Raw genomic sequence first — 144,179 nt, 5'->3', positions numbered from 1 at the left:
TGAGTGGAACTGAGGCTCTGAAGCTATTAGGGTGATGATACTATAAATCAGAGTTAATGGGGCAGGTTGCAAAAGAATCTATATGCTATAGACCTGAGGGCTTCACTTAATGTTCAGACAATTAAAGCATTTCTTGGTTTGTGTAGGATCTTCATTTGCAAATGAAGTTAGGGTTATGTATTGACGTTTTTGTTGCAGCGCTGAGATCTCGATCATTTTTACCAATTGCTTTGTCTTTTATATTTCAAGGAGCTCCGTTTTACACATTTTTTGCATTTTAAGTTTTTACATCTGATAATTAAGCTCCACATTTGTTTTGGTTGCAAAATGAATAGTTCCCCAAAGTTGTCTGCTTTTGGTGAATTTTCGTATTTTGAAGCCCAATTATATCATTTAACCAGTGTGCGATTTGTGCAGAACCAAGGTGTATTGTTGTTGTAACATCTTAAAAACTAGTAATTGGTCAAGAAAAGAGCTTAGAGATATTTTATATGTTCATTTAAATGTCAGCCTTTTGTGAAAATAAGTTGTGCTGATCTGCTCATTTTGGAATCTGTTACAGGGTCAGAGCGTTCCTCTGAAGGACTGCAGAGAGCATGCTCTGATTCACAAACTGTGCTGTCAGACGCAGAGATATGGTGCAGTTTAGCCTTGCGTTGTCCAATACTGAATGGATGCAGGACATTTAATATTCTTAATATTCTGGAACTGTAACAATAAAGGCATTAATGATTTATGCTCTCGCTTCAGTTCATAATTCAAAAGTGTAAAATTCGGTCTGTAGACATTTCAGTTATTATAACAGTGGAAGCTTTAGTCAAGTTTTATTATAAACAATAATTTTTATTTTTATTTGGGGTCGGGTTTTTCGCACAGTGCTATCAAACAGTCAGTTCTGCTGTTTTCCATACAAATGCAGGACGATTTACTGGCAGTCAGGTTCAGTTGCGTTTTTGCTTGGTTCATTATAAAAATTACCACTAGACTATGATGACTCATAGTCTTAGGATGAAGTGCCAGAGGTGCCCCTTTTATGCAAATGCCCTTTGTTCTGATTGGCTAGCCTACTGTATTGTTGTAGTTTACACTGTCAGTCATCCAAATGGGCCAAATCGTCAAATATTGAATAGATATGTAAATGTGCATGTCCTATGGTTGCGGCCAAAACAAAAGCTTAATGGTTTAGGATTTGAAAATGAAACTATACTGTAAAACAAATAATTGTATTGATATAATACTTTAAATTGCTTACAATTTTATCAGAAAACAATTGCATTTTTGTCTACAAATCATGCAGTCATAATATGGTGAATGACTTTATTACGTTTTTAATCTAACCCATCCTTTCGTCTCGTTTTTCATGGTCTGAATTGAACGTTGTAGCCTTGTTTGTGAATATCAGAGTACATCTACATAGTACACGGAATTCTCTTATTTCAAAAACGCAAAGAAAAAAACATGTTTTTCATGACATGACCCATTTAAATCTGCAACAGGAACATTTCTAAGAGTTAAAAACGCTTTGGTGGCGCATTCATTGTAAGATCTGAGTAGTGAAAAACAGCCTGCACACGACAATACCTCTCACACAGTCTAGAGACACTCAGAAGAAGCTCTCTGTCATCCCCTCATGCTCACTTGACGTTGTAGAGGCTGTAGAGGCTCTGTAGCAGTTGTGATAATGCAGCAAAAGCATGTAAATACTCTTTAAATATTCCATATGTTCGCACAGACAGTAGACAGGGTGTACTTGGACTACAGGAGTACACTAAGCTTCTCTGCGCCTCAGTATTTTTCTGAACCTCACACCTGGATCCCAGAGACGGTGGGTGTGGACCAGAGCACCCAGAGGAAACATGTGCTTCTTTCTCAGGTGTGCGTTTGGCTGAGCAGTCGCTGTAACATAAACAGCTGGGAAAAGGTTAATCCTCTCAAAGAGGTAGCTAAAAAAGCATGTGCTGCCTTTTTATCTACACAGCTGCCATTACCACAGGCTTAACCAGCTCACCGGTGCTTGCTTTCATTATTTCTAATATGGGCCTCACAGTAAGTAATGATACTGTGCGAAGTATTGTTCTTATACCGAACTGCTAAGAGCTTTTACACATGCTGGTTTTCTGTACATTTAATAATGTTTATTTCTGTTAAGCCAATGTAAAATGTAACTGTTCTAGCATGTACAAGAGTGAACATATTTATCTTTATTATCTGCTCTTCAGATGGTAATGACAAAACATAATTGGAAAAAAAGTGGCGATAAAAATAAGATCTTTACAGTTTGATCTTTACAACTTTGCATATTTGTATGATGTATGAGACATGAGATAAAAAACAGTTAATACAGTTAAAATAATAAAATAATAAATATATTATTAGTATTATTATTAATTTATTTAGTTAGTTTTAAGTTATTATTTAAGTAATTGTATTATATTATACAGTATATATTCTTATTTACATTATATTCCTATTATAAGGCAAATTAACATTTTTGTGTAACCCATTTTTTATGTATTTCCTTGAATGTATTGTCTTAAATTTATAACATATATAGACTATAGTTTTAGAAAGCTGGCAACAACTGGAATCTGCCAATTTCAAGGGTTTGGTGTGTGAAAGTGACTAATAGTAGTTGTATACTGTATATAAAAGGCAAAAAAGACTGTATAATTTCAGAAGCTTACTGCTGGTCATGATACATTTGGATAACTGTCTTGAGGAAATGTTTTAGTATGTAGTAGTAAAAGCACCTCCCTTTACATGCTGAAAGTCACTCAAATCCATTCTACAGTACATTATTGAATGTACAGTTCATTAAGACATGACGGTTCCCTCTATTACACAGTCCGTTTAAAGACTTTTCCAATGCCAAGTAATTATCCATAAGCCTTTATCTTCTATTTAGACAGAGTCATTAGCGTTGATTCGGGTGTACTTATCGAGGCATTTATTTAGAGTTAATCTGCTAATGATTTTCAATGTTATTATTTAGGCTATCTGTAAGAGCATGCATGAACTTTCCAGGAAGGACAGATTTTTGTGTAATAGGAAGGGAGAATCAACATCACTTATACCGGGTATTGCTTGGAAACAGTTAAGATAACATCTGCAATCTGAGTTGGATTTAATTGCATTCTTAGCCTAGTTACTGAAAAATGTACCAATATTTGTTTACATTTTCATTGTGGTACAGCTTTTATAGTACACATTGTAACAACATGACAATACAGTGGTTCTTTGTGGTACTTCTCCTATTTTTGCACCTTGTGGATTTTGGTTAGTGTGGATTCCCACCTTAAAAAATTAATATGGTTATTTATAGTAAATATAGTTTTTGATCAACACCATATAATAAAGTACTTGTTAATTTGTGGTAATTGTTTAAATTATTTTGTTTCTATAAACAATTACTTTACCCAATACTGTACTTTATCTGTAGTGTATTGTAGTGTGCTGTATTACAGTATACTAAAATACACTACAGTTTGATGTATGGTTTGTTAGAATATGACAGTAGTTGACTGAGATACAACCATTTGAAATTTTGGAATCTGAGGATGCAAAAATTTTTTAGCAATGCATATTACTAATCAAAGTAATTTTACAAAATATATTCATGTAACTTGATCTTTACTTAATATTCTAATTATTTTTTGGCAAAAAAGAATGTATAATTTTGACCCATTCAATGTATTTTTGGCTATTGCTACAAATATAACCCATTGACTTAAGACCCTAGTGGTCCAGGGTCACATATGCGGTATAATGCACTTTACTATAGTATGGTTCAAAATCATTATAGTATTTACTATAAATTACTATAGTATTTTTTAATGTGGGTCCCTGTTGAAACAAACTGCTTAAACCTACAAGATATTAGCTGGTGTAAGCTAGTCTGGCACTAATGATCCACTCTTAACTTGACAACTGGAGGTCTGACTCATTGTCTCAAACAGTGATTTTGACTTTGTCATGCAGTAGAAAAATACAATTGGCATTAAAAAATATATATATACACATGTATTTGTTTGGCTAAATTAAACTTGTTAGTTTTGGAGCCCATCACTTGAAGCCTGACCATCTGAAAAACTCAGACCGGCACGGGATACTATAGCAAATCAGTTTAGTCTGGTTTAAGTTGTTCTTATAGCAGGCCTGACAGAGAAATAACTTTGTCTCTTTTCCTCCTCCCATCTCACTCTTTCCTTCTCTCACCTTCACAGTGGCTGGGTCAAGGGCTGTGGGTGTCAGAGTGAATTAATAGGTAGCGTGGAGGAGAGTGACGCTGAGGTGAGCTCTGTGATGACGCTGCCTTATTGCTTTCCATGAACACTGCAGCTTCATGCATATTTATGAGAGGAAATATCGGTTTAACAACAGCCCTGTCTGCACACACCTTATTCCAGGACTAATGCGTGTTTCTGTGCACCGCCAGGATCCTGACAATGAGCTTTATACCCTTTATATTAACTCTAAACGAAAGCTCAGAGAAATGGCAATGGCATTCTGACCCAGCCGCTGCAAGGCAGAAATAAAAAACCTCAACAAAACAGCACCTGTATGTATAAATCTTTCCCTCGGCGGGTTTTGGTGATGTCAGCAGTATACTCGAGCGGCATCGCTGCTTGACCACCAGTTGAGTAAATGTGGAGTAATTGGTTGAACAGATCGATTTGTGACGCTACACTTGTATGTGTTAAATATTAATAGCCAACAATTCCCATGGAACAGGCTTGGAATTTAAAGGGCAGCTCTCACATGGTCATTTACTTGATTAATAATGGCTTCTAATGCAGCTTCATCATCTTGTGAAGAGTCACCTATCTATCCATATATCAACTCTACGAGCCTGCTTTTACTGCTATTGGTACTTGCAAACCTGTGCTAAGCTGCTGAAAATGAGATTATTCCTTCATTTTGTATCTTGTTTTATGGATGTGTTGATTGATTTGAATATGGCGAAGTACTTGGCAAGGATAGAAATTCATTTTGCTGGTCTCACATAGCCAAACTATCGACAAAGTCACTTTTGCAGATCAGTTTGACCAATAACAGCCCACTGGTACAGTGTTTTTTTTTTTTTTTTTTTTTTTTTTTAACTACGTTTTAGGACAGAACAGACTAGATCATACAGCTGTGTTTGAAGATTTCACTTTTATTTACTATGTGGTACTTAAACCCTGTTGTTTATGCAGCGTTTAGCAGTGGCAGTGATGTACATCACCAAACAGTAATTAGGCTTGTCACTACACCTAATTGTTATAAATTGTGTCAAACCTTATATATTCATAATACTCTATCACTGCACAACAAATAATGAATAACTTAGAACTACTCTAAGTGCTTCCTGGTTTATCCACACATAATTCAAAATTTCAATTGCTTGATTGTTTATTATACCATCATGACATGTGAACTATGCTATCACCCAGCTTGAAACTTGATGAAACTCTGCAAAGCTGCTTTGAAACCATGTGTATTGTAAAACATTTTGGCAGGTAAAAAAGACTTGACTTAATAAATACTTCAGAATGCATTTCATAATACTTTTCAAAGTGCCACAAGCTCTGCTTTGTCAGTAACATTTAACAAACAAGTTAGGTAATTGGATATCATAAACGAAAAAAAAACCTTTTTAACATTGACGAGACAATTAAGAGACATTTCCCTGCTAAAGGCATGTCTTGAAAAAGTTACGGGACTTCCCGGGTCTACCGGGCTCGGCATAAACGGAAGGATCAGAGACAGTGTAGGTCTTATATGTAGATCATTTTAAATCTGGTCAGGATGACGTAAGCTAGTCAGTGACGTAGATGCCTTTACAGACACAGAAACATGTGTAGTATATGTAGTATATACTGTAGATTAATAACCCGTTGAATATGTATGTGTGTGTGTGTGTGCAATCTGTGTTTATGTGTTTAAGTATATATATGTAATGTATGTAGCCTAAATGTGTGTGTGTGTGTGTGTGTGTGTGTGTGTGTGTGTGTATAAATTTGACCAGCCAATCTTCATTGATTACACATTCCACCAGTAAGAGCAGAGTTTGAAGGTTTAATTAGGTGAGACACAGCTTTCCTTAAAATATCGCAGTGCACACAACGTTATGGGTGACATATCAGAGTTCAAAAGAGGACAGATTGTTGGTGCACGTCTTGCTGGCGCATCTGTGACCCAGATATCAAGTCTTTGTGATGTATCAAGAGCCACGGCATCCAGGGTCAGCATACCACCAAGAAGGACAAAACACATCCAACAGGAGTAACAGGACAAAAGAGGAAGCTGTCTGAAAGGGATGTCTAGGTGCTAACCTGGATTGTATCCAAAAACATAAAACCACTGTTGGCCAACTCACTGCAGAATTAAATGTGCACCTCAACTCTCCTGTTTCCACCAAAACTGTCCGTCGGGAGCTCCACAGGGTCGATATACATGGCCGGGCTGCTGTAGCCGAATCTTTGGTGACTCGTGCCAGTGCTAAAGCCAAACGTCGGTTTCAGTGGTGCCAGCAGTAAAAATCTTGGGCTGTGAACAATGTAAAACATGTATTGTTCTCTGATGAGTCCACCTTCGCTGTCTTTCCCACATCCGAGAGAGTTACGAGGCTTAGTGTACCACCCAGACTGCGTAGGACTTGTATCTGTACTTGTATCCCGAGACAAATTGATGCTGTATTGGCCACAAAAGGAGGCCCTACACCATACTAATGAATTATTGTGGTCTAAAACCAGTCTGCAGTGTTTTTGTTCCATACAATAAACATTAGTGTAGTTATTTTGGACCTTTTTGGCTTTAATTTTAAACAAATATAACCCTACTAGTGCATTTTTGTCACTTTGTTTCCTAGTGGACTACATTTCCAAGATTTGCGATTTATTTGTGTGCCAGTTTTTTTGCGTCATTTTATGAAAACTCCAAGCATGCCATCTAGGGCAGAGAGTCGATATTTTGCATGTAATTTTAAATGTATATTTACCATCCATTTCATGAATGGAAGCCGACTATAGTCCCAGCAATGTTGATAAAGATCAAGCTCTAACATTGCTCTGCGCCGCCAGCAGCGTCAGTAATCATATCAGCAGACTGATGTGGCGCTTTCTCAAGGCTGATTCTTGTATCCCAGCTACTCTAAACACTACACACGGCACCGCACTAGAGCGCTGCTTTGACCTCCTCTCTATAACGCTATGACCTCGGGCACCTGGAGGTCTCCCGTCCCCCGAAGAGGAGCATGGAGGTGTATTTAGTCAACCCTCGCTGCACACACATTTTATAATGTCTCATAAATCTTCTCTCCTGGAGCCAGGTCTCCCGGCTAAGTGTATTTGATTTGTCAAATATTAAAATTAATTTAGGGTCACACGGTAGAAGCACGAGGTGCCCCCCTCTGCTCGTTCAGTTTTCACCACGGGGATGCAATCCGTTAAATACATTAAAAACCTAATCTGGGCACCAAAGTGGGAATAAATCATTCTGCCAGCTCTGTTTAAGGACTGTCTGATTATTCTACGCTCTGACTCCAAGCCAGGACATTATTTAAAGGCTGTGCCTGGGGAAATAGCCTCCAATGTGTTGCTCATTGATAACTAAACATTTGTTTTTACCAAACGCTTCCACAGTCAGTATAAGACAACAGCCATAATGATAAAATTACTCCACGTGATAGTAATGAAGTCAGAAACTAGAGACGCTGTATGTTTGTGTTCGCTGTGGTTCTCGTGACATTCACAGGTGTGCCTGCTGTTGGTATTAGAGTATGGTTTATGTGCCACTGCAGCATTGAGTTTCTGTAATTGTATTTCTTTTGGTCTCCTTGTTTTATTCTACTGAAAATTTAATTTAACAAAATACTAGTTTGTGTTTTCAGGGAACCTGTTAAAATGTCCATAGCCCCTTATAAAATAAGATTTTGCACTTACTCTTTCCAAATGATGCGCTTTGCAGACTATATGCCCATAAAATCTCCTACCTCATGCGATGTTAAGAGAACCATATTGCAAAAAAAAGCACAAGCTTGCTAAATTCTGATTGGCTCCAATGGCCACAGGTTTTTATCAGTCTGCTGGTATTGTGCGACATTGTTTCCCCTCATAGTATTATTTCACACAGGACAACAACAGGTAGCTTATTGTAATGCTTTTCCAAACACATTATTCTTAATAATTTAGCTGTTTTTATGGATATTTTATAGCAGTATTATCTGCAAATAAAGTTAAATAAGGTTAATGTGCAAATCCTTGCGGTATGTTAAAGGGCACCTATTATTAGGGTTTGGTACTGAAACCTGGTACCAGTATAGCACTAGTACCTAAGTAACCTAGATATACCGAACCAAATCAGAACACAGATTTTGCTGTCATGCCTGTACGACAACCCAACAAATCTTTGTAGTATCGCAAGTTTACATGTTGTTTTCACATTCTGACTTAAAAACACAATTTGGTACATCCGAGGTGCACGTAAATGCAGTAATTACACTTGCTCTGACGGCAATGTTAACTAGCTAAGCTAAACTTGCTTCAATTAAATGTCTAATACTAAACTTCCCTTGTATTCACATTTTTAATAGTTGAATAGTTGTAATTTGTTGCAGTTGAGTGTTTATTGTCTTTATCATTCAAAACGTTATATCCGCTATGAATTTATCTACTTCACTGGATATATGACTTTATGAATGAAACAAACATATATATATATATATATATATATATATATATATATATATATATATATATATATATATATATATATATATAATTTAATCTATGTGGTAATGGCCAATATGTTCTTTTAGGGAAAATATTCAGGTTTTTTTTTTTTTTTATGAAAAAAAAAGATTCCCAATTATGCCCCTTTTTACAAGATGTAATATGAGTCCTAGCTGTCCGCAGAATGTGTCTATGAAGTTTCAGCTCAAAATATCACACCCTTTATTAAATCATTTTGAAAATGGCTGTTTTCGTTTATGTCTCTTTAAATGCAAATGAGCTTTTGCTCCCAGCCCCCTTTTCCCGAACAGCGCTGTGCCTTTACAGCTCATAACTCGGATAGTTTGGCAAAAAACATCTGTTTGGTTTCGATTATCATGTCTATAGCTCTAAAAGCTTGACAAGTCAGTTTACTCTTCTGATATACAGTAAGGTTTCTGAGCACACACACGTCTGAAGGACGCACACAGAAAGTGAGTGTCATATGACATATGAATACTAAACAAATTGCACGTAAACTGTCAAATACACAGGTTTATGTTGAAAAAACTAAGAAGTTACAAAAACACAATCAGCCATGTGAAGGTAAACAGCTGGGAAAGAACTTGCATGTTTATTTTAGATCTATGATAGAACACTGATATACTGTACATATACTGCTGTCTGCTATGTTAATCTGACCATTAAATAAAATAAAACTCATTGCTCCTGAATGAAAAAAGCTCTGGAGCTCTTATAAGAAGACATTATAGATGCCCTTTCAGCTAAAAAGGTAATCAGTTAGCATGCTAATATAACAGGCTAGCAGGTCAATAGTTTGTGCATTTTGCATTCCAACTTGTAAAAATAATTAAGTTAAAATGCTGATTTGACTATTTGTAATTTTGTACTGTATGTGTCATAGCATAAACATAAATCAGTTGTATTTGTATAATTACAAAGATCACATCATTCAGCGTTTTTGTACTTCCACTCGAGCACGGAATAGCGTACCTATTCTATTTCAACCAGTAGAATCAGTTTAGAGTACAAACAGGATAGAATTCTGCCAGAGGATACAATTTTATAAAATATCTAGTGAAGGTGCCAGACTCCTACAGTGCTTCTGCTGGGTTTAAATTTGTCAAAGTTTGCAGAGTTCTCTGCATCAAATTGTGAAGGCCTGTTAACACATTTATTGACATGCTTTAGAATTAGTTTACATGAAAGCCATTTTTGTTTTCTACATCTCTCTATCCTTTAATGGCCTTGAACAGAATGAGTTTGAAGTATTGTAGACAGGAGGAACAAACATAATTTCTTTATTTTCTTTCCATTTTCTTGTTTGTTACCCAAGGCTATGCTGAATGAGCTTTACCAAAGTCTCCTAATTTAATCTACCTTTTATGGCCTTTGAGGTGCTGGACAACAATAGCTGATATGTTTTGTGATTGGATAGAAAAAGTAACCTTGGAAACAGCAGAGCCATTCTTGGTGCAATTTTGCCCTAAACCTATTATAAGACATCTCGGATCGTGATATTGATGACTAAACATGATCAATCAGCAATAAAGCCAGAATTGAATTGAAGTGCGCACATTACTACTTTTTCACTTGTGCTCTTCTGTTTGACACATGCTATTTAAAACACAGCAGGCATAACAGCGAGTGCATTTTATGGAAATTTGTATAATAATTAAGGACAGGGGTTCCAATGGTCTCCTCATAAATAATGTAAATTTGCCTCTAAATGTGCCCTGCTGGTTGTGCTTGCTCTGCACAATCTGAGAGGCAGAGAAGGCTGAGCGTTCTCCCTGGTCTCAGGTCTCTCCTGAGTCCCATAAATTGACAGGAGTGGGAGACACCACAGAATAAATGGGTGGCGTGAATGAGGAATGCTCCCCATTAATAATGGCTTCAATCTGAGCTCTTTCCACTAGGGGAGCGAGTGGATTGATTAATTAGCATGTGACAAATTTAGCAGTCCGCTGTATTCTTCATCTTTGACTGTGTCATCAAATTAAATGAAAAAAACAATTAAATAATCTAATACACTTGAATAAGTGCAATAAGAGATTGCGTGATATTATGAATGCTCTTTTATTTGCAATATAGAGAAGATTAAATAAACAATAAAGTCCTTTTGAAGTGTCATCACAATAACATTTATTTTATTTTTATTTTTTGGTAAGGCAGTTATTATTTTTATTCAGCATGGACTCAAATTAATTTGCTCAAATGTAACAGTAAATATATTTATAATTTATAATGTTATAAATCATTTCTCTTTCAAATAAATACTCTTATTTTGAATCAAGATTGACAAAAATATATATATATATATATATATATATATATATATATATATATATATATATATATATATATATATATATATATATATATATGCAGTACAGCTGTTTTTTTGAAAAATAAGAAATTTCAAATAAGCATATTAAAATGATTTTTGAAGGATGGTGTGACACTGAAGACTGGAGTAAAGCCTGCTGAACATTTATAAAATATCATTGTTAGTATTTTCTAGAAAAATAAATGCAGCTTGCGGAGCATAAAAGACTTTGTATTAATTTATTAAAAGCTGTTTGTTATTAGCTCTCGACAAGAGTGTCTGTAGATTTTGGAAGAGTTTGAATTTGGCCCATATATCAGTTTCTGTGCTTATCCAGTTGAAGCTTATATATGCATTACATCAGCTTCTAATGTGCTTGCATTGCAGCTTCAGCTTGCTTTCTTATCTTTCTGACCCTTTTGGGGCCGAAAAGCAGGTGTGCCTCAACCGTTACCAGTCTTTTTAAAGTGCATTGGCATTTCTAAGAGCCAGGCCGATCGCAAACTGGATCAGGCAGGGCAATGTCAGTGGAGCTTTCTCATTCGTCAGAGACGAAGAATACATTTGGGGCGAGACTTAAATGAAATGTTTTGCTTCTCTTTGGATATATATTGTGGCTGCCTCTTTTGCCGTTTTTGTTTCTTGCATTAATCACTGTCAGGTGTCTCGCTGCACACTCTCTCTCCACATCCCATGATTCTAGCAACATGGCAGCAGTCACGGAGGATTAGACCTCCAGCTAAAGAAACGCAGTAATGTCTAATTTCTTCCCCAGAGAGCCGGTTCCACAGCAGGGCCTGTGACGGATGGGGGTGATGTCTCTGCCCTAGATCTCAGGGACTGGGTCCCCTTTGATATTGCCTGACTCTCTGAGCTCTCTGAATGATGAAGCCAAGGTCATTCCCACACAGTCGACTGACGTCTCATGAATATTATGATTAAACGAAATCTTTGTGACTTGAGGTAATGATAAACAGAGCATTGTTTGTGTGAGTGTGATGAGTGGGATGAGAAACAAGAGAACTGAGGCAATCTCTGCTTTCATCCCATAAACTCCAGCTCTTCAGGATCAATAGGTGCAATGAAATCGGTCTAAAAGGATTTGTCTGTCATCAAATCCAGAGCTGAAAATGAAAATTCTGACCAGCTTCGCTATGTCAGATGTCTGTGATCAAGTGTAATTAGATTGGTTATGTTTTCTCAGCAGAACTGAGGCTGCTTTGTGGTACGTAGGACCGGTGTTCAGCGCGTTTTCAATAGGGAGATGAGGCTACATTGTTAACTTTGTTATTTCACAAAATGCTCGGGGGAGTGTACAGTAAACAGATTGATTTAGCCAAGCATGAGAGCAATTTCGCCCCTAGACAGTCGGCCTTTTTTAATTTGTGTTTTTAATTGAGTAGTTTTATGTGATGACCCTAGAGAACAGAATCAATTGGACTATTAAGGTTAGTCAATAACAACATAAAACGCAGTGGGGTTTATTTTGTGTGTCATAACAGTTGAATGGCACCTGCCTTTGTGGTATTAGCAAGGATTGCCTGATGATAAAAACGTAATGAACCTTTACTGTAATTACTGTAAACTTTGTAAATGTAAGTTGAATCATGAAAAATTTAAATTCAAAGTATAAATTGCTGCTAAAGTTGCATTTTTTATCTTAACTTTGAACTTTTGACAACTTTTATATATGCTTACTGATTAATGAATGAATGAAGTTGCGGAAATCTATGTGTATTGTGAATGTTTATTGGATTGTAAAGAATTTACGGCTTTGACACAAACGTTTATCAGCCCTCTTTGAATATATAAAAATCATATATAAATTATAGTTAAAATATGCCATTACATATATATAAACAAACAAACAAACATCACACCATTTAATTGATAAACAAGATAACATTTTTTTTTTTTTTTTTACAAAATACTCACTAAATAAGAATTTAAATAATTAGCAGTTTAATCAAAATTAGCTGTTTAATTTTCTGCTTTATAATAGTACGGTAGTTGCTACATTTAAGCATGTAGAATGAGGTATTAATATAAACTGAATTAGCACTAAAAATGGCTAATATTCCAATAATATGCATGCTAATAAGAAACTAATAGATGTAACTGTAAAATAAAGTGTTACCAAAAACTCATCAGCCGGTGCAGATTATAAAAAAAAAAAAAACCAATTGTTGGCCGATATATTGATTGAACACTAGCTATAGATTCTATCATAAGTTAATATTTCAGTGGCTGTATAAACATGCAAAAAATCGATGCGTGTTTTACAGTATCTCGTTTTACAGTATCATGACAACTGTTTCAATGTAGCGTTAAATCCATTTATCCTCATAACATTACATTACAAGCAGCCAAATATGTTATACTTCGCGCAGAAACAATTACAGAACAATTGTCCTCAGCCTCCGTTCTTAGATTCTGTTTGTTATCTGAGGCCCTGGGAATCGCTCGCAGGTAGACTGTCTCTGCTCTGTCATCATGTAGCCATTTTAAAGCCCTTGTTCCTCAGAGAGGGCCACCTCTCTTTACCTGTCACCGTGTATTCAAGTGGAAACAGGTGTCTCGTTCCATATGCCCTGTGCCTCCCTTTTATATATTTATTTTATTGTGTTCGCCTGATGGCTTCTCTTTACAAATTGAGTTATTCTTTGCACCGCGTGTGCTCTTCAAGTGCTTGACAGCTCTCTGCGGGGCCTGGGAGATGCCTCTCACGTGAAGAATGGAGAGAACAACTTCTCCTCATGTTGACAGTTGTTCTCTCTGGGTCAGTCTTCATTATGTGTTCCCCTCAGAGAGGGATATGTCTCGAAAAATGACTTCAAGGTTTGTTTAATGGTACGGATGATGCCTTGATGGATGTTTGCGAATGATCAGGTTCATTTCTCATAATTTAGTGTGTGAGTGAAACCGCACTGTCAAATTTAATTACTGCATCATTAGCTCGTTTGGTCAAATGTGATGTCAGTTATCACAAATGATCTTGATGGCTAACTAATACGAATAGAAGTCTTGGTGAGTTTGGAGGAGCTGACACACAAGCATATCCACAGTAAAAAAAAAAAAATTAATAAAAAAAAATAAAAGGGAAAAATCTAGTTGCACTTATACACAAAAATAAAATACTACGTTGCGAATTTAACAATTTTTACAGGAAAATACTATTCCATTGTTTGCATATTAAAATTACTTGTTGAATTTATTGCATTTCTTAGTACTTATTTATGAAAAATTTAAAAATTAAAAAGTAAAAATGTTTTCCTTGTGCATGTTCACAGCTTAATCGTCATTTTAAAATAATTTTGTCTTGTTTTTAATAAATCCTTCATATATTAATATGCATAATCACAATATAAAAAGAATTATTACCAACATTTTCCTGCAATTAAATTTTTAATTAGGCTTTTTCTTCACAATTATATCAGTTTTTGGTTTTCTGCCACTCAGAAACTTGAATGGTCTTTTAATTTAATTCTAAAATTATAATTCATTTTATAATTCAAAGTCATTTTATGTTTGTGCATTGCATTTTAATGTGTTTTTTTTATTATTATTAAATAATACATAGTGTAATAATTAAATAATACATAGAAAAATATAGTGTTGTGTCTTAGCAACGATGCAAAATGGCAAGAGTCTGGCTCAAGTATTCTATAAAGTACTACTTTATTCAAAAGCTCATCAAAGTTCATTTTCATTGTGAGTTTTATGGTATTACTCGCACACTTCTCGCGGATATAAAGTCTTACAGCACCATATAACAGAGTATAAAACAGCTTGACCTTTAATTGCAAAACTTTCAAGACGAGAAATCATCCTTTTAGTGCAGCTGACATTTTTAAATACCGGGTGTCCTTCTGAAATGCTTTTTGTTGCCATCGCTCTATTGCCTGGTCTGACTGTATCAGTCTGTTAGTTCAGAGCCGTAAGCCTTGGCGCTCTAGTGACAGGGCCGTATAAGTAAACAATGCTGTGGGGTTTTAGCGTCACCCATGTATGTAGAGGACAAAACCATTACCCGGGGCTCATGACCGCACCTATCAGTCAGAGTGGAGATGGAAGACACCGATAAAGATGGTAGTCTCCCCTGGCCCTCTGTTTGTGCACCCTGGACAAGAAATCAATAGTGGTGGCTTCGGAGACTGTTTTACAGTCAAGGCACCCCTCGGCCTAAATGTTTGTCTGTTTTAGTCAATGACACTTCTCTGCAAACTATTACCCACCGGGAATGAAGAACAAACGCGAAACAAATAAACTAGGCGGCGACCCATCTTGCCATTGTTTGCACTTACAGATGGAATCCTGATAGCGTGGAAATTTTCTTTACGCGCCGTCAAAGAAAAATCTATCACAGCCGAGATCCAGGCCATTATACTACTGCCTCTGAGGAAATATTGCATCGCACTCGGGCTTGTTTTATCCTGATCTGTTTTGTACGCCCATCATGAGATGGATCTGAAGGCAGCTCAAGAAAGCCATTGCTTTCTTTGTGCTGTGATAAAAGAGGATTTCCTGACCGCTTTGTATAGAAGGTTATCGTTGCCTGTGTAATACCTCAAAACTGTCGAGAAACAACAACCAGAACAGCACCACTGCTCATCCTGAAAACAAAAAGATTGAATTTACTTCTCTTAACTGATGTGATCATAATTCTATTACGGCCTCCTTTTTATGATGTACTTCATTCTGGGGTTTTTTATGGACGCTCAGGGAGATTCTTCCTGAAGGACTGCTTTTATGGTGAAGACATGGATTGAAATAATTAGTGACCCTTTGTACGTGCGAATGGCGAATAAAGGCTTTCTCATTTCAGTCAAACAATGCATTTAATTGTTTGTTTGTTAAACTGGCATCTCTAGCTGAAAGGTGTTCTGCGGTTCCCGTTCTCTCATTGTTGCAGATTCGATGTTTTACTGGCAACTGCACTGTTAACCTTTTTCTTCAGTCAGCCACATTAGATTTGGATTGGTTGCAATTGTATTCTCGCTTCAGAATGTGCCCTACAACCCAAAACGCTCCTGCAGCTTTTAAGCAAATTATTTTTGCTTGTGGAACTTCCGTAACAAAGCTTCTTGTTCCTGACAAAAGATCACATTTGTCAGTTCACTGTTTGAGAGCGGCAATGAAAAAAAGGAAAGCCGAGTTTGAAGTTTACTAGAACAGACATGCTACAGCTTCACATCGCTCAGCCGATTTTAGTCAGGACGGAAATAGAAAAGAAAGCAGTCACTCTCTCTTTGTAAAATGTTGCTTTGTTTACCCCCCCACCAATACCCCATAACTCTGAGCTCCGCCTCCTGTCTCTCAAGGGAATTCTCCAGTCATGGAAGGGTGTATCTTCCCATTCGATTGGGGTAGCCTGTGAGATTGGGATTGGCTTTTGCACTAACCAAAAAGTGCTAAGTTAACTGGCTGTCAATCAACATCACTTTCGTTACCACTTTGAATACTATTAAGTATTTTTATTTTCTGGTATTTGTTTACTCTGCAGTCTTGTGAGTGCCAAACATTTATTTAAGCTTTTTGACTCACATGAGAGTAAATGACAAGAGAGTTTGAATCAGCTATGCCTGTAATATTTGTGCAGAATTATGTATTATAACATATTAATGACGGTTTGGAAATATAGACGTGTGGTACTAAAAAGGTTAATGCACCATCACATTTGGAAATAATAGAGGTGTGCATGAATAGTTGAGTATTCAGTCTGTAGTTATTTTTAAACAATTTTCGAATTTTACTATGTGTTGATATGCTGGTCACAAGTACAGGGAATTTAAGATAAATTAAGATAAGTCATTGTTCTGCCTCACGAAGTTTAGAATCAATTTGATCAAAATAATCTTACTAAATGATCAGATAAAATGTAATTAGTTCTGATCAATTCAATTGGCAAAAAACTGATTGATCATAATGTCACCACCACAATGAAAAAAAATCACATGAAATCTGCACACAGTGGACTGAGGAGAGACAGCTGTCCAACACTGCATTCACGACTAGTAAGCAAAGCTGTGATTGAGCTGAGCATAGAGTTTATCTGATAGCAAAATGATCTTGAGACATATATAAAGATTCCTCAAGGGAGAGTGGTTCAGAAACTGTTAGCACACATTATCTCTGTCAGCGTGTTCTTACTGTTATCACACTGAGGAACAAACTCAGTGGATATTATAGTTTTTCTCAGAATTAATACGTGAAACAATGTAAAAACAATAAATATAGGCCGATGCGAGTGTATGTGCGTTTTGTAATGTAACTGGTGTCAGCTTGATTGTCCATTTGCTCTGTTTTGATCTTGAACACATTTTTGTTAGTTTTTTTTTTTTTTTTTTTGTTAGTTTTTTTTTTATTTACACGCTTTCAACCAAATTAAAACCCTGTGATATAATGCAACATTGTTGTAGAGTATTGCTGTTTAAGGGCTGATCATAAGTAATCGTAACTCGGTAATTAAAATAACATTTTTCTTCCTTTATGCTAATTTAAATAAACAAAAAAACATTTTTTATGAGCCCGAATATTCAAATGCAATATTTTTGGAAAATGCCCATCCTTAGGAAATAACATACAACCTTCACTAAACCCTACCATAAACTAGTGAGCAAAAGTGTGTGCGATAAAAATGCATTTACTGAAGCAGCCATGCTCTTACGGGACTCATACTCAAGTGCAGTGTTGTACCAGGTGGGCTACTGAGTAAGTTTACATATGGACCTGCTTAGCTATGTGATGTGCACAACAGAACGTGTTACTTTAAAAAGTGTATGGTGATCATAACATACTATTATGAAAGGAGCAGTGTGAAAAAAAAAAATCATTAGTCACTAATCTGCCCTGTAGTCATTAATTCTGTGAAAAGGAATAAACGTTGTTGGTGTTTTACTGCTACAAGTATACATTTTCGTTATAATATACAGTAGGTAGAAGTAATTTTTCTCCAATAAGCCTGGTTGTATTAGCTTAACAACATGCTAACGTCAAACTCTTTGGCTGTTTAATCATGCAAAAAAAGTAATGAGGTTTTGTGAGGTTTCTGCCTCAGAAAGCAGCTGCTTAAGTAGACAGTAGGCGAATCAGCTCACTAGGTTTCCTAGCAGAGCTCATGTCACACTGTCTGACTAGTATGACACTGAGCAGGAGATGAGTAAACTGAGAAACCTCCCATCATGAGAGGTTGTTCCTCTGCAGAAGATTGATTGATTGGCCATTCACAGGATCTCACGTGTCCTTCAGACTTGAGCAGTGAAGGACAGGCTGTGAAATACAGGGCTGGGCTCTTGGCTGGATTCCTCTACCTGTACGGAAAAAGTTTTGAAACAAATCCAGTCTTAAAGAGACATGCAGTTATGATACGGCGTTTTGGACTACAGTGCAGCACAGGCCTGCTGTAACAGTAAAAATCTCCATAGACAAAATGATGAAAGTATAAACCTTGGAGTTTATGGAGACAGACCCACCATGAGCTCTGAGGTTGTTAAATGATTTTTTATGAAACTGTTCCAAATGTAAATTCTCATTGGATGAGTCACGATCAAAGCCAAGCTGTAAAACGACTATAAACTCACACCTGTGACTACACATTCGATATTAATGTACCACTTGGTGTGTTGCTTGGCAACTGCAAATGGCTTGGAGCTAAAATAATTAATATGGAAGAATTATTTATTCCAATAATTATTAATAATGTCAACTTTTTTTATTTGTTTTCTTTAACTTAGGACTGGTTTTGTATATTTTTTGGAACGGATTCATTGTAGGTGATAATATAACATAATCATGTAGGGTGTTTTTTTGTTATTGTTGAAGTAGTTATACCCTGTGTGAGCAAAGTAAGTAAATCTTAGTCAAATGCCATTACATTTAGTAAAATTTTTTCGGATATTTTTTTTTTCTCTGGGTTAAACCAAAACAATCCGAGGGATAATACGCTTCTATTGAAGCAATGTTTTTCACTATGAAATACTGTATTTATTTTTCAAATAATAATAAGAACTTATGAAAAATTATGAAATCATACATATAATGAAAAAAACATCCATTAAATATTCCATTAGTAACAGGAATTTGTCAGACTCGTGTTCTCTTGCCCTGTGTTTTGTTCCCCTACTTGTTTGCCCATATTTGGTTTTCCCTTTCCTGTTCTAGTTTTATCATTAGTGTTTATTGAGTTCCAGGTGTGTGTCTGTTAATTATCTAATTAAGTCCTCATTGTTTGCCCTACTTAAACCCTGTGTTTCTAGTGTCCTGCTTTGGCTGATAAATGTTTTCATGTCCGTGTGTTCCAGAGTTGTAATGTCAGACTTGTGTTCCCTTGCCCTGAATTTTGAAATGATTAAGTTCTGAAAACACGAAAGATGACGATCTAAAATAGGCCAAAATAATAATTTTATATATATGAGCCTGTTGGGATGTATCTTCATATTGCATTCATTTTATTTACAGTAAATGAAATACATTTTACAATAAAATGTTATATTATTAGTACCCCCCCATAGTGTGCCTTAATTTTAAAGCAGGGGTTGTCAACCTTTTATACTCTCCAAGACACTTCCTTTCCAACTCAAGAAACTCTATTCAATAAAACCTTTTTGTATTTCCCTTTTCTTTTTCTTTTTTTTTTAAGCAAATACAAGAACCTATGTGGAGCGTCTGATGCCTGTATGTGCATGAATACCACTGATCTTCACAATATCACCAAAACATGTGAGGATCCGTATTCAACAACACGAACTGAGCTGTATTCAAGCAGAAATTTGATGTTATCTTATTAGTGTGCTGAGAGCGCACATAAAAAAACGGACACAATACATACCTAATGCACAATCCTGTGCGTCTCTGTCAACTTTACCTTAAAACTTTAGGTTTCTAGTGTGGCACTGGCTTCTTTTATCTAGCGGTGAGCTTTAATTTGCTTATCATATGCTCATACAGCAGTTTCAGTCTGTAATTCACACAGAAAAATGCTTCTCCGAAACACAGACATTAGACACGGAAACATTAGTGAATATATAAGCAGTTATATTTTAAGTTATCACGCATCCCCCTAGCGTTTTCTACCAGCGTTGCCTTCGCTATTGATCTCTTGGGCACCGCTGTATTAAAGAACATCCAGAATCATAACATGTATGCATTATCATAAAAACATGGCTGTGGATTTTCCTTAGTAGTATTTGCAGTGTCCCTTTTAGTTGGTAATCCTGTATTTTCTCTGTAGTGTTTGTTGGAATGAAACGTGTAGCAGACAAGGGGGTACAGCATGAGTGCATTATCTCACAAACTGTCGCTCAAATCTTGTCCTCTCTCAGATGGATGCACTTAACACACTTTGTTTAGAGACCTTTAGACAGAGTGACTAAAAATTCAAATGTAAAATGTTGAAATTAATGCACAGTGTGCCCATAGAGACAACGGGACATTCCTGGCCCTCCCTTTCGTTCTTATTGTCCAGAATTTGTCAAATATTTGCTAAGTCTCACAGCACACAGGGGCCCGTGGCATCACTGCCATCTCCAATGAGCTGATTCTCATTTTAAATGTTAATTGCCTTCCCTGAGCCTTCTCATTACACCCCCAGTAAATGATATGCTGCAGCCTCACTGAAAGAGCTCTCATTTATCCTCAGAATGTGATAAAAGATCCATGCAGGTTTACCCTGATCTCCAATTTGGCTATGGAATGAATGGAAGTGCTCTGCATAATTGTCAAATCTATGCACATATACATATATCTTTTAACTTGTGCCATAGGTTTCATATAATGACACACAATTTGTACAGGATTTGTTTTTTAAATGATGTTTGCATTTCATTTATTAATGTTGGACGTCTCTCATTTCATCTAATGCATTCAGATAGTACTGCTGTAGTTTTTCTGAGACGTTAGTATCTGCTGGTTTAAACGTAGTCACATTCATATGCGTTTAACTATGAATGCTAAAATCAAAACAATCAATTTATTGATATATCGGCTTATTTATGTATTACTTTCTTATTTGTTATTGCTTTATTGACTTACTGAAATGAAACATCACAATTTTTATTGCAAATTGACCTCATTTTTTGACCGATTTATTCGTTTGTTGACTCTCGGTGATTTATTTGGTGACTTATTAATTTAATGTACTTTATTTTTTGAGACCTATTTTTTTAAATGTTTATTGCATTTTTAAAGCTTTTTTAGTTTTTTCTTTAAAACGAAAATGCATTGTTGATGTCTGCAAAATGATTTTGCTCCATTTTTATGCACTGCAGATATTTTCACCAGGGAGATAATGCTTTTCTCATTTCATCCCGAGCATTTAAATGCACTACAAACCCAGACCGTCACGTGGAGTCTTAAAAGTTAATGCTTTTAGTTCTTGTTTATTATTGTACGTATTACAGCAGTAAGCATCAAGTATAAATCAGTTCTAAATATATTATAAAAATAACACGCATAGTTGTGATCTTTCCTTTTGAACGATATGTCTGTGAGATGCAGTCTGTTTTTCAGTGCTTCTGGGGGATTGTTGGAGATGTACACTATTATGCAATCACAAGGTTGTTTTGTGAATGCAAATGCATATTTTGACAATGCAACTATGAACTCCTGTATTCCAGCATTTGGTGTCTCGATTTACCCGGTATATTTTAGGTCACTTTAAACTCCTGCAGTGACTTTGGAGACAGATTTGTTCTTCACTGTGTGTGTTGTTATATAAGCGTGTTTCTGTGCAGATCTGTTTGGGGTGAGGAAGGGGCGTAATGTCAAACTCATTGCATGGAGAGAGATGAGTATGCCAATCGTCAGAGCCCGAGGCTGTGCACCTCCATCGTCAGCTTGGCTCTGAACACCACACACTGTAATGCCATCTGGCAGAAAGGTCAAAATAGACTGATCCAGAATCAGCGCTCTGGTTTTACAAAGCTGAGCTCGGGCCTTACGTAAATTCACAGCGCTGCATCTCTCAGACATACAGAAGAAGTGTTAAAGAGTTCCTCAAAGTCTCTGTGTATAGCATGCTAAGAGTGCAGAGAATCGAAATCATGAAGTTGCTCGAGAGCACTGTAAACACAGATAAAATGGCCCTTTTTAAAAATGATGATAATGATTTGCGTTGTAGGTGATCCTAATGATGTCACATGTGGTGATGTAACTAGAATATTAAAAATATGAGTGAATGAAAACCAAAGTGGTAGTGCTAGTAGTAGTAGTGTGATTATTAACGGCTATATTATTACTAATAATTAATACAATTAAAAACATTCTGTAGTAGTAGCATGTTGTTGTTGTTGTTGTTGTTGTTGTTGTTGTTGTTGTTGTTGTTGTTGTTAATACTTCAACTAGGCTACTGCTTCTACGGTAAAGGAGAAAAAACGGTAACAAGAGAAAAATATTACAGTAAAAAGAGAACTAATGATGATAACCTACTTTTAGAATTGCTGTTATTAGCACTACTATTAGTAGCAAAAGTGAATTAAAAGATTATTAATAAAATCAAAATATTGATTTCATTTTTTATTTATTATAGTTATTATCATTATAATATTCACATTGTGATACTAAAGCAAGAAGCCGTGGTTTACAGTACATTTATAACAGCTGAGGGGCATTGTTATGAAACCCTCTTTAATATATATTAATTTTTTAAATATAAGTTATAAATATTGCTTGTAGAAAACATCCATTCTATATACATAGTAAGGTTTCACAAAATATATAAAAAAAAAAAAGTGTAATGATATTAATAAACAGTATTCTTCCACCAAACAGTGTAGTTCCCCAGAACATCTTGTTGTAACGAAGTGGTTGCCGAGCCATACACGGTCTTAAACAAAGGTGTGAAGAACCGTTTAATAATCATCTGTTTTATAATAATTATTAATTTAATTAAATTTTTTTTCATTTTCTTCTTATGAAAACAGTGAATAGTACTGTGAATAGAGATCTGTTTTCCAAGAAAAAGTTAATGCCTTAAATTTTAAACTAAAGGAATTTTACTCCCAAAACTTTTTCATGCTGATACCTTTAAGAGGCAAAATACCGCGACACTGGCAATGTTTCGAGACTTGAGTACTACATTCTATGCCGCAGAACACTAGTAGGCTGTGCTTATTGTTTGAACTTGACGCCTGCGCCTCCGTAACTCTCACTCAGCTACTCCCTGTTTGGATGCATTTGATTCTCTTGCACATTATTCCTCCATTTTGCATCATACAACATTTCTCGGTCTGTTTGGGATGAGAGGGCTGTTATTTTCTCAGATGCCTGAAGGTGAACCGTGTGACACCCCACCAAAGTGACAAAAAAGGAGTTGTGTCACTGAGTGGCGCCTTTTTAAGATCCCAAGCGTGCTGCAACACCAGACCTCAAAGAGTTCATTGTTAGCATAAGAGTGTATAAAATGGCTTGGTTCTACTCACAGCAAACAGTGTCACGTATATTAGTTTGTGATGTGAGATGGAGATGCAAAAGAATAATGAGCTGTATTTGCATTCGCCCTCTATATGCACCGTATCTTGTGCATAGATAAGGGGCGTCCAGTGCTTTATCTGAGATTGGTCATTAACCTGGTTGAAGAACTGGTGTTGTGATGCCGAACTAGTGGCTGGTTGCCTTGGAAACCTGGGATTTCAAGCACCGTGCACTGGACTAAGTTGATGTTCGAAGGGGCATCGGTACAAGAGGGCAGTAAGAAAAAGTTAATTGCTTTTGGATATTCAACCATAACAGCACCAGGAAGAGCTTTCGCAGAGGCTGGAGAGAGGGAAAACATTTGAAAAGTTTTCTAATCCTTCCCTCGCCCAGAATAGCAGGTCTTTCACCGTGTTCCTGGGAATATGCTCCTCTGCTGTTGCGTGGACGCCTGGGATTGGAGCTTAAGTCTGCTTCAATATGATCACACAATAGATGGATCTTAGGTGTTGGGTAGGGGGATCTAGAGTGAAAAAAGCACTTACGAAACAGAAATCCTCGCTACAAAGGAACGAGGTGAAAAGCCAGTAATTTAACCAGATGCCCCACTCAGCAGAGGAGGGATTAAAATGCACTGCGGCTTATCTTGCCCCTAAGACCTTGACTGTTGAATCGCAGGTTTTGCAAAAACACTGCCAAGGTCACACCTTCATTAAGGTTCTTTTATGTGTTAATGAGAACGCCGGGCGACTCGGAGAAAGGTATTTAGGTTCTCACCCTCTGTCCCTCCTTCAGCTCTTACTGTACTAATGAAAGGAGGAACGGAAATGTGACGGGCACGTCCTGTTTGACAATACGCAGAGGTGAAGTGAGTGAGGACTTTAATGTGTCAGCAGAAAGGTGGAAGCTGAGCACATGTCCAAGGCAGCCTGGGCGTTCAGGGGGAAATTGGTAAGTGATTTTTTTTTTCTGTAATCCCGGACAGACTGGAGACTGTGAAGTTCTGTTATAGTTAGGTTGGGACCTTTTATCTGATTGGGCGAGCGGTAATCCAGAAATGTTTGGTTTTTTTTAGTATTATTAGTAGTATAATGATGCTCATCATATAGCTGGAGCTGTTCTGTTGTTGAATTTGTTCTTTGCAATGAATTTAATTACAGTTTAACCAAAAAAGGAAAATTATGTCCTTATTTACTTTCTCATTTATTTAAAAAGCAATGACACCTACAACAAAAACATGTTTAATTGTTTTGTTGAATATCAAGACAGATTTTTAGCAAAATTACTATGCTCTTTTGCACATGATGAATATGAATGGTAATTCAAACAAACTTTTTGTATTTAGTATTTTCTTAACTATCAGTATAAATAGCTGGATTCAGGTTGACATGTTTTAATTAATAAACATTTAGAACACACTGTTATGTCAGTCTATAGATATGATTTATTCTATTTTTTTTTTTTTTTTCTGTAACAGTTCTTTATATGCTTCCAGTTTACTGTTTCTCATGAACTGATCAGTGGCCTCATGTCCGTGGCTCATCATTCTTCATATGACAACAAAGAAGCAACCCTCTAATTTTGTGCCATGTAGGTTTCTGGTTAAATTCAATATTGACGGCTTAAAAGCATCAGATTTCATGCATTGCAGAAGAATCTTTTAGCTCAGTACACTGACAGATTGGGGGGCTTGTGACCCATGTTCCTGTCCTGTTTCATGTGTACATGTGTGTTCCAAATTGTGGCTTTTTCCTTTCTGCCACTCCATCTGTTCACTCTGTTCTCTGTTCTGGAGTTAAAGTACCTTTAGGTCTCTATTGTCGGGAAGGATATCTATGATGACTGACTCTCCTGCAGGGTAATGGGGCCTGTACCTACTGTCTAACTATATGGAGGCTGATTGGAGTCCTATGGACATGGAGGGGCAAATCAGAGCTCCATTCATATCACTGCCATGACGCAATTCTATGGTTTTCTCCTCGATCTCAAGTCCAGGTTCTATTTAGATTTATGGTCCCTGTCACTGCAGCTAGACAACAGAATGACCATAAGGACATTCGCTAAGAAAAAAATGAGACGTTTATAGACTGCTCAAACTAAAAAAGGTAGAAGTATTTTTTTTTCACTATTTAATTGTAGATTTTATTAACTAGAACACAGGATGGTGATACATTTATCGCATTCATTCATAACTATGATGTGGGCACATGACATATTTATCATGCTTGTAAGCTGTCCTTGTGTGTCATTTAAAGGCTCCTATAAAAATCCATATTAGAATTAATGAACTAAATATAATGCTAAAAATATTGCCCTTATTTACTCTCCTTTCATTAAAAACATTTATTTTATTGAACACATGCTCTTTTCCAAACACCAAAAATGTGCAAGACCCCCCTCAAAAAGTTATTCACTTGCCCTAATTTCCAGCAAAAACAAAACCATATGAATTCATAATGACATAAAGCTGAATAAAAATTATGTTTGGACACATTTTGCATGTGCAGTTCATTTGTTATTTTTGACGATACATTAACAAACCAGAATGTCTATTTTAACGAGAGGGACAATAGCACAAATGTAGAGTGTAAGTTGATTATAAAAGATGAGCAATTAACACCGTGAACACCCAGCCTTGAACAAAGATGGAGAAAGTGATGACATGTTCTTTCTTTTTGAAGACCTAATCGTTTATATTTGTTAATTTGTTATTTTCATGTGTGTATCCTGTGGTTTCCAGCAAAGGTCTAGCACACGCAGACACTCTAAGCACAAGGACATCACAAACATCAAAGCTTCACCGCGGTACTAAGAGAAATTAGTATTCTCTCCACTCATACAATTGGCTGTAAGCAATAGACTCTGAATTATGGGCAAGGTTTATGCTCTAGGTAAAACCAGGAACCACATTTATCTTTCATGTTCTGTCAATATGTTCTGATAGAAGAAGGCCAAAACAGGTGCTTGTTAACAGCGCAGAAACTAAAAGCATAGAAGATTTTGACATTTCAATTGATTTTGTATGACGAAAAAAATATTGATTTGGCATCCAATATGTCATCCAAATCAATTGCAATGTCAAAATCTTCTTAGCTCTTTATTTCAAGTGGGTAAATGAAAACGAAGTCTCAAAAGTATCTATGCCTATGTAGTAGATTGTCAAGAAGTTTTCAGTGAAAACGCCTTTTGACTTGATGATCCGAAATAAAGAAATAATGCTCGAGCCCAATTTATAGCTCAATAGCGATAACGTAATAAGCAAAATCACTAGTCAGATCGCTTCTCGCTATACTTCAGAAATTAAGACCGTAAGATGTGGAGAGCATTCACCAGATGAATTTAACGTTAAATATCATTTGGGCCTTTGAACCAAGACAGTAATCAATATGGAAGAAAAGGGAAAAGCACTCTCTCAATTAATATCGAAGTACATTAGTCATTCTTTTAAAAATCTACTTCCTCAAACATTTTGTTAAACTCTCAAAGGCCTGAAAGTGTTTCAGTTGAGTGGGAGGTGAGAGAGTGGGTTGTTTTCATGAAGCCATCAAAGAGAGTGATTGGTAAAATAATCCACAATTACAGTGTTTCCATCGTGCAAAACAGAGCAAAAATGAATGCAGTCTTTCAGTGGAGGGAAAAAAATAAATTGGCGTAATGTTGAAGCCAGCCTTGCTAAAATGCTCCTGACTTGCTTTTTAAATGCTACTGTCTCTGAAGTCTCATTGCAAACTGGCTGTCAGCCTCCCCAGAGAGTGTCAAGTCTGTTTTTTGGTGTGTTTTGTTACCAACTCCGTGCACCATTCTCTCTGTGACCTCAGGAGGTAGGGTGTCTGGTTAGTGGAGGGACACATTTTCTTGTTCATTGTCTTGACAAGATGAAAGTCTGTGAGAAAATCTTGATATTGGGGAGCAGAGGCACATACAGGAGATGCTATTCTTTGTTTTGGTCTTCTTGTAAGGTGTTTTGTGCCAGTTTATAGAACACAATATTTGAATCAATAAAAATAAAGACTCTTAAATGGTTCTTCAATACCATGGCTCGACAGGATTTTAAATGGATAGCATGTAAAAATGAACATCAGATCATAATTTAATCACACTCATGTCGTTAAAAACCTGTATGAAGATGCAAAATGTTTTTTGAAAATATTAATTTAAAATCAGTGGGGTTCAGCAAAATATATTTTTATGTTCCATGTAAATGACGTTTGCTATGACATTAGCGTGAGAATTCATTTTGGGGGGAATTATATCACACACTTTTTTTTTTTTTTTTTTTTTTTTTTTTTTTTTTTGGTACATTTTGGATTTTACTGTTATATGTATAATACTGTAGTCTCATCTTCAGACGTCACACCCATGGACTCCTGACTGAATGTCTGATGCAAAACACTTCTAAAGTCCTCATTCATTGAATTATACAGGATTTCCGTGAGAGGTGTGTGTTGCATTTTTTATTTATTTTATTTTTTTTTAACATTCTCCCTGGAAACAAATACGCCGTGTAGAGCCAAACCCGCTCATGGAAGAACAAAGCCGTCATATTTACAACTGTGACGTTGAACGCTTAACAGGATCAGCTAAACGCTAGATCTTCATTATGTATATGTGAAATATTTAGACTCTTTAAAATACGCCCAAGTGTTATACATACCAGTCTGTTTTTGTGGGGATATTTCCATGCCCCTAAACATGACATGGCACAAAACCAAATGGCTGTCATATGGCCTCTTGGGCAGGCCTTGGCCATTCGAAGCAGCCAAGGTTCCCAGATCTTCTGCTGTCATTTAGAAGGTCTGGCAATACGAGAATACATTTAGTTTCCTAGTTTCTTTATGTAAAATAGAACATAGTAGAAAGGTATTTGTGGGTCTATAAAAGATTCTTTTTAGAAATCATGCTGTAAATGGATCATTCATTTTAAGAGTGCAGTTGTCCTGTTCCGACCAGCTCAAACATAGCTGTGTATGTATATGTATGTGTGTGTGTGTATGTAATATGTTATATATATATATATATATATACAGACGTGGACAAAATTGTTGGTACCCTTTGGTCAATGAAAGAAAAAGTCACAATGGTCACAGAAATAACTGTTATCTGACAAAAGTAATAATAAATAAAAATTCTATAAATGTTAACCAATGAAAGTCAGACATTGTTTTTCAACCATGCTTCAACAGAATTATTTAAAAAAATAAACTCACGAAACAGGCATGGACAAAAATGATGGTACCCCTAGAAAACACTGAAAATAATGTGACCAAAGGGACATGTTAATTCAAGGTGTGTCCACTAATTAGCATCACAGGTGTCTACAACCTTGTAATCAGCCATTGGGCCTATATATATATGGCTCCAGGTAATCACTGTGTTGTTTGGTGATATGGTGTGTACCACACTCGACATGGACCAGAGGAAGCAAAGGAAAGAGTTGTCTCAAGAGATCAGAAAGAAAATTATAGACAAGCATGTTAAAGGTAAAGGCTATAAGACCATCTCCAAGCAACTAGATGTTCCTGTGACTACAGTTGCACATATTATTCAGAAGTTTAAGATCCATGGGACTGTAGCCAACCTCCCTGGACGTGGCCGCAGGAGGAAAATTGATGACAAATCTAAGAGACGGATAATCCGAATGGTAACAAAAGAGCCTAGAAAGACTTCTAAAGAGATTCAAGGTGAACTTCATGCTCAAGGAACATCAGTGTCAGATCGCACCATCCGTCGTTGTTTGAGCCAAAGTGGACTACATGGGAGACGACCAAGGAGGACACCATTGTTGAAAACGAATCATAAAAAAAGCAAGACTGGAATATGCCAAACTACATGTTGACAAGCCACAAAGCTTCTGGGAGAATGTCCTGTGGACAGATGAGACAAAAATCGAAGTTTTTGCCAAGGCACATCAGCTGTATGTTCACAGACGAAAAAATGAAGCATATCAAGAAAAGAACACTGTCCCTACTGTGAAACATGGAGGAGGCTCTGTTATGTTCTGGGGCTGCTTTGCTGCGTCTGGCACAGGGTGTCTTGAATCTGTGCAGGGTACAATGAAATCTCAAGACTATCAAGGAATTCTAGAGAGAAATGTACTAGCCAGTGTCAGAAAGCTTGGTCTCAGTCGCAGGTCATGGGTCTTGCAACAGGACAATGACCCAAAACACACCGCTAAAAACACCCAAGAATGGCTAAGAGGAAAAAATTGGACTATTGTAAAGTGGCCTTCTATGAGCCCTGACCTCAATCCTATTGAGCATCTTTGGAAGGAGCTGAAACATGCAGTCTGGAAAAGGCACCCTTCAAACCGGACACAACTGGAGCAGTTTGCTCATGAGGAGTGGGCCAAAATACCTGCTGAGAGGTGCAGAAGTCTCATTGACAGTTACAGGAAGCGTTTGATTGCAGTGATTGCCTCAAAAGGTTGCGCAACAAAATATTAAGTTAGGGGTACCATCATTTTTGTCCAGGTCTGTTTCATGAGTTTATTTTTTTTTAATAATTCTGTTGAAGCATGGTTGAAAAACAATGTCTGACTTTCATTGGTTAACATTTATAGAATTTTATTTATTATTACTTTTGTCAGATTAAAGTTATTTCTGTGACCATTGTGAGTTTTTCTTTCATTGACCAAAGGGTACCAACAATTTTGTCCACGTCTGTATATTCTGAACCAATTAATCCATATTTGAATTGAATACAATTTTCAGATTTTTTTTTTTTTTTTTTTTTTTCATTCTGTTCTGGATATTTCCTACCCTGCCATATGATCCTCAATGGATTTCCGATTTGAATTGTTGCGCTCATAACTTCAACTTGTTGGACATGCACCAGTGTAAGAGTCTGGGAATAGAATCACATTAAGTGTAGTTTGTAGATAGTTTACTTTTGCTCAGCCGCATAAACGCTAGCACACCCCCCTCCCCACTCCAGCTCCCCTCCGAACCACTTAAGACCGCTGAACGCCCACATCACATTTAAATCCAAGAACACACTCATTCAACTCGAGCGTTTCCTTCCGTTTTTCAAGCCCACTGCACAGGAGGGAGTCCATGCAGAAGGGATTTATTAAATTCGGCTATTGTACCTGCTGTAAGTGATAGATTTGGAGAGAACCAGCAAAACGGCACAAAAATAATAATCTCCCAAGCATGAGACATGACAAGTGAACAGCCATGAAAAAAAAGAAAGGGGGCCAAGAGAAAATTGGATTTTCAAGAATGCCTTGTTTCACAAAAAAGGAAAAAATGACCAGTCAGAAGGTGTTAGTGAAGCAGACTGACTTTCATTAGTTGAGTCATTTAGCACTATTGAACCATGAAGATGGCTCAGTGATATTATGTTAACCTCCTGTTTCGCATGCAGACCGAAGATTAAATGTAATTAAAGGGCTTTTGTACATTCAGCACGGCTTCCGGATAATTGATGAGTGGCAGGAATTATTCAGTGTGGGGTTTTTTTTTGTGCGTGTGACATTCAGGGATCTGCATCTGAGGGTGTCTCTGAGCCTTACAGTATTTCAGATAGTCAATAATATTGGCCATCTCTTTGTGACGGCCATGTCGTCCTCTTTGCTTTGGGATTGTGGCAGAAATAGCCATTGGTATGTGACATCAGTATTTTGGACTGTCATGCTCTACGTTTTCTTTGGCTTTGTGCTTTTTAGATCAATAAGGTTGGTGCTGTAAATGGAAAAGAAAGGGGGATGAAAAAAGAGGCCCGGTGACAGATGTCATCCCAAGTGTATTTGATAGATGAATGATCATGTTTGTTGCTCCATCCGAGAGCCAGGCCTACTGATCTGTTCATCAGGGGTTCACCGCCTGGTGCATTCACAGCACGCCTGGAGGAGCCATGAAAGCTCTTTTAAAAATTGCAGCGCGGATATAAACACGCAGACTGGAAATAAAGCGATATGCAATTACGTAAAACGCTCTTTAATGTTTGTTTGAAAAGTGCGAATGAAACCCAGTCTCGACGCTAGTTCGCTGTATACGTGGGGTTACAGTCCCTGCTGTTTTTTGGATGGTTCACCCCTGTCGTTTCTTGTACTCGAATTCTATTCAGGTCCAAGCATTTGTAAGCCACTGTGAAGTTTCAGAGAAATCTTCCGCACTCCAGCGGCGCATTCAATGTTTCTTTGTACGTTTCTGAAAGACGGAGAGTCAGGGGCAGCCCTAGAAGTTCAGGACCATCATCCCCCCCCCCGGTAACTCACTCACCTCTGAATGCACCATCATTCCCACCCTGCTGAAAGCGCTGGATCTGAGCAGAAAGCTCCCTGCTGGGTGGGTGAGTGAGTAGGCAATAGAGTGGACATGATTGACTCTCCTCCACTCCTGCGTCCCCTGCTGCAGTCCCAAAGACAAGGAGAGACCTGTTTCTGCATTCCCCGCTCCTGTGCTAATTAAGGACTATTATCCCACACAGCAGGTAGTACCTGAAAGATAATTGTCCACAGCGACAACTAAATGTCCCAATCTGGAGGCTAAAGCGCTGATGGTGGTAAAGGTCATCCGGTGTTATATAGTCCGCTCATCTAATTAAAGCAAGCAGCCGCCGGAAGGCACGTGTTAATTCAGAATCAGGGTTTTGGTGGTTACTTTTTTGGTTTTTGCATTGCTGATGAAATTTGTTTTTTTTTTTTTTTCCCAAAAGGTTTTTTTTTTTTTTTTGCCAAAAGTCAAAGGCAAAGTCAACCAGAAATGAAAATTGTCATCATTTAATCACCCTCATGTTGTTTTGAGCCTTTGTGACTTTTTTTTCCAGGAAAAAAACCCCCATTCTTTTCCATGCAATTACAATGAACGGAGCCGGAGCTTTCGAGGTTCAAAACTGGGCACAAAGGCATCATAAAAATAACATAAAACTAGTATATTCTACTCAAGCACTGTATATCAAGTCTTCTGAAGTCATACAATTTTAAGTTGTTCGCTGAACATGTTGCACTCTAGTGAGCTGTTAGCTGTTAAAACCACATAGACTTAATGTGTCTCAGTTCTCAAATTATTCAGAGTGGTTTTGCGAACAGAATAAATTTATTAAAGTCTGACCCAAAAGAATGTAACTAAACATATAAAGGAGAGCCAATGAATAGGAGCTATTGTGTTTCTTTTTTGAGACTTGCAATATAAAGCACAAATGGACCATTTGTGATGCAATTATGTTGTTTTCATTCACTTCAGTTTCATTGGGGGAAAAAAAGGATATTCTTCAAATGTTTGTCATGAGTTACAATAAATCATTTTGAGGTGAACTATCCTTTTATAGTTATTATTTAGAAAACCAAAGGTTTGACCATGAGTCTTATTATTAAAAATATATATTTATAATGTGTCCTCTTTTCACAGCTTTATTTTCTAGTAGACCGTTAATAATTGGATGAAACTATTATATTAGATGTCCTTCATATAAATATGGGTGTGTTTTGTGTGTCTGTGTGTTTAAAAACCATATAACATTGGACGTAACATCAGATATTTTTCTTATGATTATTTCTTAGAACAGCATTCAATCATTTCTATATCTTTACCTACCATCCCATTGACTGTATAGCTTTTTTAACAATCCACCTAGTTTTAATGTTTACTGACACAATGAGCTGTTGCTGACTTGGAACGGCCTCAAACTGTTCTTTTGTTTAATTTCAGATAATGAAAGGCAGTTTCTTTATCAGGCTTGTTATTAGAACAATAGCAGTCATTTGTCTCCTTTTTGTTGAAGAAACAACCAATTATGTGCCACATATACCTCCACCCTCTGTTAGCCAACTAATATAATAATAATAATAGTAATAATAATGTACTAATAATATGGTGAATTTACATCTGAGATTGAATGACCGCCACATTTTATTTCTTTTCTTCTTATTATTTGAACAGACGTAAATGCACATCTGTGTGTGTGTGTGTGTATGTGTGTGAGATAGATAGATAGATAGATGGATAGATAGATGGATAGATAGATAGATAGATAGATAGATAGATAGATAGATAGATAGATAGATAGATATCCAGTCACACATTGATAAGCAACTATGAGGTTTACATATAGCACGTGAAACATGGAGACTATAGAGCCATACAGATTGCTCTTTTCATAAAGCTTTGAAACCTCATTTGATCTGATTAACATGGTGTGGTGTGTTTGGCTTTATTGTCAACCACTCACTCTCTCATGTTAATGCGCTCCAGGTGCCTGTTCTCCTGTCTCTATGATATCATGAGCTGAGACAGACTTATTGATCTGGCAAGATTGATCTGGACATAGATGATACAGCAACATTACATGATTTATTCAAGTCCTAACATCTCGAGGCAGGTCAGTCCCACCAGACACTGTTCCGTAGGCATGTCGCTCTTTAATCACTGAGAATATCAGAGGATCGTTAAAAAGTGCAAACTCTTCTTGTTTAGTTATCAAAAGGTAGCCCCTGTACATTTCACTTAGACTAATGTGTGCATGTGATGTCAACACACGTTTGAAATTCACTCATCTATTCACAACGCTTTAAATTATGCGCATGCAATTTACTGGTAACACATACTTGTATTTACCCAGTACAAAGACTTACATCGGGACCTTAGTTTGTGGATTTGTTCTTGCCTAAAGCTCTACATCCACATTGCACATCTCATAGATACACTTTTCAAAGAACAGCTCTTTATAGCATCTGGCATTTTGGACAAGGAAGTACCATCTGATCAACCCTGTTCTTCCACAGGACATTCAGCAGCTGCTCTCTGTGCAGTGATTGAGAGATTGCTCAAACTGAGCTGTTTCCATTGCTCTCTTCCAAAACCTACTGAGCTACCTACAGGGGCGGCATTTTAAGTTGTCACATCACAGTGGATGTTCCAAACGGAAGGCAACTAATTATTTTTCTACCTAAGATACCTCATTTTGGACATATACTTGAGTGTGTCTTCCAAATCAAGTACAAATCTAATTGCATTCTATTAAAAGTACATTCCTTACCTTTCCAAAGATTGCTTTTTCTCCTTACTTTGTGACTACTTTATTTCTTCATGCTTTGGTTCTTCTACTGCCCATATATTAATTTTTTTGGATGGATAGATGTGAATGAAAACAAACATCCGGCAAAGTTTTAAATCTGAAAGTGCACCATGTAAAAATGATTGTCTTTCAAAAGAAAGAGTTGACTCTGAATCATTGAAAGTCATAAAAACATGTTGATCTCCGCATGAAACATTAGCAAACATTGTTGGTCTTTTCACATTGGTCTGAAAAAAAATACTTGTTGTTGATGTTACTTTTTTATGTTTGGAAGGTTGCTTTGCAGTGTTTGAAGTGAACGTGAAGTGTTGCCATGCTTACTATAAGTGACAGTTATTAAGCATCTTTGGGCTTGTTGTTTGGCTCGTTCAAAAAGTGAGCAGTGGTCTCAAACTCAGTTGCTGGAGGGCTACAACTTGGAGTTGGAACTAAACTGTAGAGAGCTGTGGCACTTCAGGAACTAAGTTCGAGACAACTGCTCTAGTTGATGCAGGCAGAATGGTTGTTAACACAAATTGATGATATTCACAGCATTAAACTACTTGGGTTCAAGTTGCATACAGTACACAGCCAATGAGCTTAAATTCTTGCATGTTTTTAGCGTGACCTAATAAACTCATGACTATGGCAATATATAGTTTATTCATTATAACAATTGTTATCATAATCAAATATCTGTAATGAAATGCTAATCAACATAGCCTTTATCCATGCATAAAGTACAATAAAATGTTGTGTGCTCTAATTATTCTGTGTAAGAAGTTACATCAACACTCGACTGATGTTATGAAGTGAGTTTGAGTAAAAACACATTTTTAAATTATTGTATTTGTTCTCAGATGGAGCAGCATTTACTACACAGTAATTCACAAACAGTAGTCATAATGTTTTTTTTATTTGGATTTTTTTCTCCGTTTTCCCCCTTTGGGTGAAATTTGCCATGGATTGACCCTCGCTTGTTTATCAGACTGCCCTTGGATTATCTGTATTTTTATTACTTTAAATATACAGGGACTGTCGCTAAGTTAATGCTCTATCATGTTGTAAATATGCTCCACACCAAATGAAGTTCTAAACCTACCCGATAGTGTTAACAAATCCAAAACTCATATGAAAAGGCATTTGTTGATGCAACCATGTCATTTCATTCACATTGTTTTAACTATGTGAAAATTTTAAACTTTATTAATCAAACTTCTTTTGGAAACTGCAGTGATATGTACTTGTCGGTACGTATTCCGTTTCTCGCTAAAAAGTGCACCCAGGTACGTTTATGTTATGAGACCAGGTAGCTATTAGTAATGTTGTTTGTTATTTTTTGTCACACCATAGATCAGAATTACATTTTTATTTTCCAGCTACCCATAAACACGAACATTGTCAGATGAGAGTCACTATAGAAGCAAGTTTATAGAATGCGTTTATATCATTAAGTTATTGAACTGTTTGTGTGCAGAAAAGGATTAAGCACTAAAAGGTGAAGTGACAAGTGAATTCGACTGCAGTGTGTACAGTATGTGGCCATTAGGTTTCACAACAGTCACAACATGCCTACTTTATGTAGGTGGTATACGGAAGCTCTCTAGGTTTTGGAACAGAGCTTGCGTCTTTCAATGACAGTAGCAGAAGCATTTTATCAAGGTTTTTTTTTTTTTCTTCGGAAATTAAATCTAACAGATTTGAGGGTGGAGGCAGTTTGTGCTGCTGATGGTCAGCGGTTCCTCCCAGGCTGCGGTCTGCAAACCCATCTGTCCAGACATTGACAGCCAGTGAGCACTGGAGCAACACAGCAGCTGTCCGATAATGAGCCCCCCACTCCGCATCAAGACATCAAACACAAACAGATAGATAATTGAACCAGAGGAAGAGATGTGAAATTAGCCTTTTAAGGTACTTCTCTTAGTCACTCTGTCTCTTGATGTCTTGGGTAAATAAAATCTTCACATCTTTGCAGGCTTCTTACAGATATGCATAAATACTTGTTTTAGTAGCTTTGTCGATACATTATTGACAGAATAAAATGCTTCTGCTTTAAAAAAAAAATCTCTTGGTGGTGCATGACCTGTTTGTTTGTGTGTTGTCTTTGTGCTGTCCTGCCTGGTTGGAGAAGGATTGATATTATTGCCGCAGGAGGTGAAGTGAAGGGATACAAACAAAGGGCCCTGGCCTTGCTCCCAGAGGGATGCAGGGCACAACCACTTCAGTTCACACTGGGCCACAATGACTTCCAGTGAACCTGGAATGGAAAATACTTTTTATTAAGAAGTGCTGCAAAAGAGAAATGCATTTATTATTTATAGGCAGCTCTGTTGTAAAAAAAAAAAAAAGTGCATGAATGAGTTTTCTTTTTCTTTATTATAAAAAATAAAGGCTGTGACATTTAGGTTTTGTTCCAGTTGAGAGTGCCTTTCTTTCCCATTTGAGGTCTTGGAAGGACAAAGTGAAATGAAATGAAACAAACGTGGAAAAAATAATTCCTACTATTGGAAGGCCGAGGAAGAAAGGTTACTCTCAAATTTGCTTTGTTCTTGCTGTATCCTTGTGGAAAATAGAACTCAGATTTGATCACACCGTATTGTAGGTCAAAGCAGAGAAGTCTGTTATTAATTGTTGCGGACAGGATACTTCTTCTAGTTTTGCTCAGTCAGTTATATAACAAAACATAATAGAGGCTGACATTGAACAATTGGGGAAAGATTGAAGAAAAGAATTTTGGATGTTCTTATTAGAGTAGTAGTTCCAAAGTAATGAAGAGGTTTATTTTGCGGGACGTATGGTATATGGCTGACCGCACATCATCATGTTTATTACACAGCTTTTTATCAAATAAATAAATATGTAGAAATGAAGTACTGCTTAAGTCATCTTCAAAGCTTCAAGTAAAAAAAAAACGTCCATTACAAACAATAAGCCTAGCACCAATATTAATGCGATTTGAGGCCTTTTTTGCACTACAATAATATGTAATTGCTTTTATATGGAATGAGAGAGAGTAGGACTGTAATGTTAGGTGATTGACATTTAAATGATGAGAAATATTAGAAAATACAATCATTGAAAAGTATGGCGTCAGTAAGATTTATTTATTGATTTATTTATTTTGCTGTTCTTTTTGATTTATTTATTTTTAAAGGGGTCATTTAATGTTGCTAAAAATAACCAGTATTTTGTGTATTTGGTGCAATGCAGTGTGTTTGTGGTTTTAAGGTTCAAAAAACACATTATTTTCCAGATACTGTACATTATTGTTGCTCCTCTTAGCCCCGTTTTCCTGAAATGCATTGTATTCTCATCGTTCTATCCAGTTGTATCTAAGTAAACTACAGTAAATTATCTCAGAAAACGGTGCGCCACTTCAAACAAGCCATTTGTTGCATCCAGTGGAGACATAATTACTGATTATAATGACACGTCGTGTTGCATCACGCCTCGTAAACACTATGTCTGCATTTGTGATCAGAGAAATAACAAACGTCAAGCACTACCCTTCGCTGTTCAAAACTAGCATTCGAGTAGTATCTAGCAGATTCTGTAAATAATAATACGGAACTTGCTTACAGGTTGTGAGTCAGAAACCTCAGACTGTCCTTACAGACTTAGAATTGCCCCACTTTACAACCTCTGTTCACAGGCAGCATAGGCTCTTCTCCAGAGTCAGCAATCAGTCCTCTGTAAAATGCGCTGAACGCATCTGAATGTTTGTGTTGAACCGTTCTTGAAGAGTGTTGTAAATACTACTGTACCACTGATTTCTAGTTGCTTTTGGAAGGCCAAACAAAGTACTTTCACGTTCACAATGAGACACAACATTTCCTGAACATGGGCCCGCAGCAACACTACAAGCTTCTTTCTAGTTCCGCCTTCTTTCTTTGCGTAAAACATTTGGATGGCGTTATGAAAATAAACCCACTCTTTGGCGTAGAGAAATGGGGGTGTGTTTAAATGAGCCAAATGTGCCTTTTTATAAAGAATATCTCTGGTTTTGAGACTTTAGTCTTTGCAACTTATAACTCTATGTACACATAGCTTGTAACAAACATTAATAATGATGAGAAATGCCACAGAAATAAATAAAAGTTTCACAATATTACAATTATATTTACTGTATTTTTGATCAGCCTTGGTGAGCATGAGACCTCAACACCAAAAAAATAAATGTTACTAACCTTCTGAATAGAAGTGTACAGTACTGTGATCACTTGATGTTGCGGTTGACCAATCAGAATCAAGTATTCCAGAATCAAGTAAATTAAACGAATAACTGCTGCATATCAGCAGCTTTACTGATATTTGTTTTATTTTGGACATACTCTGAGTTGGAGTAATGGAAATTATCTTGCCAAAACCTTTAAGTATCTGTTTGGGAAATCTGAATAGCTTTTGCTGATAAGTCAACCCCTAGACGCTCTTAAAGCTGTTTCCTTAACATGACTGCCATTACCGCTACACTCCTCTTTACATGACTGCCAGTGAGATAATGATACAATCCTTGGCTATATTTCAAGGGCCTGCCCAAGCTTTTCTATTTGATGACCTTTCACCTCCCCGCCGTCACAAATCAAACGAGCCGGAAAGCGTGAAAGAACCAAATCGAGTTGTTCTGGACCATCTGCTGGACGAGAAGCACTAATCACATTTTGATATATTGAGTGGTTTCTGTACACTTCAATAAAACATTGTTTTTAGGGTCACAAGGGTCCCAGGAGAAAAAAAAATGAACCTTGACCCTTCCTCTGAAGTTCGCAGAGCAAGTCCGTTTGTCAGTCTACTAAAGCTCTCTCTGCTCTTCAGGGCAATGCATTTACACATGGTGCAAAGTGAGTTTCCACATACTTGATTTGAAAACGGGCTCAGGCTGTCAATGAAAGCTCTTATTATGCATTGAAACCTCAGAAGATCATGCAAGGTTACAGCACCAGAGCAGAATTTGAGCATGCCTGAAGTGAACTGATGTACCTCTCAAATCTCCCACATCCACTTCAGTACATCAAAAGTAGTCGGAAGAAGCAATTGCATCTGAGCATAAAATAAAAATGCAGTTTTGAAGTTTTTACAGTAGGGTCTATCTGCGTGCACATGAAATGATCATTAGATTTAGTTACTGTTACTACTACTTTTTTTTTTTTTTTTTTTTTTTTTTTTTTTTTACTTATCCTGTGTTTTGTGTGGTTACCAGTTAAAAGGCAGTTCTGGTACAGAAAAATCAGTTCCACATTGCCCCCTAAAACAACCAAGCACCAGCTTTATCATGAAAACCATCATCACTTTAGTGGAAAAGGTGTATTAGATGAGAAATACCCAGCTCTTCTTTTCCTTTCACTGTGTTTTTCTGTGATATAACTTCATGGAACTGTCAGTCTTAACAAATCCAGAAATAAACTTCACCATGTCTTCAGCTTAATGAGTAGAGAGCACCAGAACTGGTTATTTGTTTGTTTATTTATTTTTATTTTTGGTGTATGCAGGACCTAAAATTGTTTGGCCATGGTGGTTTTCTATCCTTCACCGAAATGCCATTTCTAGACATTTTGGAATATTATTTTTGAGTGATTGTGTGACCATGATTTGTCATTCTGAAGTAGGCTTTCTTCTGGTTTGTTCATTGCTTGATTTATGCATTTGTTCATTCATTAATTCATTCAGCATATCACCAGGGCTACAGACAAAAGGTCAGCCTCTCAAAGAATATGGTAAATATTGTATTAATATCATCAGAGATTCATCTGATGTATTTGTAATATTTTTTTAAAGTATTTATTTATTAATTTTATTTATTTATTTATTAAAAATAGTATTTCTATTTAGCTTTATTTTTAAGTCTTAGTTTAGTTCAGGTTTGACAGGTTTGGTTTAATTAAAAAGAACTCTTGTGCAATTTCTCCTAATAATGCGGTTTATTTGATGCAATTTACTATATTATAAGTGTAAATGTTGCCTTCTGAACCTTGTTGGGAACCAAACAAGTGGACGGGGACATCCTGACTTCCAATATGTATGCAACATGAACCAAAGACGTAAGCAATCCAAAAAGACCCCAAAACTGCCTAGTCTCATGGTATAAATGTAGCTTGGTGACAACTCAGACACCTTGTATTCATTTTCACACAAATTTACAGAGTTTTAATTACTAAAGCATAATATTTGCACAATTATGTGAGAAAAATCATGTTATCACTTAAAAATATGAAAACTGATCCGTCATTTAATGAATAACTACACAGGAACGAGTTGCTACTTCCTTCTAAAGTACTAGTTATTTTGTAAAGTGACGATCATGGTAACCCACTAGTAGTGATTTAAATCTAGCAAAGTTTATTACTTACCAGAACCTTACAAAAACTTTTATTTCTTTTAACACAACTTTACAGAGTTATGATTAATAATGTGTAATTTTCAGTTACTTGAAGATTATCTTTTGACTTCAAAACAATGACAATAAAATGACATGATTACATCAACAAATACCTTTTAATAATTTACCTTTTAATCGGTTTTTCATTTTGTTAACACTATCGGGTAGGTTTAGAGTTGGATTTGGTGTAGAGCATATTTCCAACATGATAGAGCATTAACTTTTAGCAACAGTCCATGCATATTTCATGTTTGAACTGCTGCAGTACATACCTACGTATTAAAAATGTGCCAGGGGTCACATATTAAACCTGTGTTTTAGGTTTAGATTTCTCTTTGAAACTGCGACGAAACTTGCAGTAAAGTGCGTAAAAACGGTGTTGCACAAAAAGTGCACAGAGGTCCGTATTTTTATGAGACCAGGTTCTAAAAGGGACAAAATAATCAGACATACCTGGTTCTCCTTCTTGGACGGATATTTTATAAGCTTTTTCTGGTTTATAACGAACCAATGAACATCATTGTTTGGATTTCTGGTAAATTTGCTAAATATACATTGTAAAAGCTGTGACATTGAGTGTTGAAAATGACCGTGTAAGCACTAACTAGAACTTAACTGAGGACTGGAGAGAAACATACCATAAAAACAGCTCTCTACTGCTTCATAACAAAATTCTGGATTGCATAGATTGTTTTGTTAAAGGAAAATGACACATTCAATTAATGCACATGCTTAACATGCATTATATGCTGTATATTGCAGTAGAGCCATGACACAAAGGGAAATGCTTGATTTTAATTTGATCCTCAACTTTTTTTTTTTAAGAATAACACTGTTCTCCTATTTCCCATGATTCACATGATATTCACATTATGTCCATTCTGCTGTTCCTCTGTAAAAGGGGAAAAAGTGTCTAATATCTTTTCTTTTATAACATCAAGGCCAAGATGATGTCTGTGGAAGCAGTGACAGAAGGGGTATTCAGGAGGTATTCCTGACACTTCCTGAATGAATATCTCTCACAGGAGAATTATATTCTCCCCTCTCGCTGTTCCAAATTTACCGCGCCTGATAGAATCTGAAAATATCTCACTTTCGGATAGTGGTGCAGAATAGAAATGCTCATGCAACTTTTACAATGTAAACATTAGCAAATATATATAAAATATGATATTCACGTGTCAATTTGGCTATATTCACTTTATGATATGAAATATAAATTGGTTCAGTGATTATTTTTAGTAGCAATTCCAATTTAATAACTGCAAAAAAAAAACACTATTCATAGCTACATCAGGCACACGTCCATGTTTTGTACCAAAGGCAGTATAACTCGGTTTAGGAGCTTCCTATGCCATATGACAGATGTGTCCTCTGAGCATGTTGCTGTCTCATATCACTGGAACAAGGTTAGAATTCATTCTTCACCCTGTCCTCCCTCCCCCAGCAGTGCATCCATCAGAACAACATGATGAAGCCCCATTTTGCTTCCAACATGTGACTGAAAACGGTCTCCTCTGGGAAAGACTTTTTAAAGACAACAAATTCTGAAATTTAGCTCAAACATTAGGTTTAAAATGGAAAACCTTATTAGGTTATGAAGTGCATGCAGTGAGTTTGGAGGCTTTAAACGGCCCGTGTTAGACTGACTGGAGCATTAGGAGGCTGATAGATGCATAAATAATGTTTGAATGGCTTTGGAGAACACTGCTGCTCAGGGGGAAACGGAATCCCAGAGGCTCCAACATACTCTAGAGGCTCACCATCAAGAGACTGTTGTATGAAGTGTTGCATAGATAAGTACACATTAAAAAAAAAAAAAAGCCATATTGTGTCAGAAGTCAGAGGCAGGGGTGATTCTAGTGCCAGTTTGATATTCAGGGCTTAACCCAGACCTCTGTGTTTGTATGTGGGGCATCCTTTTGAAGTGGAATTTTAGAATGTGATAAACTGTTTAAAAAAATATTGAAATGTTAACAGTGAGTTGTTTTTTTTTTCTTAAAAAAAAGGAAATCTGTCAATATTACTGGAGCTAAAAATAAAAGGTCCCACTAACACTTCTGAGAACATTTGACCTGGCATGGAAACTGAAAAACTGAGGACTGGAGAGAAACGTAGCATAAAAACAGCTTTCTACTGCTTCACAACCATCCTGGATTGCATAGATTGTGGTGTTAAAAGAAAATAACGCTTTTAATTAATGCACATACACATGCTTAACATGCATTATATGCTGTATACGGCTGTAGGGCCATGACACAGAGGGAAATGCTTTATTGTCCCATATATTTATTGTCCAATAAAGTCTCTTATAATTAACTGATGACTCTGAGCAATTTCATTACAATCAGAAAAGCACATTTGCATTTGTCAGTGTAACGGATATTAAAGTTCCTTCACAATCACACCCAGGGGTAAATGTGAGGTGAGGTAAGCTTGTTTATTTATAGATAAAAGTTTTCACAGCAAGGGTGTCCTTGTGCACATTCAGAGAGTCTAAATATAGATCTTCATTTACCATGAACAATACTGAAAATATAATAGGGAAACTATACGCAAATATAATTCCAGTCTAGTTCACTCACAGATGAAATCAAAACATGCATCCATGTAGATAAGACTTAAAGGGACGGTTCACCACAAAAATCTATCATCATTTATTCAGCCATGTGTCATTATTTGCCTGCATGACTTTCTTACTTGTTAGAATGATGGAAATAATGTCCTTTTAAATGTCTATATAATCTTAGTGGGCTGCAGTGTTTGAAATGAACAGTATTTTATTCATGATTATATAGATGGAGTTCTCGACAGTGATGGTGTCCATTTAAAATTCTGCAAGAAAATATATTTCTTTAGAAACATTTCTCATTCGCATAGACTGCCTATTTGAATTTTTTTTTTTTTTTAGAAGCAATAATATTTCGATGTTTTAATATTTGAGTGACGCGTAGCATATATATATATAATATAACAGTATATAATATATAACTGTATATATCTGTAACTGTTTGGTTATGCTTAATAAAACTCCCCTGAATGTAAGAGTGTTTATACAAGACCCAAAGTTTGTTTGGGTCTTGAATTTTTGAAGCCTTTTCGATTTAGTCTCAAAATACTACTTTTCACCAAATGTTTCATTCCACAGAGATGTGACCTGTAAAGCTAATTGCATTTATAGAAGAAAACTTTGCATTAGGGAGATGCATTTTACATAATTTTGTTTGGCAATAGCAAAAGGCTATTAACAGCACGAGAGTGCTCGCTTATGAAAAAAGCTAAAAAGTGTGAAAGTAGGGTCAAGATCAATACATTATTTCTGTGTCTTCGGTGTCACCCGAACCTAGATTGGGAGACAGGCACTGATTTAAATTCGTGCCAGAGCCCAGTGATGCTACCATTAATTCCTGATAAGAAAGGACCGTTGTACTGCTTTCCTTAATCTTTGACTGATGCTTCTGCACGATCAATATCCTTTCTTTCTCCATTTCCCTTTTTCTTAGCTTTTTTTTTTCGCTGGGAGATTGATCGTTCAGAGTTGTGAGCTGTTTACGCTCACTCCTCACGGCTCATTATTGTCGCAATTAGGATGTCTTCTGGGACTAAGCTGGGGGTGGATGAGTCGTGGAAGGGGGGCGACATTAAAATCCACTGACCCCCCTAACGCTCTCAGCTAGTCCGGGATGTTCAGCGAAGCAGCCTTTGACGGAAACTTATTGTGGTCAAGGGGTAAGAAACCGTCTCAAACAAGTGGATTAAGTGAGAGAGAGCGCAAGCGAGGGGGAAGCGAGTGTATACGTACGCATGTGTGTGTGTGTGAGAGAGAGAGAGAGAGAGAGAGAGAAAGCGAGAGGACGAGAGCGTGGGGGGTGTTTGAGTTGCCGCTGCTTGTGCCGGTGAAGAGGAAATAATCACAGTGTTGCTTCCTCATGAATTATTAAGAAGCCCCCCCAGCCTCTTTTAGCTTGAGTCAAAATGCTGCATTTTCCTCTGTTGCTGTAAAGCAAAGAGGAGATTTGTTGTATGTTTTTTTTTTTGTTGTTGTTGTTTTTGCTTTCCTAGGTGTATCACAGCTGGTAAGCAGGACTCGTAAGCGTGCCGAACAAGTGCTCAGATGAGCAGTCCGAGCGCAGCACCAGGAGCATCAGCACTGGAGAGCTGGAACTGAGAGACAGAAGCAGTTCCTTCCACTGCACGCGACAGCAGCGGCCACTCTCGCTCTCGCTCTCGCTCTCGCTCTGCATGCTTTTTTTCCCTTCATTTCTTTCTGGAGTTGAGATCTTGTTCGTCAGAGCAACGGGACTTAGTGGATACTGGGGCTCCAAGCTGTTATCCAAGCATCCCAAACGCAGACCTGGCTGCCCACATGCCGATCGAATTTGTTTGCAAAATCAAATTTGCAGAGGAGGATGAGAAGCAGAAAGGCAACCAGGATGGGGACAAGGAGAGCCTGATCGAGGAGAGCTGCAGCCCCCCAGCCAAAGACCTGGCCGGCTTCGCCAATGCGTGCTCGCTCCATGGGATTAACCACATCTTTGTGTCGGGCCGGCTGGGCGTCAGACAGACCCTCTGGGCTCTTGCGTTCCTGGTGTCCCTGGCTCTCTTTCTATACCAGGCGGCAAAGTGTGCCATCTCCTACCTGGAGCATCCTCATGTCACGGCACTGAATGAGGAGGCCACCCCGGAGATGGTGTTCCCCGCCGTGACCATCTGCAACATCAACCGTTTCCGCTTTTCCGCTCTTACTGACGCCGACATCTACCACCTGGCCAACCTGACCGGCTTGCCCCCAAAAAACAAGGATGGCCACAAGCCCACCGATTTGGAGTATCCGGCGCCGGACATGCAGGACATCTTCAACCGGACGGGTCACCAGCTGGAAGAGATGCTAAAGAGCTGCAACTTCAGTGGGCAGAACTGCTCGGCCGAAGATTTTACAGTGGTAAGCTCGAGGAAAGTTTGTGTTATTGGCTTGCAGCTTCTGCTTCAGAAAGTTAAGTTTAGAGAGAAAGTGAATGAAAAAATACTGCATAGGGCTATATATTATTAGAATCAAAAACATGGTGGAGGGGTAAAGAGCAATAAATGTCCAAAATTCTGTATCAGAATTGCTGGAATAGTGAGTTTATTTACGCTTTTAGAGGCAAATGTTCTGTTTCCAGATGAAACTGGGGAGTCTGCAGGTGTTGCAAACAAATTCAATTTATCATTACAAGGGAAACCGTTTCTGTCAGTGGTGGGGTGGATAGATATGCTTTCTTCTCTGGTTTCCCCTGTAGTGACTATTCATTTGGACATAGTCTTAGTAAATAGGGCACCGACCTGGCTCTCTACCCTCATTGTGTTCACAGGAGAGGTCCTGTTTCTCTGTACTCATGATTTCTTATAATATACAGACGGCAGCGGGGGATTCAGCTGTTCTCCTCAAGGGAGAAAAGCAGGGTGCATTTTTATATTTACTTTTCTGTTGTTTGATACTGCCACCAGTGTCAGCCTCTGAAAGAGCGCATGGCAACAATACCGCTTTGTAAAAACTCTCACTCACTTTTTATTCCACCTTTGCCAAGAGTGAAGTTTTTTCAGTGTTGTATTTCAAACCTGTCACTGTTGGAATTAAATATTTAGAGTCTGAAATCATACATGATTTTTGCATTAGCTAAATTGGACAAAACGAATAAAACTAATTCCATAAGCCAACCATGTCCACTCCAGAAGGTCTTATATGTGTCCGTCATGACATATTTATTGAAGTTTTGTGTACTGATGGATGAATGGATATGGCGTAGGGTAATAGCAAAGAACATTTGTCAAGTCTTAATAGGATGTTTTGGATATACATACCTTCCAGAGATGGATACATTCTTCATCTTGATAACATGGAGCAAACCTTAGATGTGGTGTAGAGTTTTAGTCTTCTGCTCTACTCAAGATAGATACATACTGTATGTTTGATCCTAGGTACCATTCATGTGATACAGGAAATTAGAAGTGACGGCTGAGACTCTCTCGGCTTCTCTGTTCCACTGCTACTTTATTTCACCCCTTCTTTACGGTCTCTCTCCCCGTTGGCCACAGCAGGGAAAATGCCACGCTTCTGCAGAAAGATAAAAGCAAAGCTGAGAAGAGAAAAGCGGTAAAAGTTGTGACAGCCAAATGTGAAGTGTTGTCCTCACAGTTGTTTGTGCTTGCTGTTTGTTCAAGAATTCAAAGATGAATTCAAGAGGCAACAGTTATCTGCATCAGACATTAAAAGGCAATTTACTCTCCCCATCTCGATCCAAACCTGTGTGACTTACTTTCTTCTGTGGTACCCAGTTGGAGAAATTCTGAAAAATGTATTTCAGTGTTACAACATTGAATTGGGACTGGAGCTTTTGAGCTTCAAAAAGAATGCAAAAGCACCATAAAAGTGTCATAAAAGTAGTCTGTATGACTTGAGAGTCCTCTGGAGCCACAAAATAGCTGTGTACGACAAATGAAAAGAAAAAAATATTATTTTTAAAAATTAAATTCATCTGCCTTTGATCTGCCTTTACACGCTCTTAGGAGGTAATAATAAGTTATTTATTTACATTGAATCAGATGATGTGGTCTGAATGATTCGTTCACGAACTAGCTAATATTTGGTTCTTGTGATACAAGAGCCATTAGCAGTGGTTAACTGCATTTGGATTTAAATTTGACGTTGAATTTTAAGGCAATCCAAGATGTAGGTGATTTTTTTTTTCAGTACACCAGAATTTTTTTTTTAGCTGAAATCGTGGTCCTTGACCATTCATAAAAAGCAAGCCAGTGGCTACTTAATCAAAAACAGCACATACAGGCATCACAAAATTAATTCCCATGTCTCCTGACAATATACTGAAGTCTCCATGAAGTGAGACGATTGGTATGTGCAAGAAGCCGAGAATTATTTACAACATTGTTACAGACCACGGTTGCAGCTAAAAAACATCATTACTACGGTTACATTGCAGCAGTTACAAAATGCACAATTTGTTCTACTTTTATGATCTTTTATGGTGCTTTAGCATCACTTCCGTCAGTGCCTAAGTTCCCATTCATCATAACTTCATAAAAAAAACTTCATTTGTCAGATGTGTTTGGAACAACATAAGGAAGAGTAAATAAGGACAGAGTTTTATATATGCATATATATATATTTTAGGTGAACTGTGAAGCATTTGTCTCTGAAGAAGGGATGGGCTATCCCATGTCAGCACGGGCCTTTCGCCAGCCACAGAAGGACTTCTTTATGAATTAATCTGCTTGGAAAGTTCCCTGCTCCACCGTTCTCTCCCATCAGCCCTGTGATCTGTGTCTGAGAGGCTGTCAGTTAGATTAGTTACAGGCATCTTGCTGTCTCCACGCATGACGAGACACTTCCTCCATCCCACGGGCTGCGCAACCCGGGCAGAAAAACAAGGAGCGATTTTTGAGAAGCATCTCTTTAGCCTCTCCTGTGTGACTAGATTGCAGATGTAAGAGTAAACAGGATCACTGCGACTATCCCAGAAGCTTCGTATTAACAGCAGACCAACTGATATTTTTAGCATAAAGTGTAAGAGATGACCTTAGCTGAGCTTGTTGGCCTCTGGGTGTGTGTGGATCGCTAGCCTGAGGAAAAGAGCACACGGCGTGTTTGTGTCTAGCCTATTCCAGATGCTGCGTTTATTTAATGACTGCATCAGCAGGGAAAGCGGTATATTTTCGATCAATCACATCCCTGGCATTTAGCCCCACTACTTGGTTTCAGCAATTGCACTCGTAATATGAGCTGTTCATTTGTCATTCCCACGCCCAATGTCCTAGAGCTCTTCCCGTTCAGAAACACTGCAACAATAATCATTATATCAAAAGAACAGAGGTACTTTCAGATGTCTGCAACATAGATCATCACACTGTTTTATCATCAAACAAAAGGGTAAAAAAAAAAATCCTAAGAGAAAATTTTCTAATTGGTTGTGCATATTCATTTCATATTGGTTCGGTGCTAAGCACAAATGTTTAATTTATGGTCTTTGATTTATGCTGATGTTAAATAAAAATAGCATTTCCATTTTGCCTCTTAGATGTAAATGACTTACATAACCGCATTCAGTTTAATGTAGCATTTTGTCTCACTTGTGAATATAAGAATTTCCTCTTCCTAGAAAGCTTACTGCAAAAGACTTGCAGGACATGCATTTAAAATTGTAAGAACAGCAGCCTAGAGTGTTCTTGAAAGCTGATTTTATTTAAAATGAGTGGGTCTTTTTATTACTGACATTGTCAGGTGAAAAGTGGAATGACTCATATTTCAAGGTAGAGCTGGACCATGATCACCATTTCTGCTTTTTTCGATTAAGTCGTCTATGATATTGGCACGCTAGTATTTGTTTTTCTATTGACATTTTTGTTAGTTTGCATTGGTAACGAGAATCCACTAGCTCTCGTGCTTGGGGTTGCCAGATGACAGAATCCACCCCCCCACCCTTAAAAATACATATTGTATAAAAAAAATATTATTTCTCTTAAATAGACACATTTTCTGCACGGCTCTACAAAAAAGTGCTGATGGCCTGAAAACACAGTTGGAGTTTAGCAATCTCAATTGCGATATTCCGAATGTGTAATACAGCAAGTGTGTGTTCATTCATGCGACTGTTGTTTGCTGTTTTTAAATCTGCAAGCAAACCTTCTCAGTGACAAACTCTCATAAATCAAAAAAAAACTCTTAAGAATATTGATGGTACCATTAGCAATTGTGGTTGATGAATAAATGTACTTATTGCTCCAATACTTTTTTTTTTTTTTTTTTTTTTTTTTTTTTTTTATGGAAACATTAACATAATTGTAATTAATTTTAGAATATTAGGAATTTCACTCTACACGGTGGGAACCAAACGTCTCGGCAAGCTCCGTAAAACCTGCAACCAGCTATATTAGCTTAACAATCATACTAAATCTCATTAAAATAACAGACATGCAAAAACGTTTCTGTGAGAGTTAGATTAGTATTAGTTTAGTATAAAAACAATAGAAGTCATTGGAAAGTCCTCATCGTGATAGAAAAACACTTTCTGCTTGCATGTTTGTATGTGTGTGTGATTTGCAGCATTGTTTGCTTTCTGTTCCCCTCGACATGGGGTATAATTAAAACACTCAGCTGTTATTGACTCGTGATAATTGCTCACAATAGATATCATAATAAGATGTTTAGACATAATTGAATATAAATAGCTGTGCTTCAATTTTCCTTTCCACCTAACTGTCAGCTCCTGGTGGTGAAGGGGATTGTGAGTGGTTTAGCTTAGTCCAGCACGTACATGGAGGTCTTTGGTTTTTTTAGCCTGCTCCACTGTGTGTGTGTTTGCTCTCCTGCTTGCTCTGTTTGCAGATGCATTTTCCGATTTAGTTTTAAGCAAGGACACATCCCTTGTGCATATATTCCTATGGATAGCTGGGTGACACTGACCTAGATTGATCTAAAGCCCTGGGTGAGGACATGTATTATTGTAGGGCCACTGTTAGCATTTTTCATGTCAGTCTGGGACAGAAGTGTTAAGAGGCACCTGCTTTAATAGATTTAAAAGAGCTGAATATCTGAGGGAATGACTCCTAGGGTATGGTGACATGCTTTTAATATAACAAGCCATTTCAGAGTTTTCAAAATGTCAGGTGTCTTGTTTGGATTTTTCAGCATTGCTGCTTCATTATGGAGTAAATTTCTTCAAATATAATTTTTCTGTCCCGTGGTTAGTGCTATTGACCTTTACACATAAGCTCCAGACCAAAGGGTCAAGGTTTAGCTGGTTTAGTATCTGCTGGTAGATGCCATGACTAGCAAAACACACCTTTTCTCTATATTGACCATCACTTAAAAGTACATGTTTATTCTCATAATTTATTTATTAATATTAATACATTTTAAATATTTTTTGTGGAGAAATGATAAATATAAAAACAGCTTGTATTCAAAATTTGGAGGTTACGAATTTTGTTTAAATAAAAATAGAATAAAATAGATTAATATTTGAACAATTGATAATAATAATATTTGAATATTTTAGTTAAACTATCACTTCTGTCTTCAGTGTCCAGTGTCATGATCCTTCAGAAATCATTCTAATTTTCTGATTTGGTGCACAAGAAACATTTATTAATGTCAAACCCATTTGCTGTTTGAGCATTATTTTTCTGAAAATGTATAATTTATTTATTTTTTGTGGAAGACCAAATCCAAAATCCAATCACATTTGAAAGAGAATTCTTTTGTAACATTAAAATATCTTTGCGTCACTTTTGCTCAATATTGTCCTTGTGGCATAAAAGAACTAATTCCTTCAAAAAATACTTACTGACCTTAAATTTATTTATATCAATTCACAAATATTTTATTATATTACAGTAGTTATTTTTGAAGGGCTCTTAAATGCGTTTCTGCCGTGACAGTTCAGGATGGTTGCTGATGAAATGTTTTTATAGTTTTGCCTATTTTAAAAGGCATACTTCACTGCTTTCGGATGCTAATCTATCAAGTTTCATTGAAGCATGTTAGATTCTAAAACTAGAATCTCTTAACATGCTTCAGACACATTGAGCCACAGTGCTCACGTGAGAAATGCGATTTTAAATCCAGCTTGTCATGTCCCGGAGTTTTCTTTTTGTCTACCTTACTAAAACGACAATCTTGTCCATGCGTTGCGCAAAAGGGAAGCACGAGAACAGTAGCTGCAAAAGCAGCCAAAAGTTCTGGAGATGGAGCGGTGTCGAGTCTGCTTGAGGTACGAGACATGTGAGGACTTTTGGCAGTAACAGGTGTTTCACATTGTGTTAGCGAGGAGCTGGCACTCTCTGCTCCTGAGGTAGGATGTCTTTCTCTCCGAGAGCTCTGTGCTGTGTGAGTGACATCAGGTCCCCCTGCGGGCTCAACGTCTGGCTCTTCTCGGCGTTCCCCCCGCTCCTTCTTCCGTCTTCCTGACAGAAACACAGGACTGAGGGAGCGTGAAAGTGACCGCGTTCCCGCGGCTCTGTCCAAACAGCCCGTCAATTAGCCGCCCAGTTCCGCTGTCGCAGGTCTCCACAGATTATTGAACCGCTGAACTACCGATACATTAAAATCCTCCGCTCAAAGCCTCAGCCTTCAGCTGCCCGCATAACAGTTTATCTCTCCTTCAGCACGCCCGCTGATGCACAGAGACGCAATTGCATGTGAGAGGCATAGCTGTAAACATACTTATCCTCAAGCCATTCCTGCTTTTAGGGGACGTGGGGACTATTGTGAGTGTTTATGTTTGTGTGAAGGAGACAAGGACAGACGGAGCGAACACACATACACGCGCACACACACAACCAATCACAGCGGGGCTATTCGAATCCCCGGCAAATAGATCAGCGCTCTTTACGCTAAACACATCAGCAGCGGCGTTCCATAAGACAACCCACACCTGAGACTGATCGCTGTATTATGAATGCAGAGGCGGCGTTGCACTCGTAGGGATTTTTTTTTTTTTTTCCCTGTTACCGTTCCTCTCATCATCCTCCGATTTAGCAAGCCGACTACAACCAAAAAGTCTACGGCTCAAGGGATAGCTTTAAACTTGGCGAAAAAAAAAGCAGGGCCCTAATGTTTGGAGGCTGTAAACTCCCTCCAGAGTCCACAGAGACATTAGTTCCCACTTACATTTGTCTCTTTCTGACAAGCTGTCCGGCGAGCTGTTGGAACGAGTGTATGTGAGCGAGCGCGCATACGTGCTTCATCATATACTGATAGACTTGGAGGAGAAGATTGATAGTAACCCCTAACTTCGGCTGTTTGCTTCACCCTCCCTCCTAAATCAATATATTCTTCTGTCAGATTGCTTCCCAGGCCTTAGCCCGGCATGACTAATTATCTTGTTCCTCTGGTTTTGGCGGGAAGTCTGCTGTGTTTGATAATGAGGTAAAACGTAAACGTATGGTTACGTTTGCACTTTTGCATAGAGCTAAATGCACGCTTACCAAAAAAAAATAAGCTAATGGAGAAAGATGGATATATTCTTTGGCGCACTGTTTACATATGCCACAAGAAATTCTGTTCCAGCTTATTTTTCATTCAGAACTTCCTCTTCCCCGTGGCTTAGAGGCAATAAGAAAGTGATAAGCCCTGAAGAGGAGCACAGCGCTCGTCTGTCTTTGGTATCTGACTGGATTTTAATCGGGGTGCACCACGATATTCAGCGGCCAGTTTCTGAGCCACACGTCAAATATGTCACCACAAATCATAGCTGTTGCTAGGCCTCGTCTAGGAGACATTTAGATCCATGTCTTCCATCTCAGCCTCTCTAAAAGTCTAAATGTCAACATCCATTTGATAGTTTTATTATGTATTTATATTCTGATTATTTTAGAAATAAATGTATCTTTAAAAAGTATATGCTATTTTACTCTTATGTATTCATTTATATTTATTTATTTATTTATACAAATTTAATTGATGTGTTACAGAAGACTGGTGTAATGATTATGGCAAAAACAATCTCAGGAATAAACAATAGATCATACATAATACAATAATACATAATTTAAAAAAATGCATATTCAGATAGTCAACAGTACAATAATATCCCTATTAATAAGGCTTGTATGACCCCATGTATATTATCAGTCTTTAATAAAAGCAAGGTATTTAAAGTGTACCTGAAATATACAGCACTTTCAGTAGTTTCACTTTAAGAAATGTATAGGTCTGTTTTCACAAACAGGGATTAGATTAAACCAGGATTAGGCCACAGATCAATTAGGACACTTACGTAACTTTTATAAACCTGCCAGATAAAAACATTACTATGGTGCATCATTTAGACTGGGACTAGGCACCTCTCTGTGAAACAGGAAAATACAATTACTGGGCTTGTCACAAGTATACTGGTTATGTGTCACAAATTTTACTTCCAAATATGCTGCCATTACAGATTTATAACCAAACCGAGCTGTTTTAATTTGTTAATATTGTAGTATTGTTGTACGATCATGTTCAGGCAGGAGGACTAACATCCTAAAATCTTACCAGCTACAGAATAAATGTAAAAAATTTATCAGGCTTTGCGAGCGGGCTGGTCCGGGTAATGGATGTGTGTTTCTCCTCTGCCTTCGCTGCCACGGTTTAATTACTGTGTGAAAAGCAGCATATGCTTAAATATCAAATGAATCGCACAAGAGAAAATCTTTGTTCTGCTTAGTGCATGAAAATGGCATTGCGGAGAGAGTAAGGCAACATTAAAGCGGAAAATAAAAGAACATAAATGTCACTCAGTGTATTCTGGTCTGCGGTCTAGCAGAGCATGAAGGGCTGGCATGTTTGCTTGGTTGGACGATTACCCTGTGCTCTGAATTATGTCGAATGTCACACACTTGGCACTGCCTTTTGCTGATCTTTGGGGTTTGTTTGTACACTTGCACGCATTACGAAGCAGAGTGTATTGTTTCGTAAAATTTGTGTTGATACCCGGATATCTCCAATTCTCTTTGGATTGCAATGGCAACACGAAGTCAGCTACAGCTGCTATCGTGCTGTGGTCTTCATTATAATGAAAGCAAACAGAATTGTCAAACGGCTATGAAACTGTGAGCACACAATCAACTGTTTATCGAAAATCGCCCCGCATACAATGAATAAAATCATGCAGACAAACAAACGGTGAGTATTTTCATCCCGTGCTCGCACAATGATTTTAAACCTTCCCAGTCAAACAAAGAGCGAATATGTTCATCTCGGTTTTGAGCAACAAACCCCTTTGCTTTAATCCTTCCCTCAGGAGACGAATGCAGATTGTCGCACCTCTTCACCCTCTTTCTCTCTCTCTCTCAGCACAGATAGCAGAGCTGAAGGCTCTTCAACCCAAGCTTCCACAGGGGAGTGTCATTTTGTTTTTCTTCTGCAAGCAACAGTGAAATTGATACACTTTGTGGATTAACAGTTTTAGTTAATTTGCATTAATTTCCGTCATTACGGACTTTCATTGGTCCATTGGCAGAGCTGCTTTTATTTGATATTTGATGAGGCTTATGAACATTTTTCAAGACACATTCGGTGTGGGTATTGCAAACTTGGCTAGATCCATCTGGCTGAAAATAATCTCCAATAACTCTCTAGTAATTTTATTCAGTATGTTTATTTGTTACGACTAATAAGCGGCGTTGCGTGTGGTAAATGATACTGAAAATGCTCCTGCGTGACTGTAATTATCTGGCAACAAGCGAGTCTTAACGAGGAGCTTAGAATGGGCCACTTTGGACAACTAACTATCTATAAAGGCCCTAGGCACGCGTAAACACACACACAAAATTATTTCTTTACACGATTAAAGAGACTCAGCCATTTAAAAACATCTATATGTACACAAACCTCCCTATGCGTTTTCCTCCCAGCGGACAATGACGGTCACAGCGAGGTGCATCAGCCAGTCATTCATCTCAAGGTTTCAGCGATGTTGACAAACCACTCGACCTTCAGATGCATGGAAATGTCATCTAATTCATCAAGCTCTGCTTGATTCGCCACCCCTCATTTTCCCATCCAAGTACATTTCGGTTATGAAGTGTCCTGAAGAACACATTAGACTGTAATGAAGCCACTAGAAAGGACAAAATTACTTTGCATCATGCTGCACAGTAAAATGAAGTGATGCAGCATCTATTTATTCAGCTGTGGTCTTCGAAGGCCCATAGTATGAAAATTGCATGATTGTGCATTGGAAATAACCTTGTGGAGCGTAATTGTTTTGTAATTTAGCAAAATAAACAAATGAACGCTAACTTTTAAACTGTCTTCTTTTATCATTGCAGCTAAGGTTCTTGTTTGCAATGAGGCTAGTTATGAAATCAGTTATTAAAATAAATGGTCGTGCAAAGCACCTTCAGGAGAAATTCGGGCGAGTTTGCAGCAGCCGGCAGGATTTCAGTGTTGATAATCAGGGCGCTGACATACTGAGTGAAATTTTTCTGACACCTTTGGAGCACTAATGGCTGAGGCTGTTTACTACAGTAAGCTGTAGTCACACATGCTGTAGGCTAAAGCTGTTTGTGGTCATAAAACCAGCCAAAACACAGCCCTGATGTGAATATGTAAATCGTAATTGCGGGTACCTATCCTGTCCCATTTTCTTCTTTTAGCATTCAACCAAGTTTGAAGGACAGGAAGAAAATTGAGCCTTTTTTTTTTTGTTAGCGAATAGCTTTTGTTGTAATACATTTTTACTCCCAGACAGAAGATGTATGTAGCTCAGTCTTCTTTCAGAAAAGGTTTCCCACATCCTCCCTCAGCTCTGAGAGAGCACCGTCAGTTCGGCGCCTGTGTGAAGTCTGTTGCTTTTGATGTGAAATTTGCTCTGTGTGATTCAAGGCCATGGCGGACATTTGCTGTATAAGAACTGCTGGCAGCAGCTGGGACCCACTAAACGGCCACCCAGTGTTTTTGACACGTTCATAACTGACAGAGGGAACATATTTCAGTGTTCGATATTCAGCTAGACTTATTTTAGACACCACTTTCTATATACAATGGCATCCCACTAGTCTGAGACCACTAGTGGGAATTTATATTTCATGATTGTCTGGTTTAATACTACTACTTTTAATTTGAATGTAACATAGACTTCTATTCAGAAGTAGTTTTTTTAAATGATATTTTATGCTCACCAAGGCAAATACTGTGATTTATATTATCTGTTTATTAACAGTTAGTAAGGCTGTTAAGTTTGAGTATTGGGAAAGATTAGGGATGTAGAATATGGTTGTGAATATGACTGTAATTTAATATGACTTATAACTAATAAACAGCCAATGTAGGAATGCTAATATGCAATTAGTTAATAGGAAGAAATTGTCCCTATAATAAAGGGTTAAAGTTTAAAAGAACATTCATTATTATATTTTGTAACCAAGGACTTTACTGTAACTTATTATAATATAAAAAAGATTTGATGTTATATTTTGAGAATTTTAAGTATGCCCTCAAGCTGACATTTAACATATACTTATTAATTATTGACCAATGAATAATGTAGAATAATTATTTCTTATTTTGCATCACAGTCTGTCTAAAAATGTTTAATGTGGTGGCAGACTTTTGGATCCCACTATACTTGGGTAATGGTATAATTATGTTTGTTTTGAAAGATTCAACTAAACGTACTTTATGATAGAGTCTCGTCGTTCCAAACTCCAAATTCTCAGCTGGATATTAGTCATTTATTTTCCTACAAGCCAGGTTGTGACCTCTTTCAATCATAGTGTTGTCCTTTCACCTGACAGTGCCCCCAAAGATTAATTCTGTTTGTCCTAATATATGGTAATGAGAAAGTTGTGTGGATTTGATTGTCAATAACTTGAAATACGGCCCTGCTCCCTAAATGCTTGTGCCGTTCAATAACCTATTAAAGTTGAATCACAGATAAGTTGGCGTGCATCAGGAAAGCAATCTGAAATTTGTGCTGACATTGATCCAGCAGGAAAGGACCTGATGGCTCCGATTAACACTTGTGTCCCGGGAGAGGCAAGGAGAGAGAGATGCTGGGCTGTTAATATCGTGTCATGTCCCTGGCTTTCCCCGGCAGAATGAGCTTGGTTTATGAGCTCGATATAAAATGTAAAAGCAAACAATTGCGTGACTCGCCGCGGAATTGTACGAGGAATTTGTTCTCGCTTTTCTAGCAGGAAGCAGAACAAATGGATTGATTTCTGTTTGGTAAGTGTTTCATGCTGAGTACACCTGTTCATTTTAAAATGGGAAATCACTCAAAACAAAAGAAGACTAGTCCTCGTTAATTAATTTCAAATTAGCTTCGTAACGCCACTCCTGAGAGTTCAGATTTTTTCACTCGGTGCCCTTTTTGGAGGGAGCTCTGCATTCGTTGCGGCATTCATTTTAGTGGGGTTTGCTTTTGTGGTCATATAAATTTGCCAGAACAGAAGTTGCCCTCATCCATGTAGCATATTTCCCAAAACGCATTTCCGAAATAGCAAAATGTCAATGTAAAGTGCAAAACTAAAACGATGCCTCATCCCTCCTTTGTATTTTCATCCATTTTGTTACGCAGCGAATGATAAGGGCGTCATTTAGAGTAAATACATCTTTTAATGAGGGATAGAAGTCTGGCTCGTGTTTACAATTGCCCTTGACATTCTCGTTGGGATTAAAGAACAGCTAATGGAGCACCTCAGGAAGGATCCGTTAAGACCAGGAATAAATGTCACAGCTGTTCAGTCACAAATCACGGTGCAATTTTTCCCCTCTCTTTTCTTCCTTCTTGACCTTCATGCCCTGTTCTTGGGAAAATGAAGAACATGTTAACATTTCGTTTATATGCATAAGCCTCTTGAATGAAGCCCAGAATCCCATTTGCCAAGTAGAGAGTGAATGTGTGTTTTCTGAAGGTGATATTATAGCATAAACGTCATATTCCACAGTGCGAGCCGAGCGGTCGGGAGCGGGTTCTTCCCATCCAGCCTCAACAGCTAACAAAGAGCAATGCTGAGGAAGGGCCTTTGGAAAGAAATTCTGCTTATAATGTATAACCTGTATTTGAAAGACATGTGTAAGCTAGCAAGCTACACTACAGCCCAGTAGTGTATCAATATTTTTGTCTTGCTCATCAGTTAAAAAGCAAAATTCTATATGATATTCAAACATTTTTGAATCATTGTTAGGTTGGTGACAACATTGTCATGTCTGAGCCGAGTCCTACTTCGTAACCAATTGAATTTGAATTTAAGAAATATTTAATTGATCTTTATTTTAATTTTGTTTTAGTTATTTTTTATCTTTCATGTTACGCATGACAGATTCATCTTCTGAGTTTTTAAATATCCATGTCAAGTTTGTGTCCAAGTCCCGAATCCAAGTACTAATATATCTTTTTATATCTTTATATATCTGTTTTTTTATCTTTATGAATGCATATGTTTTATTAGATTTATACTTAATTTCAGATTTAATTATTAATAATGATGTAATCAAGTTTTTTAAACCAAAGCATGATCTCCTTTCCCCCTGAAAATTCATCTTATTTTAACCAAAAACTGTAAAATTAGTACAAAGAAAATATTATTATTACAATTAAAGGTTTTGAGTGAATTATGCTAATATAATTAATCTCAATCAGTCACAGTAACTTGGAACAGATGAACTACACTAAATACTAAGTACTGCTACTTGTTCTGTTTCTCCCAGCAGTGACAATATTTCAATCTCTGTAGGGTTTTCTAATTGTTCCCTAAACATATCCCATTTTAGATCAACACTCATATTTCATATAATCCTCTCCTCATTTAATGTGTAATTGAGATGAACCTGAGACTGATGCCAGCCATTTTTGGTTTTTTTTACCTCAAGGCCACCACAAATTTCTTAGACAGAAAATACTGCATATTTCAGGCTGCCTTCAGATGTAATGTAACCACAGCATTCACAAAGTCCCTCTTTGACAACTTTTGAACCAATAATGAAACCACATAGAAATGAGTCAGTGAAACTGAGTGGAAAGCTTTAGATTATACATGAAAAGGCAGCAGCGCAGCAGGTGTAATGAAGCTCACGACGAGGTCACCTTTCTCTCTTTCACTCTCTCTCTCTTTCTGTTTCTCTCTTTCTCTTTATCTTTTTTATGAATGCAGCTCTTGGAGTGTGGCTTGATCTCTGTAGACAGAACATGTACTTGGATGTTGCATAAATAAAAGCATTTCCAACCCAAACAGTGGAATAACTTGCCTGGGATTAGCATTTCATTAAAATAGGAGTGTGAGGGTTTGCAGACAAAAGGTGTGAACCGCGGAGCAAGAGTGGGACCATGTCGGTCTGCCTGCTTGGAATATGTAAGAGCCCGTGAACTCTGGTTTGAAAAGCTCACGATGAATTAAACATGCAGCATCTTTACCTTAACACTGAATAGAAACAACTTCTTGTACGTTCAGGGATGTCCACAAGGTTGTTGACTCAGAAATTAACTTTATATCGCAAGCTTGCTTTATGTTTTTTAATTATTTTTTAGACATTTTGCATACAATGTTATTAGTGTATTTTCGTTGTTAAAGCCACGTGGGTCGCCATTTATATTATTAATGCTCAGGTATTCTTTTTAAAAAAAAAAAAAATGTTGGTTGGTTATATTGACACACTTTATTAAAACTTTGAGTTGTAACAAAGTATGGAAGTTTATCATTTTTTTATATTTAATTATGCAATATTACAGTAATAAGAATATTTCTTCTTTACTATGTTATTACTTATTATTAACAATTTTTGTTTTTATTAGTCATTAAATGCTTGGCAAATGCCTTATTTGTCACGAAGGTCACAGACAAATGTGATTTTAATTTACCAAATTTAGTGGTTCACAGATCATCATTTTCCATTTTGGGGCGAAAGGGGTGATAAAAAAGTTTATTTTGCAATTAAACTGTCCATGTTTACCAGTATAACTCATTTAATTTCTGGACTGTTTTGGAAAATGATAGGCAGGCATTATAACACTGACAGCCAATCACAGTGACTTACGCAGAATAATGAGTTTCCCCCTCACCCAGGCAAATATATAATGGTACCACTGCTGGACCGTGTCACAAAATGAGTGATCTACACATGATTTCATCTCAAATGTCATAATATTTGTCTTGATTTATTCGTACACTGTTGATTATTTTCTCATCCAAATATTTATTTTTGCATCTCTTCTCAAAGAAAATGCCCCTGGCAGGTATATATGACTGAAATCGAGAAAGATAAAGAGAGACTGACTGAGAGAAAGATTTGTATTAAATTGTACATACAGAGCCAGGAAAATCTTCTACAGGATGTTTAACAGAACAAGTTGGAAGCAGACTGTTAGCAGGATAATTTGGCGAAAGGAAGGAGTCTCCCGCTGTCTGGTAGTCGGCGTTTTCTGTGGCATGAACATGCAATTACCCTTGATTTCATTTCTCGCAGATAAGTGTCCCTGCTCACCGGAGCAGCAAACGAAAGGAGTCAAGGGGCTTGTTGACAGCGGGGCATGTACAATCGCAAGAATCAAATAACCTGCCCATCATTAGGGCACAGAGCCCATAAAGCAGTCGACACTCAGATGAGCAGATACTGTAAATGCAATGCTTCTTTCATGCTCTCAACATCTGGTCAAATTAGTGCCGTTTCGGCAGATGAAGTGAATAGCAGTCCAACCCAGTCTCTAGTGGTTTTTGTGTCATGCTAGGCCTCCCAAAGAGGCTGTATTGAGAGGACTCACCATGAGGCATGAAGAGAGAGTAATGGTGGATGTGAGACTGGCCCAGTGGTATGAACTCTTTGCTTTGACTTTGATAACTCAACTCAACAGTCTATGCTTATACTGTAGACATAGATTATGCAGACAAGCTTTGAAGAAGTTTGATTTGACCATGCAAGACGTATTTCTCACCTTTCTCATTAGCAGAAAAACCATAATGGAGGTGTCTCACTCAGCTATGCCGTCTTCTCTGTGTGTTTCATGCATGGGCCAAAAATACCCCCCAAAGACAGTATGTGATCTTTTCAATTGGTTGATAGCATACTATTTGCAGCACTGCACCCAGAATCGTTTTTGGTCTGGTTATGATCAGCCTGCTTAAACCAAGCAGTGAAAGCACATCTTGTGTATACAGGCTTTAGCCTTTCAGGCAAACCTAAGCTGTTATAATAGAAATGCTTAGCTATTAAAAATAATAAAAGAATGCACATCCCAACAAATCTAAATGTATGTGCTCAGCCATAAATAGAAATAAAAATCTAAATATAAAGGGAAAAGTCTATTATTGCTGCAAAAAATAAATAGTTTATTATAATTCCATCTGGGAGAGTCAACTTTCAAATAATTAATAATAACATATTATTTAAATATGAAAAAATATATAAAAAATATCATTGTTTAATCATGAATAAAAGAATAAATATTATTATGGTGTGCTATAATTGTAACAGAAGGAACAGAGAAAGCATTTGAATCCATCTGCAAGGCTTTTTTTATAGATGTGGTCAAGAAAACAGGCAGGGTTCAAATAAAAGCAAACATGTCTGTTGAGGGCAAGGTGAGAGAATAATCCAAGACAGGCATGTTCGATCGCCAGCTAACAACATCCAAAACAGGGTTAGGCAAAGAGGGTTAACCCAGTACACAGCAGTAATCCAGGCAGAGGTAAACAGTGTCTGAACAGCAAGACGAAGGGGGTAATCCAAAATACACAGACTACAATCAAAGGTCAGGGCAAGGCAAAGGAGACTAGACTAGAGTATAGAAACAAACAAAAGTCTAAACAAAGGGCTCCACAGAGTTGCTGCGCTATGACAATGTTAACACTAACAATTCTCGGCAGTGATCAAGGGAAGTCCATCACTTAAATAGCGTGTGTTTGATTGGAGCTAGCTGTGTGATCAGGTGGGTGCGTGATTAGTGCAATCAGGTGTGTGTGTGCCGTCAGTGCAATAGGTAATTTGGGTATTGAAGTCGGAGTGGTGTGGTGCAAGAGTCAAGTGAGAGGGAGTGACATCTGGTGGTGAGTGCACGGAAGTTCGTAGACCAGATTCATGACAATAATATAACATATAGGCTATTAGATTAGAGTATTTGTAGCATTAAATAGAATCGGTTGTTCCAGAACATAAAGATTTTATTTCTTTGTCTTCTTTAGACTTCTTTAATTACAATGATAATGTCCAATACTTTTATTTATAATGCTTACATAGTAGTCATTTGCGTTTATCAGCTACACTAAATTTTGACTTTGACTCTATTCATTGTCTCTGTGCAAAAATGTAATGCCATAATGTGTATCTAATTTTCCCAATGTAGATGCAAACCTTTTGTAAAACTTATGTGTGTACCTTAGATGCATGTTAATTAAGCATTTGTCACTTAGAAATGCATGCAACATTTTACGCAAAACTAATTTTCACTTCTATCTGCTAATGGAATGCAAAGCAATGTAAAGACTTCTAATGGAGTCTTGGAAGCAGGTGAAGACGTGAGTCAGTTTAGTGTCCAGTTTAGTCTGTTTTACAGAGAATTGCTTTAATTGACCAAGTAACATCTCTGTTTGTTCTTCTGTTGAGTCATGCCTTGCTGATTTCCACAAACCTTTCTCAACAACGATAAGCATCCTCGCTCGCAGGACAAGATAAAAGAGTGTGCTCCGTATCATACTAATGTCGGGATTCGAAGCTAGCTCATTCCAGAGAGTCCCAAACTTTAGAAGCTTTTTAATCAGTTTGCTCAGAGGCTCTGGCTAGCCTCTATCCGTTATCGGCTCTATCATCTATCTGGCGAGAGTATATTTGGGATTCTCCTTATATACTTAATCATCCTGATTACAACAGGTGTGGGAGCCGTCAGGCCCGGTGAGAGGCTGGAAGGGGTGGGAGAGGGTGGGCTGGGGTTTCTGCACTGACAGGGGAGCGGTATTAATTCCTGCCCTCTGAGAAATTAGGCTCTGTGTTCCTTTCCTCACTCCTGGTGCTTTGATCAAGCCCTTGCGTGATTAGAGACTGACCCTGACATGACAGGCCCGAGAACTTGTAAAAGAAGCATGAGGGGGAAAAAAAGGGAAAACTTTCTCTGATGTGCCCAGGGAAGGCGAGAGAGAATAGAATCCGAGTTATTCTGAAGCTGTCGCTCCACCCCTGCTCGGTGTCTGGTGGGTAATAAAGATTTCATGTATTCATTTTACTCAGGCAAAAATTGCAATCTATAATGACCTGACATTTCTTTTTTAAAACTAGCCAGAAGCCTCATGATTTGAATGTTAAGCAGTGTCCCCACTGACTCAGAGCTTGACTGGAACCTGCTTTGAATTCTATCAACTCACCTGTTAGTGGACTTGCGAGAGGCTACATGAATGTTGTGGCTTCCACGCTAAAGGGAGTATGCTTGTTGAATCATTATAGAGCTGTGCAAGTCAACCTGCCTATTTGTGGGGGAAAAAAGAATAGTGTAAGCGTTCTTAGATTGTAAGGGAGAGGTAAAAAACAGATAAATAAAAATTGGATGTGGAGTGGGTGCTCTGAGAGCAGAGTACAGGATCTGTTGATCAAGTCAGGCCTGTAATACATCTACCTGATTGGTGTGTTCCCATCGGAGTTTAAGTTAAATTCCTCATGTCACCCCAGACACTGCGTCTGGGGAAAAGAGATGTGCCCAAACTTCAGAGGCTGGCTCGGTCCTAGCCTTGTGTATTAAAGGGAAATCTAATACAATTTATCAGCTTTAGCGTGAGAGTCATGGAGATTATGGAGTGTGTGGAGGCCTGATCATTTCGCATTCTCTGTAGGTTCTCAAACCATGCCTGGAGTTGCTTAAAATGCTTTAAAGCCTGTCAGAGGCGCTTTAATGTCGAGTTTTGCTTAATCACAGGCTACCTCGGCGGCGTTTACCCTTATGTCTATCTTGAGTTTATATGTGCGCTCTGCAGGGCTGTATGTGATCTTTAAGGTGCAAGATAATGTTTTCTATATGCTACATTTCCAATGCTGTATTTTGGCTGGTTCCAAAGAAAATGGCCGAAATGCACTGGAGAGCTGTAATCACTATGATGAAAAGAGAAACTTTGCCATTGTACATTTCAGTTTCTTATGAATTAGTGCTAGAGATTGATGTGTTATACTGAGTGCTTTGCAGTTCTATCTTTTCTGGTCTTTGACTTGATGTAAATCTTTTTTTTTTGGTAAATTATGCATTAATATTTCACTTTCTGGAGCACAATAGACTCACAATAGATGACAATTGTGGGAGATGTGTTGCACACCTGGCAAGCAGATGAAAATGTCTTCCTAAGAGGCTCCCAGAGACAAGCTTGAAGTGTTCCATATGGAGAAGATTGTTTGTTGAACCGCAAAGTTCATAAATGCAGAAAGCTAAACCCTTGTAACATTGTAACGTTAGGTTGCTGAAGTTCATGCCGCATGCTGTTTATGTGCTGTACAAAAGGCCTTTCAGCAAATTAACAACCACTTCATATCTTCATTTCCTGACCCAAGCATTTTGTTATTGAATTGCCTGAAATTGATTTTTCACCAAACTTGTTTAAAAGATGAATGGAATTATATGAGCCAGTGCTGCATGTACGTGCATCAGATGGGGAAACCCATCTGTTACCCCCACTAGCCAAGGCACAAGTCCCCAGACAGAGCCCTGGCCAGAACACAAAGATCTCTCCATAAAGGACGAGGCTGCTCTCTGGCTAATCCCATCTATTTCAAACCTGGTGGAACCCATCTGTTGCAGAACGTACCCACATAGGTATCACATCAATTATAAAATCTTGTTTTGGCATATGTTAACGTGTACGGCATAAGCAGAACACAATCAAGTACAGAAGTGCAGATTGCTCTTCCTGCATGTGATGAATTTCTATTAAACCTGCCATCCTCAGGTTGTAATTTAAACCAAGTTGCACTGATAAGTACTGTGACTAGAACTCATTGATAATGATACCTATATATTTTTTTGATATAGTTGGAACTTCTGGCCAAGTTCCGACAACTCATTGAAACACACACACAAAAAAACCCCGAATTGACTAAATTTAATCATATTTCCCAGCATGACTCTTCCGACATCAGGGCCTGAGCCCATGAGCCATTTTAGACTGAGATAATGCGACCCAGCTAAGTTATCCCAATTAAACTGTGCACTGAACATGTTTTTAAGCCTTGGTACATTTGCACACAATAGACTGTGTGTATTTGACAAAAGTGTAGGCTTATTGATAGACTTCTTGATAAAACTTTTGAAAAAATAATTCTCCATGCACTGCTGAAACGAATAAAGTCAAAAATGTAATGTATTGTGATTTAATGAGTAATACTGAAGAAAACAATAGCAAACAGCTTCTCACACAATGTAGACATTGGGTAAATTAATTGAAAATGAGGTTACACTTGATTTTAAGGTGTCCTTGTTACAGTGTAATTATACATTTAAGTTCTTAATCATATTGACTAACTGCATGGATTTACTATATGGTTAGGGTTAGCATTAGGTTTTGGTTTAGGGTTACTTGCATGTAATTATGCATCATTTATTATTATAATAGTAAGTACATGTAACATGTGTAACAAGGGCACCTTAAAAAAAGTGTTACTGATAAGTAAGTAAAAGTGTGCAATTAAAAGAAAAGTCTTAGTTGCAGCTTTAGCAGTTCTTCTCCTGTATCCAGAATTATAGCATCCTGATATACATGGATGTGACTGTTTGTTGTTGTTGGTCATTATATTCCACTGAATACTTTCTCAGAAGTACTTCACATTATTAATGTTAAACAGCTATGTTGTGAGTGTTGTTTTGGAGACTAAAATTGGTACTAAGTAAAAGAAGATAGTGGAAGAGAGCTAAATTTCAGCTCCTAGCAGGGGCTTGGTTTGATATTTCCACATTTATATTGACTGGAGGGTCCACATTACGACAAAACAAAAGCGCTTCTTCTCTTGTAAATAATTTCTCTCATCATCAAACTCCCTTGGTTTTCCTCAAGCAGCGCTGTAAACCATCAATGTGTTCAGCCCAAACACAGTTTATCCCTGGTGGAAAGTCAATCAAAGTCTCTCTGCAGTGCACCCAGCTTCAGCATCTCTAACTGATCATTTCCCCTCTCGCATCCCCGACTGTGCCACATCGAGGCTTATCAAAGCCACTGAAAATGGAAGACTGTCCAGTCCATCCGCCAGCAGCAGGACAGCAAAAAACAACCCGAACTGATGACATCGTAGGAAGTTTGGAGATGGGAGGCATGTAAAGTGGCGGCTCTCCCTCTCCGAATGCTTTTTTTTTTCATGGCAAATGAATTAGCAATTCAAAGTGCAGCCCGGGGGTGGCGAGTGTTTATGTGTGTGCCCAGAGTGATGAAGGCTCACATTTGTATCTTGTCACCAGGCTGTCAGTCACTGCACACGGGCAGCAGGCGACTTTAACTACAGCTTCTGATGTATTTACTCAGACGACACTCTCAACCATGCTATGTCAAACAATGACGAGAGTCAGCAGCCTATTCACCTGAACCATGATTCACCACATGCATCTGCAGCCCGTGATCCAGGGTTATAATGTGGGGAAAATATTGTCTCTGTCAACCCATTTTCTTTACTGCAAGCTCCATTCCAATTTTTTTTTGATCCACTATATATATATATATATATATATATATATATATATATATATATATATATATATATATATATATATATATATATATATATATACGGGTTTTTTTCATTATTAACTACAACTTTTCCCACAATAAATTCACGATTCACTGCTAATTAACAGTTAGTAAGTTAAGTTTAGGAATTGAATTAGGAATGTTGAGTAAGGTCATGTTTTATAAATCATTAATAAGTGTTTAATTACTTACTAATAAATGGCTAATATGCTAGTAATATGCATGCTAATAGGCAACTAATTTAGAGACCCTAAAATAAAGTTTTACCACATATTCTATCTAAATTAAGCAAAATGTAATGTGATTTTGAGTGAATCCGTAGAATGTACTGCACAGAGTCAACTGCTATAATTTTAGCATGTCTATTTTTCAAAATAGATATTGCATCACTGATGTTGATTGAGTTCGAGGTTTGGATGCACATGAAGATGTCAGCGTCAAAGAGGAAAGAGGAGATTGTTCTGATGCCACTGTTTTATGACAGTGTTCTGCGGCTGAAAAGAGCAGTATTGGCATTTCATAGCAGTAAAGAGACCTCACTGCAGTACTGTTTTTTTTTTTGTGTATCATTTTTATGGTCCATGGAATCAAGAGCAGAAATGAAGACCTTCGGAAGGAAAACAAAAGCCAGTTTACACAGTAAAACAGCTTTGCTGCTACTGTCATGTATAAAATCACAGAGGTCTCCAAAGACTGGTGACAAAAACTAATATAGCCTCTCAACAGCAGAAAGATGGCAACAAAAGAGTCCTCTGAAACACTGAATGTGCTGCTTTCCAGTAAGATGGTTGTTATTGGTAACTGTAAAGTGGTTAGTAGTGAAAAAATGTGCTTTGTGACTGCTGCTTTTCACAAAAGGCAAGAGTTTTTAATTTACAGTCACTCTTAACGTGACCTGATTAGAATTCATAGGTTTTCCTATGTGATGTGGTTTCAGTATACATGCATGTTCAGGCAGACAACAAAACCTACAGGATCTACAATATGGGCGCTTTACATATATACAACGGTAGAAATGTGTAAATGTTTATGAATCCTTTGAGATTCAAAATAAATTAATACAATTTGTAGGATGAATGTATGGCACGTATAGCGAATAGAGGTAATTAAAAGTTTACCACCATCACATTTATTTAATGGAGATACTACATTTCACTCATTTGAACATTTCAGCTGCTTGAGGTTTCGATACACACACAATTACAATAACATGTTAATTGCATTTCATTAGTTTTGAGCATAATAATTGATTTCAGCCATACAAAGTGCAAATCACTTCACTTTTATTAGTCCCACCTGGATTTCATTTATAAATAAATATGGGCTTTGTCTGAGTAAACTGGGTCACCGGTGGAGGTGCCCTAGCAAACATTCCCACTATTTCACTTCTGACTAATTCTCAGAGTACTCATAAACATTTGCACATCTCTTAGAGTGTTAGTGTAAACGTATTGATAATGTGAAAGTCCAAAATTTTTAATATGTACATTTATTTAAGCATATCTACCAGTATGGATATAAATAAAATGATTCTGTTCATAGCTATGTTGGGTAGTTTGAAAAACCATTTGACATTTTTGTCTCACTTTGACCTTGCCGTGTGAGTGTATAAATGTGAAAAAAAAATTCTATTATCATAATTCTATTTGCATCAACCTTGAACAATTTTGTGATTTCTGGTTCAGCGTTCTTGTGCTATTGGTATTGTACGTGCTTTAGAGAATAACGGTGGAACACAAGATACAGGAGCCTTCACAAGCCCTTAATAAAAGCAAGAATTCTCAAAGCTATTCTTCAAACATCAGCAGTCATAAAAGTAGCTCCCCATCTAAAACAGATGAAATATGTGAAATCTCTCTCTCAAATGAGTGAGAAAAAAAAGAAGTGGGGGGAAAAGCCTTAGAGCAATCCGACTGCACACAATCTTTATGCTACATTTGTTCTGTTCTTGTTTTGATATATTTGTTCATAATTATGTATAAGACCTGGCAGTGGGTGTTTTCTAATGATATGTAGTGGGAAATAGACTGATAGATTGCCAATGTGAGAATGATACCTCTTATAGGTGTTGGTGGGTGGTCTGGTTTCATAATCATAACACACGTGAAACTGCTAATTATTAGCTGTTGGATGCGTTAATACGGGGAAATATGATTTGAACATACTGTGGTCAAAGTTTGCATTTGTTTTCACTGGTACTAATATTTTGAATACTCAGATCTTGAATACATTTGATTAAAGACTTCACATCCTCAAGGAGCGTCTGACCTTTTGAATTTAATAGTATTGACACAATGGTGAGAAAAGGTTTGTGGTTTAACCAATCTTGCTTTCCTCACAATTGTGTTTTAGAAAGTCACGCGGCCAACAGCAACCAGACACAGCTTTATTGCAGAGTATGTTTGTGCATAAAATGAATTTGAATGTATACTAGCTGAAGCTTACTTTCATTTCCTATAGCAATATGTTATTGATACAGGGTTCAAATTGATAAGTGGTCTCTGTTCTTTCTGACTGATGTTTTTAGGCTACGCTGTTGGTATTTTTAAAACCAATAACCAACAGTACAGTATTTAGATATAACTTAGCATGTTCAGAATGCATCAACCAATGTGTTATTTTAGGAAATAAATATACAGATATCATGGCACAACATGTGCCCACAAATGTTGTGTTCATTGTTGTAGGTAATCATAAATACTCTATATATCTATATATTGCTGTCAAAAGATTAAAAAGATTTTTTTGCATACAAAAAAAAAGTTTACATAATGTATGTGTGTACTGTGTTAGTTTACAGTATATAATAAACACATTTAATACCATACACATTCTTGTAAACAAAAATGTTTATTTTAAACATAAACAATTAATGCAATAACTATATATATATATATATATATATATATATATATATATATATATATACAATTAAATATATATATATATATATATATATATATATATATATATATATATATATATATATATATATATATATATATATATTATATTGTATATATAATGTGTGTGTGTGTGTGTGTGTGTATGTATTTTTGTCTTTCAGTTCTTTAATTTAATTAGCTTGCACTAGGTTTTATGTGACTTCACCGTAAGAACTGCCTTAATTTGTAAAGTGATAATAAAGAATCCTAAATCATTCATTCACAAACATAATACAGTATAAGAAATCACTTGTTTCCAAACACAAAATTAGATCAGTTACCTCAAAATAGTTTCAAAAGACCAAATCCCAAATTGATATTCACAAGAAATCAGAGAATTAAAAAGCAGTGTAGCCCGTCATCAAAAGTCCATAGATGTGATTTTCTAAAGAGTATATGAAGTAATGTCACCATTGGGATGCATCAGGATAGATAGACTTGACCTTCAGCCTCCGTGGCCTGACCGTATGGATCATGATCATGATGATCGCCTGTTTTAATAATGATTCATTCTTAGAATAATTTCTAAACCTCAATAATAACTGACTAATGATCAATGTCAGATATGATTGTTTATGTGTATAGAAAGGGACCTCTCTCTTACCTCCATGTGCATTTTATTAGCAATGTATTTTGCAGGAAGTTTTCATCAGTTTCTGACCCTAATTATGCAAATATGTTGTTAATCCCCGAGAATCCCCTGGATTGTGGTGCTGGATGGGGGTCATAGCGAGGCTAATCATTGCATAAGTGTTTGCGGTAGTTATCATCAGTCGCTGATCTGGTTTTGGTGAGCTGTTGTCTGAACCGCTTTGCCCTGTAATTATTACCCATCCTTTGTCGGATGATCTCTTTGTGTTTGCATAGGTCAACAGCATTAATGCTGTTCACCTCTTAAGGCATGAAAGAACTTGGCTGCAAACACAATAAGCTTGAACTGCAGCAGAAATAATGGAGCCAATTTTTCGCCGGAGAAAAAAAAATCAATGACTTCTGTATTGATATTTTTTTAAATCTTGCCTTAACTCTCAGAGGGTGCTTTCACATTTTGAGCTTTTGAATTGACTCAAAGACCATAAGCAAAACTTTGAATCCGTTTCTCATAGACGAGATAACAGTTGAGGAAATTACTTCCACAGCAATGCGGTAGCTGTTTTCCTGCTAGGCTTTTATATTACAATTTTGTTTTATAATACACTGTATGATGTTTGGCACAGGCCCTGTCTCGTGGTTCGCAGGGGGGCCCAGAAGATTTTGCAGTTGTGCCTCTGTTTGTTACTGTTCAGTCAGAAATATATGTGCATATTTCAGATTATAAACGATGTGAGGTTTAATAAAACCTATCCTAGGGATGCCCTGTCTTCCGAACACACCCTGGTGAATTAAAACAGGGATCATCTAATTGGCAGTGATGGTTTTGTGTGTTAGCGGTTACAGGGCCTGTGACCCGTCTGGCTTATCGGCTGTAACGCACAGCAGGTGGGAGCGTGTGACTATGCATAAGCAAGTTGCCGACATCGTCTGTGGTACAGAACATGGGCCTCCTGGGCGCACTGGATATTGTCATGAACATAATGAGGTAATTTAAGTAAAGCAAGCCTGTGAGACAGATAAAGAGCACATCACAAACATGTCTGACCTTTACAGGTAGGGTAGAGCGGATCACTGTACGCAGTACATCCTCCACACACGTCCAACCTGGAGCGGCTACGTGTGTCTCAGCAACCTGATAGCCATTTTACAACAGCTGCTTTCTGAGAAGATGTCCTCTCTGCTTTATATTGGATGATGTGGATTCTGGTCAAGGCGGATCTTCCTGGGGAGGCTGAAGCAGTTTTGTAAGCAGCTGACAGAGCATGCAGTCATGGCAGGTGTGCGCCTTCTTTGATAAGTAAGGATAGTGAGCCAGTGGCGGGCTTTGATATTTATTTATTTAGCCTCAAATACAGCTAGAATAATGTTTTAATAATGTTAGTGGTTTTTTTTGACTGGGCATAAATTCTATATTCTACACAATATCTATTTAAATTCTACATAATCTAAATAAAATAATTTTGCTCGGTATATGATATTAACTATTCTACATAACATTTGTGCTTGAACTTTATATAAATAGATATATTTTAAGAATATTTATATATGTGTAGTGCATGTCATATTTACCTTACATATTTTATTTATTATTGATAATGATTAATGAACATTAATATTAAATTATCCATTAACTCAATACATTTTAATTTAGAAATACTCACCTTCACCGGGCCAATTAACGTGATATATATAACTTTCAAATTATTGTGATTTCTTACTGTATCTTTTGGCCATGCCCGAGGCTACGATTAATGGGACCTTTTTAGCTCCAGTTATATTGAGACATTTACTTACTTTAATATCTCATCATCAGATGTCCACATATGCATTTACAGAAGCCCCGACCGTTGGCTGACCCTAGAAGCGTTTGTGATGAGTAGCCGGATGTGTTCTGTGGGGTGAGTGGCGAAGCAGTGCCGTTCCCTTCGGGGTGAGGAGAGGTCCGCAGCAGCTGTGTCTTTACGCCCTAATGCAGGACGTGTGTATAGAGGCAGTACTCACTGTGACACTGAGCACAGAGGAAGTGTAAATGACTTTCATGTTGAGCCCCAAGGGAGCTCAAGTATGCCCGGGCTCCATGTAGCAGCATGAACCTAAAACACCACAGTCGCCCTCTTGATCTTAGCGTGTACACGTGAGCCATGACATCCTCTACAACACACACAGCAAGTGCCTCAAATTAGCCATCTGCTCCCTCTGATGACTAACTGGCCGAAAAGGAATCCAGCGTGTTTAAAGGTGTAGAGCCTTAGATAGCGAGTTAATCTCTTTCGCCTTGTATTTTCAGTGTTGAGATGACAGGAAACGATGAAGAATGAAAGAGCGGGAACTGGATCAGGAAATGATGCGAGCCAGATGAGCTAACGACATGATTCAGCTTTGAACAATTAGTTTGAGTTATGCGAAAACTAAAACTAAACTAAGATTAAGATAAAGCTTTCTAAGCGAGACGAACTCTCATGCACTTTAAAGCTAATGAGCTGGTTTGGTCCATGAAAGCATCTAATTTCTACGCCTTGTTGTTCGTTCATGCACGTATGCAATTATTAAATTAAAGCTTATAAGGTTGATTAAACATTTAAGACTAAAATAAATTCATAAGCTTGAACCCTGTCAAGAAAATGAAATGAAAGTGAAATTAATTGACCCAACGTGTGTAAGCTATTATTATAGGCCATTTCACTCCTCCTCAGGTATAGACGTGTATTCAAGAAACATGCCATTACTTGCCAAAGCATGCTAACATCCATCTAAATGATTCATTTTCATGATTTTTGTTTTTTGCATGTGATTTGACCTTTTTATCTTGACTTTAACAATATTGACTTTTTCAAGTATTATTATATATATATATATATATATATATATATATATATGTATATATATGTATATATATATGTGTGTGTGTGTGTGTATATATATATATGTGTGTGTGTGTGTATATATATATATATAGTGTGTGTGTATATATATATATATATATAAGTGTGTGTGTGTGTGTGTGTGTGTATAAGAAAGAGAGAGCTATAATACACAAGACTGGCATAAGTTATATTATTATTGCACAAATATATAATATTTAAGTGCAATAATAATATAACTTATGCCAGTCTTATATATTATATATCTCATATCTCTCTCTTATATACATATATACACATATATATATATATATTAGTGCTATCAATATATATATATATATATCAAGCTATCAAACTTTTTTATTTTTCATAATATATGTATGTGTACTGTGTATCTTTTGTAAGTATATATTATTACATACAGTAGAAATATTTAGATGTTTATATATATTTACGTATTTATATTCTTCTATTTTAAATTATATATAAATGTATTTAATATATAAACATTGTATTTATCCTAAATATATACATGAATGTATATTATATATACATAAAAACATACACAGTATACACATATTATTTAAAACAAAATTTTTAGATTTGATTAACCATGATCAGTTGTTAGCACTAATATACTATATATATACTTCAAAAACCTATTTAAAACTATTGTTTACCACTATATATATATATATATATATATATATATATATATATATATATATATATATATATATATATATATATATATATATATATCTCTCTTACAGTATTACAGTGGTATATACTAATTACACAAATTTTTGTAATTAGACTTTTGAATTAAACCTGTACTGAGATATTAAAAAAAAAGATTTTCTGTAAACTTTGTGAAGCAAATGGCAAGACACTTTTCTGCGAGGCAGAGACACTTCACCGGATGAGTAACATGAGCCTCTGTATTATAATGTTCATAAGTTACGAGCCAGTCAGATTTATGTTTTGAACGGCGTGATGTAGACTGCTGTAGATCATCCCACCTGGCTTGAGGCTGCAGATTAGAAATGTCATTTTCAAAAGTCTAACTGTGTTTGTGAATATATGGCCTGTGATTGGGCCAGCGTGCGGACCGGTTACAGAGAGAGTAGAGGAGATCTGCGTCAGGGCCGAGTGGACTCGCTGAATATAAAGCATGGCTGTTTTGGCTGCCATTGACATGGTAATAAACCACCACCCCCACCTCTGTCAGTGGACGGGCATCTTTAAAAAGCGCCTGCGTGAGTCCGCGTCCGCCAGCCCTCCGTGGTGCATGAGCCTTTGTCTCTTTACCCAAGATGATTTTGAAACATTGCATCACATCAGAAGAATATTTGCCCCTCTTTGGCGAGGCGTAACAAATGTCACAATGATGAAGGTGGAGACGATAATACTGCATAATCTCTGCCCTCCCATTCGCCTGGTATTGAGCGAGAGTGATACCTGATTAATGACCCGCTCCCGAGTAAAGACTCTCACCTGGATGAGGATTTTTCCGCTGCGTATGCGATCACGCTTAGGGATGCAGCTCTGGCAGCAGCAACTGTTCATTTCTGTTATCGCCGAACATGGCAGAGGATGTTGAACGATAAAATGATGTTAGGAATTCGAAATGAAAAGATTTGGTAACGTGAGACTCACATGTAACTCATTTGACAGCTATGAAATGTTGTTAATGTGGCGACTTGGAAGCGTTAAGACCCTGACTGCTTCGCAAAACCAATAAATACGTTAGACGCATGCTTTCTCCTCAATCTGTTCAGCCTCTGTGCTGATTTTGAACACCTGTTTCTTATGGATCTAATTTTGTTGTGACTCTAATGCAGCTGGGACGATGTTATCTTAATGGATCTGAGGGTATTGCACACAGAGATTACCGAGGATGATTTGGAGACGGCACCCTTTGATTTTCAGCCCACAAGAGAGACCTCCAAAGGTCAACTAAAAGTAGAAGATAAAATTGTCCGTATGATTTATCTCGGAGGACTGTTGTGTTGCCAAATTTCTAAAGTACAGCATAAGTGAAGACTCGTAACTCGCAACACGTAGAGATCATCTAAAGGACTTCTGTAAAGCTCTAATAGCCAGGTGCCATATGGCTTTGTGAGTTTAGCTAATTGGACAGCGCAGTTCTGGTGTGGCTCAGCAGATCATTACTAACTCGTAAACTTGGGAGGAAAGTTCCTGTGTCACAAAGCAGAAGAAATAATAATGTAATACATTGACCTTTTCCACGGTCCCTTTTAAAGGCAAGGCTCTGCTGACAAGCGCTAATTAACATTTGCTTCCACTGGCTGCTGGGTTCGGCCGAGGGATCTGTGAAGAGCGAGAAAGCCATTGAAATGCCTTGAGAGTACAACCGCAAACGACATCGCTGGGTCCCCATCCCCCCTTATAACAGTGACCAGCTGCTTCATCGGGACGTATAAATAGTCTCGCTTTCTTAATGTAAACCAAAGAGGATTCTTTCTCGCCTTCTGCTTTTAGTGCTTTCATTTCAAATGACAGTCAGGTGCAGGACATCCCTAAACATTTCAACAGTACTGTGAATATTCCTGAAAATCATTTGCTGAAGTGAAGTGTTTGCCTAATTTAAGCAAGGTACATCTGTTCTTCACGTCAAAGTGACATTTATCATCCGGTTGTCATATTTAAATATGACTTTTTTTGTCAAAATTGCAGATTAAACTGCATTATATAAAGAGATCCATATCAAATAGCAGCCACAAAAACAATCTACAATGAGATTAACGTTATTTAACATTATTTGTTCATATTGTGAAAGTAAGTGGGTAAGCACATAATGAAAGGACATTAGGACATAAACATAGTGTGAAATTAATCCATTAGTTCTTGCATGTTCTGACTATTACATCTGATGTTGAACAGATGAAATGTTCTGCATTCCATCAATCTCAAAACAAATTTATTCACAAAAGTTAAAAGATTTGATGGCTGTATTTCATAAACGCATACACTTTCAGAAATAAAGGCACAAAAGCTGTCACTGGTAAAAGTACCTTTCACGTTTGTAGTTCAAGGTTCTAATATGTACTCTTTAGGTACTAATATGTACCTTTAGGGTACCAAAATGGACCCTTCAGGTGCAAACTTGTACTTGAAAAGGTACCCGCTACCAGTAACAGCTTTTGTACCTTTATTTCTGAGAGTGTACAAAAAGCACATCAATTGGAAACTCAATAAATTGAAGAAATGGAAACCCAACTGTGTTTGCTGTTGAGTTTGTTGTTTTTTTCTATTTATGTAAATTAAAACGTGATTCATATAGATCACCTTCATAGTGTAATTTTTAAAAAAATAAGTTGCATGAACTTTCAGTGTATGGATGAATCCTGTAATGAAATGGCGACAAGTTATTATTTTGTGAATGAAGACCTGAAACACCAAAATGGCCTTTTTCCATCACTATGGACAATTTACTGTATCTCCATGATATAACAAAACAATAATATAGAGTATAATAGATTTTAAAAATATTCTCCTCAGGAGAGCATTTCTTTTGTATGAAATCATGACTTAAATCTATATTTTATCTCGCAATTGTCAAGGGAACATATAATCAGATGCTTCTGTGCTTGTGTACAGTCTCTGATCCTTCTGTCTGCTGTTTATGATTGTAAAATCAATAATAATTTATCTGCTGCAGCAGGGGCGCTCGTTCCTCCACATCATCAACTCATAGTCTTTACCTTTAGCAAAATTATTCCCAAAACATATCATAACATGAAGCGGCTGACTCTGAGAGAAAGCTTGCTTTCCATCCAGCTTCGAAATGCTCATAGAGTGCTGGGTTAGCCGGTGTTGTGTTAGGACTGGTCGCTTTCTGCTGACAAGAGCAAGGTGGTGTTAATGCCGTTGCTTTTTTTAGACGAGAGCGTGACGAGGTTTGCCTTGATCTCCACATCTTCAGGGCATCATCAGTGTCACCTGAGTGGTCATAGCAGGTGCGTAGGTAAGCTAAAACTGTCCACGGGGAATTTCACATTCCCACGACAGGTGCTTTGTTGTTAGGTGTGTACTTTACCAGACCATTTTATGACTACAGTTATGAGCATCTGCATAGTTCTGAAGGTGTCACTTATTTAGTATTTACATTACATTACACTGTAATTTTCAGTGCTTTGCATTAGAAGGTCAGGACACGCTGAGAGAGATTAACATTGAGTGTATGAATGTAGCTTAAGCCCTGTGCTCATTGGCCTCAGTTTATTGGCTTATTTTGCAGAGAAATATTGCGTGGTGGCAGTCGTACATGTGTGTTGAGTCACTCATATTACCCCCCTCTAGACCCATTATGTCTCATGAAGTCAGATGAATGAGTAATTGTTGCTTTTTTAAACACTGGTGTAATTTGATAGAGTTAATGTGCTTTGACGGTACTTATTGTGTGTATTTCATTTCTAAGTATTGCAGTGCTAAATGTCTATCGTACTGTTGTGCCTTGTGCTTTTTAAGATATGAACATTTTATCTGAATGTGATTTCCATGGAGGGATAAAAGTGATGAGATGATATTAAAATTATCTTTGTCTTCCGAAAACTGACAGTTGTCTTATAGGTTTGAGTAAATAATGACATTGTTTTAATTTTAGCATTGAAGCAATTATAATTTTCAATTATATATCACACAAATTTACAACACCCTTTCATTTAGACGTGTAATATTTATAACCCTTAACATTTAAAATATTTAGTTTTTAACATTTTCAGTATCAATGTAATTAGAGAACTGCATGATGATTGAATCTATGTTATATTCGTTTAATCCCTATTAATTTTGTGTGTGGTATCAACATTTAAATTGAACATTTTAAAATTTGTATGAAAGTGTGAGTGTCTCCAACTTATCTCATAGTACTACAGCTGTATTCATCAAGAGTGTGATACACTTCTAAGGAGAGGAGCCAATCAATGACTATTTTGTACAAGAGGCCCATCAGAGAGGTCAGAGAGGTGGGTACTGGTGCTATGAAAGAGGCAGACATGAGAGAGAGCGAGGCAGAGGGCAGGGAACCATTGTGTCAAATGATGTTCTGGCCGTAACTGTCCACCATGTGATAAACAGAGGTCTTAGTATGGCAGAGGCCGCCAAATTACTGTAACTCAACCCTGTCTGCAAAGGTCAACTGCAGTATCAAGCCAGTTGGACTGTAAGAACATTTTCTGAAAGTTCCTGTTCAGTTCAGTATAGTGAACCGTGAATGTACAGAGTACTTTAGTTCAAGTCCTTGATACTCATTTTAACCAAATTGATGATAAAGCATTCTCTTCTACTGTCCTTTTTAATAACATATAATGACATGGTTTAATGTCAATTTGTTTAATAATATATAAGCATTTTTGGTAGCGACTATAGTGATGTTTTTTACAACAGTGTAACATCTTGCACACGTCTTGTGCTGTTTTTGTCTGAATTGAATGAAAATGATTTTGTCGTTTCATATCATAAACCAAATGTTGTCACTAAATGAAACTTTGACTGAATGAAAAGAAACATTTGCAAACATACAGCAAGCACAAACATTTTGAATGATTTGTATAATTTTGGAATATTATTACAATTTTAAACTGTTTAAGCAGTTTTCTATTTTATTTTATTTCTTTTTTTAATGTAAAGCAAAAGCTAAATTATCAACAGCCATTACTCTAGTTATCAGGGTCATTTTCTTTTATAGTTGTATTTCAGTTGAACAATTATGTTCGAACATAACATTTATATAACAGTTATGCTGAACATAACATTTATATAATATTTATTCAAAAGAAAGTTCAATAGAACAACATTTATTTAAAATAGAACTCAAAATGTCTTTACTGTCACTTTTGCAGCTGAATAAAATAAGGCCTGTTACATTATTGTCTATTATTTTGTGTATATCAATGATCTTATCAGCACAGTTTTTTTTATTTTTTTATTTTACCACTTGACGAAAAGAAAAGGGAATTAGAAAAAGGATTAACTATAAGAAGCTATGTACAGTATGGGCAATGAGCATTACTCAAATAAAAATAAAAAATGAGCAACTTCAGTACAGAAGGACCAGACAATGAGATGAACCATTTTTACATTTGTGAGTTACCATGGAGACCGCATCCCGACCATGTTTCCTATGTTCATCGTCCATGGCGACATTTGACCATGACACATTAATCAGCAGCTCTGATGATTCTCTTGGAGATTAGTAGCCAGCCAGCCAATTACGGTAAAGCTTTCAATCTGACAATTACACTAATGGTGTGGGCAGCTTTGTCTGTCTGCTAGCGGCAGCGGCACAAAGTCTCCCCGCTAAGGGTCTGATGGATTCAGGGTGTGATCTGAGGGCTATTTTCACACTCTCTAATCATCAAGGGACTGATTGTTTTGGCTTAGTCCAGTCGCAGAGCCCCCTCCCCCCATTAGCTCGGAGACTTACATTGAGGCGCTCTCGCACTGACTGACCTTCTCCTACTTGCCGTGATGTGATACAATGTGACATCCAAGTATGTCCCCTGGACAGAGCCTCCGCTCTGAGTGCTGCTGGGTCTGCTTGGATGTCGAGCGCTCGTCAAGAGATTGACCCTGCACTCCACATGTCTTATGGTACCCACTCCATCCCGACAGCTTCGGGAGGTTGAAGGGCAGCGTTTCATCGACAGGAAAAGATATTAGAACACCAAGAAGGTTGAACCTCCCTCACACCAAGGCGTCTGATTTTCTGGAGGTGGTCTGCGGGATATTTTTGATATCAGATGGCGTGTAACGGTCGAATTAAACACATTTTACACTCTCTCGCTAGGTCTGTGTACAGTTGCGGCATATCTGAGTGCAACGGAGTGTGTTAGGAGTGAATGTTAAAATTTCCCTGGCCCAACTCTGGCCAGGAGACATGAGTCACCCTATTGGAAATCAATGAAACCACTGGCATTTAAAATGAGGCTTGATGAAATGTGTGAAGTGGCCAAGAAAAAGGAAATGAATTGATCCAGGAAAGTAAGCATATTGACAGCTGAAAGTCACAAGATGTGCTTGTATGGCTGTCTGCAAGACTTCAGCAACCCAGAGCTTCTGACTGTCTGCCTCAGGAGCCCTGCTGGTCCTGAGCAGGTCTCCCTAACAGATACTAATGGCAAATGAGTCAGAAAAATGTTTCTTCGCCCTGTTACACAACCACTCTTGCTATAAGGGGTGTTACAAATGCATTCATTGTTAAATTAAATAATCGGTTATGAAGACTATAATAATACCTGATGTGTTACAGGAGTCGTCTCACAAGCACTGGACACAGAAGATTGAAGAAATAATTGCACTTAAAGGAAATAAGGCAAATTCAGAGTTCAGATTTTTTGCATTATTATTCATAAATGGCACTGCATGCATCCATTTGAGCAAAGTTAATTGTTCCTCTTGCATTTTATTACTGATACTGCATTTTGTTATGCATATCCTGGAATCCTGCCATCACAGGGGAAAAATATATATATATATATTCAAATTGAAAATGTTTGTTTTTACTGTATCTTCAGCAACTTGGGGGCTTGTTTCAAAGACATAAAAAAAGAAATGACTCTCGAACACCAGTGTATCAAGCCTCTTGTCTTTCCAGTCAGTAACATTTGTCTTTAGAATATTTTTAGATAAGAAATAAGGGATCGTTCGTAATTGAACTCATTCAGATGAAAGTTTGACCCTGTTTTTGGTTTTATGGTGTGCTGCAGTTGTAAGGTAAATATTCAAAATCGCTATTGAAATGTTGTATATTTACAGCTTAACTTGCTGTAGTGTTACATGTATGAGGGCAGCTATTACCAGTGCTGAATGCAACATGCTCCATAACAGACATATAAGGAGTAGTCTTGAAGTCTGTTGCATTGCACGATGGGTAGTGATCAGTAAGAGACAGTAATCCACAGAGCTCTCAGCAGGGGGTGCTGAACTTACACCATGTGGGCGTGTGATCAGTTTGAGTCTCTTCATCTGAAGCCCTTTGAGATGCAGGAAGTGTTCTCTGTCACAGGAGGAGACAGGAACAAGTGCTCGGCTGGCAGTATACGTTCACCGCCAACATAAATCTCAGCTCGCCGTTTAGCACTAATGATTCTCATTTTAGCGTCTGTTTTAGTTCGAGTGCATCTATTGTTTGTCACGTTCTCCAAAACTTCGGCAACTCCTGTCAAAAACTATTTCACATGTAGACATAAGTGTTGTTACCCAATGTTAATCTAATGGCTCTTTTCACTAGTTCCTTTCATTTCGAATAAGAAATGGTGCCGTTTCAGATTGGTATTCATTTAGCAAAGTGTTTGAAGCTGCAAAGAGTTGGTCTTGGAGGTTCATAGCCGTCTCTCAGATTGGCAAGATGACAGCTGCTCGGGCTATTTTCAGCTGCTCATTTTAAATAGATGATCTCTCCAAGTGTTTGAGACTTAATGGCCATTAAAAGCTTATGATCACTTAATATGTCAGCCATTAGCCTTTGTGGGTGTGTTAACCGCTATAAATTGCTCAGGACTCTTGGAGAATAAAGAAGAATTTTATTATTGGCATGCAGTTTGAAATACCAGCTGGGGAAACTCTGTGAAAACAGCGTGTAAATAACACATGTGGTGTGGGTTGTCAATCATATGCACAATAGTAGCTACATAAATGTTTAATTATTTTGCAGAATAATAGTGTCCCTGTTGAGCAAATGGAGAGAAATGCTATACTTTTTTTTTTTTTTTTTTAGCTTTAGGTCAGAGTTCCCATACGACTTAGGTGACCGTTTAAATAATTATTTTTTCTGTTGTAGCAAATTGATTCAGGCAACATTTCCCATTTGGATTTAACACTGTGCCATTTCGGCTTAACTGGGAACAATCTTCTCAACCCATTTAAATTGAGCTACTGAGCATAGCCAGTAATTCATTATCAAAATTCATTAGCATTCAACCAAATCCAAACGTGATTTGCCCACTGTTTGCATTTTCACAAAGCAGGTGGTTTGCTTGGAGTGCCTTAGTATTCTCCTCGATTTGCCGGGTTTCTGTATGCAAATCTTGACTTTGTGTTTAAGAAATTCTCTGTGAATAAAAACAAAATTGTCTGCACTAAGCTGAGGTAGATTTTCTGGATTTTTTTTTCTTTTCTTTTTTTTTAGAATTGATGGAAACATGTAATGTTTCACATTTTCAGAAAGACATTTCATGTTCGAGGGAAATCCAGCAAATAAAAGAGATCCCTTTTTAAGCTAGACTAAATATTTGACATGCATAAGTTGTTTAGTCTGTAGTGTATTCTCAGAACATTGTCCGTGTCTAGTTAGATGTCTTTGAAGGCTTTAAACTATGAGTTTAAGCATAAGGTCAAGTGGAAGACACAGACAGAGAATGTTTTGAAAATCGTTTGTTCATTGTCCTTGGTAATGAGAGGACGGCGCAGGCCTTTTTAAAAGCAAGCTGATGTGACATTTCTTCCTTGGGCAATCCACAGCATTAACCTTATGAGCAAACCATGCATGTACACTTTTTCTTTCTCCTTCTTATTTCATCCTTTTTCCTCTCCCAAACCCCCTCTCTCTCATCTCTACACTCATATTTCATGCTGATCCACTAATCAGAGTTGTAAGGTTAATGTCAGCGTGGAACGCTCGCTTTATATGAAAACAAATGAACAGGTACACAACGAATCAAGCCTCATTTTTCCGCCCACTGAGTTTTTCTTTTCCAGCACAAACTTTGTTTTTATCTCACAGGGGAGATGGATATATTCTCCCTTTCCACTCCCAGGCTAAAAGCCAAAGAAAAAAATATGTTCAGACGCCTTTTGTTGACATTAACATAAACACGTTCGGCCTGAAGCTTCATTAGAGGCCACAAAGCACCTTTAAATGGATGAACTGAAAGTGACATTCTGGACGCTTTGAACTTGACGAGCTGTACATTTCAGTCTTAGCCTATTATCCAGCGGCAGCTGCTTATTTCTCCACTCTGATTTCTGCCTGTCGGAGCCCGTGTGTGAGCTGATGGCCAGTCTTAGGCCTCTAGAGATACTTCCTCATCATTCCTACTGAAAAACAAACAGCCCGAGGGAGAAACACCATGCTTTTAGCCCGCAGGGCAGCCGATAGCATCAGCGGTGCAGTTGTTGGTGCCGGGGTCTGGGGCCTGGCTGAGGCGGAGGGACTATCATGAGGGTTGGCAGTCAGCCCTCCCCTGCCCCTCCGCTGAGTGATCTCGGCCAGTCAGCCTCGCTGAGCAGAAAGTGTGTGTCGGCACCAGAAAGAGGGAGATAAGAGCTTCCCATACCCTTACAGATTAAACAGGGGGATTAAACTCCCCTTCCTCCACCAGTCCTTATCTGCCCCCCACCTCTCCGCCTGCAACAACATTTGCCACCGTACATAAAAAAAACATAAAAAGTTATGATGGACTTAATTATGCTTTTAAAAACGGGATAACTTTGTTTAAAAAAAATAATAATAATAAAAATTATAGTGTAGTTAAAAATCAGCAAAGTTTTTATAACATTTTTAATCTTTATTCATAGTAACAATTACTAATAAGCTTTTTAACAGAAAAAGCAATAAGCAAAAGCTTGCTTGTTTATTGTTCGTGAAATTTAAGTTTTTGTTCTTTCAATGTGTACTGTGAAATCGACTAGTTTTTTATTCATATTTAAGATCAAAAATATTTTACTAATTTACTAGCTCTTTAATTAAAAGCAAAATCTTTACAAAAAAGTAGTTGCTAACAAGTTTCATTGCCAATAATGTGGTCCTATTTTTATTAACTAACATTAACAAAGGGTAATGGATGCTTTACAAATACAGTATATTGCTCTTTGTTAATTCATTTTTATGTTAGTGTACTAATGTTTACAAATAAGACCTTACTGTAAAGCGCCATCCATACCTATCTAGTTAATTATAACAGTGATAAAGAAGTGCAGTTATGGTGTATAACAGAAGCAAATAGCAAAAGAAATAGTAGGCTGTACCAGCATACCAAGAAAGGGTTTTGTTTTTAACTTCTAGAAAATAAAAACTAACTTCGACACTGGACATGGGATTTGTTTAAAGTGACAAATTGACTGAATTACAATAGTGATATCTTTTTTTGTTTTTTTTTACATATTCACAGAATGCAATAACTGGTTCCGATGCACATTTGAGTTATTCATGTTCAAAGTAATGAAGGTGCCGGCAGCTCCAGTAAATTGAGAATGTTATAACACTGTCCTCAGCTGTACCACCCTGAAGCCACTCCACTGAAATGATTTGTAGATATTTATTTATTTTACAGCCTCAAGGCTCTCTGCCATAACCTTAACCAAAGAGTCTGACTGCCCTTTTTAAAAAAAAATACTCACTCTCATGTCTGCTGTGCAAAATGTTATCTGAAGTGAATTCACTGAAATGAAGTTATTGTTATTTACATAGTTCAGTTTATGATGTAGCCTGAGGTGGTTTGTGCTGCATCATAAAGATTGGCAGCAGCGTGTGCCAGACTACAGCGACGTACTATGTTTGGTGTGACTACACAGAATAAAATCAGCTCTTTGTAGATGTTATCATTTAAAAATCTCTATTTGAATTCATTTAATTAATTTAAATGAATGTTTTGAGTAAGCTTAGATATTTAAAGTTAAAAAGTCATACAGGTTTGGAATGATATGCGAGCGAGAAGAAGGTTTTCAGGAAGAAGAAAAAGGACCAGAACAACACGAGGGTTAAGAAATATTTATGTTCTGCACTTTATGTTCCGCAAAAACGCTCCACACAGACATCAAAAGCTCATACAGGAAACACAACAAGGGTCACAATGAACTAATGGAACATTTTAATTAGGACCAGGCTCATTTTAAATTCACAAGACAATAATTTACTAAGGGTTATAACTAAACAACAGCAGTGTACATAAAACTGACAAATGGTTTAACGAGGCAATTGTTTTTATTATCCAGTCCCATTGCATCCTAGAAGGACTCAACAATAATCAAGTTTTTTTTTTTCTTTACTTCAAAAAAAAAAGATTCTTCAGTCAAGCAAATAATGCTGAAAGTGTACATGAAATCAAGTATGTTATTTTTTGTACTTTTAAACCTTTAAACTTGATTTTAAATAAATGTATTTTAATACAAAAGCTGCACTACTTTCTTTAAAAATAATTATATATATATATATATATATATATATATATATATATATATATATATATATATATATATATATATATATATATATATATATATTAAAAACTTGCAAAAACTACACTAATCAAGTACATCTTTGGTATTGGAAATTAAATAACAACACAGCAATAATTTCAATAGGTTTTTTAAGTTTTTCACTTTTTCCTCTGCAGGTTTTTTTTACTTTCATCAGTCAAGACTGCGTGACTCGCATAGCTTCACAAAGCTTATAGTTTCTAAATGCTTCTAATGAGGATATTGCTTGGACATTTTTAGAGCGGCTTGTGTGCTTTGTAAGCAATTTATCAAACAGCTTAATTCTACAAAACGATGCCGTAGTGTTAACATGCAATTAGTTTCAAAACGGCAATCAAAGAAACCGAAAATCAGTTCACAGCTGCGTATAGGATGCCTCTTTAACACGTTTTGGTGAACATGACTCGAGCTATTTGCTGAAATAAACTCTCAAGTAATATTCTTTCCAACGTCATTATAAAAAAAAAAAAAAACTTCTGCTGCTTCGAATCAGGACAATTTGTGCTTGCGCTAAATACACCGCACTTCACCATCCAAACGTCAGCTATTAGCATAGGCACGCTCTCTTGCAGCCACCTGCGATAAGAGGGCTAGTGACCAAGCCAACTATGACATTCCATTGATCCAGAAAATTGCTGCGGAGCCAGCCTTGAAATTAGTTTAAATTGCTGAATCAAAAAATGTTATCCCTGATTTTGGCAAGGCCAGCGTAAACCCCTCTTCCTTAATCCCTGGCTGATGTGAAAAGTTGTCAGGGATCGTGTTTTCTGCCACCCGGCTGATGGGGGAATTTGGATTGCCTGTGACAGAGAGACACACAAGCAGGCAAGCAAGATTTGACGTAGAATTGCACTTAGGGCTCGCCGGGGTCGTGACTTGCTTGCAAATTCGTGGGCTCCGAGTAGTTTTGAATGCGATCTGTGCTTTTTGATTCAATTATATGCCATCTCTCTCTCCTCAGATCTGCTGTTAGTCCTGTGTTGAGTCACACACGCGGCCCCTGTGCACTCGCGATGTTCAGCTGGAGAAATAATTCAACGTCACTTATGCTCTTTTATTTTTCCGCCCATTTTTGGTCTCCTAAAATAGAAGGGAAATGGAGGTGCTGGTGAGCTGGGTTTCCTGGGCTGAAAACAGGGCTAATGTGGCATAAGTGCTCCTAAGAGGATTACTGATGCAAACTGAGTGGGGTGTAATGCCCAACTCAAGCCACATCCATCTAGGAGAAACCTACCTTTTCATCATCCCATGTCCATTACCGAGCACACTCAGAGAAATGAAATTTTTAGACACATTCTGGCTTTTTTCTCCTCAACAATATCCCGACACGCTCGCCTCATGTTTTCCTTGAGAAATGCTCAGCATTACGGTTTCAAGGAGTGTGTAAAATCTCAGCTGTTGTGAAGTTGAACCATAGACGCACAATAACCCTTTTGTACCCTGACCATTACAAACTCAGCATTAAGTGTAATAGTCTATTCTATTCTATTCTATTAGTTGTATAACTCCATTATGCATTAATGCTGTTTTTTAAACCAACTATGTAAGCAACGTTACAGTGTTCATAGTACAAATTATAATATATTATAATATATTATATATATAATATAATATTATTTTGTTGTATATTTAGTTTTTATTATAAGGCGTATATTAGCTGTTACAGAGATGTTAGTTCTACTGAAATTAAATTAAAGACAGACGCTTTGCTTATTCCCATCCTCCACCAGACTGTCACGTATTCAGGTACAATGGAGTAGTTTCCCTTCCAGTGAATCATTTTACATATTCACAATTGGAAAATTGTCAGCGTAAAGTATAACAGATGGCTTTCATCTGGCAGTTTGATATACTGTAAGATTGGTGCAATTGTTACCTTAAGAATCAATTTCCACTTGACTTAATCTAAAAATATATTTTTGTCTGTGTAACTTATTTTCAATTTAGTCACATTAAATTGTGTCTCAGACTAGAAAGTTTTCTGAACCACACAAAGCTGTTATCTGACCTGGCGTTGTAGTGTTTTTCCACCTTACCACCTATTTTTATTTGGTTTTATGTTGTTTTCATAAATGTCAGTGCAAAAACTTGTCTTGTTTCGCTCCAGATCCTCTGGCCGGTCTTGTAGAGTCTAGGGCTCTAAATCTATCACTTAATCCCTCTTTACAGCTGATGGGAGTGAGACGTCCACTCTATTGCCACTCAGCACACGGCAGTAAGGAGCAAACTGGAGGATAAAAGAATGCCCCACCGGATATTTAAGGATTAGAATGTCCTATAAGAACATATTGATTAGTGTCATCGCTAACAGCATGCAGTGTATTACACATAGATTAAGACATTATCTGCCAATGACTAAACATACAAGCAGGGTTTGTTATTTGTTTATGCTTCGCAATTTCCCTAAGGCTTGGGATGCACTGTATAAAACTTACATACAGTAATATCAAACTCAACCAGCCAATGTGTTGTGTGAATGACTTGTAACCTAATCGGTAGTTAGGACCAGGTTTACCTTTTCTAAGGGCATCATATGATGTTTTGTTGTGTTCAAAAATGTCTGCAATGAACACAGAGGAATGCTAGGCACAATGGGGAAAAATTCAATAAATATTCAGTGCATATTTCATAGCCATAGAGGAAAACAATCCATTGCTCAAGTGAAGGTTTATCATAAGTTCTTCTTAAGTAGAAGTTTGTGTTTGTGTGTGTGTGTGTGTGTGTTTTTTTTTTTTTTGTAAGATATCTAACATATTTTGTAATGTAAGATCGCCTGCTTTTTTTCTGTAAGATAGTGCTTTAATCCGCTGATCTCCTCAAAAAGATCCATACTGAGTGGGTGAATTGCATGAAATCTTCTTCTTTATATGCTGTTTGTCAATAGAATAGAAAGCTTCCATCAGAACACAAGCTGCATGAAAAGCAAAGATTTGGAGCGGCTAAGCTTTCCTCTGTGAATTGCATGAATTTCAGCTTGTATACATATCATTCACACACCTCAGACCTCAATCCCCACATGAATTCTTCAATCAGCTCTATGTATGGAACACTGTTTGCATTTGACACATGTCTCGTGATCGATTTAGTATGATATTTGCTTCTGCGCATTAATAAAAAATGCACCAGGCCGGGGCCTTCATAATTGACCGTTCTGTTCTACAGCAGCAACGCAAGGCCCAGAGGAGTCAAACGCTCTTCATGAAATACATGCATCAAACAAAGAGCTCTAGCCGCTCTGAGTAAAACAATATTTCTCTTGAAGGGCCAATATTGCGTTCTGCTTGGTGTTCTATCTAACCAGATGTTCTTCTAGTGAAGATGGATTTCAAATCTCAGCATAACACTCTAAATGACCCTCTTCCCATGAGCATTAGTTCATTTTCTGCTCACAGTAGACATTTAAGATTCAGTCATTTTCAGGTTGAACTAGATTAGTTATGGAATTTTTAGCTTTCTTTACACTACATTTGCATTGAAAAGATCACATCACTTCAGCTTTCACTTGAATCAAATCAGTCTGATATATCAGTAAAGCCGGACTTTAGAAGTTAGAATAATTTTTTTTCCTTATTTAAAGTAGATACATATTTTTACCCAATAAATACAAATGTAAGCACTATAATAAACTCAAGAATGACATCGCATTTGTCAATTTGATATGGCTTTTATACAACATTTTAAAATATCGAAAATTACTTTTTCGCTCCATTAATGAAAACAGTTTTTATCAACCACAGGGTGTTTTTGTTTTTGTGAGCAACATTGTATAAATCAAATAAGTTGAAAGATGATTGATACGACTGACTTTTAAAGACAGTTGTTTCCTTCCTAAATAAATAAGTGTTGTTGAGCGTATCTGTTTCCTGAATAATTCAAATGACTCCCTTATTAAGACAGTCTTTTTGATTTGTTGAATCAGTGAATCACTGTGAATCTGTAAGGGAATGTGAATAAATCAAATTATTTACTTATATATATATATATATATATATATATATATATATTGCAGAAGATTATGGAAGAATTTCTGTTTTGAGTCTATGTGTGTATTTAATCAACATTTGTAGGATAAGGAAGCACAGGACATGCCGTGGCATGACAGCAAATAGCAAAGGTAACTGACACTAGAAAATCCCTTCGGTTACTTGAAATGGCAGAACTAGGAAAGTGCAGAAGCACTAATCACAAGCACTCAGCACCAGATCAATAGTGACAGGGGTCTACAGCACCACAAAATACCTCAGACTGTGCAAGAAAGCCTCTGAGACCATCCAATACCTTCCAACAGGAAGTTAGATGCAGGTGGGAACAACATATACAGTGAATGGCGCAAAGAAGTCACTGGCATACGTCAGTGCCGAGTCCAAAATGACAAGTCTAAGATCCGGTGGGACTTCAACATCCAGTCACAAGCAAGCAAAGGCAAACCAACATCAACCTGCAGGTTATAAACGGGGAACAGGAGATGGATGATAGATGTGACTGTCCCAACTGACAGTAACACTGAGCAGATATATGAGAGACTGGAGATACCAGGTAGTGAATGAAGAGTTAGGAAGACTATGTCAAGGTAGGTCCACTCGTGGCTTCGAAACCCCAGCTGGAGGAATGTCTTCTGTGCATTCCATGGAAAAACAAGAACATCTTGATCCAAACCAAATCCACAATTCTGGGAAAAGCACAGTGCCAAGTCCCAAAGCTCATAAGCCCCTGGTAGGAGATTGAGGGAACAATGCCACCCACAATATAAATTACATTTCATATATATATATATATATATATATATATATATATATATATATGTGTGTGTGTGTGTGTGTGTGTGTGTGTGTGTGTGTGTGTGTGTGTATATATATATATATATATGTATGCACATATTGATACAGAGCTCTGACAGTTTGTTCTGCGTGCTGCCAATGCGTACAAAAGCACCCAGGCTTGCTCCGATTGAATCTATTCCCTCAGCACCAAATCTCAGTCAGACTCTGACTGCAAAGCTCTTCAAAGGATCCATTGTGCTTGAGCTGCAAAACCTTGCTGCATAGTTTATGCATTCGCTAGGAACCGGTTTTGCCAAACCCTCACTGCATTTTCCCATGTGAAGGCTATATTTACTCTGACCACGTAGGGGTTTGTCCGGTATACAGTGGAGGTGATTCCACACATGCATTAGCATATTTGCACACTGTGCATGTTTTAGAAGGCAGAACAGATTGATTTGTACTCCGTGGCCCAACACAAGAGGGCCCTTTTAGATCAGAGTTGGGACACGGTTTGTATTGTACCAAAGAGTTTTTATGGTCAGGTGTCATGAAAAGTGCAATCCGGCACTAAAATACAGAGATGGCTCTCAAGTGATGTTGGGCTGAAAAAGACCTTACCTTTTGCTTACACACTGTGGGCTTGTCCCTCCCATTGTTAAATACTTGCTATGCCCAAGGTCTCATGGGAAATTAAGCTGTATTGTTGCGAACTGTTTCCCTTTGACTGGAGGACTCTCTGGAGAGGACACTTTTTAATTTTTTTCATTATTATATCTTTTTTTTTTTAATAAAGGAGACCTTGAATTACTGTATGACAGACTGGATTTTAATTAAACTGGGATTTTGAAAGGGTCAAGGTTGAGTTTGTTGATCTGTTTATGGAGTATCATGCACTCAGAGCTAATGGTTGGGGTTATAGTTCACTGAGAAATGAGCAGCACACTAAAACAGATACGCTGTACGTTATGTGTGGGCTGGGAAGGAAGTTTCCCTCACTAACTGCAGACCGCAATCTGTTATATTCAGTGTGATTCGCCAAAATATAAACTGCTTTAATTAATCAACTTTATCAATGGGTGATGCTGCATGGGGTTTGGATGATGTCCTGTATGTTCTGGAGTGATAATGAGATTCATGGCTGAAATTCAGTTCACGTTTACAGCGGACAAAAGAGCCAAAAAGGTTTAGGCTGTCCAATATCTTTGATCCAATTTGTTACCTGCATTCTTTGATATCCTACAGAGAACTTCAAGACGTATAAAAGAGGAAAGAATCTGGCACACGCTTGTCCCACCTCTTTTGTAAATTAATTTTCTGTCTGGAGATTTCCCTGGAAGGGTCAAACTTCATTTAAATTTTGAGCAAGACTGATGCAACTCTTTCTGTGGTTTGTACAATAAAAGGTGTAAGGTTTAGGTTATTGTACAGACCACAATTGATTTTTGACAATGTGATTTAGAAAGAAAGAAACGTTTTGATCTGCTTCTACTGCAAGTATTTTGAGTTAAGATTTTTACTAAAGCAGTATTACTTTTTTATAGTTTTTTTAATAGTCAAAGTTGTAATATTTTTGTTTTTCTTTCAACAGTTTATTCTTTTTTTTCATATTCTTTCTATTGACTCCAAAACTTTTACTCCAAAATGTAAAAAAAATATATTTTTTTTTCTTCTAAATATTACAACATTAGCATTATTCATCAAAAACATGAAAATTGTTCTTGTTGTGAAAAACAAGAAAATTACATTGAGTACACAAATCACTTTGCAGTCGTTGTTGTTGTTTGGAATCAAAAACAGTACGACAGAACTTTAACAACATTTGTTTGATGAGATTAACAGTGCAAAAAAAAAGTAACCTTCTTAAATGTGTGCATGTTGGTGGATTCGAATCTTGCAGTCTATGAAATATTGCATTTTATTTATTATTTATCTAATTTAAAACCAAAAAAATACTAGATGGTAACAGATATATGCTAATAAAGATAAATTTAAAGTGTCAGATAGGAAGTTTAAGATTTATAGGTAAATTAGAGAAGTGTGGGAATGATGAATGAAATAACAGCAGTCTCGCTGGTGTTTTTTGGGTCCTGCTGTGTTTAAAAATGACCCATCAAGAAAACCGGAGGGTGGCTGCTGGTGGTGAACTGGAGGAGTTGGACACGGCTGCTTGAGAAATCTTTTAGTTCTTGCACAGGCATCCCTGGGTTGAGCAGAAACTCCTGGACATCAGTTTTAGATGTCTGATTTTACCCCCCTGGGTGGGAGCAAGCCTGGAGTTGCCACCCCTGCACAAAGCATTACCACCAGACAAAGAGCAACTCAGGGTCTCTAACCTCATTGATCTATATATTCAATCCCCCACAACCTACCCCAACCACAAAACACACTCAAACGCATCAATAGAGGTGCATACCCTCTAAAATGTGCACTGTGTGTGTGTGTGTGTGTGTAAACCTCAAGGTGTAGCCTAGACCTTGAAGATTCATTGAGATAGATTGATTGCTGTGCGTTTCACCTCAGGGATGCCATGACAATCTAGATGATTGTCAGTTTTAAAGGTGAAGTGTGCCGTTTCTGCACCGCTAGCACCACCAAACGAATTGGAAATATCATGGCTGTTTTCAAACAGGTTTCACAAATACTTTTTGTCTGGTCAAACAGATATCAAGGAAATTGCTTTTAGATTTTTTTATTTAATTAGTTAAATAATTATTATGAAAAACTAACAACATGGTAACTTAGAAATTAGAAATGTATTAGAAAATAACTAAAATAAGTACTAGAAGTGCTAAAAATTAAATAAAAAAAAAACATTACACGCTTACAAAACTGCAAAAAATGAAAGAAGCACATAAAACTTCTAAAAAAGAATAAATAATATAATAGTGATAAATGATTCAACTAAAATAACCTGATTAACAATTTGTTTGACTTTTCACACTGATCACTTAGAGTTAATAGGAAATCTTAAAACATGCAAGGTGAACTTAAGGACACACCCTGAATTGAATGCTATACTAGACCTCTAGACCATGATTAATTCTGTTCTTTCATCTCAGGCACCAAGCAGTCACATAAAATTCTGCCAGCTCCCCTTTTACAGGACAGTATGTCCACATCAAGAGACAGAGATAGACACTGAGAGAGAGACGAGCTCGCTTCTGTCTGACAGCTTGGTAATTTATTTTGTCTCGCATTCTAAATCAAATTTTTATGGATATCCAGACCTCTGTCCTTTGTTTATTCAGCAGTCAAAATAGATTCAGGTTATTACCAGAAATAAATTCAGCAAAGACTAATTGATACAGTTAAACCATTTAAAATTACAAAATCCCTCTTGCAGACAAATCCATGCCCTCGCTATTTACATGCAACGGACCTGTGTATCAAGATTACAATCTCTAAGCATTAACCCGCTGTATTTTCTTATCTCACCGCCAACATGCTTTGCTGTTTACATATATAATGTGTGCTATTGGGAATTGTTAATGCATTCAGTGATGAAACGCAATATTTTGTATTCTGCTGTGATTAGGTTCAGCTGTGCGACTAGGTAGAGTGAAAATCTGTCAGCTGCTGGTGGATACATTTCCATTTCTCTGGTTCCCCGTTTCACGACCTTGAGATTTGATTGAAAAAATAATCAAAACAAGATCAAACTCTCTGGAATTCAACATGGCACATGACTCTGGCTCTCACCCGGCTCGCAGTTCGCATCTCCATGATAAATTTGAGTGGCGCATCAGATTAATTTAAAAAAACTCTTAATTTGATTCAGTCCAGATGAAAGGGCAGATATCGAAGCATGTTGCCCGGCTCGCTCGGTTCAGGGCCGTCTGGGCCTCATAAGGTGAATCAATCAATTAACTTCCCTCTCATGTCGGTCTTTGAATGAAAAAAAGAAAAAGATGGGGTTTAAGTCATCAGCGAGGGCATCCGTGTCACTTTTACCTCTCCGGATTGCGCAGGACACAGGTAGAATCAGGGCTAACCAGCAGGAAATTAATGTGTCATTGCAACCGCATATGCAAAATCATAAAGAACCTTTAGAAAATGAAAAATTCAAATGATGTTTGCGCCGAATGCAAATGCCAAGCAACAGGCAATTTTTTCAGATGCACATTATTTGACACCCTCTCGGCTAGAAATAGTGCAGCGCTATTGACACATGTTAATAACACATGAATTTGACTGGAAGAGAGACAGTCTTTACACTGGTATATGGGAGGGGATTGGTATTTTACTTTATTTTTGTCAGCAAAAATTTTCGTTTTTTTTGTTTGCATTTCTTTTGAAGATCTAATGAAATCACTTAACACTTAAGAGCTGTTCTCTGTCCTCTGTTGTACTTCTTGTTGAAACAGGGTACACAGTAAAAGAAATCAAATGGCTAATTCAATGTAAAAATATCCAATAGGTCATGTCACAACCACAAACCATACTTATTTGGTGGAAGAACATTGTATGGAAGATTGTTTCTGGAATAATATTATTGGAAATTATATAAATTAAAAGGAAATTATGTCTTTAGGGCAAAAAAGTGTATAGGGCAGGACAAGCTGTTAATATTTCTGATTTGTTTTCCCGGTGACGAAAAGCCGTGAAGAAAATGGTAATACTGGAAAATATTTTCCATATATTCCAATATAACCTTTCTATAAATATCTGTGTATTTACGAATGTAATTTGTTCCTTTGATGGCAAAGCTGTTAGTCCAGTCTTCAGCGTCACATGAACCTTCAGAAACCATTCTAATATGCTGATTTGCTGCTTAACAGTTGTTATCAGCAGTTGTGCAGCCTAATATTTTTGTGGATTTTTTTTTCCCCCACATTTAATAAAAAAAAGTTCAAAACAACAGTATTTATTTGTATGAGGGAGCAAGAAGTATATACATATTTTACAACATTATAAATGTCTTGTTTGACATTTTGATCAATTTTATGCATCTTTGCTAAATTAAAATGTTTGTTTCATTCAAAGAAAAAAAAATCATCACTCCATCTAAAGGTTATTTCAGAAAAAAACGAAAGAAAAATGTACAGTAAGGCAGAGAGGATAGCAATATTTCAGATGTCTGTTCTGCTTCCATTTTGTCTGTTACACTCAGGATTCACTTGTAAACTTGTAAGCAGCTCTGATGTAGAATCTTGTACTTTTGCCACACAATGCATCTGAACAACATCTGTCACTCATTCAGCAGGGGATGAGAGGAAAAAAATTTTAAGACATGTTTGCCAGATAAACTTGAAAATCAAGCAGCTGCAAGTCAGCAGTGGGAAACTTTTGCAGTCATGTATTTTAGAAAGCTAAGCTTATTAGTTGTTCTTTATGGAGGGAGAATATTGACCATTCACTTGGCCTGAATGCTGGGAGTCAGACTGGCCTCGCTGGAGAACCTTGCCGCCTCGCAATCCCAATTTGGCAAGAGTGGAGTCCACATGCTGAACATCTGCGAGGATGGCCTTGCTCCACTTCACTAATAGCACACCAGCAGTTCTAGATACATCTCTTCATTTAGAGGAGAGAGAGAGAGAAATGCAGGCATAATTCCCACAGAGGCCTTGTGAAAGCTCTGGACTGACAGGCTGATATTTAATTTATAAGGTTTTCGAACTTTGTCACATCAGATCAGAACTTCAGGTTTTCCGTTTCATTTGATTACACTGTGTTGTGTTCAACCCCTTTTGACCTGGACTTTTTAGATCCCAAATCCTTTTTTTGGCTTATTTGGTATGTTATATTGTGGCTATTGCTCCACCTTGTGAATAAATCAAGTGTTGCATGTCTTATTTACATGATCAGAGTGACATTCATTTCTCTGCCACACACGTGTTGTATTGTGATCACTTAACAACCCCATGGACCTGTTTGAATAATATTTGCTGTGCAGTCTGATTCCAAAGTTTGTACGGACATACAGGGTAATCAATTCACTTAAATTTTAATGAGGACATGGTGTCACGCTGATAGAACGTAAGAAAGTTATTTTGCTTTCCTTTTCGGCTGATCGTAGTAAAAGACTGTTCTGTAGTGTCAGTCACGGCTGATTTTTAACTGAGCCTTGGTGAGATGCTGCTTCTCCACAGAGAGAAACTCAAAGCAGGAGAAATGGAGGCTTATGTTAATAAGAAAGGCACCTTAATTGAAGCTGAAGAAAACAAAGTGTGTCTCTAAAACACAGTCAACAGTTAGACTAATGCTGCTGGCAGAGTGGTTGCTTATTTGCAGATAAGGTCAACAATCTCTGAGCACCATAGTAAAAATGTGAAGAAAAGGGGTCAAATGAATTTAAAAGTGGCCCATGTGGCAGATGGGTAAAAAAAAAAATCTTAAGGTCTGCAGTGCCACACAAGCTGGACAGCTGCAAATTTCCCTGCTCAGCTGTGCGCCGGTCTAGGTTATCAAAGTTCAAGTAAAATAGTCAGAAGATTTATCTGACCACCCTCAGGCAGAGAGTGTATCATCACATCTCAAAATACTTACTGCAGCAGGACTGTGTGTACAGTAAACAGATGACATATGTGATAGCCGTATATTATTCAATACTTTTAGCCTCTAACTTTGAAAAAAAAAAAAGAGGTCTATATGAAATAACCTTTTTTTTTCTTTTTTTTTTACAAAATATAATACCATTTAGAAGGTATGTGTAAGCTTTTTAAATGTTTTTGAAAGAAGCCTTATATGTACAAAGGCTGCATTCATTTGAATGATATATGGTAAAAAACGTTTTAAATGATCGATTTGGCAAAGCTGAATTTTTTGTATCATTACCCCAGTCTTCAGTGTCACATGATCGTTTGTTATTATGGTGTTTCCATATAAAGAGTATTAGCAGTATGTGAACAGAACAACCCTACAATAATAAACAAACACTGTTAATTATCAAGTTGTTTTAATTTTCTAAACAATCAATCAATCAATCAATCAATTAAATTATTTATATAGCGCTTTTAACAATACTGATATCTGGTCTGGTCCAGATATCAAAATAGGAGAATAAAGTGTCAGCTTAGTTTAAAATCTCTGTAATCAAATCCACAACAAGACCATCCGTGACATGGAGAAAAGAAAAACCTTGGAAGAAACCAAGCTCAGTTGAGGGCCATTTCTTCTCTGGACGGATGAAACCAGCACTTAATTTCTAGTTCAATTCCAAACACAGCAATGTCAAATTGTGTAAAGGGCTTACTGTGTGTGTGTGTGATTCATGTGATCTGTCTCTGTGATCCTGTAATCCGGCAAATCTAGGTGTTCTGGTCTCCGATGATGTTCAGGGCTGTAGACATCATCTTTTGGTGCTCATCCACCATCTGGATACAGACTGAGAAACAGAATAAGAAAGAAACAGACTAATATTGGCGTAGATGACATTCTTTTTACGATACTTTGTGCACATTGTGTGTTTGCCAGGGATTGTTCCTGATTATGGCTCATCTAATTATTGCAGCCTAACAATCCTTTAACACATTTGAATAATAGAAGAGTATTAGTGTGTTATGCCTGGTTAAAGAGATGGGTCTTTAATCTAGATTTAAATTGACAGAGTGTGTCTGCCTCCCGAACAGTGTTAGGGAGATTGTCCCAGAGTTTGGATGCTAAATAGGAAAAGGATCTGGCAGATCAAATGGCCACAGTTTTGAGAATGCAGTGGATGTAGCGGACTATAATGTGATAAGAGCTTGCTCATGTACTGAGGAGTTAAACCATTTAGGGCTTAATAAGTAATTAAAAAGATTTTAAAATCTATCTGATGTTTGATAAGGAGCTAGTGTAGTGTTGACAGAGCCAGACTAATATGCACCTAATTGATTTTTCATTCTCCTTTTATCTACATAGCTGACTCTTTATGGGATCAGCTATTACTGGGCTGCAACACACCTGCCATGCTTGAAGTCGATTGAATGAATGGTTCTCGACATAATAAAAATGTAAACAGACAGAAAGACACACACAGCCAGAGAAGAATATGTTCAAGCCCCTTGCTCTGAATCTTCGAATATTCATTGTTGATTGTTACAGAAGCTACAAAGTTCAAAGAATAATGCGGCGGTAAGAAGGCAGGGTGAGAGTAGCTCATTGCCATTTAAAAGAGACGTACACCAAAATGGGTCGCTGTGAAATAAGCAGTTTTCGAGCAAGTAAAAAGTGTTGTTTTTCACTACTACCTTTGAGGAATTTTAACCATAGTACTTTGCACACATTTCATGAAGATTCTAAATGCCTTGTCAATTGTTAATTTTAATCAGTTTTTGATTAAACAAAACTAACAATGTTGCTGAATAAAAGTATGAATTTCTTTCACCAAAAAAAAATAAGTAGCCCAAATTTTTGGACAATATTGTATATTTCTCTGTAGAACTTGGTTGATTTTGAGAGAGGGGTAGTTCAGTTTTTTTATTTGTTTTTTTTATACATGTTCAAAGAGGAATAAAGAAAACAGGGAAACTTACCTGGGGGCCCCTTGAGATTATCAGCATGTGCCTTTTAATGGTGTGGCAGCACAGAGGGATGCTACAGCGTTGCATCCTTTTCATTTTTCAGTCTCTCTGGAGGTCTGAGTGAAAGTGTTGAAAAGGACAGAGACAGTTTGAGAATAAGCCATGGTGACATCCCACCTTGAAGAAGAGTGCGTGAGTCAAAGACATTAAAATCTACTATAGGCATACAATAAAAACAGGCATTTACTTGGCATCTGTATTTAAAAAATACACAGAAGCATGTAAATACATTATAACTGCATTTCTGTAAAAATTTTTGTTTTCACAAACTGAGCGAAGAGTGAGAATGATTGTCTGGTATAATGTTCAGATGTTTTGAGTCTGAAATATTCCTGTAGGGATGTGGGCTACAATATTTCTGCCAATATTCTCAGCACTGTAATGGAAAGTTTTGATGCTATCTTAAAGGGATTTCCCCATTATATTCTTATCGTACTCCCATGCTCCATTAGACCTGGAAACATTTGACTGATAGTCCTCTTTACTATGATTACTTGATGTATTTTTCAGTTTATGAACAGTCACAATAGAAGGGTTCTTCTCACTGGAGAGGGACATGCTTGTGTGCCGACACGTCCCATCTGAGCGTCAGATTGTGTCGGATCTCTGAGCATTTCTATCTCAGATTGATGCCTAAAGATAAAGAACTGTGATAATCCTCTTGGAACAAGTGTAAAACGGTGTCGATGAGTCCTCGAGACGTGGCCCATTTTTCTGCATGGTGTGCATGAGGGATAAGCTGCTTAGGAAAAGATACTGCCAGTCAGTTGTTTAATGAAGTTAAGAATTGATACAATAAATGTAATGTGCTTGATAGCCTGCCAAAGAGACACCATAGATGCAGAGTTGAGCGGCTGCCCACGAGAGCTGAACTAATGGAGCGTATCGCAGCACGGCACTTTCTGGCTCAACTGTTTAGTCTGACTGTTTAAAAGTCTCCACCGTTTACTCTGAAGATTTTGATGTGTTAGGTAGAGAAAGACTCCAGCTCAGTTCAAAAGCCTAGTGAGCTACCTATAGAAGCAGTATTTTAAGACATCAGTTACAGTAACAAGACAATATTTGTGTATACCATGTATCGTTAAGTTTAGTTGAGCATTAGATTAGCTACATGCCAATGTCAAATTCAACTACAAATCTTGTTTTCTGTACTATTGTTGTGGCTGCCCCGTTTAACCCTGCTGAAAAAACAGCATATGCTGGTTAGGTTTGTTTTGAAGCTGGGATGCTGGTTTAAGCTGGTCCTTTGCTTGTTAATTCTGACACCTATGCCCAGTTTCATAGTCTGGGTTTATCTTAAAACATGATTAGGCCCTAAGCTCAAACATGCATTTTAGCCATGTCTGTGAAACCAGGGGCTAGTTTTCAAAAAAATCTTTAAGGCAGCCTGTAAATTCATCGTAGCAATCCAATAATACATTGCAGAGAGCTTGTATTTAAACATTTTGGAATTTGCATAATTTTGGTAAATATGAGATACTTAATTTATGCTTTCTGTTTCTGTTTATATGTAGAAAAACATGTTTACCCGTGCTGTGTAAAAATACTGAAAAACAGCTGCTATTTTATAGTGCAGTGCATAGATACACAGGAGGTGGAGTAATAATCTGTAATTAATCATCATTCGGTCTGTGTCACACTACAGAACTAGAGTACTAGAACACATTCAGACATGCACACTTGCTTTTATTCTTTAGATAAATATAAGATATGCACTTGCACTAAATGTTAGATTGCATTGCATGTTAGCTTGTTTTTGCGCAATAAGAAACTCTATGTTTCTAACCACAGGGCAAGAGCTAAAAATTCTAACTACACAACTTTGCAATGCTCTGTGTGGTTCTTTGGAACTATGAATTTGAGGGAAACCAAATCATTATACTGTTATGTCGATAATGACAGAAAATGTGACCATAGTTGGCTAGTAATGTTTTGGGAAACGCAACGCTGATTTGCTTCCAACTTTATATAATTTAACATTGATATTCAGTCAGCGATGGCTACCTTTCAGATATATCTCTTGGATTAAAACTTGAAACACGATCCTGTCAGTCAAAGCACCATGTTTGACCGCACCACAATTTACTAGGACCAGGGAACGACTGATAAATTTTACACTCTGAGCACTCTGATCCTTACAAATTTCTTATGAGGCAGTTAGCTCAAATCCTTCAAACACCAGTGCTGAATTTAAACTCGCTTTTTTACTCAGTCTTTCCACCAACTCACATCCTGCATGTTAAAGTACTGAAGTTCTCATGTAGCTTCCCTGGATAATTGAAGAACAGCCAGCAGTGGAATCTGTCAGATGCCTGCCATAAATGAGAGGCTTTGGGTTTTACTTCATCTTTGAGCTGAAAAGAGAAAGACAGTAAAGACGCATCAAACTGAGTGGAAGGGGAAAGAAACAAAGCAATTTAGAGGCGAAATAGTAGCTGAGGACAGTTAATGGCCAGACATTAAGCCCAATTAAGTTGGGTGTTAGTAGAAAGGGAAGATTTATGCAAATGCTTTTCAGTCAGGCATTTCTCCAAACAGATTGTGGCTGAAAGCCGTGTGCTAGTGGTCTACTGTGAAAGGGTTTCAAAGCTAAGCAAGTATTGTGTTTGTCCAAAAAAATCCACTCCTCCTCTGAAAAAGCTTTACTGTAATTTCAGCAAATTTTTTAAATTTAGTTCAGCTTTTGCAGGTGGAGTTTGTGTATTCAGAAATGGGGATCAAATGTCCCCACAAGAATAGAAAAACCTGAAATTTTAGCATTGAACTTAATTAGAGTAAGTGAAGTTTATCTGAGAAGGTAGCAATGCAAACAGGTTTTATGTAAGGGGTAGGTTTAGGGTTAGGGGAATAATAACAATAGAAGAAAATAATAATAGAAGTCTAAGGAATGTCCCCACAATTCACAGAAACAGACGTGTGTTTGTGTGTGTGTGTGTGTGTGTGTGTGTGTGTGTGTGTGTTTTGTGTGTGCATATACGTATATGTGCAGAGAGTGGCACTTGTACATCTGGGAAAATACAGTAACAAACTAGGCTGGATGGCTGTTTTTGGAAACAGACAAAAGTTGGACTGTTTACCTTTGCTGACTTTGGGCGAGATGTTACAAGAGAAAATGGTCCATCAATCAGAGGTGCTCTGGGCACTGGGCTCTAAAGCAGAGAAATGAGGCAGAGGAGACTGTGCCAGCAGCCATTTCCACTGCTGCATGACGGGAAAGCTTCCATTGGCCTCCCAAAAATCATTTGTGAACACAAAGTGGACCGTCCCCTGAAAGTTGAAGTTTCAGAGCAGAACTGGACTTAGAGGTCTTTGCTATCGTTTCTTTCTATACCGTCCCCCTGGTTTAGTATTGGACTGTATTAGAGCAGCAATGGCAACAGGACTGAATCGATTGTTTCTGGACCTCTGTGTCCACTGATTCTCCTCTCACATGTCAGTTAACAAAACTGTCTTCGATCCTCATTATCATGACAACTTTGAATGTCATATTTAACCTTTTTAAATGTTCCCTTAGATGTTGGAATTGATTATTACGTTATGTTGACATGCTGACACTCGCTTCTGTGTGTTTTATACATAATTTACAGTAGTCGTGGTGATGTTTGTGTGTTTTCTGTTTGCAGTATGATTATATAAAATGATGTTTATATCTATGCTCTTTTATCTGTTTGACCAGAGTCTGCTTGTGAAAACACTGGCTGTCTCCAGCCTTAATTACAGCTGTATGGTGTGCGGCGTCCACAGCTGCAGCTGGCAATTACTGCACACCCATATTGCTCAGAGAGCCCTGCTTTGATTCAGCACGGAGCCAGCTGAGATCAGACTCCATACGCAGGCTGCTAAATGAACAGCCATGTGTTACATACAAGTGTGGCCCCTAAAGGTCCCTTCTCATCAGAACAAGACTCGCTGCTGGAGAAATTTGGTTGATTTATAACAATAATTTTAATGTCATTCTGTCTGATGAAAAGATCTTCTTATATCAGCATGAAATTCTTTTTGGACTGGTAGTTGCTGCTCTAATCCGTGGATCACAATAGCCATGCTGTTTACCTGTAAAATGTTTGAGATTCATCAAATGTTTAAACTGCTCTTTTGAATACAATGCAAGAGAATGGTGATATCAAGCAAGACTTTCAGTGAATAACAAGTTAACATTAAACCTGTTTCTTACGCAAAAATATTGTGTGATTTTTAAAAGACTTAAAAATGAGTTGAGTTGTAGATTAAATTAATTTATACTATGTTTATACTATTACAATACTTAAATAATATAATTAGCTTTTATTTTTAGTTTAAGTAATTTTGTTGTGCTTCCTGTTTTATTAGTTTAGGTTTTTCCAAATATGTCAGTTTAGTGTTTATTTTATTTCTTTATTCTTGTTTTAGTACTGAAAAGAGCTGAATAAATGTAAGCCATGCAGGTTTGGAATATGTGATTGAGTAAATGATGACAGAATTATAATTTTTGGAAGGAACTATCTCTTTAACCAGAATGATGGAGACATTAGCCAGCATCTCTTGTTTGGACCAGCATCCAAAACGCAACATATGCTGGAGCCCAGCTATACTGGGCTTTTTACAGTGCCAAGAGTCTTTTTCACATTTCTTTCTTACTTTGTCTGTGTTTTCAGTCAATCCAACATTTTAAGCTTTGTTTTTATTTGTGGTAGTGATTCGATTTGGCATGTTAGCTGAAGATTGGAACCAAAAACATTCTGAACAAAAGGTCAGAAAGAGTTGGGCCCTGAGGACTGAAGCGAAAACCTCAATTTCTACATCTTTTGTGGCTGTTTTTTTTTGCTTTTTGCTTTTTTTTTGAGTCACTGGACACCAATTTAGAGTTCTTCTTCATCCACCTGTGCTTTTTGTTGATCCATTTCCTCCTGACATTTATTTGTCAGTGGTTTTATCTTTTATTTTGAGTATTTCATTATGCAGTCCTGTGAGTCAACCTGCAGAATACCTGAATAATAGTCATTTTGTCACTTTTGCTTGAAAAGAGACAGGGTCTATAAATAACAAATTGCTTTTTAAAATGTATTAATTTATCATTTTTTTCTGAGTAGCTGTACTTTATGTAAGGATATTAAGTCCAGTCTCAGAAGTTATTGCTTTTGATTTTGTCTTCTTTTATCAATATTACCCATGTGAAGCAATTATTTTGATGTGATGATTTCATTGTGGAGGCGGATATGTTTCTCAGAATCTGGACTATTCATTTTCCTCTTGTTTGAGGAACAAACGCACTGCATGATAATGCAGTATGGTTTGTAAAACTATCTCTCTCTCTTGTCAAAAAAGAATATGACAGGAATGAGACAGAGAAAACACTGTTTGTTATGCCACCAAACACAAATGCCCACTGACAGAATGATAAATTGTTAACTTTTTAATCAGCATCTCTTTTGGTATTTCATGAAAGTTGGAAAATCTTCTATAAGGATTTGAATGCCTCAGAACATTTGAAGTTTAAAGTGACCTTTTCCCCAATTAATCATAAGCATCTTAAAAGGCGTCTCTCTGAGAGATCAAAAGGTTTATTTTTAAAGTAATAAATCTAAAAGGAAACAAAGGTTATGGTTTAAAAAAAAAATTACATTTTTAATTAGTCGTTTGTGTTTTTTCATAGGTCTACACAAGATATGGGAAATGCTATACTTTCAATGGGAACAAAACAACCTCCAGGAAGACAAAGCAAGGAGGGATGGGAAACGGACTGGAGATCATGTTGGATATCCAGCAGGATGAATATCTACCTATCTGGAAAGAGACAAGTAAGTTATAACACAACACAGAGATGATTTCTAGTCCAAAACTTGCAAAGTCATTCCATATTTTATGTATCTTTTAAGATAAACCTGTTTAAATTCAAGGATTATTTGTGATGTTGTTTTTCCCTTTTGTATCGATAGCGGGATATATGAGGCTTATCTTTTTGTTATCGTTCATATTGGATGTTGTGCTTTCTTACCCTCTCTCTGTCTCACTCATCCTCTTGTTATTTTTTGCAGATGAAACATCTTTAGAGGCAGGAATCCGTGTTCAGATCCACAGTCAGGATGAGCCGCCCTACATCCATCAGCTGGGCTTTGGAGTCTCTCCGGGATTCCAGACCTTTGTTTCCTGTCAAGAGCAAAGGGTATAACCCTTGCCTCAAAATCACTTTCATACTTTTCAGGCTAAGTGCCACCTATAATCATATCAGGCCATCTGAGTACAGTACCATCCAGTCACAGTTTTTAAATATAATTTTTTCACCATCATGTTGTTCCAAACCATACAAACATCTACAAAATTGCAAAGAAGACATGGTGTTTCTTGCTTTATTAAAGTGAAGAAGTAAATAAAAATAGGAGCCAGTAAGCAAGCAATTAGCAGCGGAGAATTTCTTTGCAAGTGTGAAACACACTCATAAGTTGAGAAAGCGACTGACAGTTGAAGGGTCACCAAGCTTGTGAAGTTGAATTATAAATGTGTATATCACAGTATTTCTATTTCCATTCAAACTGACTTCTAGTAAACTGGCTGGTAATCTAAACTCCTCTGATTGGATAAACTCATCCTCTGACTGGATGGAGGCAGATCTAAATGTGAGCTTGTTTGGTGGGTATAAGTGATTGGAGAAGTTTTTTTCCTGATTGATCATTTTGACAAAAATTTAAACGTCTGCATTGTTGAATCTATCGCAATGAAATCAATAACATGCAGGTGCTTTCCAAAGTACTTTTACACTACAAACACAACATTTTTGTCCTTTAAATATTGCAGGGAAATGCATTCTTAAAATTCAGTTCTGTCTAGAAACTGTCAGACTGGTTACACGATCAATCTCGCATTTAAAAATGAGCACTGAATGCAATATTCTTGCATCAAAGGCTAATCGCTCATTAAGCTTTCCTTCTGGAAATCATCAAGCCACATACAAATAAAATGGCGATCTTTTGTCAGTCTCTTCAGTTTTTATGCTCTTTAAAATTGTGAGAACCCTGCTTATTTGCATACTTAATTTGCATGTACTAATTCTCTCTTTCTTTCTGTCTCTCCTGCTTTTACAATCTCTCTCTGTCTGTCTGGCTCTCACTTTATCTCCCTTGTTCTCTTCACTGCTCTCCCTCTCTGTGTGTAGTTGACCTACCTGCCCCAGCCTTGGGGGAACTGCCGCTCCACCAGTGAGCAGATGATCCCAGGTTACGATACCTACAGTATCAGCGCCTGCCGCCTGCGCTGCGAGACTCTCGAGGTTCAGCGTGTGTGCAAATGCAGGATGGTGCACATGCCGGGTAACGCTACACCGCTGCATTCATTTCCCACTCAACCTAATCAGCACGCTAATGTATTCTGCTAATTGCTAAAATACTAAATGAATAAACTCTTCTCATCTAATTTGCTCCAGGCAGTGGAGCCGAAAGCTTAATGCAAGTCTCTAAATTAACTTACTGTCTTGTCACACAATATGAGGAGCCGGGGTCGTTCATTTGGCGTTTGGAGGGAAAAAGTGAGATGATCGCAATCCGACAGCAACGATGAACCCGGACCCGCTGATTTGTTAAAACCACAGAAATAAAGCGAATATCTTTATTTTCTATTTTAAAATGCAACGACTGGTGGACTTTCTCTGTCCCCAGAAACCTCTTTTCTAATTAACTCCACCACACCTGAGTTGTTATCAGTGTGGCTTTTCAGAGAGCGTGTGACTGTTGGTGGCCGGGCTCTAATGGAAGCTCTGCTTCTCTGCTTTTCTCCTTTAATGGTCCTAAATCAATCTCCCATAATGCAAATTGAAAAGAGAGACTGTTCCAAAAGCATTAACTCAAAGGCCATTTACTCTTAGGTGCCATATGTATTTCCTTGAACTGGTTGCTCTCGTGATGGATTCGGGTGACGAGCTGGACCTCCTGCGGTATTGTGTGTCGATGGGGATTGGGTTTTAAACACTTTATAAATGTGCCTTTGGGGAGGGTTTGGTTGAGTCCATTTTGGGTGCAATTATGCCTAGACTGATGGTCATGAGGGAGGCGTGGTGAAAGCGAACCCATCTCCCTCGGTCACGCGCTGCCTTCCATCATTTTAGGATGAATAACAAAGCAGAGGCGCACTGTCTCTTTCTCTGCCGCTCACGCTTTTTCTTCCTTGGCTGGTGGTGAAATAACAGCAATCATTTTGCTGGTGATTGATCAGAGTCATTATGTATTTTGTTTCTCAGGAGATGCCGATATCTGTACTCCCAGCAATATCAAATGTGTGGACAAAGCACTTGGTAAGCAAGCATTTTTCATTTTTGCTAACGCCCTAGAGTGTAATATCTCTGGAGGTAGTGGGCACGAATAATTAAATCCCAGATAAACAGATGTTTCTGTGCGTGGTCTGGGGTGGGAGACACAGGATTACTTAGTCAGTCCATGGAGGAGAGTCAGCGCTTTGACATCCTGCACAGAGCAGCATTAAACCGGAGATCCCTGCAGTGCATTACCCTCTGATTCCCTCACGCCGTTATCACCCGCTGTAGGTGTCTTGTTCCACTGATTTTATGACACTCGTAAATGGAGCGGCTCATGAAAAGTTGATGATGAGAGATGTATCGGTACAATTATAATAGTCCTTATCTAATAAGCCAGAAATTTAATTATCTCCACAGTCAAAAGGAAACCCGACCCCATTTAATGGGTGGTTGAACTAAATCCAGATATATCTTGAAAGAATGGACTGTACTGCCATTGACTGGACTGACCTATTCAGACATTCAAGCTTAAATCTTTACTATGATAGGCTACTTTAATTATTTATTTTCTGATATAGATATATAATTCGCAAAAAAAACACAACATAGCCTAATAAAACATTAAAAAGTTTGCTTAAAATCTGATCTAAAAGTACTGAGATTCATATATAACAAACACAAAAAATCTACTTAAGTATAATTCGAAAAGGTTTTTTTCAATTAAATACATTTATTCATCAAGGTTGCATTAAATAATCAGAAGTGAAAGGAAACATATTCATAATGTTACAAAGGATTTATATTTCAAAGATATGCTGTACATATAATAAAAACATGTTAAAATTATAACATATAATATCTATTTATTTATTTTAAATAAATGCTACTTTGCTCAGCATAAGAGAAACATTAAAGCATATTTCCGACCAAAAACATTTGAATGGTAATTATACATACTTAATAGAGATATATTCATTTTTATATGGTTAATAAGATACTGCCCATCTAAATTACTTCATTGGAGTTAGCTACTAGTAGACACTTTTTATAAAGGGAAGTTAAACTTTAAATTATGAGAAGCTTGATAAATTTTAAAGTAGCTTCCTCCAAACTGCAGCATACAGTGTAAATTAGATAGGCGGTGTCGTGGCATGTCAACAAAATTTTATCCTAAAAAAGAAGGAATTAATGTTAAATATGTGGTGTACTGTGTGTATACTCTGCCAAATTTATAAGCATGAGTGTGTAGTGTGTGTGCTCTCTTCTGGATGCCCTTCAGAAACCAAATTAAATCTGAACAACATGCTGAGTGTGTTTCAAGCATCTTATGGATGATTATTTAGCACTGGTGTTATCTCTCCACATTAGTTTGATGAATGAAGAATGGCTGTGCAGGTGTGGGCTGGAGCACCTGCTCTCATACGCACGCACACACACGCACACACACACACATCTGTCTGCTGCTCTAAAGTGACGTTTGTGTCCTCTTCGCAGCACTGCTACAGACAAGTTCAGGTGACACATGCTCGTGTGAAACTCCCTGTAACCTGACGCGTTATGGTAAAGAGCTGTCCATGGTTAAAATCCCCAGCAAAGGCTCGGCTCGCTATCTGTCTAGAAAATATGACAAGTCTGAAGACTACATCAGGTGTGGCAACCTTTTTACCATCAATATAGATTGAAACAGATGTAATACTGCGCTGATTCTGAATGTGATTTACACATAAATGTTTTATTGTCCTTTTGTTTTAGAGACAACTTCCTTGTTTTGGACATTTTTTTTGAAGCGCTAAATTATGAAACAATAGAACAGAAAAAGGCATATGACGTGGCTGGATTATTAGGTGGGTCTCGTATGCATCATTTTATCTTATTTTACTTCATTTTATCTTAATGTAATTTTCACAGCATCTAAACTCAAGCATTTCTGATCATGAGTGATTGAGTGATATGATTGGTGCATATTGTCCCAAGAAACAAAATGTTTGTCGTTGTATAATTATGTATAATTCTATAAGAAATTATTTTTTTTTCTCAATTATTTCTGGCAACACACGCTTTTGAACCACACAAAATAACCTTTAAAAATGTTTGTATTTGGCTTTAATTTATTTAATTTATTTAGCCTTTTTAATACTTAAACATATGCAAAATATGCAAACCGTTCTTACTCATTCTTGTTTCTTCTTTTTTTTAATTTCAGGGGACATTGGCGGGCAGATGGGTCTTTTTATAGGAGCCAGTGTTCTCACCATCTTGGAGATTCTGGATTATGTATATGAGGTAAGCGTGCATTGTTTTGGCCCCCTTTTCCAATTCCACATCTATTCATTTTAACCAATAGCTCTTCTCCTGCAGTGTTTTTTTTTTACATTGTGAGCAGTATTTCCCATAAGAGCTGATAAGACTGGACCCCTGAGCTGAGAAGCAGAATTGCTGATGCTGCTAAACTCTGTTTATAGCCCTCATTTGTCCTACTTTCCCTGCTGCCCTCTTCACCCTGACTCCCCCTCACTTTCCTAGGTGATCAAACACAGGTTGGAGCGTTTGCTCGGGTCACAAAGAGATGACAAAAAGCAAACCCAGCAGCAGCAACAGGCCAGCACAGTGGCCACAGTAAAGCTGGAGGAAATGAAAGCTAAGGTGAGCCACATGCTAATCTCTGGAGCGTTAGTGTTAGGATGCAGCACAGATCAACTCTGTGAATAGGAACAAAGCCCAGAGGGAAATATAACATCAGCAGCAGGATATTGTGCCATGATTGGGATGCCAGGCTGTCTGCTTAGACCAGGATTGAATCAAATCTCCCTTGTTCTTATTGCAATCCGATCTTCTGTTCATGGAAGAAGAACACAGTTGTTGGCAGAGAACACTGTATTCATAAGAAATGGAGTATGCGCAAAACTAATTTGATTCAGCGCATGGCTGGTAGGTCCTGACTCAAGATTGTTCAGTCATTATAGAGTTGCCAGTTTCAGCTCTAAAATCTCAATCAGGCTGAAGCCAGTGTAAAATAGCTGATATGTAGGCTATACTGACCTGTGGCCTGTAGTTCTATATTAACTAAAGCAATAGTTCACCCAAAACTGAACTCAACTATGTTGAATTTCTTTGTTCTGCCCAACACAATGGATATTAAAAATAAAATTACTTATTCACATAAACTACTTATAAATACATGAGACTACATGGCAGAATTCTTTACATTAGGATATCATTAGTTCAAAAATCCACAGTGTCTTTGATCCTGATACTGTTTCCACCATGTTATAGCTGCAATAAGCCACTCAAGGCGGTGTATAACAGTGAGTTTACCATGGTTAAAGGGGATAAACCACTGTAACACTCAGCCTCGAGTGGATTTTGGCTTTATCACAACACAGATTAAACAATGAGTCACAGTCTTAGTCATAAGAGGCATTTTATTTCCCAACCTAACAGTGTGTAAAATGTAGGAGTGGAAGTATCCTTGGAGAATCCCGTCTGACATTCTCTGTTCCTGTCAGGATTCTGGCGAGATGAGCCGGAGCCACTCGGAGGGAGCTTATGCTAACACCATCCTCCCAAATCACCATCACCACCACCGTACCCACCACCGAGTGTTCGAAGACTTTGCCTGCTAGGAAAACCCGTCTGGCGGGTCTAGTGCTGTTGACGTCTAGAGAAAGAGTTCTCTCATTGCTGAAGGTGGGCTCAATGAAAGACCCTCAAATCTCAGCGCTAATCTCTCTCGCTGTCACCAGTTAAAGCTACAGCCAAAGCCGAACTCTAAACCCTCGCTTCTAGGCATGGATCGGACATTGTGGTCCAGCAGGAGACTCTCTGAAATCCTGTCCTCCCCACTCCCAACCCCCCACCCGCCTCCTATTGCAGGAAGTGACATCAGTGGCAACTCTACGATTTCTACACTGAATACCTTGATACTGGGCCTCTACTATATCAAGGCATAGACTGCATGACATCTAGAGCCACTTTATACTCCAGATCCTGTTTGAAGCATTACATTCTTACTTTATATTTTGTCAGCTGTTAAGAGTTTTATTCGGTGAGTTCTCATCTTGTGAAATATTATAATTCAGATTAATCTACAAATGTAAATGATGTATTTGAATCATGATTGTCAACCCTTAGGCTCCAGAGCGTAAGAGAAATAACTTTACTCTGGTATACTCTTTCTCTGAAATTATGGGGACGGTGTAGAATAGTTTGTGTTGAAGAAAAGTAATATGTATCCATCTCTACTGGATATGTCTGGTAAGTGTTTCCTTTATCTCAAATGGTTTACGATTATGTTACCTTAAAGTATATTGAATAATCCAAAAAATTTTGTAAAGTTATTTATAGAGCTGTAACGTGTGAGTGGTAATGGGTGTCATTAGCAGTAACAACATAATCTTCTGTGAGGTTACTTCCCAACGGAGAGCCAAATGATGTGTACAGTAAAGCCCACCAGAGCCATTGTGGTAACCATATGGAAAAGGTTTGTTTCATCCATCCATCAGCTGATGGATCCACTCTCCCAGACCTCCCAAAAGTGTTTAATAAAACAGACCTTATGTTCCTAGTTTCACTTTTGAATGAGACAGAGTGCAGCGGTCCCAGGAGAATGATAAACCGGTTTTACTCAGCACACTCGCAAAGTATGAGCAATCTGATGCACCGCAGCGTATGGCTTCACGTTTAAAAATCAGTCGATGAGTTTTTCTCAGGGTTCTTAGCTGTGAAATGCCTAGCGGTCTCTTTGACAAAAGGCCAGATGTGCAAAGCATTTCAATCAGAAAACATAGGCTTTTCTATGTGTGAAAAATTCAGCGAGTACTGACATTCAATGACAATTCAAAGATGAAAAACATTTCCATTTCAGCTACAGTCCTAATGGCGTAAATGCTGGTATCGAATTTGTGGTTTCAAATATGGCTGATATTACTGTAAGTCAACCGTGTAGCACCCCTAACTTTTTTTTTTGTTTTTTTTGGCTTTTTGGAAATGCATTACTTTGTAATCAGACATTTCAGGTGCAGTTCTTGTATAATTAATGTCTGATGATTTTATTAGCTTAATGGGTGTTATAATTTATTATGATGTGTGTAAGACTTCATTGTTTAAAGGTTGTGTTATTAAAATGAGCAGAAATATATACAAATAAATGATTTATATAGTACTAAATCTTATATAGCATTGCACACACACACATAAATATATATATATTCATATATACTGTGCTCAATTTTCTCGTGCGCATTTAGTACTCGTTTCCGTAACTTTTTTCTTTTATTTACCTACATTCACAAACTACAGAATTATTTCAAAAGTTACACAGCTTTGTATCCTCTATAGTTTAGTTCCTCTCTGTTGGGTAGATTCTGTCTTAGCGTTTTCATATCTTCTGGAATGCATCTTATTTGTATGTCATATCAAAAACACGCTGCATATATTCCATCTATAAAAAGTAATCATGTCTAATATGTGCTTTTAATATTCATAAAACTGTATCACAGTGGCATTTTAAAGTTTCCCAGGCAGAGTTTTGATGGCACACTGAGCCGGTTATGCATAATAATACAGTTTACTGTCATAAATTACTGTGCTGTCAGCAGTAAAAAAGCAGAATAGCTGACATACCAGTGCATGTCCAGGAATTGCACTGGAACAAATCACTCAGATTTGATTTGGCATTATCTGTCAACCTCATGCACTCATGCACAGTTGTACATTTCTGCATTTGTGGCCTATCTTACCTGTGCAGAAGGAATTGCTCCAAAAGTTGAAATGCAATTGGGTGTGCACGACTTGCCATTATTGTGGAAAGAGTTTTCTAGCAAATAGCAGTGATTCTGTGCAATCCAAAAGGCAGATCTGCATCAAAAGGGGGATATAGATGCTTCCACGTTAATTAAACATTTCTCCAAACTGAGGTCAGTGTTGCAGCATTGTCAAGCAATTAACATGGCTACCTTTTCCCACGTAGATTGTATTTACTCATGGTTTCTTACAAATTACATCACTTTCTTGAAATACTTCAGGTGGAAGATTATGAGGGAGAAATTGAAGAGAATGTAGGAAGAGGAAAGGGAAAAGAGAGAGCAATATCGAAGGCACAGCAGGAACAACCGAAAGCAACTTGTGGTTTGGGACAATGTCCAATTCCAGCATGTAGCGCTGGTGCGTGAGTGGATTAAAAATCACCCACATTTTGTTATAGTGTTTCTTCCAGCAACTTCTCTATTTTTAAATTCAGTTATAGAGTAATTCGTCTGGGGATGGAAAGAGTTTCGACCGCAACTTCTTACATCCAATGTAAACGGATTTAATATTTGCACCTTTTCTTTTCTTGGGTCCATAACTTGGAATGCGTTACCAGTGTTGAAGTATTTTAAATTCCAATTCAAGATCATTCTGGTCTCATGGCATTAATGTACCTTGGTGCACTTTTTAGCGAGGCATGAAATACGTACCAATAAGTGCATATCGTTGCAATTTCCAAAAGAAATGAACACTAGAGGCACTAAAACTCTGACACCTTGTATTCCTTGTCACACAAATTTACAGAGTTTTGATTAATAAAGCATAATCTTCATAGAATTACTTAAAGAATATGATGTGACGTAAGATTAATATGCTGGGATATTTGAAAACTGATGCTTTTGAACACTAGCATCATCCATATCCGGCTTCATATCTATGGGTTTTCATAGACTTTCATAGGTCTGTTCGGTAGCTCATGGAGTACAGAGATGTACTTGAGAGGCCAGGAGCTCTGGTTTGAATCCTGTTAGGGTTGGATTTGGTGTAGGGCATATTTCCAGCATGATAAAGCTCTAACTTTTAGCAACAGTCCATTGATATCTAAATTCTAAACCACCGCAATATATACTTATATATCACACTAATAAAAAAATGACGTTGCACAAAAAGTGCACAGAGGTACATATTGTTATGAGACCAGCATTCTTCTGTTGTGAATATTGTTCAGCCCTTGCCCGATGTTTGGATGGCTGCGTTAGTTGTTTTAAATACTGAGTTTATTTTGGAAGGGGGAAAAGACAGAAAAATTGATCCAGAAAACGGTGATGTTCCGTCATCTGATATTGTTTCATCTTCAGATGTCAGTTCTATTCTGATCCAAATGGCGCAGTGTTGAGCTCTATGTGTGTATTTTTAAAACTGTGCTACGCTGCTTTAACTTTGACATGCTGTTTTTTTCCACCCGCTTTTGCCAGCCAGACCACCATTTAGCTCCTAGAGGGGGCCATAAAACGAGGCACTGAAGCAGCATATAGCGCAAACAGACTGTTGAGATTTCCACACGATTAAAGGCATCAAGACTAATCAGGCTAATTACCCATTACACTCCAGAACCTAATGGACTGTATACCAGACTACAGAGAACACATAATACAGTTTGCACAAAGGTCTGCTGTTATGACCGTGATTTCTGTTAGAACACATTTTATAAATGTAACAATGGCACGTACTGGAGTCCAAAAATAAAATATTGATAAATTCATCACTTCGGTTCTGGTCACTGAGATGCAAGCCCTCCACACCATGTGCTTTTTGATGGCTTATGATTCTACTGAGGATGCTGGACAACTTAAAGGAATGTTCTGGGTTTAATAGCAGTTAAGCTTTTGAGAGTATCGATGACGTTCTGTCAAAGTTATGACTTGTCCTTTTACAAAATCAAGAAAAAAAAGTCAAATGTTGTTCAAATAATTTATGTACTACATAACACAAAGGGTAAAATGGTACTTCAGTTTGCAGGTAATCAGCATGTATTTATTTAGAACCAACTATTTTACAAAGTGGCGTTTAAAGGTAATAATAATAAAAAAAAAACATCCATATTAAGGTCCACTTTAAACCTTAGCATTAGTGGGAGCATAGATCTTAATTAAATGAGGCAAAAAATAAAGACAAGCAGCAAAACTTTAAAGCAAAAACTAAGCAAATGTTGAATTTAGCATGATACATAACGACGCATTTAACAAAAGTCCCACAATGGGATAAATATCATCTAGATTTCAACAATAAAGTCCAAAATAAAGCAGTTTTCAAGGGATATTGTGGCAAAAAAAAAATACTGACCCTCATTTAATTCTAAACCTATGAATTAATTTGCCCTGTAAAACAAAAAAATATATATATTTTATAGAAGGTTGGTAAACCAAACTTTTTTGGTGTTCAATGACTTACATTTATGTTCCACAGAAGTCAGTCAGTCATTGAAATTTGTGAGGTTATCCTTATGAACAAACAATTAACTACAGATTTTGCGTCAAACTCTGCTGATTATTAATAGTAAGGAAGTCGTTAAGTTTTGGTATTGGGTATTAGGGATGTAGAAAACAGTTGTAAATATGTGTTTTATAAGTACTAATAAACACACACACACAATTCTAATAGGCATGCTAAATAAATCATTACTAATGAGAATTTATCTCTATTCTATAGTGTTGCCGTACATTGTTCCATTTTTGACCTGTCACTTTAAGATGTTAAACATGTTAGGTTTATATATACATTTTTCATATTGTTAGTAAATGAGCCTGCCACCTACAGCAATTAGAGACAGAAAAAAAAACTTCCTGATAGCTGTCAAATCTTTGTTTTATACGTTTAGACTAATTTTGTTCTCAAGAGCAGCATCCCACTGATAATGATGCACACAATGTCTGACAAAAATGCAAGTAATTGTTGGACGTAAAATGTTATGTAAGTGAGCTGCTGTGCAAAAGTTAGGCTGGAATAAAACTCCAATGATGTAAAAATGAGTGGTATAGAATTAGATAGTGCTGACTTCAGCTGCCTGGTGCTTATATGGGTTCACTCTGTGCCTAAAGGCAGTGTGTGTGTGGTTCAGGGCTCTAAATGAGGACATATAAATAGAGGTGAAAATTTACAGCATCTCATTAAGACTGATGTTGAAATCTGGAACCTATTGGTCTTGATTTGTAGCCTTTTATTAATGCAGTAACGATCACAGAATAATATATTGCTTGCTTTAGTGAGAAAATCGGACTTGAAAATAAATACCGAATTTATAATATAAACAGTACCAAGAAGTTGCCTGATGAAAGACAAGTAAGGAGACAAGCGCTCACGATTATCTGAGCCCTAAAATAAAATCTTTATTAAAAATTTTGTACAATAATATTAAAACAAAATTCAACAGATTCATAAAGAATATTTAGTGAAAAAAAAAAAATCAACAAAGGTGAGGTTAAGAAACAGTCCTGTGAAATTCTACATTTCCGAGAGCAGGTATTCCCATGCTCCTTTGCTGACCCCTAAAGGCCAGTAGCGGCTTTAATCTGTGCTTATTTTGTGATGCGTTCATTCATGTTGTGCATGTGTCATTTAAAAACGTTCAAAACATAGCACGTTGTAAAAACCTATTTCACAGCTCTTGTACGCAAAATCATTTGACATCCAGCATCATGATATTGTGTAACACAAGTCACTTTGTAAGATGTTGTCAGTGTACTGCATTGAGATTATGATTGTTTAAATAAAAAAAATAATAATAATAAAAATACCAAAAACATTTTAACACAACACTAAGTAAATACAGTAAACACATGTACCAAGAAACAGGGACCAAAAAAAAAAAACCAGAGACCTACAAAATCTTTATACACAAACAAATCGGAATTATCTTATATAACCTAATATACTGTCACGAAAACACATTTTGTTTTGTGAAGTGTTTGGAATGGTACGTAATAGAGGCTCTCTATAGTGCATCTTCAGAAATATGTTCAATAGATGTGTTCAACTCATCTGGAGTGTTTCCATCAGCAGGCTCAATACACTACACCATCTGAACAGTATTGCACTAGTATTGCACTCCTCTCTGGTAGACAGAACAGGAACTAACTATAACCATGTAATGCACCCTATATTCTTTCCAGAACAGAATGAAATGTTTTGACAGGCGTATTGTGCAGCATTACTGATATACAAGACGGACTTGCTATGAAAGTATTAGTGCAAAAGTTAACTTGTTTCATCAGAAAAATCTCTTTGAGGCGGTTTCAATGGTTAAAAAAAAAATAAAAATAATAATAATTATATGCAGGTATTTGCATCTGTGTTCTGCTGTTCAGAATTCAAGCATACATTTCAGAAAGTATGGAACCACGCTGGTTAAAACTTTGGGCAAAATAGTGTTCGAAACGGTCAATAAACTGTCTCAATATTTGTTTTTTGGCACGAATGGTGAATAAGACAATGATTTTTACCTTGTTAAAATCAGCTGTAGATTTAACAAGCTAATACTAGGGGGTTAACTGACTGAAGCATTGTTAGAATCTGGATACGGTTCCTTCATACGACAAAAACCCTGTTACATTAAACAAATCAGCTTGAGCAAAAGTGTCTGCGATGACGAGACAAAAGTATTATGAAAGGACAGCATATTTTTGAAGGCACGGCGATTTAGAAACGTTACGGTAGTGATCATTTCTACAGCAACCAGCTGCTTGCTTTAAGAGCCAACATAAACCAACCTGCTCCAAAGAAAAGATAGCAAATCATAAATCCAGTTGTCATTTAAAAATCTGCTATTTTTAAATAGATTTCAAATGTTTTTAGTCTTTCTTTTGGTACCGACAGCATTTTTGTTTGCCCAGTACTGTGACTCCACAGACCGGCTACTAGTAAAGCATCAGCCCAATGGACAAAAAACAAACCGTCTATCGCCTCTCGGCCATCTCAAGATCTTCAAAGTTTGGTTTTAAGTACTGTTGCCTTGTTCCTGTTCAAATAGCAGCATGGCGAGCTGAGAGCGTGACCCCAGGCTGTCCAGGGTGCTCTGCACACACCTCTGGTAGATATCTTCACTAAGTCGAGGATTACACGGCTGGTAGCTATATTTCTGATGAAGGGCCGGCTCCACTGCTCGGAAAACATGGAGGCCAGAGTATTTGACAAACATGTCATATATATCCAGGTTTTCCAGGATCTCCTCGTTCTCCTGGACATCCGAAGACATGCGTGTCCGAGTCGCCATGTAGTCCGAGTTGTAGAAACACGCTTCTGTGAAGGAACTGCGATCAAAGAGGCCGGACTCTTTGACCAAATCCATCGTATTGGGAAGAGGCTGGTTGTGATAAGCAATGTCGGGATTGTAGTATTGGAAATGGACGGGAAAAAAGACCTGCCAGCTGTTGATGGAGTTCATCCGACAGCGATTAAGGAACTCTGAGTTGATGCTGGTTTTCACAGTTGCGATAAAGAACAACGTGTCAACCGGGTGCTTCTTGGAGATGATGTCCATGAATTTGATTTGAGAGGGGCTTTCACTTTTAACGCTGATCCAGGGGATTTTGACCGTGGGGTACCGGTGCTCATAAGCACCGATCTGCGCTTTGACGTTGGCAAAGATGTCATTCTGGTTAACCTGTTGGGCCTCGATTGTATCGTAGATAAAAAGAAAGGTCAAGATGGCATTCTCACTAGTTTCAAATGCGTTTGTGGCGTACACTTCTAAAAACTGCTGAACATGCTCTCGTTCTTGAAGAGTGACGGGGAGGATGATATGGACTCGAGTGGCTTCTGTAACATAAGGCATGGGGATGATCTCGATACGACTGAGAGGCCTGACCAGGTGGACCCTCTTGGTGATGGAGCGACTGTGTCCTTTCTGGTTAACCACCTCCAGCTGGAGGTCCAGGGTGTACTCCATCCCTCTGGTCGGGTCGAAGCGCCTGTATCCGTTAATAAGCTGCTGCTTCTTCAGGTGAAGAACGGGTTTGTACTTCTTGTTCAGCTCACCCATAGCCGTCTCAATGACGTCAGCTACATCCAGTTTATCGATTCCACGGAGCTCGCATTTCGGAGAGCCATCAATGCACGAGTATACCTGATCCTCGGTGAAGTAATCCCACCGGAGGACCTCGAAACGAGTCTTTGGCTCAAAGGGTGGACTGATTCCAACAGGCCACAAAGCACTACGGTTGCCCTCAAAAGCCACCGCACTCACATTTTTTATTTCTGCCTGTTAAAAAAAATTAGAGAACAAGGTGTCGGATATGATTAAACATTTTAAGGTATTTGATGAGCAGGTTATTACCTCCATTTAAAATTTGTAACGATGCACATTACCAGAGCACTTTGAAAAATGAAGAAAGGAAAGTGCTAGCAATTTCACACACCTTTACAAAAAGCCCATAATGAATTACAGTGCTCAAAAGGTCAAGGGAAAGGACCATTTTTTCTCAAGTTGGCATCAGTATTAGTTAGCACAGGTTTATGTGTAAGGGTACCTGCAGTTTTTCGATTTCCTCATAAGTCTTCTGCAGCTCAATCTCAGTGAAGTGTTTGTGAAGTCTGTACATCTGCTCAGGATCAGACACTGGGTGGACGGTCAATGCATTCTTAAACTGCCCATTATCTTCCTTACTGGGGTCAGAATTTTTTCCCATTTCATAATAATAATACTTCTGCCCCTGAAGGAAAGAAAAAAAAGTTTTGATTAGTGAAACATCTTGAAATGCCTTTATTATGGATGTTTGTATAAAGTTATTGTCTCTCAAAATAAAGAGTCGACTCTGAATCATTGAAATTAGTCGGTTTTAAAATTAGTCCCAAGCCATTTCATGTTGACATGAAAATTAAACATTAGCACATTGCCTGCCCACTTGTTGATCTTTTCGCTTTGATTTCTGAATGAACACCCAAATTCACTGTCAATAGATCATTAAGAGCTCACAAAAAAATGTTTTAAATGAAATCCACCAATCACTGATGGTGTTTGGAAAAATTAATTGTTGAACGAATAAGGTAAAAATAAATGCATATAAGAAAATGAAAGTGTTTTTTTTGTTTTGTTTTTCCAGTCTTCTTGTCCTTACTTAAAAGGAGTAAAATTCTCACTCGAGGGACTCAAGTGAAATGTCTGTCTTCTTTTCTCTAGAAAACAAAACGGGTTCTACCTACACAAGCCTAAGGAATGCAAAAACTTTGAAGCTCAATATTTCAAAACTGCTCAGAATGCAGATAGAAGGCGATGAGATATATACACATATATACAAAATTTATTTTAAAATTCTTTATACAAAACATTTATCAGTTGCCAGTCATAACATAAATACAACTACTGGCTTATCTGTATCAGCCAGAATTCAAATACTAGTGAATATTCCTTTAGAAACCAATGTTTAGCTGAGGTTCTTGATCTTGGCTCCAGGTTGCAACAATTGATGTTTAAGGAAAGTAAATGCTTCCACTTTTGGCCCTGCGGGGGTACTGCTCCATAAAAGGATGTAGGAGGCACTACAATGATGTGTTGAGAGACAGGTGGTGCTTTGACGGCAAAGGCAGAGGTGGATTTATAACTGGATGAAATGCCAAAATGGAGACGGTACATCATGTTTAGTGTGTCTGATCCACCATCTCTCTCCCCACTAGCTTCACACTGACATCTAGACATCTAATGCTTCTCTGATGGATTAATAGAGGTCTCAGTACCTGTTTCAAGAACAGATTAACCGGAGGACCCCAGACCTCTCTAAACAAAAGTGTGACATATGGCTCAGTCTCTAAAGGTGAGATTCAATTCTGAGTTGTGATTCTGTCTGGGCTAAAGGTGCCAAAACTCAATACCATTGTTACAGACAAACAAAACAAAAGATGCACAAGTCTGCTTGAGTTGAGTTTGAAATGTGTACGGCAGTAACTTCGGTCAGCTTCTCTTCAAAATGTCCTAGTTTCCATCGTCCAGTACAAATTTTAGCAGGTGTTTATACGAGCTAAATGAAAGACCACAGAAAGACCACTGCAGGAAATTATAGCCTAAGAAATTATACCATGAGAGATTTCGAGGACTACTTAAACCACAAAAAAGAGAAAGTGTGAGGGCTATGTAAAGACTGCATTAAAGGCATTTAGTCCATTTCTGGGCAGAGGACACAGCCCTCATTTTATATCTACATCTATAATTTATACAGTTCAAACAGACAAAGAATTGAACAAGGCAAAAAAAAATGTTTACAAAATGATTTTGAAATATTTGTTGGGGACTTAAAATCAAAAAGCATATAATATAAAATATCTTGCATTACATACTAACCCGCTGGATTTAGAAACCATATACACTCCCATATTATGCTTCACATCTCCCTTAGTGCTTTATAACTCCAGTAACAAAAAAACAAGACTGTGCTGAAGACTATCTGGGTGCGCAATGGCCAGTGGAGTGCAGACACTAAGCACCTGAGCCGATTAGACCACAGTCAGAGAAAAGTGAATCTAATCTGATCAAGCTATTAAAAGAACAAGCGAAAACACTAAGCCACAAATTGCACATGCTAAACAAAATACATACACACATTCAGTGGAACGTAAACTAGATTGAGAGATGTTTAGGGATGTCCATTTTTTATGGATCACGCCTTTTTTTGTGTGTATATTTTTAGACTCTTTCTCGCTCACGCACTGCCGAATTCCCAGACAGGCTCTGGGCAAACAGGGATCTACGGATGCGGAAACAAAGCCACTGATTTACATCACCTCTAACCCAGAGAGAAAGACAGGAGAACTGAAAGCTTTGCGTTCCAACCTCCGTCTAAGACAGTCAGAAGAGACAAAAACGTAAAAGGTATTTCAGGTGAGAAAGGCCATGATGCCATATTACAAAAAAAATTCCAAAAAGAGTGCTGTTTTATACTGCCTCTGTACTTGAAGACGGTGGGAAGAGCGACTAGAACGTGTCTTGAATTAAATTCCAGCAGTTACTGGCAGCGAGCGTAAAGACCTGAATCGAGGTGAAACTTCAGATGTTACGCTGACTGACAGACTAAAGCAGCAGACTGGAGACCTTCCCTTTAATTGCTGAGAGCAGCAGCATATTTCAAAGGAGACGTCTGAATCTTGTCTTTGGTTGTTGTATATCTGTGCTGCTGAGTTAAAAGGCAGTGAGATTTAGTTTCATCAAGAATAAGGCCCCACTGGGTCCCACGCAGTACGAGACACACTACTAGTATAAAGCTGTCTGTCATCAAACAGCGCAGGTTTACCGCTGGGAGTCTGTCTCTCTTTCAATCAAGGCCACAGAGATGAAAATTACAGACACTGATAGCTCATTCAAATGATGTGCAGCTGAAAATATGTCAAGCATTTTTTTTGTTTTTTTCGCCCCACACAAAAGCATTTCCAATAACACCACGTTCTGCAATCTCAAATTCACAGACATTTAGCTAGCAAACGTAATAATGATTATGTGTGGAACTAAAACAAAGATAATACTCATTTTATAGAATTTGACTCCTCGTAAAAGCCCCAAACACCATCATTACACTTTCTTCTTTTAAGATTAATGCATGATGTGACAAGGCATATGTCACTGAATTAATGCACTTTAAACAGCATTTAAAATGTCATGTAAATGCTTTATTCTGAGTGAAATCGGACCAGACAGGTTTTGGTGGAGTCTGACTAATAGAGCTGGATAATGCGATTGTAGCTCAGCTTCCAGGATGTAAACATGTTAATCGGACTAGAGTTGGCCTCAGTGATGCACACTTGCACTGAAATACAGATTTAATCTTTGAAACATATTTGATTATGCATTGTCATGTGTTTTTGGAATAGAAAGACTGTAGATCAACAGCTGTACCTTGATTATAATTGCACATTTAAACATACATTAATATAATACAGAATGATGCAAAGAAGGGGACGGGATAAGAAATTATGCTAGACGACCTCAAACATATTGTAGTATGTTAACCGTCAGGGGTACTTTTACATAGTGTCATGATTAAGGCATGGTGACAGGTCTGGGGCTACTCTATCATTAAAAAATGTATTCTAAAATTGATCCAAACTGACAGTGAAGAATTTATACTGCTATAAAAAAACTTGCCTTGTCCTATTCCACTTATGTTTATCAAAAAATCCTAAAACATGCATTATGGTTTTCACAAAAAAAAAGCAGCACGTTGTAAACATCAATAAGAAGAAATGCTTCTTAAGCAGCAAATGCACATTAGAATAATTTCTGAAAGATAGTGTGATGCTCAAGAGTGGAGTAATGGCTGCTGATTTAATATATATTTAATATATATTAATATATTTTTAAATGTAAAATATTATAAATAGAAATTTTATTTGCCATTACACATTTCTTTTTAGCTAATAAATTCTGGGTTTTTGAGCACAAGACGTTTTACTCATCCCAAATGTTTGTGTATTTTGTAGGCTATATCACAATGCAATATTTTTGCCCAGATCTAAATTTCATGGAATGTAAAAAAAAAAAAAAAAAAAAAAAAAAAAAAAAAAAAAAAGATTTCAAGGCAAAGTGAAACTATTTACATATTTGCAAACTTCCACTGAATGCAGGACTTATCTCACCTCAAATTCTTCTACGCAGTGGGTATCAGCGTAGTCAATGATGCATCGCCCGAGCCACTCGTCATGTCTGGCGCTGAGGATGTCGTTCCTGCAATTCTCCAGGAAGGGCTGGAGCCTCAGCAGAAGACTGCGGGACAGCAGGTATCCGAAACCCCCATAGCAATAGCGCCCCTGCATCTCACCTCCGATGAACTCTTCTGGGCTGCCCATATACAGCACCCGGCTCATACTTAAGTGCTCCACCAGAGTCTTGATACGATCCGCCTGAGTGTACGTGTCGTCCTGGGCGAGGTAGAACCAGTCGTACTCTGTGATGTAGTGTTCTAGAATGTACTTGATGGTCTGGAACATGTTCCAGATGAGGCGTTCATCACCGTGGGTGACCACGACCATCCCGTGGGGGATCTTGCGGTTTCGCGTACCAGTGAAAAACACAACATTGTCCAGATGATGGCTGATGGTGCGGTTGACAGCCACACCTAGAGTGTTGATGGTGTTTTTGGAGGTCAGTATTCCCACAAAAAGACGCTCTCGGATCCCCAGCTCTGTGCTGATGTATTTCGCCCTGTGGAAACAAACGGATCACAACAATTTACAACTCGTGATTGTGCAATTCAGGACTGCAACTTTGTCATTGCCATGCTTAACCACACTCTTTCCCCATCAGAGTAAAATAAAAAGAACATTATTTATGGGATGAAGTTTTTAAAAAGTGCAAAAATTTGCCATATTGCGAGATTTTAACATTTAAAATGCAAGTTACAAAGATGCAATGATGACATATATTGTCACAATATACTTTATAATATACTTTACAATATATATACTAATTTACTTTATATATACACATATTATATACAATACAAAATAGCTACTCTTAGATTAAATAAACTGAATGAAATTTGATGAAGATTAGATGAAAAACTTTTTAAAAGTGAAACATTGCTGAAAACAAATTAAAATAAATTAAATCTAAAAAGTAAAACTTATCAACTAAAAGTGAAATTTATTAAGCTAATTCTAAATAACAATAAATAACATACAATTATATAAAAACTATTAAAAATTAGAAGAAATAATGTGAGATGCAATTTTGCTATATTTGCATTTGCAATTATAAAAAAAAACAATGTTGCGACAATGAGAAATAACAATTATTATAATATAGAATTATTTTTGTAGGCAGCTTTTTTGGGTGCGAGTCTGAAAACAGGAGTTGTGGATAAATTTAGCAGTCAATTATCAGGATACAGCTTTGCGTACCAGCGCCTGGAGGAAGAGGTCAGCGTGAACCTAACTGATAAACAAAGACAACTGACCCTTTCATGCTACGGGATTAGTTAACTAGAGTCTCTAACCTTCCTATTCCACTTTACCTCTGGGCATTGTAAGTGTTGACTGAAATAGAGAAATGAGCACCATGGGAGCCACCCTTAAGGATTACAGACTCCCCAGTGGGACATATCAAAAGAAGGAGATTGTGGGAAAGGAAAAAAAAACATACAGTTACAGCAAAAGCCTGCCACAGGCGTGTTTCATCGAATTCCCACGAAACTATTTTGTAATACCTCCTAGAGTTTGTGAAATGACATCGAGTCGTTTTGTGGCAAAATGATCTGAACAGCAAAAGCAAATATTAGATGTGTCTGTAATTGCCTGTGTAGAGGTCTGAGACACTTTAGCTTTAAACCAACCAAACTAGTACATTTGTTTTGTCTCCATTATGGTAATAAAATAAAAGTAGGTTTATATTACTACTGGCTGAAACCAATCTTGTCAAAACGTCGTAAACACGCAAGAGTGAGTCGAAAGCAGCTGCTACTAATATGAATGATGTAATTTAAAAAAAAAAAAAAAAAAGTATGGTTATGTTACAAAATGCTTCGTGATTTAATTTTGAGAAAGTCAACATAAGCATGGCTGACGTCCGACGCGATTAACAAGATTAACCTTGAAATTCGCGAAAACAGCCTAATTCCGGCAAAAGTAAACAACGAGCGGATGTTTAAGCAGCTCCTTCAGGGTTTTTACTAGTTAATCATTAGACGAGTGCTGTCCTTGTACACATGACGTCCCATTCACAGCTGTCGTTCATGATAATAATTACCGTGATTATACGTTGACCTCGACCCTGCTCCATCCCCTACATACGGGCCATTTTGATTTAATAAAGACACAAGCCATGAATGTTTTCCATCCCCAACAAAAGCACTGACTGGAGGACTTCCCTCAACGGCGTTTTAACAATTAAAAAATGCCCGTCGGGAAGAGCAAACTGTTACATGCAAATAACGTCAAACACAGCGGACGGATCCACTCGCCTAGACAACTATTCCTTAGGTTTTAACTCATTGTATGACTTTATTTATTTATTTATTTTACGCTGACCGTTAAAGACAGACGAAGCAGTCTAAGTGGTTTGTCTACCTGAAAAGTTTCTTGGGCTGAGATTGTTTGACTGGTTTATATGGGATTATTCTCGGCTGGAAATCCTCCTCCTCCTCCTCACCATCACTCCCAGTGGAAATAGAGTTGGGTCTCCGAGCTCCTTTCAGACTTCCGTCCTGAGATAAAACGATTCCTTCATCTGCTATGGTATTGATATCACAGCTCTCCTCTACCCAACTCACACTCAGCAAACTCAGAGTAAATCCCAGAGAGATCCCGATAATAACCGGGCCGATCGGCCTCAACAGACCGATCAACATAGAAAACCTCATTGTACTCCGACTACTGGTGCCGTACACACCTCCTTTAAACGCGAGCTTCTGAACAGAGTAGCGCACATTAAGAAAGCGTTTCGATTGCTAACGGAAATGCATTGGACGTATTCCTTTCCTGTAACTGTATCACCTTCCTACAAATTATTGAGGCATTCGTACGTGTCAGTGGCTCTGTCGCTCCTCCCATAGGAAATCGAGCGCCCCGCCCACAAGATAGAACGTCATGACGAACGGCCGGGGCATCCCCCTAATGGGCGGGGCTACGGGCAGAGCGGCCCTTTTGAAATCCAATGGCATTTAAAGCTGACTTCTCTTTGTTATGACGTTTGATCTTTGAGCTGAAGCGGTCCCTTTGAAAAGCCAGTGAAAATTCAGAATGCTTGCTTCAACAGAATCTTGGTCGCAACGCCGCTTAACAAACATAATTTTTAATATATTCTGCCAATGTTTAATTCTTGTACTATAAATCTTATACAGTTTCCACTAGAGGGCGATGTGGGCTCATATTTGACCATACGTTCAGTAATATATATATATATATATATATATATATATATATATATATATATATATATATATATATTTTAAGACAAACCAGAAGGAAATAAAAGAAAAAAAAGAATAAGGAAATGCCACTTCACTTACTTACCAGTGCCAAGAATAATGATGGCAATAATAATAAAATGCTCATTATTTTTATTGGCACCTGGGTAGTCATGATATTTAAAAAAAACTAAACCTGTTTCAAGCAATGATGAATGCAATTGCAATGTAACATGAGACTTTCTTTTTCATAAATAACTAGACATTTGAGGTTTTTAATAGGATACTTAGTTTTGTCTGTAAATGAATAAATAAAAACGCTTCCTCAGACCACCATGCATCCACACCAGTGTCAAGATTTTGTCATGGTACTATGATTTCATTCAACTGTGGGAGTCACACAAGTATTTTCAGATCCTTTCTGTTATGCAATCATTCCTGAGCTCTGCAACCTTTAGTAAGTGAGCAAATGAGTGAATAATGTGTTACATATATAATAGGTGGAAGAAAATATACTTAAATACACTTAAATATATTTGATAACTCTGGAGTTACATAAAGCAGGTCAAGTGAGAGGGAACTTATGACTAAACCGTTTTGAGTCATGTGTCATCAGCCATAGTAAAAATTCTATGACATACTTTTGGCTTGGAGAGGAAAAAGAAACAAAGTCATTTTGTAAATGATTTATAGATTTATTGGTCTTTGCTGTTTTTGTTTGTTTAATCTTTGCAAATGCTTTTCCAATTTTTAAATAATCACAGTAAAGACCTGACAAGTTCATTAATTGTCTGTACATCAGTGTGTTAGCTGAACTTTTATTTATTTCTCGTAGGTTTATTAATTTATAAATAAGACAGATAAATAGATCACATTAAACATATATATATATATATATATATATATATATATATATATATATATATATATATATATATATATGTATATATATTTTGCTCATGTTAAGTTACTTTAGAGTTCAAAAATGGATATTTGAAAAAATATATATATATTTATTTTTTCAAATATCCATTTTTTGAACTTTAAAGTAACTTAACATGAGCAAAATTGTACAAGACCCACCCAAATCTCTCTGACACATCAGACGTGAACACACTGAGTGGAAACAATTTCTTTACGCACGAAAACCCCAGAGGGAACGTTTTCCTCACTGAGCTCTTTGTTCTAAACAGATCAAGGGTGTGTTAGATGTTATCAAGCGTATTTGCATGTTTACCTAAGGACGTCACATCACAGTGGAAGTCCTTTCCTTTGGAAATCACAGCACTTCGCCTAGTTCTGCTGATCTGAGTGGGAAACATGATCAGCCTAGTCCCAGATTAAACCTATCAAGCCTCTGTCGGGACATGTTGGCTTTTTTTACACTTTGGTTTTCTGTGGAACCGTGACAGGGCATGTTAAACTGCATTTGCTTGATATAAGCATTGTATTTGTCATTTTCCACAGATTTTATCATTACGGAGACTTTCATTTCTGCTTCGGATTCTGTGCTGCAGACAGGAGAGGTGAATGATTTTGTTGCAGAAGCCATCTGACAGTCACGATCTGTCATCAAACATATTCATGTCAAGCTGCTAGGATAAAGGCATGTGTATAAGAGTTGACGTTTTCTTTCAACAGGTGTTCCTTGGCTATATTTGATTGTTATTGCTCCTGGAAGTATTTAGCAGCTGGCAAGTGAACGGCTGCGACTGAAACAAATCCAATCTTATTGATGGCATTATGTCGAAATCATCCTGAATTGAACTATATTGACACAATTCGCATTTTTCAGCACACCCATCACAAACGTCCCCGAAACCGCAGCCCAACAAACCGCAACAAAATCGAAACACATGGTGGCGCTATATGCTCACGCATCTAGAGTTTAAAACCTCCCCCTAAAATTCAAGGCTTAATGAAAATTATATCCAGCTGTACGATTTGTGCTTCGTAAAAACCATGTGCCCGTAAAATAAATGGGATGTTTCAGGGAAACATCTGTTTCATCATCATGCTATCTATCACTAGTGAGACGTTCAAAATTGTTAAAATAGTTTTCAAATAGTTTCCCTTTTTTAAACATTGCTGATTTTCCTTTTCCTTTTTCCGTTTATAAGCTGAGTAAACATACAGAAAGAGAACTGGATGAAAAGCTACTTATGCAGCGTGACAAAAAAGGCGCTGATTCTAATTCGCAGAGCGTTTATCACACCAGCAATCAGTGTGTGGCCCATTATCTCCTTGGCTCATCTCACAAATGTGTATCTCTCCAGAAAACGTGGCTTTTTGGCCTTGCAACAACTACATCTTTTCCATGTCGTATTACTAATATATATATATATACATGTAAATGATAATCTATCTATATATCCATCTATCTAAAAAGTAAAATCAAATCAGAATACTATAAAATATATAAAATTACATAAATTTAAAAAATGACAAATTATGTTTTAGAGTTTTTTTCCATTATTACGTTTTTTAGTCTTTTTTTAAAACATTCCACAAGAATCTCAGCACATTTGTGCGGTGAAGTGAATTAAATGAATCATCAACGTACTTGAGAAATTCCACAAGATAGTGTTAAATGAACCTGGCCGGTGAGAGCATCCACTCTGTACTCATTTAATGGCACCCAGTAGAGTCGAAGCCATCTTCCCTAAAACTAACACCCACCTTTGGTCCACAGTTCACAAGTGTTGCTATTACTGAGTATTAAAAGTGACCCATTTGGAGGATGCAACTTCTTCTTCTTCTTCTTCTTCTTCTGGAATTAATTACTGTACTCCAAGTGAGAAACCTCGCTGCTGATAGGGTGAGCTCATGGTCTGTAAAACGGGAACACTTTCATGCAGGAACTGAGTCTGCAAAAACTCTTACAGAGCAAGCACTGATTCAACGATGGCTCAAATCTTGTGGTGAGCAACAGCTTTTTTTTATTGGAATAAATTACAATGCACAAAACAGATTATTATACGGTGCGCTGCGATTATACATGTTTTACTCTGCCCTCATGTTCTGAAGAGACAAAATCTTACTCATCTGATGAGAGTTCCAGGAAACAGCATGTCTGCCGAATCCCCTCCCATCTTCTGTTGTTTAGGTCATCGCATGACTTGACACTGTCCTTTCTCCATACTGAGCGGCCTGCTCGAAGACGCACAGAAGCGTGTGGCAATATTGACGTTTTATAACACAAACTCTACTGCCAGTGGTGAAGGAATTTCATGAACTTGACTTCTCATGGGGATTCCAGAAATGACTGTGGCTTGTTTATAAAGGTTATGGCACATAAGAGTCATGTGGTTTTGATTTGGACGTAATTTTTAACTATGCTTAAAAAATATTGTGTGCAATGGGATTTCTAATCGCATTGGATGCTAACGTAACAGGGAGTTGTCTCACTCCCTGTTTGACATCAGAATGTTAAACAATAGGAAAGAGGGGGGGGTGTCATAATTAACTGGTTTTTTTTTTCAGAATAATGGGTCTCCATGTTAGTAGAAAAAACCTTGGGTTCGGTTTTACCTGATCAGATATAAATTTAGCCCTGAATAGGCGAAAGATGGTTTGACCACACGGTCTGTATGGTGGACAACTTCTGCATGGGGATTTTTCCACGCCGTGTGTCAGCTGAAGATATTCTCCTGGTCTTCAGAGGGCTGTTCCCAGGAACGCTCAGCCAAGACCCCAGGCTCAACACCCTGCTGTACTTTGAAATGGGATCTTTATTGTCCATAAAGTTTAAGCCAAGTATGAAGAATCGCTCCTCCCAAACAAAACACACACACACACACACACACACACATGTATGAAAAGAGAAAGGGAGAAAGAGCACACAGTCTGTTTTGTCAAAGCCATGTTTCCAATTATGCAGCAGATATATATAGATGGGAAATGATAAAGTACTTTTCATAACTTTCTTTAATATAAATAAGGCTCTTCATCTCATATAACTAGAGGAATAACAAGAACATGTCTTAGATGCTTTTTATTAAAATGATTAGGTTTGTGCATCATCTTCGCTAATTGATCAGCTTTGTACAAAATGCCACATGCACTAACTTTCAGTAAATTTATTTGCCTTCAGTTCAGAATTGATTGCCTTTTGTGTGCAATTAAACTATCTGACAAGGCAGGCGGGTTATCTTTCCTCTTTTATGTAATGATAAATTGAACTGCAACACACCTGCAGCTCAGACAAAACTGTTCCATATTTGCAGCTTTGAAGCTGGAGGGAAAACAAAGAGTGAAAATCAAAAAGACCTGACCCTGAGATAACAGATAAACAGCCTATCACATCCCCTTTCTGCTCTCGGCTATCTCTAACGAGATATGAAAACAGATCCAGAGCTTCCATCTTTGATTGTACCTGTATGTGATGCAGTACATCACTGTATCTGAATCCAATAGCGAAGTGAGACTTCAAAAGAGCAGGGAGGTCTTGGATTTCAATTCGGGACCCCCTGGCCATCGGATAGATGAGGTAGAGCGCGTACAGCGAAATGAAGACAACATCACAATGAAGAACTGTCCTGAGAGCCACAAATTACATTGGGAGGACAGTTAATGAGGGTGATAATGCAGATCTTTGCAGATGATAGATGAGAGGACAGCTATTACAGGCCAAATGTTTAAGATTCATGGCTTTGTTTTAAATGCACTACAGGCTAAATATGACTGCTTTTTATGATTTGATATACTCATAAATCATTATTCAAACAATGGGGGCTGGAATGCGAAAGCACAAGCTGAATGGAATTTAAGAATTTTTGGATTGTCTTTATAAAACTAAATAAATCCTAAAATATTTGATAATGATTCTGAACGAGCAAGACATTTGGAGTAAGTTGGAAAAGACACTGGATACCTGAGCGCGAGTAACCTAATACTAAAATAATGTGTGTCACCATTGCTCAGACTGACTGTAGAAATGTCTTTAAAGTTCTCAGAGATGATTACATTGTCATATAATATTATTATATTATATGTGTATATTTTTGTTAAAGTCTTCGTGCTAAATCGTATATATATATATATATGTAAATGGGAATCTATCTATCTAGTAAGCTAATGTGTCGTGTACTACCTGATCCTTCAGAAACTGTAGATCAGAACCGTTTTTTTCCTGTATGACAAGGTTCCTGACTCAAGCCCCGGGCGACGTCACTGAGTGGGTGATGAGCTCTGAGTTTCTAACACCACGAGAAAAAGGTCCCCAGCTGAAGGCAGGAAAAAAGCGTGCACGAGAGGAGCGCGAAATGCCTCCTAGACGTCTACCTGTTTGGATCAGGATGAGATCTGGAGCACTCGCAGAAGAGCGCGCGCACTCAGGTTCAGCACATGGCACTCAGATCCACAGTTCTGCGCTTCAGAAGAACAACTGAATATTTTGCATTCCAAAACGGAAACTCTTTTTAAAAGTTCTGACATTTTAGCAGTTCAGGAGGTTAGACTGCATTCCATCAAGCTCAAAATCTAAATGCGCTTCTGCCCGGATTTCCCCCTCGTTTTATCTGCTCTTGCTGGATGAAGATCTCCAAGAAGTAAGAATGAAGATGCTGACCACTTTTCAAGCGGATTTTGCGATCGTCCTCACCAGATGATGTGCTTCTTGGAAGTGTATTATTCAGGGGTGCTGAATCTCCTCAGAAATCACCAAACTTTCTCCCAGGACAAGCCTCTTTTATCTCCGGACTAGTTCTTCAGCATCAGACCTCATACTTTTGTCTTTCAAAAGGCATCTGACAATGACGATTCCGCTTTCCAGAACGCAACTTGCCCTCTTCTTTATCCTGCTTTGTCCAGTCAACATTATCGGGCTCTGGTGGTAAGTAATATCTCAGGCGCGCGCTCAATCGCCTTTAGAAATTGCTTTAGAAAGCTCCGTGTTTAATGCTCGATCAGTGGGATTATTGAGGAACTTCAGCGTGCTAGTTTAGAGATGATCGAATATGGAAATATGACAACACCGTTCTGGGTTATCACATAATTATTCAGTGTAGAAACATCCCTAGACACTCTTAACGATAAATAGCCTAGTTCTCAGGCTCGGCAAAACCCCCTCTTCTTATCATGGAACTTCTTGCTGTTGCTTCTTGAGTGGTTATGGTTCTCTAGAGATTATAAAAGTTCTCGTTACGTATAGTTTCTTCAGATAGGTGCAGTAGGTTGCTTGCTTGAGTGGTACAGCATATACTATAGGCTACAGATTGTTTTATAAAGAGCTAGATTGAAAATCTGTTTGTGGGACTTTTGAAAGTTATTTTGCAGCACCTGACTGTAAAGCATTTCGTTTCTGTTTCACATTTATTGTTTAGCGTGCATATGGTGCAGTAATGGAGTTACAGGGGTAAAATGAAATTCAATATTATATATGTATATTAAATGTGCCTTATTTACTGCTCACTCTATAAAAATATAGATTTTTAATATACTCTTTCCACTGAGAACTTCTCACAAAAACAAAATCATTGACAGTAAATAGCTTCATAGATTATATTAAAAAAAAATCAAAGGTATAACTTTTTAAATGTGTTTAGTTAAACTTTAAAATTCAGGCGATTTAGCAGTTATAGATAACTTAACACATTTGGGAAATCTACTGTTTTCATGTAAGTTGTTGATCATAGCTTCAATTATCACAGGTTTACTAAGGGTTAAGCTGTACTCTGTTTCAGAGGTAGACACATTGGGGGTCAGAGTTGGAATTTTAGGTGGACCTCGGGGCTGTGGGTGTCATCGTAAACTACTCCTTCCCTTAACACTCTGAAATGCACGAGTTTGACAAGAGGGAGATTGTTTGCTAAACAGAGACAATCCAAAATCGTGAACAAAGGTGTTGTTTAGCCAATCACATTTTCAAGGTTTCACGTTATAAAAAGTCAGTTGCTCCTAAAGCTCCATTCACACTTTTTACGCACACACTGTCTCTCTCATACACCTGGAGGTCTAAAAAAGTTTGCAGAGACAATGATGCTTTCTTTGGGGCACGACGCATGCCATCACAAACCTCTCGTCTGGGACTGGGCTGTGCCGAGGGTCTCTGACAGACAGCGTGCCATTCACATGCTGAAAGGAGATGAAACGGAGGCAGATAAACTGGCTCTCAGGACTCTGATTGTGCGGGGCTGAGAGCGGAGTGCTTGAGGAAGCGATGGGAAGCCTCACCTCTTCTGGAGTCTTTGGGGTCATGTGCTGGCGATCTGCCAGGAGTCTGTCGGACAGGTGTGCCTGTGCACGCGCCATTCCCTCTCGCTTTTATGTCTGTGTGTGTGTGTGTGTGTGTGTGTGTGTGTGTGAATACACTCTCAGCCAATCACCGGATTCTATCAAATCAGTGATTCATAACCTTTTTGATTTGAAGGCCTCCATTATCCAATTCACTATTCAAAAGCCCTCATATAATATTTTCTTTGGAATGTTCTGCTGTAATAATGACAAAGCTACTAGTTACGAAGCTACAAAGCTACAGACATTTCTTTTTAACAGATGTATTAACAGTAAGCCACATTTTGGATATGATTTGCTTTTTCCAAATATGAAGGTTCTTTTGTAAAATACATGAATGATTAGATTGTTTAGATTGATTAGATAGATTGTTTACAAACAAACATACCGAAATTATCTACAAAATGAAGTTTGAATAAAGCCTGTATGTTTAGTAGTAACACCATAGTTGTGAAATATACTTATTAAATATTATTGTATTCTTGTATCATAAATAGTAAAGAAAGCTGCTAGCAAACACTAAGGTCATGGGTTAAATTTCTGGGAAATGCTGGATCCGATTGGAAAAAAGATTTGCAGTGAAAGTTGGATAAAGGCGTATGCCAAATGCATGAATGTTAATGTTGTTCATTTTAATGTTAATGTCAATTTGTTAAACTAATTATCCATAATAGTATTTGTTCCAGAATTTTTAAAGAGCCATCTTCTTTAATTAAACAATAGGCTGCAATAACAATATTAATTCAATGTTGCAATGAAATAGGGGATTTTTAATAAAATTTATATTCAGTTAATAAAAAAATTTATTTAGTTTACAACTCAGTTTTATATGTATTTTAGCATTTCAATTAAAGTACAATATTTTAATTAATTAATTATTTATTTTAGTTCATATAATGCCCCCCTAGTTCATACAAAAATTACAATTCTGCCATAATTCACTTACCCTATGCACGGGGCCAGTGTTGGTTTTTTGGAACTTATTGACCTCTCTTGAATAAAGAAAAGTTTGACTTTATTCTTTCTGCAAAAGAAATACATGCCTAAAACTACATTTTACAAAACTACAAACTAATCATGTATTTTGCAGATACAATAAAGACAAACAGTTTTTTTTTCCCATACAGCGAAAGTCAGTGGAGTCCAAAAAAAACAACACCGGCCCATACTGGCTTTCACTAATATCTCTATTGTACAGAAAAAAAGAAAGTCCCACATGTTTGGAATGACATTAGGGTAAATAAATGACAACAGACTCGTAATTGTTTATCCACTCACAGGTCTTCTATTGGACCCAACCATTGTATATTAGTGCATCCCGGACTGCACAGTCTCCTCTCCGATGTCCAATCTGGGAGAAGTGAATCTCATTTGGAGAATGGAGAGATAGCCAATCAAGCTGCCTTGAGAGATGGATCAGATAACGATTAGATGACAGCTGCTTGGCCCGTTTGGCACACGTACAGTGTTTCACCTCGAGCATGCGTCTGCTGTTCTCTTGTACTTTGGGTCTGTCCCATCTGTGTGTGACAGACAGCGTCGTAGTGATGGAGCTGCGCAGCGCCGTGGTTCCACTCGCATGATTTAGTGGTGCGCTCCAAGAGGAGATTGTGCCATGGCTCTGTGCCACGCGCCACAGAAGTGAACCCAAGCCACTCTGTGCAGTTCCAGCCCTGTCGTGACTGACTTCATATCCAGCATACTTGGGGGATTAAGTAGGGATGAATTTCGCTCTTTCACAAAGTGAAAAAAGAAAAGACTTATCTGTAACCATGCAATTCATAATGTAACCTGAGGTCTCAGCAGGCGAAGAGGATGACAGGTCTACGAATAGATGAATGTGCATGTGTATGTTCGCACTGATTATTTGGATAACTTCTCTTAATCACAGTTCCCCCCTCCGTTTCCCCCTCTGCATTATCTCTCTCATACATCACAGTGTGGCTGTTTTTGGATATTCCTGATTGCACAAGTTGGGTACATCTTTTTCCATGTTATGATTAGGCCCCATCTCGTGCTTATCACATCCAGGAGTCTCACCAGATAAAGGAGAAGTTCGAATAAAGTCGTGAGGATAATAGTTTGTGTAGGGCTTGCGGTCTTCCTCTGCTTAGATGCCATTGTTATTCCTAGATCCTAATGTGAATCACTGTATGTTGTATGAGAAATGGCAGAAGTGGTCTCAGAATAGTCATCATCATGTCCAGATTGACTCTTTCTGCAGGCATGTTCCTTTGTCTTTTGTTATGTCTTGGTCGTGGCTGGTTTCGATTAGAGCCAAGGAAGGGATGGTTCATCAGACGAATATCTTCATCTCTGTATCACCCAAGCCATAACGTGACCACATATGCAACCCAGGGCCGCTTTTATGATATTCAAGCTTTCCTTTAAAAGCCAGTGCTTTGCCTCGCCCCTTTTGACAGTGAAGCAGGACTTGGAAAGTGAGAGTCGCTCCAACACTGTCTGCTCTTTTACGAGTCTACACCTCCTGCTGTAAAATGTGGTTCCATTATTTGAGCAGTGATCCTGGCGCTGAGAAGCTCATAGGATTGTAGATAATCAGAGGCTACGGGACAACATTGTATCTGCACGCTATTATCATGCAGGGCTGTGTGCATCATAGATCAAGATCTGTGAGATATACTAATAGAGGCTTTATTACATGCCTGTCCGTTCAGCACTATGGAAACCTTGACACAGACTTTTCCTGGTGGGGCGCTAGACTGTCAAAATTAAATTGGAAGCAAACTTTGATTCAAAACTTTTGAAGAGAAACATTGTCTGACTGTCATAATAAAAGAAATGTGATCAAATGCGTTGCCAATAAATAATAACAAAAGATGAAACAGAAATCTGGAGTCACGGAGGGTTTAAACATTGGTGATGCATCAACAATGCATCACATATTCCTCCTAACAAGATCAACATTTTATTTCTATTTTTAAGGATAGATTGTGTTTGTTCTTCAATTTCTGCTGCCTTAATAATATGGTGACATACAATACCGTGCTTGTTAATAATATCGGGTATTACCGGGTATATGTGATGAATAAATACTGCTTTACATTAATGTTATGCATAAGACGCAGTGATTGCAAAAACATCTCTTGCAAAATTTTTTTGCTATAGGCAGGGTCCAAAATGAACACTCTTCAGGCGCCGAATGAGAGTAAAATTTGACATTGGCGAGTGCGTGCCAACTGGCCTGTAATTTTATTAGGAACTGCAACATAATACATGGTTAAATTCAAACTGTAAAAACAATAGTCTGACCTTCACTGATTTGATAGACATGTGTGATTCCGAAGAAAGACCACATATTGTCAACTTATTTTACCTCAGTGGAACACGTTTTTGTTTACTTAATATATGTGTGTGTGCTCTGTGTAATTATTATGTGTTTATATATAAGACACATACAGTATATATCTAAAAAAGTTTAATTACATTTCTATACCTATATTCTTTTATTTGATATTATATATAAATATATTTATTATATTAACATAACATATTTCTTTAAAATATATACATGCATGTGTTTGTATTTATATATACATAATAAATATACACATAACACATATATTATTTAAAGAATCACGATTAATCGTTTGACAGCACTAATAAAAAAAGATGTAAATGAGTTAAAATTAATTAAAATAAATGTACTATATAAAATAATTTTTTTCAGTGCCCTTTAGTAAAAGTAAGCATATATCACAGCAAAACACACTCACGCTGCTCTGTGTCCAAAGACTGTTGAATGGTCGTATGTAAATGAAATATTAGGCCTATCAAGATGGGATGCATCACTTGTAAAGCCTGTTATCTCCCCTCTCATATTTCTTATCAGACCGCCATGGAAGGCGACTGGCAAGAGTGTCGGTTTGACTTTTTAAAACAAACTCGCACGGCAGATGAATGTTATTAGTCTGAAAGATTAGCCTTGACAGGGGTGAATGAAAAGCAATGAGGTATTCGCACAGAGCTCTGCTCCCCCATACGACAACGTAATGATAAAAACCGACTTCAGCTGCACGGATCACAGCCGCTGAACTCCACTGCAATACGGCGAGAGTTATTAAAAAGAAAGAACCGGAGGATTGTGCCGTTCTCACATTACGTCATAGCGACTGTCACGGGAAGCTCTGGCAGTCCGCTCAACGCTTTGGACCTGAGGCCTCTTCTCCCATTAGCAGTTGAAATAAACAATTGATTCAAGTGTAAACACACGTCTGTCGTCACTTTTGATAAAACCCAGCAATTAAGATGCAGCTTTTTTGCTTTAAATGTTATCTGTTTATGTTCAAAGGGGTAATTCGATTACCGCTGACATTATAGTGTGTCTGACTCTAGTAGTTGTCTTTTTTCTGTATATTTTCTTTGTCATCTGCAAGGAACAATGAGTACGCCTAAAAACCAAGAAAAGCCCTAAACGAATGAGGATCGGCTCAGACCTTAATGTGAACCTTGCGGTAAAGCAACAGAACATTAAATTTATAATGCTCTACATCATTTAAAGTGGTTTGTGTGCCGTGTGGTTTGAGGAGATAACCGCACTTTATCTTGTGAAACCTTGTGTAGTTCAGATGAGTCATCTGATGAAGCTTTGTTCGTTTCAGGGCAGTGGGGAGTCCCTTGGTCATGGACCCAAACAGCATCTGCAGGAAGACCAAGCGTCTGGCGGGCAAGCAGGCCGAACTGTGCCAGACCCAGCCAGAGATCGTCAATGAAGTGGCCAAGGGCGCTAAGCTGGGCGTGCGAGAATGCCAATACCAGTTCCGCTTTCGACGCTGGAACTGTACCAGCCAGAACAAGTACTTTGGCAAAATCCTCCAGCAAGGTGAGCATGTGTTCTAATGGAGTTCACAAATCAATCTTCATCTCGATTATGGGTCAGAGACGTCTATCTGAGGCCATGAACTCTGCCCCTGAAGACCCAGAGACCTGTGCCCTCATTTCAGCATGTTTGATCCAAGTTCAAGAGAGAACAAGGACAGCTGTTGTGTCCGGTTTACCTCAGTGCCTTTCTTCTGTGTTAAATTGCTCTCTATAAACGATCCCCAAATTGCATAATCATTGATCCGCCACATTTTTCAGCCCTTTGAAGAGTAATAAACTAATGTAGCCTCTACAATTATTAGGCCGTTCGCAGGGTTCAACCCCTCCCTTCTCACGTTGGATTAACCTTGTTCAGTTGAGGCAATTATTCTGCCTCACAGCGGCGGTGCTGATGCTAAGATGTCTGTCATTATCTAATATTTTGAAAACTTTTTTTTTTTTGCTTTTGATACATAATAGGAATGACTCAGCCTAATGTAAATTAATCTTGTAGTTTAGGCCACAGTTTACTTTGGCAACGCTTTATTTTGACAGTCCAGTTTTTACTAACTATAAGAAACTTGTGAACTTATTCTACTAATCCTAATCTAACAGTCTATCTTTTTTGGCTTGCGATGAGCATACATGAGCAATCGTTAATGAATATGTCGGAAGTGAATTTTTTTCTGTTTGTAAACAGTCTAATTGGTTGACACCAGTAGAGGGCGCTACTTTGGCTGAACCTAGGACTGCCCTGAGCCAGCAGGGTTTGAGGTTAAGATGGTCAGTAGAATTTTTTGCCTAATTTCACATGAGATTTCCCTTTAGACATGCCCATATCACAGTGATGTAGAAAGATGCAGGCTTGTCATATCCAGGTCTGGAGCTGAGAGTTCACGATTTGGCCTCCAGTGTGGACGTGTTCACACACGGATTGCAACATGATTCCTCTGTCTGCATCAGCCCATCTTAGACTGAGCACTGGAGACTGCCTCGCAAAATGGAAATTAATCATAAATTCCTCTGTGTCTATAGGTGAGGCTTAAGTGCTCTTCTGTTTTTACCACAATTACCGTGAGACTTGGCTCTAATGACCACGTGTCAGAGCTGAGATCTCTGCTAAGGCAGGTTCACTTCCTGCACCGAGTGATAGGGTTGTACAAAGTGTCTCACATATTTCTTCCATTGCTAAATAACTGGGGGCTATTTTCTTCCCCTATTCAAACATGTAAACCAGAGCTTGTTTTCTTGGCCCAAGGGAGCGGCCTCTTAATGCCAGAATTTGCTGGAAATGTTGCCGGCTGCTCTTACATGTTGTCTCTGAGGTTGTAATGAAGTCGTTAAAATCGCTCAGAGACAATATGCGGTTCCAATTAGAAACCCAAGAAATGATAAGGACGCCGTGTGTGCGTAATTTGCCCTGTCACCTCAGGAATGTGCCTCATTATTTTTGCTGTCAAGACCTCTTGTTTCTGTCTGTGTCAATAAATGTGTTTGGTATTGCGCATTGTCTGATGCACAGAAGTTTTTCCTCAGGTTCAGGTCTCAGAATGGCAAAAAAGCATGCTCCCATACTAATATATATATATGGTCCTTAAAAAGTATTTTCTTTTGAATGGTAGTGTATATAATAATAAGCTAAAATCTCTCTGTCTCACACCTATATGCAATATAATAATCAATTTCAATAAATATCAATTTTATCTAGAATAAAACACCAAGTGTGCCAGAAGTGCAATATAGTAGGTTCATGATTCTGGATTCTGGTTCTGATTCAGATGATTCCCCTGGCATTCTGTAATAGGACTCAGAGTTTCTCTTGAATTTTACTATCAGAAATAACATCCTCGTTTCCACATATCGCCCATTTGTTCAGCAGATGTGTTTGGTATCTTCAGCATTCTGATAGCTGTGATCGTGAACTCACATTTGAACTCGTAAGCTCGCGTGCATTTGAAAAAAAAAGCAGGGAGAGAGGGAGAGGAAGAGAAAGAGAAAAGATAAAAAGGTAAGCTTATATCAGAAAACAATTCAACAGTACATCTTCAGGCCTGGAGGCAGACCATTTTTTTTTGCAAGCATTAAGACTATAAACGCTCCTTTTTTTCTATATAATCCCATTTCAAACCCCTAATGCATTCTACAAACCAAAGCACATAACACACATGGCATTCTTCAGTTTTGTTCAAGAACTTTTTATTTCAAACCCCACTGTTGGAATAGGTCAGAGGCCAGTGCACTCAGCATGAAGGACTGCATGAATATGTGTTATCATTTAAAGGGACAGCCAGTCCTGATGTAATGGATCCCTTGTGCGCGCAAGAGTTTTGGTTGTTGAGCGTTAAGACATTCGATGTCAGAGCTCACTACAGTTTGAATTTTCAAACTCTGAATCTGAGTCCACTTAAAAAAGATGGCAGAGGTTAAGCTTCAGCTCTCTGTTATATTCTGTAGTTGGTATTTAATGCATAATGTACTAATTGTGCCTATACTATTCTTTCTTGTTTATACCAAGAAATTGAGGCGAAATAGCCTGAGAATTACTCATATTATCCAGGAGGATGTGTGTGTGTGTGTATGTGTGTGTTGCTGCGGTTGCCTTCAGTTGATAAAAGTGGATCCCAGGTATGCAACAAGATCTGTGCAGCATTAGAGATTGTCTCAACCCTCGCTGCATGCAGGCAGCACATGGTGGCAAAATAAATCAATCAAAATGATTCCCGCCCGTCAGCACTGGTGGAGCCGCTGGAGGGGCCCTGCCTTCTCATCTCTTTTCATCCTGCAGCCCCATGCTTCATTGACTCAAAGATTGAGTATTAAAAAAATATTTGCTAATTCTCACAGAAGCCCCTTCTGGCATTAAGTTCTCTCTCTCTTTTCTAGGCAGGCCTGGGCATAGACAGCTGCACAAAATTTGTTTGGAATTTGTGTCTTGGAGGAAAAAATAAGAGAGGGAGGTGAAATCAAGAGACTTTTTACCCTCTGTCTGTCATGACAACCTCCGTCTTATAAATGTATTGGATTAAATTATCGTGGATCCAGATGGGCGAATTTTGTCTTTGTAGTAGTTCAAATGCTGGATGTTACACTGTTTACAAAATATAGTTTGTTCATGATATTTCTGACTTTCAAAAATGTTGAGGTAATAGAAGGGTTCCCATGGGGTTGGAAACTCTGAAAAATACCAGGATTTTCTGTATTTATTATTAGTATTATTATTATTTAGCCTTCTAGGTCTGTTAAAGTCATGGAAATTAGTACATTTTATTTATGGTCATTTTAATAATGATTATAAACATTCTGGATTTTCTCTGTTCTAAAGAATTTAATCAACTTGTTATTTTAGACTAAATCTTATCCACAAGCCAGCATGATGACATCAGTTCAACCAAAAAAATACAATTCTGTCATTAATTATTAACCCTCATGTCGTTCCAAACCCGTAAGAGCTTCAAACACAAGTTAGGATATTTTTGGTGAATTCAGTGTTCTGACCTTGCATAGACAGCAATGGAACTACGTTCAAGGCCCAGAAATGTAGTAAGGACATTAAGTCCATGTGGCATCAGCGGTTCAACCGTTATGTCACAAAGCTACGAAAAATGACTTCAATGAGAAAATTCTTTAAAAATTGCTTTAACAAGAGTACCATGATGCAAAAACTATTCTTGTAGCTTCAAAGAATGATGCTACAATGTCCTTACTACCTTTCTGGGCCTTGAATGTAGCGGTTTTATTTTTACCTTGAGCATATGCAGGGAAAGATTCATTAGGTGGATTCATCACCCATCGGTAAGAATCGTTTCTTTGTGAATTGAGCTATACGGGTTACCTGCATGTTTGTTATTGCTTAGGCTTACAGCACATAAACAGTTGAAATATACTAATATGTGACATTTAGATGTCTAAGAGTTTAATTGGACTAAATGGTTTGCGATATGTTACCAACATTGTCACTTGTCACAATATATTTACTGTATTGTAGACACTTTTGTGATCCCTGTTCAACTGTAGGCATTATGCGATCTAAATTATTCCGAAATATCAGCATGCATCAAAAAAGAGGGGGAAAAAAAGTGAATATATAACGATTCCTGCCATACACATGCAGGTGGTTAATGACATCCTGAACTGAAACCAAATAGCTCACTGTTTAGTAATGCACAACAGGGTTATGTGAGGTTTATATATCTGTTTTTATTCACAATTTATAATAATATTTTCAGTCATTGGATTCGCTTGTTACAAAAACTGCATAACTAGTAAAATAAAATGCTTATTTAAGTCTAATGAAATACGGCATTGTAAGAACTAATATATTTTAGCATTATATAATAATAATAGTTTTATACTGTTATATTATTAGTATTATATAGTAGTTTAAGAAATTAATCAATTTACTATGTACCTAAGACATAAATATAAATAAGATGTTGAATTGCTCGCACAGCTTTGTCTCTATTGTGCTTTTTATAAGCACAGATATTGGAAAGACAATAGATAAGTGCACGTCATGAAGGAATGATTATAGAGATTATTTGTAAATATTAAATAATAAATTTTATACTGTTGCTCAGAACAAATATTACTTGTCCCCTAAATATACGCATACAAATATAGGTGTGTGTATGTATATATATGTATATATATATATATATATATATATATATATATATATATATATATATATAGTATATCCACATAATCTGAGGATCCACAGTGTCGCAGAGAGGCTGCTTTCCTTTAGGACACTTTGGATAGAACTGTCATAAACCTTTGGATAGGTTTATGCAGACTTGATTGGCGCCAAAGGCTACAGGTGTTTTCAGGTGGGGTGCTGTCATGTATCAAAACAGGAACACACACACACATTGTTTCACAGTATGAAGACGACAGTGGGCGTGGGAATGGACAGCTGGGATTAATATCTGTCTGTGTGTGTGTGTGTGTGTGTGTGTGTGTGTGCGCGCACGGAGCTCTGATTCCATTTCACTGGCTTTAATGAATCCCATTCACTGAATCATGCAATGCAGAATTGGCACAGGGCTGAGGAGTGACTGCACGCTCACTGCATCCAGCGTTTACACAGGATAAAAGTCATTCCTTTCAACTCCCTTACTACGAGTTGCTAAACACATCTGTCATTTCCAACCTCTCCATTCTTTTCTTGTTCCCTTCTCTCTTTTCTGTTATTGCAGAGAGTTTGTTTTCAATTAACATTATTAAATGTTAGCATTTAATAAATACTTCCAGTCAACTGGTCATTTTCTTTCAAAATAACATTTGACAGGAAGAGTAACAGGACATTTTCTTGAATGTAATTAAAAATAAAAATAAAAATAAAACAATGCTTTTGCCATTTAAAATAACTGTTTTCCATTTGAAAATATTTTAAAATT

At 37.5% G+C, this 144,179-nt stretch overlaps 3 protein-coding genes across 3 annotated transcripts in view; 2 read left to right on the top strand and 1 right to left on the bottom strand.

The window, feature by feature from the left end:
- The first annotated feature begins 44,413 nt into the window (after nucleotides 1–44,413).
- On the top strand, nucleotides 44,414–114,698 carry asic4a (acid-sensing (proton-gated) ion channel family member 4a). Its single transcript, XM_043249164.1, has 10 exons — nucleotides 44,414–45,758; nucleotides 104,513–104,657; nucleotides 104,895–105,022; nucleotides 106,010–106,163; nucleotides 107,087–107,140; nucleotides 108,596–108,749; nucleotides 108,854–108,945; nucleotides 109,305–109,384; nucleotides 109,625–109,744; nucleotides 110,608–114,698. The coding sequence occupies exons 1-10, from the start codon at nucleotides 45,183–45,185 to the stop codon at nucleotides 110,722–110,724; spliced, it is 1,620 nt and encodes a 539-aa protein (XP_043105099.1). The 5' UTR covers nucleotides 44,414–45,182; the 3' UTR covers nucleotides 110,725–114,698.
- A 1,518-nt stretch (nucleotides 114,699–116,216) lies between these two features.
- On the bottom strand, nucleotides 116,217–126,355 carry chpfa (chondroitin polymerizing factor a). The gene is made up of 4 exons (XM_043249163.1): nucleotides 125,888–126,355; nucleotides 123,461–124,025; nucleotides 119,371–119,553; nucleotides 116,217–119,102 (listed from the first exon to the last, which is right to left on the bottom strand). Exons 1-4 carry the CDS (start codon nucleotides 126,178–126,180, stop codon nucleotides 117,840–117,842), a joined length of 2,304 nt encoding a protein of 767 aa, XP_043105098.1. The 5' UTR covers nucleotides 126,181–126,355; the 3' UTR covers nucleotides 116,217–117,839.
- A 5,486-nt stretch (nucleotides 126,356–131,841) lies between these two features.
- Nucleotides 131,842–144,179, top strand: part of wnt6b (wingless-type MMTV integration site family, member 6b) — an 18,516-nt gene continuing 6,178 nt past the window's right edge. Inside the window, exons 1-2 of the mRNA XM_043248305.1 lie at nucleotides 131,842–132,559; nucleotides 138,582–138,802. Of these exons, the coding sequence (XP_043104240.1) occupies nucleotides 132,480–132,559; nucleotides 138,582–138,802 (301 nt within the window). The 5' untranslated portion in view covers nucleotides 131,842–132,479. The remainder of the gene's footprint in view (nucleotides 132,560–138,581; nucleotides 138,803–144,179) is intronic.

Source organism: Puntigrus tetrazona, chromosome 9, assembly GCF_018831695.1.
Source record: "Puntigrus tetrazona isolate hp1 chromosome 9, ASM1883169v1, whole genome shotgun sequence".
NCBI classification, from domain to species: Eukaryota; Metazoa; Chordata; class Actinopteri; order Cypriniformes; family Cyprinidae; genus Puntigrus; species Puntigrus tetrazona.
The sequence above is the reverse complement of the archived record's forward strand: the minus strand, read 5'-3'. Positions and strand labels throughout refer to the sequence as shown.

Excerpts from the sequence above, each read along its gene's own strand:
- asic4a (XM_043249164.1), top strand. The coding sequence starts at position 45,183 with ATGCCGATCGAATTTGTTTGCAAAATCAAATTTGCAGAGGAGGATGAG. Across the intron at positions 106,164-107,086 it reads CAGGATGGTGCACATGCCGG|GAGATGCCGATATCTGTACT; the intron begins GTAACGCTACAC and ends TTTGTTTCTCAG. Across the intron at positions 107,141-108,595 it reads ATGTGTGGACAAAGCACTTG|CACTGCTACAGACAAGTTCA; the intron begins GTAAGCAAGCAT and ends TCCTCTTCGCAG.
- chpfa (XM_043249163.1), bottom strand. The coding sequence starts at position 126,180 with ATGAGGTTTTCTATGTTGATCGGTCTGTTGAGGCCGATCGGCCCGGTT. Across the intron at positions 119,554-123,460 it reads ACTGCGTAGAAGAATTTGAG|GGGCAGAAGTATTATTATTA; the intron begins GTGAGATAAGTC and ends TCTTTCCTTCAG. Across the intron at positions 119,103-119,370 it reads AGGAAATCGAAAAACTGCAG|GCAGAAATAAAAAATGTGAG; the intron begins GTACCCTTACAC and ends TTTTTTTAACAG.